Here is a 121,896-nt window from a genome sequence, read left to right on the forward strand (position 1 = left end):
TGCAGCAGAACGAGAGGCCGTCGGAGGGGCGGAGGAGTCCCCAGCCCCCGCCTCTCCCCCCCGCCAGAAACAAACCCCAAGACTCCCCCCGGAGCGCCAAGGTCTCCTTCATCTTCGGAGACCCCCCTTTGAACACTGTGAACACCCAGAACTTTGGCTACGAGCGCCTGATGGATGAGAGTCCCGAGGTGCCCGAGCACAGGCCCATAGATTACTTGCACAACAACGTCAACAACACGGGGGACTTTAGGACCCAGGTGGCCGTGCCCTTCCAATTCGCCGACGGCAGGCCGCATGTGGTCTACAGCAACATCGGCGAGGAGCTGGTGGAGGAACCGCTGCTAAGGGACCTTTGTTATGCAGACACCACGGACGACGCCGAGGATGAGGACGATGCCAGCTGTGAGGAAGACTCTACCGGGACGGGAGGGGGGGAGGGTGGAGGGGGCGGCATGACGGCTGCGAGCAAAGCCACGATCCTCACCCTCTCTGGCTCCAGCGATGACATCATCGACCTGACCTCACTTCCTCCCCCCGAGGGGGGCGATGATGACGATGATGATACCGACAGTGTCCTCCATTCGCTAAATCTCGCCATTGCCGCCCCGCCCCCGGGGTTCAGAGACAGTTCTGATGAGGAGAGTCCCGAGGGTCGCCCTTTGGCCAATGCCGACAACAATGACATGCCCGTGTCGCTGATCGACGCTGTCCCCACGGGGTCGCATGATGAGGGGAGCGGCAGGGAAAGGAGGCTGGAGGATGCCATGGTAACAACCCTGCAGGCACTGGAAGCCCTGACCGTGTCCGAGGAGAGGCCACACCCACCACGCCCACAGCGACCACAGCCCAACAGTAACCCAGGTCTTTACTACTACCATCATTATGCCAACATCACTTAGGCCTATAGTTCACAGCTGTTGTGCATACAGTGTCATGGCCTCGCTCTAGTTTTGGTTTTTCAGTCTTCACTGTTGGGCTTTGTGATCAGACCTGGCCCAAATTAGAATTTCTTCAAACTATATGTTGAACTTTGTTAAAAGTGATATAATAGAATTGTATTAATTTCATGTAAACAATGTTGAAAGAAGCTCAAATTATATATTTTTTCTCCCTGGCTCACATAGGTGTGCAAATGTCTCGAGCTTTCAGTCCTGAGTCTTCCTCTGACTCAGGCAATGAGACCAACTCCTCAGAGATGACCGAGGCCACGGAGCAGGCCGCTGCCCACAAACTCATCCACGAGAACCACAGGCGCCTCCTTATCGCCACCTCCGAAGGCTACCAGCCTCTGACGGAGGAAAAGACAGACTTCCCCATCTCGCCCAGAGTGGCCACCCAAAAGAAATCCCACAGCCCCTCCCACCATCGAGACGGCGGGCCGTCGTCGTCCACCACGCTCCCTAAACAGACCCTCCATCCAGATGACATAGAGCTGGATCCAGAAACCACTGATTTTCTGACTAACCTCTCCTCCGGCTTCAGCAAGCGACCCAACTCCGGGGTTGTGGGAGGGAAACGGCTAAAAAAGTTGGCCGACACCAACGGGAAGTTCAACACGTTCAGTACCAGAGACGGCCACAGGGGAAGCCAGCTGGATGTGGAGCGTACCTCGTTCTGCGAGAGGCTGCAGAGAAGGACGCCTCTTCCTCTACCAGAGAATTCCATCTCCATCATGGCGGAGAACCTGGCGGTGAACAGCCTGCCAAGGAGTCACCGCAGGCTGCCGCGCCCCCCTCCCCCACACCCTGAACGGACAGAGCCTGAGGAGGAACCGGGGGAGGCTGCAGTGGGGGACACTGGGGCGATGGGCGGCCAGGAGGAAGAGTACCTGGGGGGAGCGGCAGGTCCCTTCCCCTCCTCCCCTACCAAGAAGCCCCGGGACCCCCCCGGTGGACAGGGAGATGCCCCAGGGGAGCAGCTGCAGCAAGTGAGGCAAGGGGTTGCCCGGCTGTGTGAGTACCACCTAGCCAAACGGATCTCGTCCCTTCAGAGCGAGGCTCACAACTCCCTGCAGGGCTCCCAGTGCTCATCACTGGACGCGGGCTGCAGCACGGGGAGCAGCGCCTGTGGCACCCCAACGGATTCGCCCCTCTGTGCCCCCGACGGCAACCACCACCCGCTCTCCGAATCTTCCACGTCCCTCAGGGTTTTCACCTACGAGGACAAGGCTCCCCATGGCACCCCGGGCCAGATCCCTGGGGGCAGGGACCTCCACCCCCAAGCAGACCCCACACTCCTGCGGAAGATGCTGCCCAACATACACCCTCCTGGGTCAGACACCAGCAGAGAGGGTTCCCTCCGGTCGGCCAAGATGAAAGAAACCACAGGTAGTACAGCTAGAAGGAGTAACCTTCAAAATGATCTGCATGCCAAGACAGCCTGTGTAAGGGGTGCTAACACCAAGGAAGGGAACGAGTCCTATAGGCAGCTCATTAACTACCTGACAGTGAGCCAGATGCACCAGGGAGGCAGGTTGCACAGTGCAGGCCTGGGAGGGGCAGTCAGGAAGGACACTAGGAGATATATTACCAGTAATCCCCAACTGATAGAGATGGTTAGGAGTAAAGGGAACACCATTCACCGCTATCCCTGCATGCCCCCCTCGTCCTCCTCACCCTTCCTCAGCCCGAGTCTAGTGAACCCCAATGCAGCCAACTCACGGGGAGACAAAGGCCCCCGGCCGTATCACTCCGCCACCCTGCCCGCTAAGTTGAAGAGCAATCCTGACTTGCATGCTCAGAGACCCGCTGACAGTCTTGAAGTAAGGCCCAGTGGCACAGAGAGGAGGAGCTCCTTTTCGGGCCTCGAGAGTGAGTTAGAGAGGGGCGCCATCGACCCTGAGGTCGAGCGGTTCCTGTCCCTGAGGGACAGCATCCATGGAGGGGGCGGGGGTGGGGGCATGGTCCACAGGCCCCCCTCCAGGGCGCGGAGTGTGATGTTCCAAAGCGGTGCCAGCATCTGTGGCCCAGAGGACTGGCTCAGATCTGACTGCAGGACAAAGCATGCCATCCGACAGGCTCCTAACGATTATCTCTGTTTTTCTACTGCCCCTAGTGTAGCTCGCACAGAGCAGCTGGGGACGTCACTGGGAGCGGAAGCAGGAGATCACCCATCAGCTTTCACTAAGCAGGCCAGAGCCTGTGCCACGGCTCCGCCCCCTCCTCCTCCACCACCACCTCCCCTACCAGCCAACATGAGCACCCACAACTCCACTGTGCCAAAGCAGGAGTCCACCGTCACATACAGACAAAACCACATCCAGTCAGTCACAGCCAGCCTCCACCACCAGTGCGAGCCCAATATGAACAGCCTCCAGAGGGCCAGGGACTCCAGTATGAACAGCCTCCACTTGGGCAGGGAACCCAGCACCAACAGCCTGCAGCGAGACAGGGAGCCCAGCATCAACAGCCTCCACCTGGGCAGGGAGCTCAGCACAAACAGCCTGCAGCGGGACAGGGAGCCCAGCACCAACAGCCTCCACCTGGGCAGGGAGCCCAGCATCAACAGCCTGCAGCGGGGCAGGGAGCTCAGACGGAGCACCAGTAATGTAACTGCGGGCTCCGGGAGTATGGAGGTGCTCTTCGACAAAGGCAGAACCAAGTGCCAGCAAGGACCAGTTGACCCCAAACTACAGAGGAGACCCACGAGGAAGAGGCTGTCGAAGAGCTACTCGCAGGGCTCAGTAGCGTCCACGTGCTGGTCGGCTGAGGGCAGAGACAGCCGGAGGGCCTCAGTGATGTTCCCCCTGCAGAAGGACGCCAAGCACATGAAGGGCTCGCAGAAGCTGGACTCGGGCAGCCCCTGGAGGTGCCACGGTCCCTTCAGCTACTGCTTCTTCAAGAGGAAGAGCCAGGCAGAGGAGGAGGAGGTAGAGGGGGGTGAGAGGGGCGAGAGGTCCAGGCGCTGCCGTGGAAGGGAAATGGAGGAAGCAGCGTCTATCTACGGCCCGGCCACGGACGCAGCAGGCGACCAGCTCTACAGCGAGGTCCTGACCAACATGAGCTTCAGCGACCGGCTGTCGCGCATTAACACGCTCAAAGACCGCATGTACGTCTTCCCCGTTGGCTTCTCGGACGTACGCCGCGACGCCAGCGAGCTCATCGCCCTAGTGCGCTCAAGCGTAGGCAGGGGGGACCGCAGCGGCCAGGTGCCACAGATCACAGCAGACCTGTCCCAATACAAGCAGCTGCTGTCCATCGAGTCTAAAGAGCTGGGGCGGGCATGTCGCAGGATGGCCCAGGCCCACGGCAGCCCAGAGGAGATGCTGCTGGCCATCACCTGCAGTTTCCAGGTGCTGTGCTGCCTGTCTGAGGCCTGCATGTGCCTGGTGAGGGGCCTGAGGGCATCAGCTGCCCAACAGCAGAGGGAGGTGGTGGCCAAGGTGGACGAGCTGGTCATGAACTACATCTGCCTGCTGCGCGCAGCCGAGGCGGCGTCCATCGGAGCGCCCAGCGACCACAGCGTCAATGCCCTGGTCCGCCACTCCAGCACCATGTCAGCCATCGCCAACGCACTCACCCGCTCCATCAAAACGCTGCTTAGCAAGTAGTAGGACGTCCAGCCAACAGGAACGTCTTTTAGTGTTATGTACATTATACAAAGCCATGCAAGACCAGGCCTTTGTAATAAGAACTGATGGTATTATAGACACCCTTCTTCTTGTGTACAATTTATTGTCTATGTATATAATGTACATACAGTACATATGATACACTATATGAATATATAAATTGCTATAGACATTTTGAGAGGTCATTGGGAAGACATGTACTCTTTAATGGGATATTGATGATGCAGTTCTAGGTTGCAGTGTGGAGAGGATTGATGTACCAGAGCACTGAAATATCACTGCACTTCACACTCCTTATTTCTAAATGATTTTGACATGGTTTAAAAAATAAATAAAAAATACAGGGCATAAAACTATACTGAAAATACATCAAATATGTAGGCAAGTATCTTATTAAAGAGCTTTTAAGTCGATCAGGCAGTGTGTAATGTTTCATCATTTTTTACATTTTACATTACATTCATTGTATGTGTTTTAATATGATCCTCTCTGGACTAAATGCTGTCCTTCAACATCTATGTATCCGATTGCATTTTATTTCATCGACCAGAAACATAAAAATCCACTCAATATTTTTTCAGCTTCTCTGACCCATTAAAATGTTTTACATATCTGAGGGTCATGGTGTGTCTTCACTTGCTCTCTAATTTGCTCCACTAATATCTTTTAGAAGAACTTGTGCACTGCCTCATTTTTCTACACCCTAGGCCTAGTAGCTTTCTCTACATTTACATTTACATTTAAGTCATTTAGCAGACGCTCTTATCCAGAGCGACTCTCTATCGACAAAAAAAATGCTAATGCCATTTTGAACATGAAAATGTTTTATTCCAAATTACGTCTTATTCATTTGGACATAAAACAATCTATTCATTTCAAGTGAAAAGGAGGCCCTTCTTTCCTAGCGTGATGCTTCTCATGTGATCATAGTAGGAGGGAGTGTATCACCAAGGCGTTGACAAAGGTTTCTGTGTGTGGATAAAAGAGGCACTTGAGGTATCATCTGACTACAATCTCAGAGTTAAATCAAGTTAAAATACACAGATCCAAAGGCCTTAAAGGGTAAAGGGGGGGACGACGATGACTGTGAGGACATTTTGAAAGACCACAATCTGTAAGGGACCATTCCTTTCCGACTCTCTGGCCAATGTGCTTTTCAAACCAACAGTACGTGTAACTATTATGCCTTGATCACACCAATAGTGTCATCATCTGGATATGTGTGCAACAAAAGTTCAACACTCACCTTCTGCTACTATTTCTGTCAAGCCGTCTACGCATACAGTTTGACGCACACGTTTGATAAATCCAACATATGCAACACACAGAACGCACTGCAAATGCCTCTGCAACGCAAAGCTGCAAGGCAAACGCAGCGTTACTTGGAATTGAATGTACTCCAATTTGTAAGTCGCTCTGGATAAGAGCGTCTGCTAAATGACTTAAATGTAAATGTAAATGGTGTACCAAAATGCAATGACGCTGTCGGTGTGATTGAGGCATTAGTCAGTCATAGTAGGCCTGATGTATGTGTGGCAGGACAAGCAAATACATAAATACAAGGCCCAGTGCAGACAAAACTTTTTTCCGGTTTTATATATATTTCCACAGTATGAGGTTGGAATAATACTGTGAAATTGTGAAAATTATGATAACGTCATTTTAGTGTAAAAGCTGTTTGAAAAGAGCGCCTGAAATGTCAGCCTGTTTTGGTGGGATGGAGTTTTGGACTTCCAAATAGCATGAACCATAACGTCAGATGCCAACCGCAGAAAAAACCCACCTAAGAAGAAAGGCATCGATTTTGTCCAATGAGGAAGAGGATGGCAGCCGCAGAGAAATACTTTGGTTTACAAGGTTGCAGGGGGGTGTTGAGTAGGATTAGATAGGGTAAATAGTGGAATAGGGTGGTATTTCTTTATCATTTTATTGAGGGCTAATAGTTGGTAAGATAATTGTTCCTTTTCCGCAACTGTATAATACTGTATCACAAATAATTTTAGGTAGGTACGCCGTGAATAGCCTCATACTCCAGTACAGTAGGTGGCAGTGCATGCACCTGAAATCGGATGCGAGCCGCCAAAACAATCCCAAATAAGAAGAAGAAGAATTAGGAAGCGGCACTTCCGCTCTACCATGCAAACACGATTCTCACTTCCTTTTCAGTTTTAGGTCTCCTCTCGTGCTGATCTGCTATGCGTGGGCTACAGCGATAATAAGTTAACTTGTTAGCTAACTTGCCCCTTGAGGGATAATTGTTGCATCCAAAATCTCCTACTCGCATAACCAAATTGCACAAAAAATTATAGGACATGCCGAACATCGTGCTTTTCAGCGGGAGCTCCCACCAAGACCTGTCACAAAAAGTGGCTGATCGCCTCGGACTGGAATTGGGGAAAGTGATAACGAAGAAATTCTCCAACCAAGAAACATGGTAGGTTTATTTTTTACGCATTTCTCGTCTGTCTTTAGATAGGTGCATGATTAGTTAACTTACCAGCTGCGTTAGCCTAGCAAGCTCGCTGGTGCTGGACGTTAACTTACTGCAGCCTGGGTCATGCAATCACATGTGCGCAGGAGTAGTAAGTTTGCCAGCTATGCGAACGTCACTGAATAACGCTAGCTTGCTGACGTTATTAGATCAATCCCTAAATTGGCTAGTTAGTTAAATGTAGTTATGTAATCCCATGGTTGCGCATGCTGGTGTTCATTGTTGAGTCGTAACTTTGAAAGATACAACATGCTAGCTAGTTTGCGAAAAGACTCACGTGACTTGATAATAGCCAACAGTTCGCGTAAACAGAACCAACTACTGCAGCAACAGAGAACAAGGCCACGTTCAGTATGCAAACGTCTTGAAACGTTGCAACTACAAAATGTAATGAAAAGAACTGAGTGATATCTGTGCAGGTAGCCTAGTGGGTAAGAGTGTTGGGCCAGCAACCAAAAGCCGGCTGTTTGAATCCCCTAACCGACTAAGTGAAAAATCGGTCGATGTGCCCTAATTGTACCTTTAGTCGCTCTGTATAAGAGCCTCTGCTAAAATGCATGTTTTTAAAAAAATCCGAATTGTTCCTATAGTTGTTTGCCCTGATGCCACCCCTGGTTCCATCTCCGCCTACATTATGTCATGCACTTAACCCTAATTGCACCTGTAAGTTGCTCTGTATATGTGCCTCTGCTAAAATGACTCAAATATAAAATATATGTTTTTCATTTATACATTTTCCTTATCTGATTTATTCCTATAGTTGTTTGCCCTGCTGCCACCCTCAGTTCCATTTTAGCCTAAATGATGTCATGCACTTAATCTAGGTTATTTTCCAGCCAGTAAGCAAGCTGACCTAATTGTTCAGTAGAGATGGTAACTACTACATAAACCTGCGCTGGTGCATGTAGACGTTACAATACTTGCAATATGATGCAATGGGTGTGAGTGAGTTCACTGCACTGCCCCATGAACCAAGGTGAGCTAAGGTCTCCTATTGATTTAGCCTAGCTACATTACTTTGTCCCCTATGTGCAATAGTGTTTTTTTTGTCAGCCATATTATACCTGGCTTTGTGTTAAATGCTCTACACCAAAGCTTTCTCTGCCTCTAACCTTGTTCTGAACACCTCCAAAACAAAGGTCATGTGGTTTGGTAAGAAGAATGCCCCTCTCCCAACCGGTGTGATTACTGCCTCTGAGGGTTTAGCGCTTGAGGTAGTCACCTCACACAAGTACTTGGGAGTAAGGCTAGCCGGTACACTGTCCTTCACTCAGCACATAGTAAAGCTTAGGTTAAATCTGGACATGGTTTCCTTTATTGTAATCGCCCCTCTTTCCCCCAGCTGCCAAACTAACCCTGATTCAGATAACCGTCCTACCCATGCTAGATTACAAAGATGTGATTTTATAGATCGGCAGGTAAGGGTGCCCTCGAGCGGCTTGATATTCTTTACCATTCGGCCATCAGGTTTGCCACCAATGCTCCTTATAGGACACATCGCCGCGACCCTGGGTCGCTCGTATTTTCAGCTCGCTGCAGCTAGCGACTGGGACAAGCTGCAACAAACACTCATACTGGACAGTTCTATCTCCATCTCTTCACTCAATCATGGGCACTCTTACTGACAGTTGTGACTGCTTCGTGTGATGTATTGTCGTCTTTACCTTGCCCTTGGTGCTGTTGTCTGTGCCCAATGTTTGTACCATGTTTTGTGTTGCTACCGTGTTGCTGTTGTGTTGCTACCATGCTGTGTTGTCATAGGTCTCTCTATCGTGATATGTGTTGTCATATATAGATTTTGTTCATCCCAGCCCCCGCAGGAGGCCGTCATTGTAAATAAGAATTTGTTCTTGACGGACTTGCCTAGTTAAATAAATAAAAAGTATGAAACACACCGAGAATCTCACTGCCGATAGGTACTTAACACATTGGGAGGCCGTCCCTTCTCTTGCAAGAACAAAAACAGAACCTGTAACGACGAACCTACTCATTCTACTTGTAGAATCGCAATGCTCGTCAGTGGCACTCAATTTAACTTTGAGCCAATCAGAGAGCACAAACCCCCGTGTGGGAGCTAACAAAAAAGAAAAAAAACAAGGGCATTTTCTCCTTACATCCATGGATGAGCCAGCCACACTTCATATTAGAGGTTGGCCGATTATGATTTTTCAATACTGATACCGATTATTGGAGGACCAAAAAAGTCAATGCCGATTAATCAGGCTATTGTTTTTTACATTTTATATATTTTTTTATTATTAATTATTTTTTTATATATATATTTGTAATAGTGACAATTACAACAATACTGAATGATAACTTTTTTATTTTAATGTAATATAATAGATACATAAAAATGTATTTAGTCTCAAATATATAATGAAACATGTTCAATTTGGTTTAAATAATGCAAAAACAGTGTTGGAGAAGAAAGTAAAAGTTCAAGTTCCTTGCTCAGAACATGAGAACATATGAAGAACATATGAAAGCTGGTGGTTCCTTTTTAACATGAGTCTTCAATATTCCCAGTTTTATGTTGTAGTTTATAGGAATTACAGGACTATTTCTCTCAATGCCGTTTGTATTTCATATACCGTTTGTATTTTATATACCTTTGACTATTGAATGTTCTTATAGGCGCTATAGTATAGCCAGCCTCATCTCAGGAGTTGATAGACTTGAAGTCATAAACAGCGCTGTGCTTCAAGCATTGCGAAGAGCTGCTGGCAAACGCTGGAAAGTGCTGTTTGAATGAATGCTTACGAGCCTGCTGCTGCCTACCACCGCTCAGTCAGACTGCTCTATCAAATATAAAATCATAGACTTAATTATAATACAATAAACACAGAAATACGAGCCGTAGGTCATTAATATGGTCAAATCCGGAAACTATCATCTCGAAAACAAAAAGTTTATTCTTTCAGTGAAATACGGAACCGTTCCATATTTTATTGAACGGGTGGCATTCATAAGTCTAAATATTGATGTTACATTGCACAACCTTCAATGTTATGTCGTAATTATGTGAAATTCTGGCAAAATATTAACGGCCTTTGTTCTGAAAAAATGGTCTTCACACAGTTCAACACGCCAGGCAGGCCAAACTGCTGCATATACCCTGACTCTGCTTGCACAGAACGCAAGAGAAGTGACACAATTTCCCTAGTTAATATTGCCGGCTAACATGAATATATTTTAACTAAATATGCAGGTTTAAAAAAATATATACTTGTGTATTTATTTTAAGAAAGGCATTGATGTTTATGGTTGGGTACATTGGTGCAACGACGCTGCTTTTTTTGCGAATGCACTTGTTAAATCATCACCCGTTTGGCGAAGTAGGCTGTGATTTGATGATAAATTTAACAGGCACCACATTAATTATTTGCAACGCAGGACAAACTAGTTAAACTAGTAATATCAACCATGTGTAGTTTGATTTGTTTTTTTATAAGATAAGGTTAATGCTAGCTAGCAACTTACCTTGGCTCCTTGCTGCACTCGCATAACAGGTGGTCAACCTGCCACGCAGTCTCCTTGTGGAGTGCAATGTAATCGGCGTCCAAAAATGCCGATTATGAAAACTTGAAAATGGCCCTAATTAATCGGTTGACCTCTACTTCATGTGCAATGTAGGCTATGGGATGGTAGCTAGCTAAGTGCATAGACGGAATGCACACAACAGTAAATACTTCTCTAAGCTAGCTAACCACTGTAGCTACTAATGTTAGAGACAATAGATTAGCTAGTTTCCATGATACAGCTGCCTGTGTTAGCTGCTGAGTTAGTGCAGTGTCCCACAGCTAGATAACTACGTAGCAAGATGACAAATAAACAATTGAATGCACTCTCCATAATCCCATACTGCCAGTGCCATCCTATAGCCAAATGTTTTGCTACCTCGCTAATGTTAGCATATTGTGCTAGCTAGTGACTAGGCCGCGGGGATGGTACATTCAGACTGTACAAACAAAGGAGCCTAATTGTAGCTTAAGACTTATCTACCGGTACACACGGTAAATACTTGATACTCTTCTTAGGCCTACTTAAGACAAAATGTTAAAGTTTGCAGTATGGCAGCATTTAGTTGTAGTAAGGGATTGATGCCAAAAGTGTCATGTAAACTCTGCAAACAGCAGTTTGATTACCATAGTTCGACAACGAATATGACATACCGTTTGAAAACAGTAAATTGGTCTACTTAGTTTTTCTATTTTCATGCTAAAACATTGGCCGGTTTTAAATGCTTGACAGTGGCTGCTGCAGTGGTGCTCTCCAAGGTGCTGAACTGAATCGTTAGTGAGCACCTCCCTCGTTGGATTGCGGTTGATGTGGTTCTGAAACGATCTTCAATATGCCGTTGAGTTGGTTTGCAGGTTAAACAACATAATTCTTCGTTTTTGCTTCTCAAATATAGTTACAACCAGGCCTATTACCAGCAACTTCAGGAGCGTTGCGGCAGAATCTGCGAAGGACAGCAGCGGGGGGAGGGGTGGTCAGAAACAGTTTGTTTTTCAACTGGTTATCTTGTGTGTCTTAATTATTTCATCAAACAGTGCGCTTAAAGCATCAGACAAGCTCAGTGCATACTGTTGATTTTATTAACTTAGGGTGTGCCTATATATGGAAAAATACGATTGGTCGAAAGAACACTCTCGGTCGATCACATTTTTTTTTAATACTCTGCGACAGTCCTAGTCTGTACAGTAGCGGTGGGTCTCGTGTCTCCTCACATCTTGCTTACGCTCTCCCCTTAGAACACAGATTCCCTCGTGCCTCCTCTTCTGGGTGGTTCAGATAGGTAGACCGGCTGTTGCGTTAATTGCCTCTCTTGGTCAGATGTGAGCACGTGGCTCCAGCGGAGGTAGGGAAGGGAGGTTGTCCTGTCTGGAATGTTTCAGACGTTTCTTTTTTAACTTGTTTTGATGCCTGCAACTTGTGGAGAGATGGTGTGTGTGTGTGTGTGTGTACACTGATTCCCAGAAGTCTGCTTTTCCACACGCACTTTCAAATGAGAGTTCTCACGTGAGGCTAGTTAGTCAACGTTAAGCTCGTTCTGGTCACTCCAATTTACTGCACCAGACCTCCATCAATCCTCCGCTTTTGGCGTGCGGTTATGATACTGTGTTGTTGGAAAGTGATTCTTGGTGCAGTATCTTTCATGAGTGAGTAGCAGTTGCCCTTTTTTCTAAGCATACCTTGTAGGGGGAGGGGAGATGGCCTAGTTGATAACGGTCCTTGGTGAGAAGATTATGATCAGCCTTCTCCGTCAGGGTATAGGAGCTATAGGCGTAGAGCGATACGAGCAGGGTGATGAGGAGGAAGGGATGATCTTCTCTACCTCAGTGTGGAGGTGAGTGTGAGGTTCCATGGTGGTGGTAAGAATTATGATCCTCATCCTTTCCTTAAGATGACACTAAATAATAATGCCGCTTCTCTTGGTCAGCGTGGAGATCGGGGAGAGTGTGCGCGGCGAGGACGTCTACATTGTGCAGAGCGGCTGCGGCGAGATCAACGACAATCTGATGGAGCTGCTGATCATGATCAACGCGTGCAAGATCGCCTCGTCGTCCCGCGTCACCGCCGTCATCCCCTGCTTCCCCTACGCCCGGCAGGACAAAAAAGACAAGGTAAGCCTATCTGCCGGGCTGGTCCCAGGCACAAATAAATCACTACTATGATTCACTGTGTGGTGTTCAGTATGTAGTGCAAAACGTAGCATGTTTACAGTACCAGTCAAAGTTTGGACACACCTACTCATTCAAGGGTTTTTCTTTATTTGTACTATTTTCTATATTGTAGAATAGTAGTGAAGACATCAAAACTATGAAATAACATATGGAATCATGTAGTGAAAAGTGTTAAACAAATCAAAATATATTTGAGATTCTTCAAAGTAGGCACCCTTTGCCTTGATGACAGGTTTGCACACTCTTGGCATTCTCTCAACCAGCTTCATGAGGTAGTCACCTGGAGTTAATTTCAATTAACAGGTGTGCCTTGATAAAAGTTAAATGGTGGAATTGATTTCCTTCATCCGTTGTGTTGTGACAAGGTAGGGGTGGTATACAGGCGATAGCTCTATTTGGTTAAAGACCAAGTCCATATTATGGCAAGAACAGCTCAAAGAAGCAAAGAGAAACGACAATCCATCGTTACTTTAAGATATGAAGGTCAGTCAATCCGGAAAATGTCGAACTTCGAAAGTTTCTTCAAGTGCAGTTGCAAAAACCATCAGGCACTATGATGAAACTGGCTCTCATGAGGACCGAATAAATGCTTCACAGAGTTCAACAGACACATCTCAACATCAACTGTTCAGAGGAGACTGCATGAATCAGGCCTTCATGGTCGAATTGCTGCAAAGAAACCACTACTAAGAAGAGACTTGCTTGGGCCAAGAAACACAAGCAATGGACATTAGACCAGTGGAAATCTGCCCTAATTTTATGTTTTTGGTTCCAACCACTGTGTTTCTGTGAGACCCAGAGTAGGTGAACAGATGATCTCTGCATGTATTGTTCCCACCATGAAGCATGGAGGTGGTGTGGGGGTGCTTTGCTGGTGACACTGATTTATTTAGAATTCAAGGCACACTTAACCAGCATGGCTACCACAGCATTCTGCAGCAATATGCCATCCCATCTTGTTTACGCTTAGTGGGACTATATATTTTTTTTTAACAAGACAGTGACCCAACACAGCTCCAGGCTGTGTAGGGGCTATTTGACCAGGGAGAGTAATGGAGTGCTGCATCAGATGTCCTGGCCTCCACAATCACCCAACCTCAACCCAGTTGATATGGGTTGGACCGTAGAGTGAAGTAAAAGCAGCCAACAAGTGCTCAGCATATGTGGGAGCTCCTTCAAGACTGTTGGAAAAGCATTCCAGGTGAAGCTGGTTGAGAGAATGCCAAGAGTGTACAAAGCTGTCATCGAGGCAAAGGGTAGCTACTTTGAGATTCTTCAAATGTGAATGTCATCCAATAACTTCTGTGTTACGACACAAAAACCTTACGAAAAATACAGCATCTACCAAATATAGCTGTAGGTTTGAATCGGAGCATGGTTCATCACCCGACAACAATTAGGCCTAGAAACAGAAAGTTGACGTCAGGCATTCCAAGAGGGGAGAAAAAGTTCACAGACCACCGCTTATCTGGTAAATGATTGTCACACACTGGTCCAGTTAATAAAGTAACAACCGTTTCCTCATGTAGCAAGTTTCTCCCTCTTTCTCTCTATCAACCCAAAGACAGTGTATCAAGCACCAGTTACTATCATGAGACCCTAAGCACGAGATCTCTAACATTTTGGAGCATATTTAACCTTTATTTAACTAGGCAAGTCATTTGAGAACAAATTCTTATTTACAATGACGGCCTACTGCGGCCAAACCCGGACGACGCTGGGCCAATTGTGCACCGCCCTATGGGACTCCCAATCACAGGCCGGATGTGATACAGCCTGGATTCGAACCAGGTACTAGTAAGGTACTGCACTGAGATGCAGTGCCTTAGACCGCTGTGCCACTCGGGAGCCCTATTATGTTTTCTAACATGAAGGTGTAACATGCCAGACCTCAAAGGCCCCTCTAACGTAGTGGCATACTGTAGCCCAGTGTCTCCCTGCTCCAGTCCTCCAGTGTACCCCCAACAGCACACATTTTTGTTGTAGCCCCGGGCTGACTTAACTGATTCAAGGTCATGTCTAGCAGGAATCCTGCTAATGTCATAACTTGTATATTCAAGGTCACATTGGAGAATTTTTGCAATTTAGCTAACCCTTTTCCTAACCTTACTTCAATGTTCCTAACCTGCTTTGAAAAGTAACTTCTGACATTAGGGGCATCCCATCTAGTCGCAACCCCGATTCAACTCATTGAGGGCTTGATGATTAGTTGCATCAGGTGTGCTTGTCTGGGCCTACAACAAAAATGTGTGCTGTAGGGGTTACTGGAGGACAAGTTGGGAAATACATCTGTAGCCTATACAAACACTCGGAACTACAAGTTCTAGAACAGGACATAACAGATTTCAGACAGAGGGTTTACTTGTGTTTGTAAATCAAAGTTCAGTACAAGAAGGATTTAGACGGGGTATGTTTGATTATACCAAATGATGGATGTTTCATTCCACATGTAGGCCTATCACGGTTGTCTTTTCCCTGAAGCATGTTAAATCCATTCATGGCACTGTGGAATGTGACCTAGTACAAAATAGATGTTGAAACAAGCGTCTTGCCAGAGTTGAACTTGTGTGTAAATAAAGTAACCTGTGATTTGTCCCCTGAAACCAGAATCTCTACGGTCACCTCGTGCTGCTATTTGGCTACAGAGGGCTGTGTGCATTAACCGCAGAAGACCAAGATGTCTGTGTTGGAACACGCGACAACCTGTAGCCAACAAGGATTGTGTTCCTTGTGGAGGAGCAGAGGATTTAGACTTCACTAGTTATTTAAATCCAGGGCATTTTACTGTAGTACTACAATTGTTGCCACGCTGAATAATGAAATAGTGTGCTTCATTTGAAAGAGCCTGTAACTCCCTCTGTGTCCCAGAGTCGTGCTCCGATCTCAGCCAAGCTGGTGGCCAACATGCTGTCTGTAGCCGGCGCCGACCACATCATCACAATGGACCTCCACGCCTCGCAGATCCAGGTAGGCAGCATCCAACACATCACCATCACAGAAATGCAATTGCAGGGTGCAGTTTCCCCTGTCGATTTAAATTAGGTTATATTGAATTGAAACGAGTAGTAGTAGTTAATCAATTTTAGTTTCATCCCAAGTTATTGCAGTGAAGTCTGAAGTACTCTCTGTTTTTGCTCAATATTAGGCTAATCGGAGAGGCTGTATATTATCATGTTAAAGGGGAAATGTTTTGAACTTTTTTTCTGATCTCTCTGTAGGGATTCTTCGACATCGCCGTGGACAACCTGTATGCAGAGCCCGCGGTCCTCCAGTGGATCCGGGAGAACATTCCAGAGTGGAAGAACAGCTGCATTGTGTCCCCTGACGCTGGAGGAGCCAAACGGTAATAACCAATTCAATGTGGCAGGGTCACATGAACCAGATACGGCTGCTCCTGAGGTCTTCAACAATGTGGAAAAGCTATGGGGAAAGTCAGAAATGTTTGGACCTGTTCATCTCTCGTTTAACCTTTCATTGGAGTTTCTTTGTACTTGTCCATCTTCCAGATGAGTTATGCTAGACTTCTGGAGGTCATGCGAATGAGATGCTATTTCAGCTGAGCGCTGACATGCAGATCTCATATTTCTCATGTCTCTTCGTTTTAAATTCCTGTATCCAGAGTGACCTCCATCGCTGACCGTCTGAATGTGGAGTTTGCCCTCATCCACAAGGAAAGGAAGAAGGCCAACGAGGTGGACCGCATGGTCCTGGTCGGTGACGTGAAGGACCGCGTGGCCATCTTGGTCGACGACATGGCCGACACCTGCGGTACCATCTGCAAAGCTGCTGAGAAGTGAGCAACCACACGTATATACACTCACACAGCTCCTAATATCCCCAAAGTTATTCTACCATGGCCTTGATCTAGTTTATTTGTGGCTTGTGGTGTCAATACAAGTCAGTATTTATAGATGGTTGCTATGTAGTCTCATCAGTTGAGCATCCGTTGATCTCAAATCACAGTATTGGTTATTGACCTGAACCACTGTATCAAACCTAATGAGAGAGATTGTGTAGAGGGTGAGAAGTGATGTGGAGACTCAAAATCCACTCAGGGTTTTTTCTGCATCAGAATGGGGGCTTGGCCAAATGTAGAAGCCCTCCTGTTTGCTGCAGTTACAAAACGTAGCTGTTTTTAATGCAAGTTTTCTGCTATTTTTATTTTACTGTTTGCACATAGGCGGCCTGAGAGAAAAGGGGAAAAAACCTGGAAGTCATTATCGTTTGTTCCAGTCTCAACCATGGCTCCCGTTTCACTGTCTCTCTGAAACTCTTCAACATTTCACTCTTCTATTTGATGCTTGTGCATATTTAATTTTTCTACGTTGTCCATGTGCATTATTTCATCTGACTTTCAAACGCAGTTTCCATATTACTGTCACATTTTTTAAATATTACACCACTCATATCTCTCTCTAGATTGATTGATGCTGGTGCCATCAAGGTCTATGCAATCCTCACGCACGGCATATTTTCCGGTCCGGCCATCGCGCGCATCAACGATGCTCCCTTCGAGGCCGTGGTGGTCACCAACACCATCCCCCAGGAGGAGAAGATGAAGTCGTGCCCAAAGATACAGGTACCCACTGTCCAGATGGGCACTTCCTGTTTACTCACACGTCCTGGTACCTTTTAGCCAATAAGGTTTGAGGAATCCCTTTGTTGATACATGCAGCATTTTGCCTCTCCCATGTCTCGAAACTGTAGCTTGCTGCTGTTGGAGCTAACCATTATAACCAGGATTGATTGGCTGCCCTATAGGTTACCTGACCTGAGGCACCTGTTGATGGTTGTCTGCCATAGAGATGTATATATTATGTTGTATTTCTATGGTCTCCACCAGATCATAGATATAGCCATGATCCTGGCCGAGGCGATCAGGAGAACCCACAACGGCGAGTCGGTGTCCTACCTCTTCAGCCACGTGCCCTTGTAAAGGATGGCCACGAGCAGAGGGCACAGCGGCCGTTTCTCTCCTCATGGTCCAATCGGCTCGCACCTTCAACGACCACGCCCTCCTTAAACCCTGACGCTTTGGGCCAATTACACGTGACCGATTCTATAGGCCACTCCCACTTTCCCAGCGCCGTTGTTCCGTGTGGAGACCCAAGAAAGAGTATCACCTCCTCTTTGAGACCAGCAAGTTTCTATTTATGCGTATTACCATTAGATTTCCTTACTGTGTTTGTTTCAATATCATGCTTTGCCAGCCTTGCCACCCAAGGGATCTGGCTGTCGTTTTAACCAAAGGTCCATTGCCTAACGATGTTCCTGTTTGTTTGTACCTCATTTTCCTTCCATTTCACTATAAATGAAAGCATTCCATTGTGTGATGTCACTTCTTGATTCATCTGACTGTTCTAACCTGCTCTGTGGAGAATCTGCAACGCTGTTGGTTTTAGAGGCACCTTTGTTTCATCAATACACACTGATTACAAAGTACCAGGGTCCTATTCACTAGACTCAAAACGGTAGCAAACGGGGAGGGACTATCTGTACAATAAGAAATGCCTGTCTTCATTTTCTGTTGCGAAATGTTTTGATATGGTGTGTGCTAATCAATGCCACCCAGGGTTGTTTAGTCATCAACAGCTGATTAATTTTTTTACATTTCTTTAACCAGCAACATTTTAGTTAGTGTGGGACTTAAGTCAAGTTTTTTTTCTCAAAATGATCCAGAGTAGAGGCTGTATTTGTTCAACCAGCAGATAGATACCTACATAATGTTTAAGCATCTAGCATTGTCTCAATAGTCCCAATATTGTATCATGGAATTCAATTTGAGATATGAGAGAGACAGTTGTAAGCATTTCCACATTTTCTGGCATTCTAGTTAAAACATTCTTTCGTTAGTGCCACGTAACAAGGCCAAATCTGATTTGCCATTTTAGTTTCCTTCATTTACCTGGTAGTGCACTCCCTCTTGTGACGGACTGGTGTCATTGCAAGGCCTCATGCTCACCTTCGTATTTCTGATTTAAAATCTTGAAATTGCTCATTTACTAAAACTCCCAACACCACTACTAATCTCCTGCTGCCCAGTTTTTCAAAAGTTATTTTTTCAGATTTCAGCAATCGGATAGGATGAAATTAATAGAACGGGTATCCACATTCAAGTCAATGATACACCTGCTGTATTTATATATATTTAATCTGATCCGATTGCCGAAATTCGATCCGATAACTTGGAAAAACTGGGGCCAGTACCTCTGTATATCAAGTTTATCCATCTTGTCAAATGGTGATTGGTCGAACAACCCACAGCCAAAAGGTCATTAACTTCAAAGTTCTACTTTCCTCATGTCTTAAGTGTTTTTTTTCCTTCAAGTATTTGTTGAGAAAAAAGTTATAATGTACGAGTGTAACTCCTCTGCGTTCATGTTCTCCTGTTGTACGGTGAGTGTGCGCCAAAGGCAGTCTTCAGAATTAATTGGCGGATTGGTTGAAAACTGCTGTCGGACAGGCAGCCACACGTTGTTTTTTTACACCACCAGGGTTTTCATTGACAATAAAAACTTTGACAATGACATTACATAATGCTGACTGTCTTCTTTTCTTTGACCTTTGGTTACTGAGGATCCTCAGATGAATTGTTATAGACAGTACACTGTTCTTTTCCTTATGGGGGGTGGGGTTGTGTGATCCCATTGGAAGATGTGAGTAATTAAGTGGCCATATGAGGAGCATGTGTTGCTGCTCATAGCACCATAATCTTGTGGCAGTGCCATGTGAAAGCAAGGACCTTGGTGGAATGAATGTTTGTCAATCACAGGTCTTTAGAAAGGCGAGTTCACCATACTGGCCATGCAACACCACCGCCCAACCACCATCTAGGATCAGGTCCTCCTTGACCATGTAATCTTATTAATCGTGATCTAAAAGGCTAAACTGGTCCTAGATCAGCGCTCCTAGTCTGAGACGCCTTGCCCTGGACTCCCATCCAAGGACCGACCAGGACGAATATCCTTGTTTAGGCTCAGACTGAGACAACTGCCAACACGGGGGATGCTGGATGGTGTGGCTGATGGCTACAGCCCTATATGGTATATCATATATATAGGTCTACTACCCTGACGGTGCCTTAATACTGCCTTGTCATGTTCTGTATGGGGGGTGCCTTATTACTGCCTTGTCATGTTCTGTATGGGGGGCGCCTTATTACTGCCTTCTCATGTTCTGTATGGTCGGGCGCCTTATTACTGCCTTGTCATGTTCTGTATGGGGAGTTGGCAACAGTTTCTCAACAGTTTCTCAGTAGACATGAGGAATGTCATTGTTGATTCCTTAGTGATGGATAGTGGCTGATGAAAAGATCCATAGCTGGCATCCACGTGCTTATTAGGTATTTAATCTGAACCAGGCCAAACTGTCACGTAACCATACCATACTTCACAAAGGATCATCGGGTGAAAATAAGACGTAAGTGCTATTAGATAGTTATAGCAACTCAAACGTCTTAATAGTAATTAACAATAGATACAATTTGCCAGTGGGAATAATCATATGCGTTTGTTCATAGAGACCATATGACTGCTTGCCAAACCGAGTTAATAGAAGGGACATGTTTTTTTCTCTTTTAGAAATCAAAGGGTGTAAGAAAAAGTCACATGATAATGGTGATAAATACAGTATGTGGTACATACCTCCATTTTCCGACAGGTGGCGTCTTGTGCATACTTCTCTCTGTGGTTCCTGAAACTCGGTGAATAAAGTGATTAAAAACACATTTTGGACACGTATCACGTGTCCATAATTTGTTCAAATTCCCGCCGTTGAAAAATAATGTTCAATGTATTCAAATTATAATATAGCATGTATTTAATTTCCAAATCGCTCCTGGATGCGAGCTGTATGATGACGTCAGGCTCATTTGCATATTGCTCAGTATATCTCCTATGCTTGCGCAAAGGCGGGACACACTGCTGCAACGCAAAGCCTGGAGAAGTACCATTAGTCAATCAGTCCAACTTTGGTAAGCACTGATATTCATATTAACTTTATGGTATTGGTCATATAAAAGTAGGATACCTGATATCTGCTGAAATGCTGCCAGAATAGTGTAACTAACATGAATGTATCATTGCGAGAACATTCTAACCTGTACCATGCCAAGGACAAAAGGTGCGACTATAAAGATGTTTGGATGGGTGCAACCTCTTTTTTTGAAAGAAACATCTAACTAGTAAATAGAAACGAGTGGATATGTGTTCTATTTGAGGTTCGTTTTGTAACACTAGCCATATCGGTCTATATCCTTTGTTCAGATTCTTTGTGGTGGCGATAGGCTACAGTCAATTGTCGTAAGTCATGCGTAATAACATTTGAAATGTGCCTTTAGATAGTATGGTATGACACGTATAGTCATGAGGGGGCCTATTTGAGGGAGTCGCGGTACAATTTGGGAGCCTATCTTCGAAGGTAAAGCGGATCTGGGCGGTGGTTCTCCAAATTGCGCTGCCCAAGGGAGAGGCGAGTCTTAGACCATACACGTGGAATTGAAGTCTGGTAGACAAATATTTTTTAAATAAAAATACATATAATATACAGTATCTTTATACTTTAGCCGTTGATTTGAACGTATAGTTGGTTATGTGTGGCGAACCGCTTTTTCTCTTTTCGGCGTTCTCAGCATGGGAACGCGTACTGTTATGTAAATGTTCATTTTGGGGAATATTAGGCGCCATTCATTGTGGGGTGCGGTTTTGTGCCACTGTGTGTGACATGGTCCCTGAATTGGGTAACGGGATGTGAGGCAAATTGCACCAGGCTCTGCTAGGGGCGAACAAAAGAATGCAGGCGCACTACTTACACGTTTTGGTTACGTCCCTAGTTGCGCACTTGAGGAAAAGCTATTGTGGCTGCAGTGCTGTCTGCGCATATGTTTAATTAAAACAATGCTTCTCGTTTTGACAGACTCTTCGCAATCATGTCTGACAAGCCAAATCTCGAGGAGGTCGCCAGCTTCGACAAGACCAAGCTGAAAAAGACTGAAACGCAGGAGAAGAATCCGCTGCCGACTAAAGAAAGTAAGGATACAGACATTTATGCAATAGTCTGACATTATGATATGACACATGAATACTATATTTTTAAATATTTTTTTATTAGACCTATCCCACTGGGCACACACTGGTTGAATCAACGTTGATTCCACGTTATTTCAATGAAATTACGTTGAACCAATGTCTGCCCAGTGAGATGCGTCATAAGAAGGCTACTGTACTGTAGGCCTACGGGTACTCCTATAGAATATAATCCTACCTTTTCAATATTAACATTGTGTGTCTAAGCTATGCTACAGTAGACATGATAGGCCTAGGGTAAGTGAAAGACCATTTATGCCTCAAGGGTGTTGCCAGTGAGATTCTCATCACTGTTCTTTTGTCTCTCTGTCTCTCTCTGTCCCCAGCCATTGAACAGGAGAAGCAGGCGTCGTCGTGAAGACCATCCCTCCGTCATGCACTGTACACCCCCTCCTCCTGCATTGCCTTCTTTTCACTCACTTCTTTTTAGCTGTATAACTTGTCTAGAAAAAAACGACCAACACAACGCTGCACTGCGATGGATGACCATCCATGTCCAGGCGCTGACCCCGCCCCTCCTACCACCTCCACCAATAGAGGAGCAGGCCCTCGCCTAGCCAAGCCAGGAGTGAGGAAGTACTACCAACCAACCAGGGGCGGTACTGTGGACGGTGCCAAAGTTGTCGGGTGTGGTGTCCAAACATCAACACGGGGTAGAGAGAGCTACAGGATGGGGGCGTGGTCTTGGATCTAGGAAGTTACATCCCTCGTTCGACATCCAATTTCCTGTGTGGCCTCTTGTCGACCTGGTAACACAAGCCCCAACTGTGTCCGGCTTTTTATATTTTAGTTTCGGAAAAATGCACAACTTTTTTTGTTTTTACACTGGTAATATGATTAACATACCCATTGGTTAATACAAGTTTTCTGTCCGATATTTTTTTATCGAACCAAGGATGAAAAAACAGAATCCATCTAGTCTTGGGAGATACTCGTGTGGACTTTATTTACGTTGATGTTTTTAAAACGTTTATTGTACGTTGACCTTTTTTATCGATGTGATATGGGATAGCTTTTTGTGTTGCACCCTGTCTCTGAATTGTTTAATATTGTAAGGAAAAAAGATAATTACTGGAAATGAATTCCATGTGTTCTGCAGTCGATCAAATGATTTTGAGTTTTCTAAATTCCCAACAGTCATGTTAATCTACCACATACCATTACCAATAATGGAAACAGTGAAATGCTGTAATAAAAAAAGTATTTGTTTCTATGAAGTGAATTGCGACATGCTTTCTTTATCCATGCAATTTTTTTAAACTTAGTGAACCACCCACGTTCTGTATGTGTCAACTAAGGCCAAATCTCTGGTCTGCCGACTATAACCCACGTTTCGTGCTCTACACGACCCATGGGCGATGACCCTTGAACCTGCAAGGCAATGAGGCTGTTTGCACTGGGAAAATCCACTCAAAAACCACAATATTTTGATTAATGTATTTTACAAATTTAACTAGGCAAGTCAGTTAACAACAAATAGTTAATTACAATGACAGCCTACTAGGGAACAGGTTAACAGCCTTGTTCAGGGGGCAGAACAACACATTTTTACCTTGACAGCTCGGGGATTCGATCCAACATCCTTTCGGGTTACTGGCCCAACGCTTTAACCACTAGGTTACCTGCTGCCCCAATATCTTTGGGTATTTTACTCATTAGCCCACTGTTGATACCGTCCCAACATTTTTATCATGTCAGCAGTCAAGTTTTCAAAATGCATCAACGTGATGTGGCAGGTGACACTTTGCTTCTTGAAAATCCTATATCTGGAGAACTTGACTGCTTACATGCAAAATATTTAGGACTATCAACAGTGGATTAATACACATATTTTTTTTAACGAGAGTTTTTGAGTAAATGTACCTTTTTTAAAGGCATATCCAGGACATTTCAATTAAGAATGCAGTACTCTATTTCCAGAAAGATCCATGATGATTAAGGCCTTTTATGCCATGTTTATTGGGGAATAAGACATCTCAGACTCGGCATTGATTATTACACACATTCAGCATCAGCTCAGGCATTGTAGACACTTAGAGTTGAGTGAAAAAAGGAGTGGTTACGTTCATATCTACTGTTATTCATGAAAGACACATTCAAAGAGTATTTATTTGTGAGCCATGTGAACAAGTGTGTATGGATGTACACATTTCAGTGGCACAGTGTAGATGTAAACTCTTGACAGAAGACTACTTTTAAACGTTCAAAGAAATATAATAAGCTCATAAACATGAGTAAGATTCACCTCTCAATTAGATTTTGTATGAGTTAGCAGTTCTTTGTCCTCGGTGGGGTCAATAGGGTGTTGCCTCTCTCTAAGTTGGGGATTTATTCAGCCCAACTCCCTTCAGCTTGAATTAGTGTTCGCCTGCAAAGCCTAATGGTATTATCGTGACATCAGACACTCCACTTCCTGGTGATGGACAGACAGATGACAAACATACTCACCTCAATCCATACACAACCCAGGCCTGTTCCACTTCACTTCCTTATCAATATAAAAAAGACAAGTTGCGGATTGGGCCTTTAATGATGACACTGTTCGTATTGTATATTGCGACTGGAATTACGATGACTGAAAATAATGAAATCTTGAGATGAATACTGCAGTCTACTCTGTTGACATTTCTGTCCATCGGCCATGTGCTGGTGAAAAGAGAAAGAACACTGAGTACTGTATAAGGATTTCAATCCAGTCCTCATTCCGGCCTGCAGTGTCCACAAAAGATGTACAAGACCTAACAGTAGGTTAATCACACATCAGTGTAAGTAGATTGATGTTAAATCAGTTACTCTTAATAAGGCATTAATCTGCTGCCCGGGCTGGACAAGGCTGACGACTCCTGAGACAGTCCGAGAGAGAGAGAGTAGGCCAGGGCCACAGCCTCATTCTCACGCTGCTCACATGCATGGATTAACCCCATAACACACTCTCTCTCTCTCTCTCTCTCTCTCTCTCTCTCTCTCTCTCTCTCTCTCTCTCTCTCTCTCTCTCTCTCTCTCTCTCTCTCTCTCTCTCTCTCTCTCTCTCTCAATTCAATTCAATTCAATTCAAGGGGCTTTATTGGCATGGGAAACATGTGTTAACATTGCCAAAGCAAGTGAGGTAGATAATATACAAAAGTGAAATAAACAATAAAAATTAACAGTAAACATTACACATACAGAAGTTTCAAAACAATAAAGACATGACAAATGTCATATTATATATATACAGTGTTGTAACAATGTACAAATGGTTAAAGCACACAAGTTAAAATAAATAAACATAAATATGGGTTGTATTTACAATGGTGTTTGTTCTTCACTGGTTGCCCTTTTCTTGTGGCAACAGGTCACAAATCTTGCTGCTGTGATGGCACACTGTGGAATTTCACCCAGTAGATATGGGAGTTTATCAAAATTGGATTTGTTTTCGAATTCTTTGTGGATCTGTGTAATCTGAGGGAAATATGTCTCTCTAATATGGTCATACATTGGGCATACATCTCTCTCTCTCTCTCTCTCGTTCGTCTCTTGGTGACTCATATTTTTCGTCTTAGTATGTGCATATGGGATGTGCATATGTGCATTTGGGCCGTGCATAATGAGGTGGTGGCGGAAAGGGGACAGGGTTGTACATCGGGTCAGATGTGTCACCGGGGTGACTGAGGACGGGGCCGGGATGACCTACCCCATAACCCATGGTAACAACTGCATGGAACTGCTGCTAGGTCATTTCCTGGTTTATTACTCTGATGCTTGTTGTGGATGATCACAGTGTCCTACCAAGCACTTTCCATGGGTTTGCAGTTTAAATAGAAAAACCTTTATTGTTATTTCTACCCATTTTAAAGCCACAATCTGGACTTTTCATTCCAACTGCAGTCAATAGGTAGGGTAGTCCTATATCTTTCATTGAAATTATCATTGAACAACAGGAAATATCCCATATTGTTCATTTAAAGAGTTCTGTGAGAAAGAAATACACAGACAAACATTTTGGGCACCCATCTAGAACGAGCTCATTCCATCTCTTAAATTCATCCCTCTCTCCACTGTGGATTTTGAAATCTGTGACCGCCTCCGTGGGTCCAGTTCCACAGAAGTCATCTATTGTTTGAAACTGGGCACAGATAGAGCGATGGCCACATTCATTGATGGATTGAAAGATTGATTCATTAATGGTCCCTGTACAATCATTCCTTCCCTGGCTGCAGACATACCCTGCAGAGGCCAATGGGAGGCCGGTTAGCTCTTCACAGGCGGTTGCACAGGGTTAGTGCTCTTTAATGTCCGGGGCGCTGGGCACTAAATAGATAAATGAAGATGGGTGTGAGAGTGGGTGTCGATGCTTGGCAGCACAAGCGAACAGCACCTGCTGCTCTCTCTCAAGAGCAGTGTTGTTGTGCCATAGGCAGGCATAGCTACCTATTGGGGACTGTAGATGGTATGTAGGCTACAGAAGATGACTGTAGATGGTATGTAGGCTACAGAAGATGATTGTAGATGGTATGTAGGCTACAGAAGATGATTGTAGATGGTGTGCAATAAAATGTGTTCAACTATGTCATATCATTGTGAAATATTTGGCTGATTTGTGTTTACTAGCATTGATGTGTTCCATTGAGATAATGAAAAATAACAAACAATCTTTTTTCAATCTTACAATGATTGTTCATGGATGCTTGATTTCTTTCTCCCCAAAGACAACACAAGATGTGTGTGACAGAGACTCCAGACAATCACGGACTATAAAGGGAAAGCCAGCCACACCGGTGCCTTGCTCCCGGACGAGTTAAACACCTGCTTCCGCTTCGAGGAAAATAACACCGAGCCGCCGAAGAGGGCTCTCGATGCTCACGAGGACTGTGTGCTCTTGTTCTCTGTGGCCGACCTAAGTCATTTAAGCGTGTTAACCCTATGCAAGGCTGACGGCCGAGACGGCATCCCAAGCTACGTCCTCAGAGCACGTGCAGACCAGCTGGCTGGAGTGTTTATGGACATATTCAATCTCTCCATATCCCAGTCTGTTGTCCCCACTGTATTGTTCCTGTACCCAAGAAAGCAAAGGCAACTAAACTAAATTACTGTCGCCCCGGAGCACTCACGTCTGTCATCAAGTGCTTTGAAAGGCTAGTTAATGATCATATCACCTCCACCTTACCCGACACCATAGACCCACTACAATTTGCAAATCGCCCCAACAGATCCACGGACGAACCAATCGCCATTGCACTGCAAACTACCCTATCCCACCTGGACAAGAGGAATACCTATGTAAGAATGTGGTTCATTGACTACAGCTAAGCCTTCAACACCATAGTGCCCTCCAAGCTCATCACTTAGTTTAGGTCCCTGGGTCTGAACCCCTACTTGTGCATCTGAGTCCTGGACTCCCTGACAGGATGGTAGGCAGCAACTCTCCCACAGGGGTGAGTGCTCAGCCCCATCCTGTACACCCTGTTCACCCATGACTGCGTGGCAAGGCACGTCTCAAACTCAGTCATCAAGTTCTCACGACACAACAGTGGTAGGCCTGATTACCAACAACGATCAGACAGCCTACAGGGAAAAGGTGAGATCCCAGTGGAGAGGGTCAAAAGCTTCAAGTTCCTCTGCGTGCACATCACTGACAACCACACAGACAGGAGGCTGAAGAAATGTGGCTTAGCCACAAAACTTCTACAGATGCACCATTGAGAGCATCCTGTCGGGCTGTATCACCGCCTGGTACGGCAATTGCACTGTCCGCAACTGTAGGGCTCTTCAGAGGGAGGTGCGGTCATCCCAACGCATCACCGGGGGCACACTGCCTACCTTCTAGAACATCTACAGCACCCTGTGTCACAGTAAGGCCAAAAAGATCATGAAAAACCTCAGCCACCCTAGCCACGGCCGGTTCACCCCGCTATCATCTAAGAGGCAGAGACAATACGGGTGCATAAAAGTTGGGACCGAGAGACTGAGTAACAGCTTCTATCTCCGGGCCATCAGACTGTTAAAAGTCACCCCCAGTCGGCCTTCGCCCAGTACATGGCCCTGAACCTTAGTCACTGTTCTAGCCAGCTACCACCCGGTGCTCTAACCTGCACCTGAGAGAGTGCTGCCCTATGTACATAGAGTCATTGAACACTGTGTCAGGACCCGGTTACGAACTCGGATCTCCGGTGTGAGAAACAGTCACTTAGTAAACTGAGCCACTAATAGTCGGCAGAACCCAGAAGATGAGGCAGACACAGCAGTACTAGAGACGGTGATTTAATAAAGGAAAAAGGAAAAGATCTTCAGGCAAAAAATATAAATCCACAACGTCAAAAGTAATTCCAAGAGAAAAAATGTATATCCTCCAAGACACAAGGAAAATCCACAAAGTGGTAAGAACAGTAGGGGAAAAACAAACCTCAAAAGAATAATCAAAAATTAACAAGAACAAAACCAGAGTACCTCAAGAAAATCCAACGAGAGAAACAAATGTTCACAGCATGGCTGGGGCTGGGTGCATACAAACACAGAGCAAAGAACTGAGGAACACTAAGGGTTTAAATACTTTCAAGGGAAAGGAGGCACAGGTGCAAATCATAACTGGAACAAGGGAAAAAACAAAAGGGTCAAAAAAGCACAATGGGGGCATCTAGTGACCAAAACCTGAACAATCCTGGCCAAATCCTGACACACTTGTAACTTTAATATTGTTTACATATTGTTACTGTTACTAGGCAGCTCAGGAACATTCAATGTCGTCCTGGTAAGCAACTCCAGTGTATATTTGGTCTTGTGTTTTAGGTTATTAACCTGCTGAAAGGTGATTTTGTCTGTTGGAAAGCAGACTGAACCAGGTTTCCCTCTAGACTTTTGCCTGTGCTTAGCTCCTTTTCCTTTTATCATAAAATAAACCTCCCTCGTCCTTGCCGATGAAAAGCATACCCATAACATGATGCAGCCACCATCATGCTTAAAAATATGAAGAGTGGTACTGTTTTTTGTTGGATTTGCCCCAAACACAGTGCTTTGTATTCAGGACATAGAGTTAATTTCTTTGCCACATTTTTTGCAGTTTTACTTTAGTGCCTTGTTGCAAACAGGATGCATGTTTTGGAATATTTGTATTCTATACAGGTTTCCTTCTCTTCACTCTGTCAATTAGGTTAGTATTGTGGAGTAACTACAATGTTGTTGATCCATTCTCAATTGTCTCCTATCACAGCCATTAAACACTGTAACTGTTTTCAAGTGACCTTTGGCTTCATGGTGAAATCCCTGGGCAGTTTCCCTCCTCTCCGGAAACTGAGTTAGGAAGGACGCCTCTCTCTTTGTAGTGACTGGGTGTATTGATACATCATCCAACGTGTAATTAATAATAACTTCACCATGTTCAAAGGGATATTCAATGTCTGCTTTCTTTTTTTTACCCATCTACCAATAGGTGCCCTTTTTTGCTAGGTTGAATCTGGTCTTTGTGGTTGAATTTGTGTTTGAAATTCACTGCTCGACAGAGGGACATTACAGATAATTGTATATGTGGGGTACAGAGATGAGGTAGTCATTTAAAAAATCAAGTTAAACACAATTTATTGCGAGTCCATGCAACTTATTGTGTGACTTGTTAAGCACATTTTTAAACCTGAATGTATTTAGGCTTGCCATAACAAAAGGGGTGAATACTTATTGACTCAAGACATTTCATATTTTCATTTTTAAGGAATTTGTAAAAAATGTGAAATACATAATTCCACTTTGACATTATGGGGTATTGTGAGTAGGCCAGTGGCAAACAATCACAATTTAATATATTTTAAATTCAGGCTGTAACACAACAAAATGTGGGAAAAGTCAAGGGGTGTGAATACTTTCTGAAGGCACTGTATGTATATACTGTATTCTAGTCATGGCTTGTCCCATATAACTTTTTATTTGTTCTTTTTTGGGGTTATGTGTTATTATTATTATTATTGCTAAGTATTACTGCACTGTTGGAGCTAGAAACACAAGCATTTCGCTGCACCTGCGCAAATCTGTGTACGCGACCAATTAACTTTGATTTGTCTGAGGCCGTTATCTTCTTATCGCCTCACCCAGACAGTATGTCTGAGCAAACAGTCGTATGCCCAGTAGTATGTATCAGTAATGACTCTGATGTGTAAGTACCCTGCATTCGCCCAAAGACCTGACAGTAGCTCATGTCTCCATCTGCCAAGATACAGTGTGAACTGTTCTGCACTCCGCAAGACCTATGCCTACTTGTCTAGAGCGACTGTTACCTGTATTACAACATCACTGTTTCATGTTTAACATGTCTCTTTCATATAGATTGTGTGATTGAGCTGTAAGGTATTAGCCTTGATAAGAACTACAGTATGTGAGGCCCTCATGGGGTCGAAGGTCATGTTTGTTTGCGATCACACGAAGTGACTTCATACACCCTTTGAAGACATGTGAACTGCAGTTATCTGTCAGGAATCCTTGTCTTGCCAGGTGATAGGTATTTTCATCATGTGAATTAACGCAAAAAAAGGGAGGCAAGGCTATACAACCCCTTACAATGCAGTTGGGAAATTGTAGCTTCACTGTTGTCAGCATTCATTACCCTTGTTGCTTTGCTACGTGATAAAATCGCTTATCAATCTATCATTGGTTGTCTGTGTCTTCCTCATCAAATGTCATGTCATTTTTAAAACCATGTCCTGGACTTAAGCAGGAGCCATGACTGACATGTTCATCTCTGCAATCAGTTGTATCTTGACTTGGCTCTGGTCTCATCGATAAGAGATATGTTCTGTTTTCTCTGCTCTGCGCCAAGAAACAAAGGTGTGTTAATGCTTGTCTCTGCAGAACAAGCCGGGGAGATATGGGTCTGCCCTTGTCTCTACATGCTGGGTGTGGTACTATATAGTTGGCTATAGTAAAGAGATTGCTGCCGAACTATGTACCGCACTCCTGTAGACTACACCCTACTCTATTAGACTAGCCCCAGTAGGCTGGAGATCAATGATGGCTAGTGGTGTTGACTGTTCTCCATTCCATGTCTGTACTGTAATGCGTTAGCCAAAGTAGAGGGGAAATCGATGGGCACTGCTTGGACAGCAAAGCTAAGCACAGCATCAGTCCACCCATGGCAGATCGACTCATGGTGATTTGATGAAGTGGCTAGCTGGTGCTGCTGACAGTAGTTATCGACTCAAAGATGTTGACTTTGATGTTGACTCAAAGATGTTGACCCCCCCCCCCATGTCTGTCTGTCCTTCTGTACAGTATGTCTGTGCCTCTGCATGTCAACATGTGTATGTGATCAAGTCTCATGTTCTGCATTCAAGTGTAAAAGTCACATTTAGCAACATCTGCCTGCCTGCGTTGCCTGCCTGCGTTGTTCCTCCACTCCTCGTTAAGAGGTGAGAGGTGTAAACATAGACAATCTCTCTTTATAACTGCAGTGAGTGACAATGATGACATTTCCACTGAGCAGGAAACTGTGCCCGACACGCTAAAAACAAGTGTGTACCTGTGTGTTCATGCCTCAAACCACAGAGATATCTGAGCCATTTCTCACTTCTTCTTCCTCTGAGACAATGCAGCTCTCTTCACTTTCAGATTTGTCTCTGTCTCTGAGACTGTGTCTGGTGTTGGGTTTGCAGTGAGACTGTGGAGGCACAGTATTAATTATATTGTCACAGTAGGGCCTGAGAAGGATAGAGAGAGAGAGCTCTGGTTAATTACCAGCCCTGGTGCCAACGATGTAAGACTCCTGTACCCCACACATACAATTATTTGTTAGGTCCCTCATTCGAGCAGTGAATTTCAAACACAGATTCAAACACAAAGACCAGGGAGGTTTTCCAATGCCTCACAAAGAATTGCACCTATTGGTAGATGGGTAAAAAAAGCAGACATTGAATATCCCTTTGAACATGGTGAAGTTATTAACTTTGGATGGTGTATCAATAAACCCAGTCACTACAAAGATGCAGGCGTCCTTCCTAACTCAGTTGCCAGAAAGGAAGGAAACCGCTCAGGGATTTCACCATGAGGCCAATGGTGACTTTAAAACAGTTACAGAGTTTAGTGGCTGTCATAGGAGAAAACTGAGGATGGATCAACAACATTGTAGTTACTACACAATACTAACCTAAATGACAGAGTGAAAAGAAGGAAGCCTGTACAGAATAAAAATATTCCAAAACATGCATCCTGTATGAGGCACTAAAGTAAGACTGCAAGAAATGTGGCCAAGAATTTTACGTTATGTCCTGAATGCAAAGCATTATGTTTAGAGAGAATGGATCAAGACATCACTGAGTACCACTCTTCATATTTTCAAGCATGATGGTGGCTGCATCATGTTATGGGTATGCTTGTCATCGGCAAGGACTAAGGAGTTTTTTGGGATAAAAAGAAAAGTAATAGAGCTAATCCTAGAGGAAAATCTGGTTCAGTCTGCTTTCCACCAGACACTGGAAGATGAATTCATCTTTCATTGGACAATAACTTAAAACACAAGGCCAAATATACACTGGAGTTGCTTACCAAGACGAAATTGAATGTTCCTGTGGCATAGTTACAGTGTTGACTTAAATTAGCTTGAAAATCTCTGGCAAGACTTGACAACGGCTATCTAGAAATGATCAACAACCAACTTGACAGAGCTTGAAGAATCACATTCCAGGTGTGCAAAGCTCTTGGAGACATACCCAGAAAAACTCACAGCTGCAATCACTGCCAAAGGTGAATTTAACATGTATTGACTCGGGGGTGTAAATACTGATGTAAATACGATATTTCTGTATTTCATTTCCCCAAAATGTGCAAAATTTTCGAAAAACATGTTTTCACTTTGTCATTATGGGGTATTGTGTGAGAAAATATACATGTCATCTATTTTGAATTCAGGCTGTAACACAATGTGGAATAAGTCAAGGAGTGTGAATGCTTTCTGAAGTGAAGTGATATATACCTTAGTTAACATATAGCAGTGGACAAAGTCTCATGTGATTGCTTAACACTCAAACTATTACCAGAATGTCTCTTGGCCGTCGGATCGACACAGTGTGGAGATCCTCAACAACTAACCGTTAGGATAATAGAATGAGCAGAATTATCATGCTGGTTTGGGAATATGTGAAGGAATAGCTGAGTGGACCTGGAACGTTCAATATGAGCATTTCCAATGGATAAAACGGGGCCCTTTTTCCATTGTATGAGTGCATGTGTGCCTGTTTGTGCACATGAATGTGTGGTGTGTGTTTTGTCTGTCAAGGCAAATATTGTGTCAACTCACTGTAGCATTGCTCACCTCGAATACTACTGTGTCCTTGTGTGAGCATGAGCCCATAGCACTAACTGGTGATCCAATCATTCAATCTTACAGGATAATCAGTCAAAGTTTCTGTGATTTATAACACAAACTATGTGTCACAAAATGCTATTGTGTTCCCTTATAACACTCTTCCTGAATTAGGAATAAGCATTAGGCATTAATCCGCCTGAATCTGTTGTTTGGGCCCATGTGCTATTTCTTATCCCTTAAAGCTACAATCTGGGATTTGTTGTATAGCAGAATAGCGAACCCAACCATTCACTTGTTTTGGTTGAACAGATTCCCAGATCCCAAACTGTAGCTTTAACTAAAGCAGTGGAACCCAGGAGTCTTACATGGTTGGCCCAAACATTGCTCAATGGTATGTGTTCATGTTGATCTCTATCTAGGTCGAATATGTTTCAGCCTGGTTTTGTCTGCTGCCTCTGGAGATGGTTATTAGTGTAATGATGACGAATAGGGACATATAAAACTGTCTTATTTTTGGCTCCTTATCGATGAATCATCTCTTGCCAGAGCCCTTGAGCTAAAAGGTTGATAACTTTCTCATTCGCATGTCAAGTCTGAAATCATAACTAATTCATTGACTAAGACATAAAAAATTGGACTTGTGTGGGCTGTACGGATGACACACTTGTTGAAAGACATGTATTGTACAGTATATTATTGGTCTCCTGAAATGTATACATACAACGGACTACAACGCCGGAGGCCATCCATGAGTCTTGTGGCTGGAGTCCACAGTAGGGTGAAACAGCGGCCACTGACCGCCCCACCACCGTTGTTATAGTTTTTGTTGCCGAGCTGAGGAGCGTCGCACATCAAAGTAAATTTTTTTTGCAGTACATACATATTTTGCTCTTCTATCAGGTGTGCAATGATGTCCGAGAGGGACAAAACTGTGTTTGTTGTTTACAGTACAAGAACTAGGAGTACTTTGCTGTTGTAATATCGCAAACGGACGTGGCTGTTTCACCATTAAGGATTCCAGCTTTAAGTCACGCACACATGAGAAAGAAAACATTTGACTTTCTATATTTGAGATGGGAGCCCTTAGGCAAACTGTATACAATGACATCAGTGTCCAAATGGATCCGGAGTATTCTGCCAGAAGGAGGGGTCAACCGCAGAATACTGTGTGTGTGTGTGTGTGTGTGTGTGTGTGTGTGTGTGTGTGTGTGTGTGTGTGTGTGTGTGTGTGTGTGTGTGTGTGTGTGTGTGTGTGTGTGTGTGTGTGTGTGTGTGTGTGTGTGTGTGTGTGTGTGTGTGTGTGCTTGCGTGCGTGCGTGCGGTGTGCCTGTATGTGTTGGTGGGGGGTTCAAAGGTTAATGATGAGATGACTGTCAGTCTGATTAAAACACTTGATTCCTCCTTAACACCCTATAGTGAATGTGTTTGTTCTGAGCCTCCATTGTGAGTTCTAAGGCCGGTACGGCTGCAATAGCGTCTTCTGGTATCTTGATTACTCAAAAAGGTCAAGGTCAGCACAAACGCAGAATCAACAACAGCAGACACACCTTTCTCCAGCGCAAGGGAACCAATCCAGGAAGTTGGTCCATAATCATGGGAGCGGGAACTAGCTGTAGTGGAGTGCATGCAGAGTCAAGGTGAACAGCACGAACTAAACCAGGTAGAAACCAGGTAGAAATGTGAGAAGGATTGTAGCATGCAGCAAGTACATAATGTCTCACATGCATACATACATACGTACACACACACACACGCACGCACACACACACACACACACACACACACACACATACGCACACGCACACGCACGCACAGGCACAGGCTCAGGCTGTGTTGCATGAAAGATTTTAAAAGGGGACATTAGCAGATATTTTTCTCATTAGCTGTCAAGTTGTACACCACCCTAGTGAGGTTTATTGAAGTTTCACATAAATATTGAAATAGGAGACAGGGGAGCCAGTGGAAGAAAAATAATGATGTCATTGATCTCCTATGTCCTGTTTCTCATCTCTAGCTACACAAAGGGGATGTTTTTGATTATATTCACACATTTCTAGAGCCCCGGCCACTCTTCAAACACATGCACACACGCACTTAAGCACAGACACAAACACAAACACACCCACACACCATGGGTGTGCCATGGCAAGGGACCAAGAGGGCACATTGTCCTTATTACCTCAAATGAAGTCACCAACGGTAGGCTGTATAATGATTTGCCTCCAAAAACAGCATAAGGAAATCCCCTTGACCAAACAATATCTCATGTCCAGTAGATAACTTGGATGATAAGAAACTCAAATGAAGATGTTGGATTTGTCTTAGTTAACCTACAGTAGGGTCTTGCTAAGTAAATATGTATCCTGCTTTGATAAACATAAACAGAATTGATTATTGATCTATTATCTCTGCAAGGACAGCCCTGGCGGTTCCTGAAACTCTTATCACACTCAAGATCATGTACGTGCGCGTTTGCACACAGAGCGTACACACAACGTATACACAGTGTTTTATTTACTAGTTTGCAGGCATCTTAGGAATTTCAGCCACATTTTTTTTTCTGAGGTGAGTGAATTCTCCTATTGATCCACACAGACGTTGTGGGAATTGGCCATAGAGCTGGACCCAACTTAACCACAGAAGACATTCAAGGACATGTTCTCCTTAGAAATGTGTCTGTTGCTGACACTGAGTTGGAGTTTGCAATTGTTTTAGACACACAGCGTGTTATCTTTAATCCATAATGAATGGTGTTTGCTGACTTCATCATGCTTTTTATCAAGAGGACCAGTGAGAATTGTCTACTCCTGTCTGTCAGAAGTCCGGCCAGTTAAATGTGTACTTTAAAGTTTTCAAAAGAACCTAAGTATGTTTACCAGTATTTGAAAACTGCATATATACAAAAGTAAAAACCCACATGACTGCTATATGGTGTGTCTGAAATATTCTTCTCTCTCTCTCTCTCTCTCTCTCTCTCTCTCTCTCTCTCTCTCTCTCTCTCTCTCTCTCTCTCTCTCTCTCTCTCTCTCTCTCTCTCTCTCTCTCTCTCTCTCTCTCTCTCTCTCTCTCTCTCTCTCTCTCTCTCTCTCTCTCTCTCTCTCTCTCTCTCTCTCTCTCTCTCTCTCTCGACAATCCTTCTGCTGCATGGGCCGAGCACCAATCACAGCCAAGTCTTGCTGAGCTTCCTCCGTTCACACCAGAGGACTGAATGTCCCTGAATGTTCTCTCTTCCTCCATCACAGATGAATGAGGCCTTTTGTCAGCTCCGTCTAAACAAAAATAAGAAGTAGAGGATTTGACTTCCGCTCAGGGTATATCAGTTGAACAGTTTAAAAGTAACAGAAGCTATTCGAATACAGTTTGGCAATTGGATTATATGTTATATGTTGTGTGGTCCACTGAAAAGGAACACACGGAATGCTGCATGTTTTAATAATTCCCGAGAAGCAAAAGACATTCAAGTTCGAAAATTCAATGTGGGGTCACATCAGGGTGAGGGTGTGGAGTGACTCTCAAAGACGCCAGTGTCATAGGAGGCAAAACAGGAAGTTGCACAGCAGTGGACCTCCAAAATGGACCTTTTTGTGTTTGGGGGCTTTTTTCTTCCCTTATCAATGCCCATCTCCTCTCAGATCCGTAGAGTGACTGCCTGGGCCTCAGCGCTGTCTCCATGGCAACCGACCAGCTAGTCCCCTCAGGACGTGTTGATGATGTACATCTCAATCTGATAGCTGTGATAGGGCTGGGGGCAGCAATGTATTTAATCTGACCTGGTGGAGCAATCATTTCAGGTGTGAAACTGTCTGAATTCGCTTCAATATGAAGTGATTGTTAGATCGGTGTAATAGGGTTATTTGTTAGGGCAATTCAAGAACTTGCCATCTCTGATATACACTGAGTGTACAAAACATTAAGACCTGTTAACCTGTTATTTCCATGACATAGACTGACCTGGTGAATCCAGGTGAAAGCTATGATCTCTTATTGATGTCACTTGTTAAATCCACTTCAATCAGTGGAGATGAAGGGGAGGAGACAGGTTAAAGAAGGACTTTTAAGCCTTGAGACAATTTAGACGTGGATTGTGTTTGCGTGCCATTCAAAGGTTGAATGGGCAAGACACAAAATATATATGCCTTTGAACAGGGTATGACAGTAGGTGCCAGGCCCAGTGTCGTCTGGGTTTGGGTTTGCCTGGGGTAGGCCATCATTGTAAATAAGAATTTGTTCTTAACTGACTTTCCTAGTTAAATCAAAATATTTAAATACAAATAATTCCTGTGGAATGCATTGTAGAGTCCTTGCGCCAAAGAATTGAGGCTGCTCTGTGGGTGTACTCAGTGTATACACCATGCACTATCGTGATACGTTAATTCACCTTGATGGCAACATTACCAGTAGGCCTATCTATGAGTCATTGACTATGAAATTGATAAGGCAATGTATTTTAGACTGGAACTCATTGTCCCACAATATAGTAGCCATGTAGGCCAATCCGATATCAATGTAGGTAAGAGTGGATGACTGTACCTGACACCGTGCACCAGAGGAGGCTGGTGGGAGCGGTATGGAATGGTATCAAACACATCAAACATATGGAAACGACATGTTTGACTCCGTTCCATTTATTCCATTCCAGCCATTACAAGGAGCCCATCCTCCTATAGCTCATCCCACCAGCCTCCTCTGCCGTACACATTTTCAGAACAGTTGTGAAACCAATGGTACACTTTATGTCAGGGTGTGGCTGATATTGAAATCATTAGATGTGCAACTATTCGTGCTACACTGATAAGGCATTGCTTAACATAATGAAGTTTGAACACAGGATGGTTGGTGGCACCTTAATTGGGGAGGACGGGCTCTTGGTAATGACTGGGGTGGAGTAGGTGGAATGGTATCCAATATATCAATCACATGATTTCCATGTGTTTGATGCCATTCCATATACGCCGTTCCAGCCATTACTATGAGCCGTCCTCACCTCAGCAGCCTCCACTGAGTTTGAATAATGCGTAAGGTGAATCAGATAGGATCTTTCCCCATGTGAAAAACCTGCTAGCATGCAGGTGCTCATGCTACATTTTCTACAAAACAGGATATCATCTGAATCCTGCCTGCTCTTTAAGACTACATGGATACAAAACTAGTATTGTGATTGAGTACTTTGTTTCCCTGAGAGGTTTTGTTGATTTGAGGTTGGTCCTCCTCTAGACTTCCTGAGCTCAGGTCTGTGTGACTGAGCTTGAAAATCCCCTGTGGTTCCTCTCTGTGTGAATTTAAAACAATACACACTGTGATGTGTCTGAAGTTCTGTTGTCTCTGCACAAGGAAGTTGGCTTCAAGGAGCTGATTGCACTTCCTGTTTTGGATGAGATTCTTTGGCCACCTAGCTGTTCACCTTTCGGACCCGTTTCCTCCTTGTTAAATATCAAAATGTAAACCACTACAGAGGTGGTGACTCAGCTGGCTCCTGCTGGGAGGAAGACACTGTTGAACGGTTGTGCAGTCGACTGAGCATTGGCCAACCCGCTTCAGAACTTCAGATACTTAAGTCTCTTGTGACAGAGTGGGTCAAACAATTCAACATTATAATCAAGTAGCTGGTTCTGGCTGCCGAGATTACAAATACTCAATTGCCCCACATTATTAAAAAAAAAGGATTTTCAGGGACAAGAGTGCGTCAAAACAAATGGTACCCTCTAGGGTTGATGATGACAGTACTGTGTGTACCACTACAAACGAGCAGTAGTGGAAAAAGTACTCAATTGTCATTCTTGAGTAAAAGTAAAGAATACTTAATAGAAAAATGACTTAAGTACTTTTGGGTGACAGGGAAAATGTAAGGAGTACAAAGTACATTATTTTCTTTAGGAATGTAGCGAAGTAAAAGTAAAAGTTGGCAAAAATATAAATAGTAAAGTAAAGTACAGATACCCCCAAAAACTACTTAAGTAGTACTTTAAATTATTTTTTACTTAAGTACTTTACACCACTGCAAGCGAGCTTCCAGCATGCATCTGTTAATGTATCAATTAAGCACGTGTTCATTATTTTAAAAGAAAGTCAACAAGGGTTGCTTGAGTTAAAGGAATCCAGATACCTTGAGCTTTGGCGGGTAAAACAGGCGTCCCCTGTGTATCTCTTTGTCCATTGAGCCCCCCTTCATCAGAGAGGTCTTAGGTCGGACGTGCGCCTGCATTCTCTCCCAACCCCCGGGCCGGCCTCCCGTCAAACTCTGCGCCCAACTCGCCCTCTTTGTTTGCCGGCCTGGTGCATGACCCGGTCTGGCACCTGGTCCCACGGGCCGTGCTCCAAACTCCCCCACGAACCCTTGTTCCCTTTGCCAAACCCCTCCCCCCATGCCCCCCATCAACCCCATCCCAATGTGGGCACGGTGCCAGACTGTCCCCCAACAACAATAGGCTACCCACTCAAGCATAGACAGAGAACGGAGAGTGCGGAGCGGAGCGGACACAGTCAAGTTATGAAGGGTCTGTGCGCCAATTGGGTCTTTTGTTTAATTTTAAACAAATTACTTTTTTCAATCCATTCATATTAGATACATTTAACAGGGATGGCTTGGGGGAGAGGGAGTAGTCTACTGTGTGTGCGTGTGTGGGGGGGGGGGGGGGGGGGGGGGTGACATGTATGGCAGAGAGAACAGGGAAGCATCCAGATAAGATTCAGTGGAGTATAATAATAGGAATACGGGGGGAACCGGGAATAAGGTGGAAGAGAGGGAATAAGGTGGAAGAGAGAGAATAAGGTGGAAGAGAAAGAATAAGGTGGAAGAGAAAGAATAAGGTGGAAGAGAGAGAATAAGGTGGAAGAGAGGGAATACGGTGGAAGAGAGGGAATACGGTGGAAGAGAGAGAAAAAGGTGGAAGAGAGGGAACGTCAGCCATGGAGAACCCAATAGGGAGGTGTTGCAACAGATATTTCACCCAGGCACCTCACAGCACGAAGGAGACAGATGAGATTGAGGATGAGGTCTCCCTGAAGGTAGCTGATTCTGTACCTGTCTGTGCAGGCAGTGGAGTGGAGTGTTGGGAGGCCTCAGCCGTAGGCTACACAGACAGTGTTAGAACTATTTCATCTTTCAAATCCCCCCATGACTTCAGGGGATATATTTTCAATCAAATGTGGGGTTCAGAATGAGTTGTTTTGATATTCTAGAAGGCGCATCAGTTGACGACTGAAGTCGACTTGCGTAGTCTGCTGTGTACCAACTCCTTGAGCCAAACTGAAGCGTTTCAGATCAACTTTGAGTGAATCCCAGAGAGCACAGCCTTTGTGGATTTTCCTCTTCGCTTCTATAATTAAACTGAGTGTATTTCTCTGTAGACCAGCCGGGGATACGCTCCTGGTTAGGAACATTAATTCGCATCCAGTACCTACAGGCAATACCAGAGGATTAGCTGAGAGAGAGAGAGAGAGAGAGAGAGAGAGAGAGAGAGAGAGAGAGAGAGAGAGAGAGAGAGAGAGAGAGAGAGAGAGAGAGAGAGAGAGAGAGAGAGAGAGAGAGAGAGAGAGAGAGAGAGAGAGAGAGAGAGAGAGAGAGTTGGAAGAAAGAAAGAATGGCCTCCCTCCCTCCAAACAGCATTCTTCCAAACCCCCATGTTCTCTCTCAGAGAGGTCAGACTCGGGGTTACTTCCCAGAAATGGTCCCACCCTCCACAGCTCTCCATAACAAAGCTCTGGAATACTGATTAGGATAATACTGAATTCTAATGTGTTTTAGGACAGGATCATATAAACATTAGGGTTGTATTACCACACTATGTGTACTACGTGGACAACAGGAAGTGTGGACCAATGTTAAATCAAAACAAACATTCAATACTGACAGCGATCTCAACCATCTGGTGAGGATTTGTGATTTCGCAACATATTGTTGCTACCGCACTAGTCTTCATCCGACTCAGTCCACTTAAACTGGCTTTATTACGAAGGTTTCATCATGTGTTTCATGTGGAATTCATCATGTGTTTCTATGTTTGTGCACGCCTACGGGCGTTTATTTGTCTGTTTGAACCCCCAGTAGCCATTTGCAGGTACTTTAGCATGTTTCTTGTGTGTGTGTGTGTGTTTGTTAGAGCCACAAGCATTCTGAGGCCGTGGGCTGGACTGCTCAGTCAGTCAGGAATCTTTTTTTCCCTTCAGGCTGAGTCCCTCCCGTTCACACTTTTCACCTAATGTGTGTAATGGTTAACATTTTGGCAGGCCGGGGTCATACCAAAATGCCCTTAGGTCATTTTACAGAGCCTTGTGTGGTGTTCCAGTAATGTAAGGTTGTATACCCAATCTACCTACCTCTTCCCCATGTTGTTTTTATTTACTTTTCTGCTCTTTTGCACACCAGTATTTCTATTTGCACATCATCATCTGCTCATCTATCACTCCAGTGTTAATTTGCTAAACTGTAATTACTTCGCTACTATGGCCTATTTATTGCCTTACCTCCTCACGCCATTTGCACACAGTGTATATAGACTTTCTTTTTTTTCTATTGTGTTATTGACTGTACGCTTGTTTATTCCATGTGTACCTCTGTGTTGTTGTTTGTGTCGCACTGCTTTGCGTTGGCCAGGTCGCAGTTGTAAATGAGAACTTGTTCTCAACTAGCCTACCTGGTTAAATAAAGGTGAAATAAAAAATATATATAATAAATTAAAAATCGAACATACTGATTTTATGAGGTAAAACCAGCTTTCAGGGCAAGACCTCATCCAAGATGTCCATAAAAAACTAGAATGTGTAAAACAAATCTCCTTAAAGTTGAGTCCTTTTTAGTAACAGGGTTGAACAGGCCTCAGTTATTGCATGTTGACATTCTGGTTGACATGAGATTCCAATAGCATTACAAAGAGGGTACTTTAAACAGCAGAGAGGTGCTCGACCAACACTAACCAACCAATAGAAAAGAATAGAACATAATAGAATAGAACAGAATAGACTAGAACTGAATAGAATAGAACAGAATAGAATAGAATAGAATGAGAGCTGTGGGCGTGCATTGGCAGTTTTTCGTCCCAGGGCCCAAGTGTGGACGTCAACATGTTCATGAGGACTCCTAACTCCATTTCTTCTAACAGTCCCATGGCAGATATATATATGAGATTAGCCAAGTCACAACAAGATCCAGCACAATACATTCTTTATCAGTCTCGATCTGTCTCTATCAGATGGGCACAACGAGATACTGAAACAATGGTCTAATGTTATGGGCTAGCTGGCTGGTAGCCGCCTCTGGCATTCCTGCATTGTGTAGTCAGATAGATGGAGATAGACCCACTGACCATCCATTCAGCCCCATTAAGAACCCAATCAATTTGCACAGGGACGGGAAAAACACTGTTAAATGTGTCCACTCAGTGTCACATTCTGGATGTGATGGTAGTGTTGGGGTGGATGGGTACAGCTAGAAGGCTGCTATAGGCCAGAGGGTTCATTGAGTCAGTTGAGTGTTCGGTTCAGTAATATAGGGCAACTGGTGTTGCTATAGCTACAATAACAATGTCATTTCAGTCTGAATATAAGTGAAACAATTCCATGTTTAAACTGAAGCTAAGAGCCTTGTTTTTTACCATGTCTGGGAGTTTGGACGTTGGTGTTTGGAGGTTTACTATCTTTAGTTTTAATATGCTCCTCAAGAGTTGTCTTTAAATAGAAACGTTCCAGAGTGTTATTATCAACAAATATCGAGACAATGCCAAGTGGTTCTTATGAACATTTCAGATCTAATCAAAGGAATTCAGACGTGCGTGTTAATTACTTTGCACTCTCCCACTCATCTGGTGTTCAAGCGCTTCTATTTTGACATGGCGTTCATCTCTGAAGTGTGAAGCGTTTCATCCTGTACCATGACAGATAGACCTACAGCTCTTCATGGTGCAGGATGGCGCGCTTCCACACGTCACACATGTCACTCAAACTTCCATACGTCCCGAGGGTTTCGAATTGGGTGGAAACCGACGTGTTACATAAGAGACAGGCTGGATCCAAGAGCCTGAGGCATGGGTATGTTAACTCTCCCTAAAGTCAAAAATAACTCCAGTCAACTCCGCTTTTCTGTGAATAGCAATATTAATACATTACACTGTAACATGGACACTGTGATGTAAAGTGGAAAATCTTCGTTCTTTTGAATGAACTGTTAACCCAAGTCAATGGGCCTTTGTTTCAAACAGTGCCGTATGAGACTATCTACTCATACAGTAAAGCTTGGCTAGGGCCTGGTGTTTTTCTGTCACTAGGCAAGTCAGTTACGAACATATTCATATTTACAATTGATGGCCTACCCCGGCCAAACCCTAACCCGGATGACGCTGGGCCAATTGTGCGCCGCCCTATGGGACTCCCAATCACGGCCAGTTGTGATACCGCCTGGAATTGAACCAGGGTCTGTAGTGACGCCTCTAGTACTGAGATGCAGTGCCTTAGAACGCTGCACCACTCGGGAGCTCAAATGACCTGACCAGGAAGATAACTATTGTATTTAAGCTTATAGAAAGACCCTTCGTGAGGAGGAGTGTCAGCTAACATAGTACATCTAGTTATAGCTATAGCTAATCTGCTACCTGGTAAAGTCTGACTTTCACATTTTACCAAGCTTCATTTGACAGATGGAAGAGACGTCCATTTTCCAAACACACACAGACACACACACATGCACTCACAGTCTTTGCACACACACGCAAATACACACACACATACACAGAAGCACAAAGGTGTTAATCGTAGTGACTGGAGACCATTCACACCTATGACAGGGTGTGGAGGAGGAACCCTGTAGGAAAACAAGGTGTGGAGAAAGGGAAAGGGGGATACCTAGTCAGTTATACAACTGAATGTCTTCAACTGAGATGTGTCTTCCGCATTCAACCCAACCCCTCTGAATCAGAGTGGTGCGGGGGGGCTGCCTTAATCGACATCCACGTCTACGCCAAAGAACCCTGTAGGAAAACAAGGTGTGGAAGAGGAACCCTGTAGGAAAACAAGGTGTGGAGGAGGAACCCTGTAGGAAAACAAGGTGTGGAAGAGGAACCCTGTAGGAAAACAAGGTGTGGAGAAGGAACCCTGTAGGAAAACAAGGTGTGGAGGAGGAACCCTGTAGGAAAACAAGGTGTGGAGGAGGAACCCTGTAGGAAAACAAGGTGTAGAGGAGGAACCCTGTAGGAAAACAAGGTGTGGAGAAGGAACCCTGTAGGAAAACAAGGTGTGGAGAAGGAACCCTGTAGGAAAACAAGGTGTGGAGAAGGAACCCTGTAGGAAAACAAGGTGTGGAGAAGGAACCCTGTAGGAAAACAAGGTGTGGAGAAGGAACCCTGTAGGGAAACAAGGTGTAGAGGAGGAACCCTGTAGGAAAACAAGGTGTGGAGGAGGAACCCTGTAGGAAAACAAGGTGTGGAGAAGAAACCCTGTAGGAAAACAAGGTGTGGAGAAGGAACCCTGTAGGAAAACAAGGTGTGGAGAAGGAACCCTGTAGGAAAACAAGGTGTGGAGGAGGAACCGTGTAGGAAAAAACAAGGTTGTAAAGAGATAAAGGAAGAGAAAGGTCAGAGGAAGTGATGTAATCTCCTTAGGCACAATGGGGACAACCCTTTTTTCATGGGAACTGCTGTGAGAGTAGTAACGTTTTGGTTTGCCCTGGTAAGGTTCCAATCTTGTATGTCTCTGCCATCTTATTTCCTACCACACAGGCCAAATGTGACACAAACATCCCCCCTTCCACCCCCACCCCCCTTGGCGCGGTGATACTTCTAGCACGGCCATGAAGAAAATAGTCCCATTTCAAAATAGGAATCAAAATGCAGTTAAGATTAGACTACACCTCAAAGTGTCATTCAATGGATGTGCAAGTTTTCACTCTACAGTGATTATGGTGTACAAATGGCATGTCATCAATATCAGTTCTAAGTTAGAGGCCCTGAGGTTACTCTGGCCTGTGGCGAGGAGAGGAGAGCAGTCTCCTTGCCTAATGATCTATATCACAGTGGTCCGGTTATAAATAGCGGAGCGGTCATGGATGATGCCAGTGCAGTGGTGGAAAACGTTGTGCTCTCTCTCTGCTGAGAGAGAGACTCAATGGGGATGGGGTATACGGCATTGGGCGTTGCCGCGGCAACCTCAGTGGGCAAATAAATTTCCCAGGTCATCAGGGCAAATTAATTCAAATAAGTTGCTGTGAGGGAGCATGGCATATTGATGACATGAGCATACGGTACGCAAATCAACTATATTGCTCAGTCAGTATGCTAGTAGAATGTTCCGGATTCACAAGGCTCAGACGTTTCCATTCTATATCATTACAGGAAATGTACAATAATAAGCATTTCCTTTTTCTTTCTCATGCTCATACATGTATGCAGCCTCTATTACCGAGCAGTGTGTTAGAGAGTGTTGTTGCTATTCAAGTTCCACATGCAGTGTATACTGTATAAGTTTTATGCATTCACATTTGCAAATCACTGTTGAGAAATTTCAAAGAGGAACTTCCCTCTGGCTTCCCTCCTCTGTTTTAGCTGTCTCTGGCCTAATCTGGAATAGTGTCCACTTTGTAGCAGGCTTTACTTACAATAGAGTCACAATAGTTTGTAGGTGGTTTATTATTGATCGTTTGCATCTTATCATGCAAGCAGATGGTTAAATAGCTGCATATTACCATAGTGAATTCCTCAGGTGGGTAAAAGAGCGGAGTACAACCAAATCAAAGTACGTCTTCTATTATGAAACAAAAACAATGGATAGCCAATCACATTATCAATTACAAATATTTTATTCTAAAATATATTTTACAAAGGAAGTGATGGAAATTAGACATAGTTATTTAGCGAATAGTGAACAGATTTCATTGGGTTTGAATTAGTAGCCTATATCTTTCTATGTATCAACCCGGTGTTGTCATGGAAATGGATATTGAGCCAACATACAACAGATGGCATGTGAAATCAGTGGCATCGTTTCAACACACTAGCTTGCTTTACAGTTCTAACCAGAGAGGGAGGAGTGCATGGCGTTTCTCTACACAGCCTGCACCGGCTATTTCTTCCCCAAGTCTGTGAGAGTATGTGAGGGAGAGCAAGTATGCACAGATGTTACTGTCTTTATCACCCAGCTACATGGGTTAGAAACTCTTCTCCGGTAATATGGGTGTGACTTACTCTGCTGAGTTTTGTGGCTATCACAGCTGCTCCTTGAATAACTAGGTCTAACTTAGTGGAAATAATTGAACAGTAGTTGTTCCAAGGTTATTTCGCTGGACATGCTGGGTCAGTGTTTCCCATACCATTGTACTGTACACTCCCTAGCTCTGTTCCCCCTGCCTAAAAGTATTTGACTTCAATTATTTTCAATTGAAAAGATCTGTGAATAAGAGGCCATGGATGTTGGTGTGGGGGGCCTAGGAATGGGGAATGACTGTTTTTGTACAGTACCCAAAACTTCCAATAGTACAGCAGGCCCCCTCAATGCACACAAACACACACACACACACCACACACACACACTTTTGCCTGGCTCTGGATCCAGACAAGATATAATTACTAACATTCCACCCCAAACCCAGGCCTGCGTCTCAGGTTAAAGCTTCAGCAGGAATTCCACTATTCCACTGACGTCATCATAGTCCCCTGTATGGAAGTGGGAGACTTGTCCAATTAAAGTTAGGTCAGAACAATACCTATGTGTGATATGATGCACTATAAATGTGCATTACTGATGTACGTAGTTATTTATCAATCGTCCAATAAGATAACCACAAAGTACAGTACAGTGGGAATTATCAAGTAACTATCATGCATCATGCTGTCAGTCCAGTCTCTCTTTTTCCTGTATAATTGCTTTACATTTCTAGGAGGCTTCAAAGCTAAATCTGATGCTTTCCATTCTTACTCCCCTCAAGGAAAGGACACAGTGAGAAAAAAATGTGCACTCACCCTTCTTTCTTCAATCAACATATTATTTTCTCTGACTCTCCTTGTACAGTATTAGCATACCCATGGCGGGAAAGTCAGGCATGCCATTGTCTGATTGGGGGGCACCAACGCCGAGGAAAACAGCCCACCAATGAGAGGACCGCCTGCAGGGACAGCTGCGTGCCATTCAAGTGAACTGAGGACATTTCTGCTCATTATGACTCAGTGTGTGTTGGTCTCTGTGTGTGTGTGTGTGTGTGTGTGTGTGTGTGTGTGTGTGTGTGTGTGTGTGTGTGTGTGTGTGTGTGTGTGTGTGTGTGTGTGTGTGTGTGTGTGTGTGTGTGTGTGTGTGTGTGTGTGTGCGTGCGTGCGTGCCTGCCTGCGTGCGTGCGTGCGTGCGTGCGTGTGCGCGTGTGCGTGTGTGCGTGTGTGTGCGTTTGTGTGTGTAAGTAAAAAAAGAGAGAGAGAGAGAGAAAGAGAGATGGAGAAAGAGTCAGGGGGAAGCATAGAGCATTTGACCAACTGAAAATAGATGCAGACAGTTGTTTTTCCAACATACTGATTATCCAGCAGCTGGAGCATGAACACAGTGAATAATTCCACTTTCAACACCCTTTCAGCATTCTTTCAACACTCTTTGTAGTGCCATCTGAGGCCACCGACTCGTTCCCTTGTTTTCGGGGGTAGGAGTTCAAATGGACCTTTTCCTCTGGGAGGCCTGAGTGGAACACATTCATCACATGGGCTCCAATATCTCTCTCTCTCTTCTCACTTCTGGTGTCTCTTTTCTCTCTTGCTCTTTCCTCTCTCTCCCCAGGTAGCACATTTGGTTCCTTGGAAGTTGTGGGAACGTTCGTTTTTGGTTTACCATTTGTTCTGGGAATTCGTTTTCTAAACGTTCTGAGAACGGAAGTGAAAATGTCGGCTGTTCTGGGAACTTATATTTTTAGGTTGCAGGGAGGTTCTGTGAACGTCTTTCTTTGGTTCACTGAAAGTTTTCCTGGGAAATTATAGGTTATTTGACCTTTAATTACACTGCAAGCATAATTTGGGTTAACTGTTTTGAACTCCAAGCACAGATAGAAATTCAATCAATTAGGCATTAATCATGCGAACACATTAATTTGTTTATTTTGGCATGGTGTCTGTGAGACTCAAACCTAGGATCTTCTGCTCTCTATCAATGGAATTAGTCAACTGCGCCACGAGGATGGCGCTACCATGCCATGTTATTTTTTTTACTCATACAATCCTGTTAATTTTTGCCTATTTAAACAGACCCTATTTCAAAGGAAACAAGCACTCATTAAAACCTACACACCCAAACACAAGATAGAGGATAGAGAGTTTTGTTGATGCAGAATGTATATGTTTTTAAATAACATTCTTAGAACGTTCTTTGAACGTTACTAGTGTTTTCTTGTGGTTTTAATGGAACGTTTTCTTAATGTTCCGAGAACATGCCTTTCAATAGAACCATGAGGAAACCTGTAGAAAACGTTATGCTGAAGGACTGAAATTCCCACAGAAGAACGTTGTTTCTTAACGTTTCTTAGAACCATGAGAAAACCCGTAGGAAACATTATGGGAAGGTTGTGTGCAAAATAACCATAGGACAACCACGCTCTCACCAAGCTCTAAGAAACATATGGCTCTAAGAACGTCACATGCTAGCTGGAGCCCTCTTGCTTTGCTCTTTCCAACTCTTTCTCTCTCCCTTCCCCCCCATCTCTCTCTCTCTCTGCCCCTGTCTAATTCTTAGAGTGTTAGCACACACACAGCCATATTAGGATGTGAAAGCACATGACCTTTTTTCTGCACAGGAATTCCTCAGTTCAGCTCCTTATCTCCCAGGACTCAGAGTGTAGATGATAACAGATCCTTCTGGCTGGGTACAAGAGCCAGCGCTGTGTTTCAGTGAGGGGGGAGGAGAAGAAAGGAGAGGGGGATAGAGAGAGAGAGAGAGAGAGAGAGAGAGAGAGAGAGAGAGAGAGAGAGAGAGAGAGAGAGAGAGAGAGAGAGAGAGAGAGAGAGAGAGTTAGAAAAGAGAAAGTGAGTGAGGGAGATGGATAGATATTATTCCATTAGGCATTAATTTTAGAAACCAAGGAAAAGAGGTCTAGGGAGGGGTCTGAGCCTGGATTTCATGCCAAAACCTTGTCCCCTTCCTTCTTCGCTCCCTCCCCTTCACAGATCTGATAGGACAGGTTAGGTCAAAGCAACATGGATGAAATTAGGCAGATCTAGAACAGTGAGGAAACTCTCTTGTCATTGTCCAAACAAACAACATTCCTACATTCTTCCAGATATAATGCACTTTTGACCAAATCAGCAGTGCTGTAACCCACAGCCCAGAGATAAAACCTCTGTTGACATCGTTACAAGTAGGCTGTGAGTCCCAAATGGCACCCTATTCCCTACATAGTGCACTACCTTTGAGGACACGGCCATGGTAAACCACAGTCCCTAAAATGGACAGGTTGTACAGATCCGTTTTGTCGACTTTCAGAATAATGAGGACGGCCCACATTCTTTAGCTCTGACTTCATCGTTTAAACCTACAGTGATTGGTTTAACGTTTAGACACATGAGCCCCACTCTATACTAGCTTAGAGAGAACTCTTGGTGAGAGGCTTGCCACAGCAGCTCTGTTCCAGCTGTTATTTGGTAGTGCAGTCGTAAGCAGCAGAGCATGCCTCCTCAAATCATGTTTGGATTAGAGGGAGAGCATTATGCTGAAACCATGAGGCAGCGTTTCACTTCAAAACGTTGTCCCCTTCTTTTTCGCCTTCACATACCTAAAAGGATTGGATGGGTTTAAACTGTTAATGATGATGGTGATGGTCTACGGTACAATATTACTGAAATGGTGTACTCTGTCCATCACAAATATTCTGTTGCATTTCATGAACATGTTATATTGAACGAAGGTGCAACCAAACCTGCCATAGTCATTTTTATGCAGTAGCCTATCTTTATTCACAAACTCCTCTCCGTGCACATGTCTGACAAGTAAACACAAAGGGGAGAAGGTGGAGGAAGAAGAGAAGCATTGGAGGGAGAACTGAGAACACTAGCCCTCGTGGCCGAGCCTTGTCCACTTCTGCATTCACCGCTGCAGAGGAAATAGGAGCAATGACCTCCTGTCGCGGTGATGAACGCCACGGGACCTCTATTACCCAGAACCTCTTGTGCCACAGCAGGCGGTAGAGCTACAGGAAGTGTGAGCTAGGGGTCATACTGGGTGACTATTTCAGGTGGACTGACCACAGGGTAGACAGAGATGTGTTCTTTACGTTTCCTGTCTGTTGCTTGTCCGCAGATGGACTATAGTTTGAGATAGGTTAAAGGGTGGTGTTTTTCTGTGTTAGAGTGGATTGCAGGATTGCAATATTCTGAGGCCTGGACCCAGTAGTCATGTGATAGACGTTATTTAATAAAACCAGTAGTGCAGCTTCAAAGTTCAAACCCTTCCTCGGACAAGATAATAGAGGAGGAAATGGCAGACGCAGACAGTGGAGTGTCTCTCGTATGTCCTGTGCAGATGGGCTGATTCTCTCACATGGTCATGTGAAGAAAGGCTGGCTGGTGTATTGCACTGCCAGAATTTGGGTTCACACAGGAAATGGTGTCAGACTAGCTCAGTGGAGTAGTGTGTGTGTGTGTGTGTGTGTGTGTGTGTGTGTGTGTGTGTGTGTGTGTGTGTGTGTGTGTGTGTGTGTGTGTGTGTGTGTGTGTGTGTGTGTGTGTGTGTGTGTGTGTGTGTGTGTGTGTGTGTGTGTGTGTGTGTGTGTGTGTGTGTGTGTGTGTGGGTGTGTGTCCTATTGTACCTTGTACCATATCGCTCTAATTTTCACTATCTTAAAACTTCGGTGCACAACTCTTGTCCTCGAGGCACAGCCACAGTCTGTTAAAACAGACCTGGGAAAACAGGTGTGTGCGTTCTCTGGCTAAGCAGGGCCATTAACTGGTCAATTAAGAGCCAGAGGGAAACCAAACCCAGCGGGACTTTAGCACTCGCGCACTTAAGTTGTGCCCCCCTGCCTTAAACCATCCGACCCCCTCCTATCCCTTAGTCACTCTGCCAGTCAAGACACAACTTCAAAGCTGACGCTATTAACCCAGTCGACCACTCCGAGTTAACTGAGGTCAAGAATCTTTCTTAGGGTATGCAGTGACCTAACCCGAAGCCATGTTATGACATAAAACACACTGTAATTCTTGTGCTCTTTAAGATGCCAGATCCTGATAGCGCAGGGTGTGTCATTCTTAAGTCCTAGGCTGGGCAGACACCCCTTGGTAAGGCTTGGGTTAATAGGCTAATAATGCTACGCTAACTAATGCTAAGTTCGTCTTGGTTTGAAAAAAAACCTGCTGTGGAATTTTGGCTCCCTGGAGCTTCCTTCCTCTCAGCCATGATGCCAAATATGGCCTGGGCCTGAAATATGAAGCTATGTGTGTGTGTGTGTGTGTGTGTGTGTGTGTGTGTGTGTGTGTGTGTGTGTGTGTGTGTGTGTGTGTGTGTGTGTGTGTGTGTGTGTGTGTGTGTGTGTGTGTGTGTGTGTGTGTGTGTGTGTGTGTGTTCACTGTTTTCCCTGCTGACTATGAGATATGACCCCAGCCACGTACTATGAAATGGATGACATTGTTATTTCTCTCTCTCCCTCTCCCTCTCCCCCCTCTTTTTTGTCCCTCTGTCCTGCATTTTTACATTTTCTGTATAATGTAACTCTGTTATACTGGCCAGGGAGATAGTGAACCTTTGCACTGCTCAGAGAAAACTGTTCTGTCTTTTTCCCCTTTTCAACTCGGCAGCCAGTTGCTCTGTTTCACTAGTTTTCAGTGTGTGTGTAAAGAACGTCAACAAGAAATAGACGTATTTTTTATTTTGGGCAGAGTTTGCATTTACACTTAAAAACTGTTTTATAACAATGCCTAAATTAGGAAAATGGAGAGTGTTGACTGGGTTTGGGGAAAAGTGGCCCTACAACTAGTCTTGCACAATGTGTGTCTGTAGTAGGATATTTCGAAAGATGTAATTTCAAAATGTTGTGCATCAGCATTTTTTCTCTTGTTATGTCAGTCACTGACAGTCACCCAATTAGCCTTGTCAGCTAACAATTTTTTGATTGGTAAGTTAGTCTAGCCAGCTATGTAAACTTGGCCGAATACCAACCGCATGGCAAGACTTGATTTGATTGATTTGATTTTACCTCCAGGGGGCCATATTGATTTTGCTAGTCACTCTCACTCCAAAAAAACCCCTCAGATATCATTAACATGGCATAAGTCATGGCAAAATGTGTAGAATTGCAGGTAATTAGCTTTAAAACTGCTAAAATTACTCTCCGTCCCACGGCAAAACAGGCTCCTGTGGTTGGCGTTTGCATAAAAATATATATATATATACATACACTTCCATTTCTCTCTGCCCTACGGGCATATGATCTGCCTAGTCGAACTAGTTTATATGTAGGCTACTATAGACCAGCATTAACACTTCTCCTTAAACATGAGATGTTGATTTCTCACTTGATCGTCTCAGTTCCTGTTTGGCGATGAGATGAGGTTGCATGTGAAATGTTAACAGGGAAGTGAGTGAGAGAGGCTTCTCTAAATGAAACTTGTCACTTCTACGTGACTCCCTTGATATTAGCAAAGTGACAGATAGCTGATGGTTGTGCTGATGAGGGGAGTGAACAGAGATCAGACAAATCTTCGTAACTGGCTCTGGTGTTTACGGTTCCAAACACTGATCTCAGTCCAGAGATATGCAAGAGAAGTGAGGATTGGTACAGGAGGCCTACATCCTACCAATACTGTACATCCAACCCATTCTCCCATCTACTCAAAACCAACCCCAACACCATGTCTGATTGTCTAAGTTGAACACGTGTTCTTTCTGTTTACTAGTCCTTTTCGAGACAGACGGCCTTAACACTGGGTCAGAGGTTAAGTATCTATACATTTGAGACAGAGCTTGAAGAGGTTACTGGTTGTAGATCGTAAGATGTAATGTGTCTTTGGATGTCCTCCTGAGTTGTTTTACTACCCCCAGAAGGCTAAACTCCCCTTATCACACACACACACACACACACACACACACACACACACACACACACACACACACACACACACACACACACACACACACACACACACACACACACACACACACACACACACACACACACACACACACACACACACACACACACACACACACACACACACACACACACACACACACACACACACACACCAGCTGTGTTTGGTAGGCCTGGTGCAGGAGTGGGACATCTTTGAGGGTCCTTCCTGAAGGCACTCAGGGAAGAGAGAGGGCTCTCCTCCTCTTTGTTTATGCCTTTGCCACATGAGCAAGCAGGAATATGATGTGCTCATAGTGGCTAGGAGGGGTGTGTGCAGATGGAGTTGCATTGAAGACAAGCCAAACAAACCACATACCCATGAAACAAAGCTCCTCCCTAGTACACATATACCATAGTCCAGTTGACGATTGGCCCTAGAAGCTACATCAAAAAGTGAAGAACAAGTCCAACTGAAATAACTTTCCCCGCCTTCTGTTTCTCCCTCTGTCTCATTCTCTCTTTTCTCTCCCTTCATACACTCCCCTTGTTTTTCAAAACACTCTTTTAACCCTTTAACCCTTTTAACTCTCTATCCACTATCTTTCTCTCTTATTTCACTGTACCAACCCTGTTAAGTCACGTGAATGTCTGTTGTTTTATCCATTTGTCTTTTTCTTGCATGTTTGTCTATCATGCATGGATCTGCCTGTGGAGAGGAGGAGAGGGGAGGAGAGGAGGGGCGCTGGGAGTATAACAGGGGCCCAAGGAATGCACAGTTGGGAAATCTGCAGGGGAGGAAGAGTGGAGGGAGGGCTGGGGGTGCTGAGAGTTGGAGGGAAGGGGCGGTTGAGTAGCGTCCTACACACGCCACAGGCCAAAGAATCCTCACTGTGGGATATCTGGTTTTCATGCGCAATCACCCAATGGAAATTACCATAAAAGAGAAAGGGGGGGGGGGGGGGGGGGAGGCAAAACAGACAGCAGTACAGTACATTCAGCCTTTGTCCTGTCCTCTTGAGAAAAGTAATATGTACACAGTACCAGTCAAAAGTTTGGACACACCTACTCATTCAAGGGTTTTTCTTTATTTGTACTATTTTACATTGTAAAATAATAGTTGAAGACATCAAAACTATGGAACAACACATATGGAATCATGTAGTAACCAAAAAAGTGTTAAACAAATCAAAATATATTTTAGATTCTTCATGTAGCCACCCTTTGCCTTGATGACAGCTTTGCACACTCTTGGCATTATCTCAACCAGCTTCACCTGGAATGCTTTTCCAACAGGCTTGAAGGAGTTCCCACATATGCTGAGCACTTGTTGGCTGCTTTTCCTTCACTCTGTGGTCCAACTCATCTCAAACCATCTCAATTGGTTTGAGGTTGGGTGATTGTGATGCCAGGTTATCTGATGCAGCACTCCATCACTCTCCTTCTTGGCCAAATAGCCCTTACACAGCCTGGAGGTGTGTTGGGTCATTGTCCTGTTGAAAAAACAAATGATAGTCCCACTAAGCTAGTGGTTAGGTCCTTGGGCCAGTAACCGGAAGGTTGCTGGATTGAATCCCAGAGCTGACAAGGTAAAAATCAGTTGTTCTGCCCCTGAGCAAGGCAGATAACCCACTGTTCCCCGGGCGCCGAAGACGTGGATGTCAATTAAGGCAGCCCCCACACCTCTCTGATTTAGAGGGGGGTTAAATGCAGAAGACACATTTCCGTTGAATACATTCAGTTGGACAACTGACTAGGTATCCCCCTTTCCCAAAACGCAATCCAGATGGGATGGCGTATCGCTGCAGAATTTTGTGGTCGCCATGCTGGTTAAGTGTGCCTTGAATTCTATATAAATCACAGACAGTGTTACCAGCAAAGCACCATCACACCTCCTCCTCCATGCTTCACGGTGGGAACCACACATGCGGAGATCATCTGTTCACCTACTCTGCGTCTCACAAAGACACTCAAAATTTCAAATTTTTCCCACCGGTCTGATGTCCATTGCTCGTGTTTCTTGGCACATGCAAGTCTCTTCTTCTTATTGGTGTCCTTTACCAGTGGTTTCTTTGCAGCAATTCAACCATGAAGGCCTGATTCACGCAGTCTCCTCTGAACAGTTGATGTTGAGGTGTGTCTGTTACTTGAACTCTGTGAAGCATTTATTTGGGCTGCAATTTCTGAGGCTGGTAACTAATTAACTTATCCCCTGCACCAGAGGTAACTCTGGGTCTTCCTTTCCTGTGGCGGTCCTCATGAGGCCCAGTTCCATCATAGCACTTGATAGTTTTTGTGACTACAATTGAAGAAACTTTCAAAGTTCTCGACATTTTCCGGAATAACTGACCTTCATGTCTTAAAGTAATGATGGAATGTTGTTTCTCTTTGCTTATTTGAGCTGTTCTTGACATAATATGGATGTGGTATTTTACCAAATAGGGCTATCTTCTGTATACCCACCCCTACTTTGTCACAACACAACTGATTGGCTCAAACGCATTAGGAAGGAAAGAAATTCCACAAATTAACTTTTAACAAGGCACACCTGTTATTTGAAATGCATTCCAGGTGACTACCTCATAAATCTGGTTGAGAGAATGCCAAGTGTGTGTAAAGCTGTCATCAAGGCAAAGCGTGGTTACTTTGAAGAATCTCAAAAAATATATATGTTTTGATTTGTTTAACACTTTTTTGGTTTCTACATGATTCCATATGTGTTATTTCATAGTTTTGATGTCTTCACTATTATTCTACAATGTAGAAAACAGTAAAAATAAAGAAAAACCTGAATGAGTAGGTGTGTCCAAACTTTTGACTGGTACTATATATACAGACAGATACCTTTCAATCTGTATCTTCTACAGTCATCATATACAGCTTCATGCATCTAATGCAAATCTAATATTATCCAATAGCTCCTACAGTATATACATTTTGTAACACCTTTATGTGTGCAAATTCTGATATGTTCAAGTACACTGCCCACAAAAGTATTTGAAGTCCAACCCCCCCCCCCCCCCCCCCCCCCCTCGGTTACTCATACAGTACATATCATGAATATAAAATGTGCTTGCATTCTGAAGTGACTGTAAGTAACAGGCCAATGCAAACCATAATCCAACAACCATGTTACTTGTAGTGGAATAGTCTATGACACACAGGGTGTGACCGTACAAAACAAAGTGCCACTGTCAGACCACTTATCAGACCTTGGTTATCACACCTGTGTACACACATTCATATACGTAAATGTGTTACCACGACTGATAAAGTTCCTTCTATGTCACTCCCTTCCCTTGGAATACAGATGAGGCTGGACTTTCTGTTCTCTTCAAGTTAGGAGAAGTGAAGGTTGTGTAGTACGAGTAGGTAGCCTAACGGTTCACAGCGTTGAGCCAGTAACTGAAAGGTCGCTGGTTCAAATCCCAGTCACCTAGGTGAAAAAAATCTGCTGATGTGCCCTTGAGCAAGGCACTTAACCCTAATTGCTCCTATAAGAGTGTCTGTTATATGACATGAATGTGAGTGATTGAGTGTGGGGAAAGTATTGTTGCAATTTGCAGCAACAGTAGACTGAGTGTCTGTTGAAACGATGAGGGTGCCTCTGGTCTCACTATGGTTGGAGTATGCAAAATAAACAGATACCTGATACACACACAGTACCAGACAGATTCCCCCCTAAAGCATTTCATTCATACCACATCACAGTGACCATGAATCAACCGTAAACCTCCAGATACATCATATGACGAGCATTGGAGGCGTTACTTTTTTTGTGTGTACGATTTAATACATTTTCTTTTTCAAACAATACACAACGAACACATGCAAACAACAGCACACAGACGCACACAAACATCAACGATATCACACCTACAACTCCACACGGTCTACATGGTCTAAACGGCGCCATTTTGTTTCTCTCTGACGCCCAACATTTAGATAATAAAGCATTTGACCTTTCCATTTTATTAACGATGAAGGATTTGGTTGATTTCCAATTTTTAAGTATACATTTTTTTTCAAGATGATTAACGAGAAAAGTATTATCCAACCCATCAGGCATAGGAGGCATTACTAACTTCCTTTGCATGCCCTTTTTGGATATCTCTAAGCATTGTGGGAGGATGTGGTCGATTGTGTCTATAAGGACTCTGGTGGGCTGCGGCTTCCCGTGAGACCAATCATCTCTCCGATGGGAGTTTATGGGAAAACAATGTGATGAGTCACCACAGTGGCAAATCGTAAATACACTGTACAGCCAATCGGGTGGACATGTGTTAAAAACCACAGCAGTGGCTGAGCAGAAACATCATCAACATTTTCCTTCTCAGAAAATACCTTACCGTGATCCGAGGCCTACGGTGAGCAGGATGGATCAAAATACATAATTCAAACAATGTGAGAGTGGCAGAGATCAATACTTTCGATTCTAAGTGCAATCATTCACATTCACTTGACAATGGAAAGGCAGTAAGCATCTGTATATATGCATTCAGTCAAGGGAGTAATGGAATATGTTAATCAATTGTGCAGCGCACTTGAAATGAGTCATTCTTTCACCCAGATTTCCCATGGACTGTTTTGATATCGTCATCTGAATTGTGAACCATGCTGTGGAGCAGGGGTACTCAACTCTTACACTACGAGGTCCAGAGCCTGCTGGTTTTCTGTTCTACCTGATAATTCATTGCACACACCTATTGTCCCAGGTCTAAATCAGTCCCTGATTAGAGGGGAACAATGGAAGAACGCAGTGAAAATAGCTTTGAGGTCCAGAGTTGAGTTTGAGGGCTGTCGCGCCTCAATGCAACTTAATACAAGCGGAAAGCAGACACAGTAGGGGGGAAAAAATGAAACACAACACACTGTACCAGTTAATAACAACAAGTAGGACAGGGGATATCTCTTCTCAGCTATTTCTGGATTAAAAACAATAACGTCTCGTCAGACCGACTGAAACATCCCCCCCACCTCAGACATAACAGTCTATAGTTTAGTCTCGCTGGCTGTTTGTGGAGTCTCATATACTGAGGCATGGGCGTTAGGGGGGGGAGGGGGGGGGGGGGGTCAAACATACAGTAACAGACAGGCGGTCCAATAGTATCCTGAGATGATGTACTCGTGTCTCGTGAGACTCTTTGTTAGTAAACACACAGATGCGTAGAGTTCAGGCTCAGCGAGCAGGGGTGAATCCCTTGTGGGATAACAAAATCTGTCACACACACTAACCCGCCCCCTCCCCATCCCTGTTGTCTGTCTGCTCTCAAGTTCACTGTGCGTGCGTGCGTTTGTGCGCGCGCGTGTGTGTGTTGGCCGGAACAGTCAGCCTCCCCCTCCCTTCCTGTACACTGTGTTGTCTGCAATACTGACTGAATCCATCTCTCCAGTCTCGCCTAACAGACTGATGCAGAGATGATGCGGTTATATCACTGCTGTAAGTGAGTCTAAAGTGAACTGGCTTAACAGACATCATGACACATTCAACATAGACACAATCCTTTCACTAAATGTGATTAGCAAATAACATAAATCCTTTTCAGAATAAGTTCCATTTAAAAAAAATTATGACTACTGTCAGAGTCCTTAGCAAGCTGGCAGCAGGGAGAAAATGAAACGTTTGTGGGAGGTAAATTGGTGCAGGCAATGGTAATATTTGGGTGTAAGGGATGGGAGCTTTGGGACTGGTCACATTCCTTTTCTACCTGCTCATTCTGTATGAGAATCTTCATGCTTTAAAACAAGTTCCCTCCTTATGAGGTGTCAAGCAGAGACGTTGGATGTGGTTGTGTGTGCGCATTTGGGTGATGGAGGAGGAGACACTGTGACAAAGCACATTACGCCATCACGTCTATCTGATACAATCATAAGGCAGAGAGCGCCTCCTTGTGGACATAACACATCTGAGCACCGTTATCATCATCACTACCATCTGGTAAAATTCCATTCCCACGTACAAGGAACGCACGAGTGCAGGGAGGACGGACTGCGGTAGCGGGCCAAGCAAATTATTCAATAAGATCCAAAAGAGCCTGGTGCGGGTTTTTAGGAAGTCCAGTCATTCCTGGTTGCAGTTAGAACAGCACACTGGGGCTAGTCGATGTTGTGGTAGGCCTACAGCTGGTTTTCCCCTTGACTAATCAACAGACCAACCTGACTCCACCCATCTCCTTCCCCATACTGTAGCATGATAAGGGTGAGTTTAACGTGTTCTGAGAATTCAGTTTTATTCCCCACTGATCCTTTGTATTAAAATAATTATAATATTCATACACATAACCTATGTATACCTGCTGTAAACAGTACATAGGAGGCCTAAACATATAGGTGTGGCAAGATTTTATGAGAACATTGAGTATTGTAACTATCACCTGCATGTAGGCTTTCAGAGAAAAGGTGAAACTCTCCCTTAGTTTTTTGAAAAGGTCATCTTGTATTCATCAAATTAAAAATAGAGCTAAATCCCCACAACACAAGGGCTCACTATACCAATTACAGGTTCCCAATACCTTTACTCTGCTTACCTTCTATGGCCAATGATTCCCAAATTTGGGCCCCAGGACCGAGGTTGGGAATCCCTGCTCAAGAGCATAACTGCATGAATATAAAAAAATCTATTTCTCTTCAATGCAAACCATGGCGTCATGGAAAAGCAATGCCAAAGGTTGAAGTCAGTGTTTAATTATTTTTTTTTATTCATTTATTTTACTATTTTCGTTTTTGTTCTTTTACATTTAAAAAATAAAAAGTCAGTAGTTACATACAACCCATTCTCTGTTAACGGACTAAACGCATTGTGCACAGCTACTTGTGTAATGTAGCCTAGGTAAGTTATACCATTAAACACACTGCCCATTCAATAATAAAAGTTAAATAAAATAAAATCAATAAAAATGATAACAAATGAATAATATAATGTATGCCACATTCACACAGTCATTGTGTGTTAAACTTGATCCTGGTTTACTGTACAGGTTTACTGTACGATGCCACACCTTAGCAATGCCTACTGCTCTAACTATAGACCTACCAGTATGTGGCTTACAATATTAATGCAACACAAACATTTACCTTTCGTCTTTATGTCATACCAAACAGGGAATAGCTCAAACATTCATCTAACACCTGTCGCTTTGCAAACTGTTAGCTTTGAAAGTTCCCAAGCGAGAGAAGGGGAAAAGATCCTCATGCCTATTCTACTTTAACCATTTTACTATTTGCCTGGCGGCAAACTTGCTAGCCACTATTTCACATCCCAGATGTCATGTGCCCGTTTCCACAGTTCTCCCTCAACTTGCTCACTTTATTACATAACATAAAGTTATTCCATTTCACAACTGACAGACTTGCCTCATCTTGCTTGTATACTTCCTGTTCTTAGCTTTCGTTCATTGGCTGCATTGCAGAAAAAGTAACTGGTTTCAGCACTGTTGCTTAAGAGAATGCTCCAACATGTCATCTACTCTCCACAAACAACTCCACAACAAACACTTTTATGGCTGACCAAGGTGTGACCTCAAAACAATACTTTAAAACAATGTGATATGGGTAGATATGGCTTTATTTATATAATATTAATTATTATTATGTATTTTCTACCTAATACGTTTTTCAACCTAGCCTACAATATATTTAATATAATGGAAATGGAAACATACATGGCAAAAAGTCACATGAACATATTACAATCAAAGATTTTCTATTATATTGACAAGATAGTCGAGTGAACGCTCTAACAATGGAAATACTTTTCTTCAGAGATGGAAGCAGGCGGGAGGAGTCACGATCAGGTGGGATCATTCTAGCCAATGAGAGGGCAGATTCACCCTGTTACAACATTGCAACAAGTAACAGTTGGACACGGACTGACTGAGCGACGCCCTCTTTCGGAAAAGGAGATCTGGTTTGGAAAACAAAACAAATATGGTGGCTGACAGCTCGAGAACTGCAATTCGATTCGAGTGGTAGGCTGTGCTGTAATTTTCGAACCGAAAAGGGGTATGAATAACGTTTGGGGCATTTAAATTATATTTGGTGTGATAGAATTTAGCTAACATATTGCATCAAAGCTTCCTTTTCCCAATATACATTTTAGTGTAGCCTGTCCTGAAGTGCATTAGCTGCATTTTAGAATCTGGTTTCAAAATTCTGTACAAATGTGTCTGCCACACTTCAAAGCATTGCATAAAAAATGTATTAACTGCAGAAATGTTTGTAGGCCCAAGGGTTTCCAATGCCAATAACAAACAAAATGTCATGACCCTACAAAAGCTGTAGCCTAAATTGCATTTACATATCAATGTCTTTCTCCCGCCACAGTCTCTAAGAATATGACCACAAAACAGATCACTCATCATGCTCTCCAAATTGACATATTTAACAGGGTGGGTAACTATGGCAACATTATACCTCTCCTGCCCGCCCTTGATAATGCCTGTGTGACTTGTGAGCAGCTGCAAGGCACAGATATCGTCAGGATCCTTTACAGAGTACAGACTCCTCAAAACCTGCTCAGACCATTCAGTGAAAAAAACTGCCAAGCACCTGTTGTCAAAATGGAAGAAACTCCACAGCCACCCCTATCACATCTCAAAGGAGAAGGGAAGCAAAGAAGAATTGACTGTCGTTGGAGAGAGTATGCTGGCTGATAAAGCTTGTCTGGCAGACAGAGGTGGCCTAGCTGCTGGTGATGCTAGTAAACCAGTGGAGATGGGTGCGTCTGGTGAACATGGGGTTTTCCATACTGGGTCCGAGAACAGAACACTCACAAATGGGACCAAGTGTGGGAGAGCTAAGGGAGAAGGGGTGACATCGTGGCAGGCAGCTGGTGATTTGTCTTCGGGGTCAATTGTGCCCACCCTCTCAAAGCAGTCAGAAACTCCTGCCACCACTTCCCTGGGTAACCCTCCCCCTGTAAGGGTTCCTCTGAGTCGGCTTTGAGGACAAAGTGTATCCAGCTCCTCCTTGGTGCCCTCAATCCAGAAACTTCCAAGGAGGCAGAGGGGAAGACTGCAGATCTGGCCCGCGTCATAGACGTGCACATCCACGCGCTGCACCGTGCAAACAAGGCCAAATACAAGGCCTGCATCAGGGGTAAGGTGGCCAACCTAAGGAACCCCAAAAAGGGCCACCTTCGGTGTGGTCTCCTGGGCGGCAGCCTGGGGCTGGACGTCTTCGCCGGGATGTCTGTGGAGGAGATGGCCAACGAGGAGCTCCAGCGGCTGAGGGAGGAGTGCTCGTCGCGGGGGGTGAGCGAGAGGCAGCTCCCCCAGGGGGTGTAGGGGACACCCACCCAGAAGCTGCGGTGCAGGAGGTGCGAGGGGTCGGACTGCAGGGTGACGCAGGTGTCCCGGGTACGGTGTTTCTGCCAGCGTGGGTTCGCCAGGCCACCGCAGACCAGGATGCCATGACCTTTGTGACCTGTAGCAGGTGTGGGGAGCAGTGGTACCACAGCAGCATGTAAAATGCCTGCTTTGTTTTTGTCGAGATCCTGCTGATATGTCTTCTCCCTATCAAACTGAATAATGTCATGTTTTAATGACAGAAATTAAGAATTACATTTAACATTTTACCACATAATTATGTATGCATTAAATTGTCATTAAACTTGCTGAGCTACATACTGTACTACAAATGTGATTCTCTTTTTTTTACAATTTCTTTCTCATTTGGCATTAATAGGTACCGTGTGTTTAGCATGGGGTCTGTTTGTGTGTGAGAACACAAGATGTAGTCCCTATGTTGACATTTCTGTTGAGCTGCAGAGTAAGACCCATGTGGCCTTCTGTGGTCATGTGACCCTGTGAGCAGCACAAGGAGCATGTGACCCATTAATCAGCCCATGATACAGCTCCGGCAGGGTCATGTCTAGAAGGGATACAGCTTATGTCAAATTGATGTCAAAAGTAGATTTTTATTTTAGCTAACCATTTTCCTAACCTTAACCTAATCTGCTGCGTAAGTTCTCAAGTTCTCGTAACCTGCTACGATCTCAATTTTGAGATAAGCTGTATCCCATCTAGAAAAAACCCTCCAGCCGGGGTCTTGCTGATCTCCCATGATCCTTCACTTTCTAGCCCACAGCCAGTGCTAATGACTCAGCAGCCCATCATTGTGATGACAGTGAAATCTTAGTATTCCAGAAAGATCCAGGCTAGTTGGACAAAGTTAGCTTAATGAGTTATTCTCTGTGGGCAGGGATAGGGGTTTGAAGATATATGGAATGGTAGAAGAATTGTATATTACATAAGATTATAATAAATGGTTATATTGTTAAAGAATGTTAAAGTTATATTGTTAAATGGGTATATCTTTCATTGAAATGGCCATTGAACAGCAGGAAATGTAAGATTATAGTATATGATTTGTTCTCATCAGTGTTTTTATAATGTGTCTGTACACATTACAGAGACATCTGTATCAGAGTCATTGGAGATATTATGTTTTATCAATTTAATTAAGTTTGTGTTTCAGTATATCAGTATGTCATGTGTATTTTCAAGTAGTGTCTTTTCCAAAGTCCATGCAGATCCCTATCTTATTGATAGTCTCCATATTTATAGCCTTTAACTTTTCAATCATTGTCTGATAACTTTCTTTCTTTGAGACACACACACATGCTCAGACAGTATGTGTGTACTGTGCATGGTGGTACTTACAAACATACACACCTTCACAATCATTCACATTCACACGGTTTAATACATTGTTTGTGCAGGCTTTTCTGCCCATCCCCACACTGATAATATTTCAATAGATAAACATTATCAAGTGGAAAGTCCACATTCTCCTATCTTTCAAAGAGCACACTATTGCTGATAATGTACATTGAGGTACAGCAGAATACAATGTAGGGGAGAGTGGGATAAGTTTGAGCCAAAGGGGTAAGTTGAGCCACCCTTGTTTCTAGGGAAACCATACACAAAATGTATATTTTTACCAAATATTTAGGACGAGGTCATCATTTCATGGAGTCTGTTAAGGAAGAAACCACATGAAAAAAAGTGGTCAGCAAGTTATGTGCAAGAAACTGATTTTCACCAAGTCATATGACTTTGTGTTAGAGGTTTCATGATGCTCGTATCTAAACCAAAGTAGATCATTTTAAGATTGTTCTTTACATCAGTTGTGGTCAATATGAGGTCCTAAACCTAGCATGGAATTGCATCCTTGAAGCTGTGTGGGCTAAAATAGTCAAATGTTTGCCTTGGGGTAAGTTGAGCCAATGGTTGAGCCAATGGCAAGTTGAGCAAATTGAAGTGTTTTCTTCCCAGGCATAATGCAAGGCATTATCGCTGGGATATGAGATAGACCAGGCCCTGTTGTTATGTTAAAAGTGTAAAAAACACATCAAATTGTTTGTTAGGTGTTAAGCCTGCAATGTGAATTTGTGTAGACATGGTTTTAAAAAGGTAGTGGTAATATTTCATTCAGTACAGACATTTGTAGGCGGCTTAATTTACCCTCTCCCGGGGCTCAATTTACCCCATAATACAATTTATCTTCTTAAAATCTGATTTTAAACCTAAACTTAACTACACCGCTAACGTTATGCCGAACCCTAACCTGAATTTTGACTTTTGTAGCCAATTTTGACTTTGTGGTTGTGCTATCTAGTGGAAACCATATTCTTGTCACAATGGGGCTTGGCTATCCCTGACAAAATGCAGTGTTTGAGTGATTGACTGTGTCATTGACTAAAAGATTGCTATAACATATGATGTAATTAGCTGATCCTTAAAAAACCTATCCATTGTGTTGTAAGATCTGACATGTTTAAGCAACTCCTGGGCAGAGGAACGCGCCCATTGTATAGAATATTACAGTGACGTCATCACAATATTGCCAGAGATGTTTTGTATGGGCATTTGCCATGGCCACATTCAAAAGCCATGACGCATCAGTGTTTAGAATGTCAATTTCCTGCTATACTTTTATATACTTTTTCAGTAGTAAAAGCACAATTACACACACATTAACAGCTTCCTTTATCCATTTTGCCCACAGTAGGCGTGACAAACGATCGGTCATGTGAGCGTCAGTAGCGCCATGTCACCGGGAAACTGCTCGTGAGGATTTTGCAAAGGGATGGAGTGGTATGGCACCGCCGAAGTACATTATAAACAGCAAGGTACAGTTGTAACACATTCATACTGTTCGTAGCTAGATATTTCAGACTTTCACATTTAATGTTAACTATATGTGTTTTACCAATTAGCCTAGCCAGCTACATGAAGCCAGCTGATGTTTAAGCTACGCGCATGATTTCACAGACTACGTGGTTCATGGCAAGCGAGCATTTGGTAATTTCGAGACAACTGGGAACTGGAAAAAACGAAGTCACCATGAGTCAGTGATCTTCAGGTCGGAAAGTCGGAGCTCTAAGAAAGATGCCCAAGTTTCCGAATTGTAATTTCGAGTTGGATGACAGTTCAAAACGATATTTCCCAGTCAGAGCTCGTTTTTCCCCAGTTGTATTGGACACATTGAAGTCAAGGATGTCCGAGTTCACAGTTGTTTTGAACGCGGCAAGTGATTTACCGTATATTCACTAGCAGTCTTTATTCCTAGTGTTTGTTTGTTATTTAGGCCATGGGAGTCCGCTATACTTATTCCATACGACAGTCTTGTTGTTTACCTGCTAATCAGCCTACAGTAATACCAAAGCAAGTTTGTTTCAAATGGCCTATAGCTATAGCCTACGTCCCTTTTCAGATAATGTTCGCGATGGATATGTGTTCACTTTTATCCAAGTGTGTCATCAAACAAACATTCCAAGCTTCTGCGCATGTCCTATCCAACCAAGTTCTCTGTTGGCTAGTGATGGATGTAATGCTGGGGATAGGACCAGATTGTCTTGTTCTACAAATCAATGGTAGGATATTTTAGGAGGGCTCTCTGTTGAATAGATAGAGCATTACCATTTACCATAGTTAAAAAGAAAAAAAATACCATTGATTACCATGCTGATAATGCTCAAACAGTATATATATTTTTTCTAACTGAACAGTTGGCCTAATTCCCCTTTAAAGTGTGTGTGTGTGTGTGTGTCTGTGCGCGCCAAAGCTGCAGAAAGGCAGCATAACAAAGGTGCAGTCAGTCAGTGTCCTCTCTCAGTCATTAAATTCAATGTAGTTGGCTGAGGCGGCTAACAATAGGCAAAGTCTTCAACCAATTTGACTAACAGGACTGACCTACTTGGGCTGATTAGCCCATTTCACTACCCTTTTGGATGTTATTATATCATTATGGAGAGAGGGCTAGAGAAGATTTCTGAAGTAGTTAACTCCATTGACTAGAGGTCAGTGGTGCAAGTCATTTCAATTTAGTGACACCGTGTTGTCAGAGTATTTGAGGAGGCTGCTGAACACTACCTCAATCCGAGACAAGACATTGATGGATTTATGTGATGGAGAGGCATTGAGGGGGTGATAGTGATATTTCTCTACTCATTGTCACCCCATTCATCACCAACCAGATAAGTTGGAGCCCTGTTTAAAACTGTCACTGGAAGAAGGCTCAAACAGGTCTCACAGGGATGTTAGGAATTGGATGATCGGATTTTCTGTTTCTTATCATTATTATTATTATTTTTAAATATAATTAATAGAATTGCAAGTGGGTTGACCCACCTGGTCTCTTGGACTAATTTGGGTCTTTGTTTGTTTAAGGAAAACATTCATCTTTACTTTCTCAGCAGCGTGCAACGTCAGTCATTGCTTAATGGCAGAAACATTGAACCCGTCAGTGTGTTCGTGTGTTACTGGATTAATAACCGAGGCCTACAACAACCTGGAATTCCAATACCCATATCAGACATCCATTAGACTAATAGGGTTGAAATGAACGACGTTCATTCTAATTTCAGGAACTTAAAGGCCTCATTAAATGCACGTCATGGAATCCTTTGATATGGTCACGTAGTTCATCATCGTCATGGTATTAGTCTAACATCCTACCTTCTGTTTTTTCTAACAGGTGCTGAATTAGGCTATGGTTTGCCCTGATGCGTAACGGTAAGAAATGGCATGTGTTGCAACAATTAACAATGTATTACTGTAACTACCTCTTCTTGTGTCCTTACACAATGCATTCCATACTCTACGGTACTACTGTATTGTGGTAGGCTAAACTAAGTTTTAGGCCTATCGTTGTCCACTGTACAGTCGACCAAACTCGCCCCACGTATTTAATGCATCGTGTCTGCTCTGAAGCCGAGCTTTATGCATGCACAACGGTCTTGTGGTGTGTGTGGCCTGTGGCAACAGCTTTGCTCATGTGATTCTCTAAGATATGCTCATCTGATCATTGTCCATGTGACACATGCTGAGAATATTACAACTCCTACAACAGTTAATGTCGGGCAGGAAAATGTTACGTCTTCATTGGATAAGATATCAGCTACTAGACTGTATAGCATTGTGACTGATTTGACTTTAGCTGACTACAGATGAGGTACTGCGTTTATATTGTTAATCTGTGTTTCTTAATCTTATTTTCTTTTCTCAGACAGTTAACAGAGCAATCAATCAGTTGATTGATTAAACTGAATGACTATGTCATCTATTTGTCAGGTAGCAGCAGCGCTTCCCAGACCATCTCCCCAGCCAGCTACTCCACCAACCCTTCAGCCCAGGCCCAAGCCCAGCCATGACAGCCAAGTCATCCCTGCTCAAGGTGATCCTCCTGGGGGACGGCGGCGTGGGCAAGTCCTCCCTCATGAACCGCTACGTCACCAACAAGTTTGACACGCATCTCTTCCACACCATTGGCGTGGAGTTCCTAAACAAGGAGCTGGAGGTGGACGGGCGCACCGTGACGCTCCAAATCTGGGACACGGCGGGCCAGGAGCGCTTCCGCTCGCTCCGGACACCTTTCTACCGTGGCTCCGACTGTTGTCTCCTAACCTTTAGCATGGATGACAACCAGAGCTTCCACAATCTCAACAACTGGAAGAAGGAGTTTGCCTACTACGCTGATGTCAAGGAACCCGAGAAGTTCCCATTCGTGATCCTGGGTAATAAGTTGGATGTGCCAGAGAGGCAGGTTTCGGGCGAGGACGCCCGCCAGTGGTGCCGCGAGAACGGCGGCCACCCGTACTTTGAGACGAGCGCCAAGGACTCGACCAACGTGGCGGCGGCGTTTGAGGAGGCGGTGAGGAGGGTGCTGGCGCAGGAGGAAAGGGGGGAGCACCTCATCCCCACGGACACAGTGGACCTGCACAGGAAGCCGCGCTCTGGCGCCTCTTGCTGCTGAGGAGATGTAGGGTTGATTACCTTTATTTGACTCTTAAAGGCCCAATGCAGCTGGGCAAAAATTGCTTTTTAGCAAAAAACTATTTCTCAAGCAAGAATATGGCTAAGACTGGGAAAACTAGCTGTTATTGGAAGAGCGGTTTGGAACTGTCTTTGTTATTGGTCTATTAACCAATCAACCACATAGTGATGTCACCATGGAAAGCTGAAACTCCAGCCCATGCAAACCTGCTGATTTTATAATGTCCTGTGTAGATTGTATTTTCAACCACCAACTATCAGGAAATAAACTGATCCAATTTTTTAAGTTTTTACAGTGTTTGTTATACAATATGAATTTTGACTGCACTGCGCCTTTTTAAAGAGACAGTAGGAGCTAATTTGAACTTCTGCTGCCCAATTCTGGCCAACTTGGCTGTAACTTGTGAGTACTCATGATACCAATGGCCACCTGGTTCCAATTCTCCTTTTTAGCTGTGGTTAATGCATTCGTTCTGCTCTGTGCTCCTCCCTTGGTTTACACGACTGCATGTGCACGCGGACACACAGCCTGTTCATACACACCGACCCACAAAGGCTATATAAGTTTCATCATACACAGGAGTGCACATAGTTGGGCCTGCTTTTGGCATTCCTTTGTGCTGGCGAGAGTGTGTGTGTTATCAGTGACCACTACGATCAAGAGATGACTTTGTTGTGCATTCCTCCTGCCAAGAGTTGCACTACTACTGTGCTGAAAGACACATACAGTAATGACTAAATATTTACATTTTAGTCATAGCAGACGCTCTTATCCAGAGCAACTAACAGTAGTGAGTGCAGTACATTTTATGTACTTCTTCATACTGGTCCCCTGTGGGAAACGAACCCACAACCCTGCCGTTGCAAGCGCCATGCTATACTAATTGAGCCACATGGGAAATATTACATTGTCATCCCATCTATTAAATGGGCTGAATGTGCCAAATTAATATTGTTGGTGGTTAAATCGTATTTTGTAGTAATGTTAGTGGTGGTAGTCAGTACACAGGCTAACTGAACGACAGTATGTGTTGGGGTAAAACCAGATGGTTCTGTCCAGTCTACATCATAGTACAAATGGAAAGAAGATTCCAGTCAAACCCATTTCTCTGATTATTCTCACTTCATGGGCTGAGTTTAAACCCACTCAACCCAGCCATGCAAATTTTGGCTATGTGAATTCGAAGCCGTTCATTGGCTGGATCACGTACTCTATAGTGCAGACCAACGTTGAATGGACTCCCATCAACATCCATAAGTATGTCCAGCATTCATAATGACCGTAAGAGCTTTAACATGTTTAATCTCATCCCATTTCCAGATCAACCGTCAAAAGCCTTTTTATAGCCATGTCAATGTGTGTTCGATAGGAATGTCAGCTCACTGAAGCATGTAGATTGTTTTTTTTAGCTACAAAAACATTTAGCTTTAATTTATTTTCATTTATTTACAGTCACTCACTATGCGAACTAGTGCACCCGAAGCCTCAGGATATAAGTGCATTAGCTAGCATAACTGTTCTCGGAGAGTTTGGAAATGAATGGCTTTTTAATGTTATATTGCCTGGAACTGGACTAACCATTTAGGAATGGAGCAGCAAACCCAGGGCCATTGCGCCACAGTTTGTGATAAGTAGGCTATTAGCTGACTTGTGCTAACATGAGTTCTGTGTACTGTAGCCCCAAGGAAACCAGTCGTAAATACATACCAGCTGTTTCTACATTTTGCTGTAAAACAAGACCAACCATGACACTAAAAACTGTAGGCCTATTGTAGTTTGTTTTTATGTAAAAAATATATATATATATATATAGTTGGTAATTTGACAAAAGACAGTGATGTCACCAGTATTCAAATGTGAACCAGTAATTTCTACAGCAGGGTTCCCCAACTGGCAGCCACACCAAGTTTTCTGAGCATATACAGTACCAGTCAAACGTTTGGACACACCTACTCATTCAAGGGTTTTTCTTAATTTTTTACTATTTTCTACATTGTAGAATAATAGTGAAGACATCTAAACTATGAAATAACACATATGGAATCATGTAGTAACCAAAAAAGTGTAGATTTTACATTCTTCTAAGTAGCCACCCTTTGCCTGTATAACAACTTTGGACACTCTTGGCATTCTCTCAACCACCTTCACCTGGAATGCTTTTCCAACAGTCTTGAAGGAGTTCCCACATACGCTGAGAACTTGTTGACTGCTTTTCCTCCATCTCAATTGGGTTGAAGTTGGGTGACTGCGGAAGCCAGGTCATCTGATGCAGCACTCCATCACTCTCCTTCTTGGTCAAATAGCCCTTTACACCGCCTGGAAGTGTGTTGGGTCATTGTCCTGTTGAAAAACAAATGATAGCCCCACTAAGCACAACCAGATGGAATGGTGTATCGCTGCAGAATGCTGTGGTAGCCATGCTGGTTAAGTGTGCCTTGAATTCTAAATAAATCACAGACAGTGTCACAAGCTAAGCACCATCACACCACCTCCATGCTTCACGGTGGGAACCACACATGTGGACATCATCTGTTCACCTTCTCTACGTTTCACGAAGACACGGTGGTTGGAACCAAAAATCTAAAATTTGGACTCATCAGACATATTTCCACCGGTCTAATGTCCATTGCTCGTGTTTCTTGACCCATGCAAGTCTCTTCTTATTGGCCTTTAGTAGTGGTTTCTTTACAGCAATTTGACCATGAAGGCTTGATTAACACAGTCTCCTCTGAACAGTTGATGTTGAGATGTCTGTTATTTGAACTCTGCGAAGCATTTATTTGGGCTGCAATTTCTGAGGCTGGTAACTCTAATGAACTTATCCTCTGCAGCAGAGGTAACTCTGAGTCTTCCTTTCCTGTGGCGGTCCTCATGAAAGCCAGTTTCATCATAGCACTTGATGGTTTTTGCGACTGCACTTGCAGAAACTTTAAAAGTTCTTGAAATTTTACGGATTGACTGACCTTCATGTCTTAAAGTAATGATGTACTGTAATTTCTCTTTGCTTATTTGATCTGTTCTTGCCACAATATGGACTTGGTCTTTTACCAAATAGGTTATCTTATGTATACCCACCTCTACCTTGTCACAACACAACTGATTGGCTCAAACATATTAAGAAGGAAATAAATTCCACAAATTAACTTAACAAGCCACACCTGTTCATTGAAATGCATCCCAGGTGACTACCTCATGAAGCTGGTTGAGAGAATGCCAAGAGTGTGCAAAGCTGTCATCAAGGCAAAGGGTGGCTACTTTGAAGAATCTGAAATATTAAATATATTCTGATTTGTTTAACACTTTTTTGGTTACTACATGATTCCATCTTATTTCATAGTTTTGATGTCTTCACTATTATTCTACAATGTAGAACATTTTTTAAATAATGAAAAACCTTTGAATGAGTAGGTGTGTCCAAACTTTTGACTGGTACTAATATATATATAATAATTTTTTGTTGGACATAAGACTGTAAAAACACTGGCAAGTGTGTGATTTTTTTTATTTGGAAATCTGTTCCAAAGTATTCCCACGCATTATAGAAAGATACGTGTGATCGTATACAAATGTAAGCAAGGTTTGAAATTATTGTTATAGTCATATTCGATCTTTGGGCTTCTTGTGGTCAATTTGCAGTCAAAAAATAATTGACCATCCACTCAAGAAAAAAAATGGTCCTGTTCCAGTGTCTTGCATTAAAACATGAACCACCCTGAAACACTATCAATACGGTCTTAAAATGTATGTTTTTGTGTGTTGAAATAAAGTTGGCCATTTTAAACCTATGTTGAAGTAATGTGCTCCATCTGTGGAGTGCGTTTTGGTCTTCCACTGACCACTGTACTGTCGGTCAACTGTAGGCCAAATACACTGCTATCCTAATTTGTGCGGACCTCCTCCTTGGAGTGCAGGGTGAAGTTGCCCCTAGGCGGTGATCTTGGGTCAGTTTTGTATTTCCCCCACTAATGGTTAAGCTTACGATTGGGGGAGGGGGAGTGGATCCTAGATTTGTACCTAGGGGAAACTTCGCCCCGGAGCTTTCCTTGGTCTTAAATCAATGGTTTTGGACTACCATTTTAGGAAATGAACAATGCTACATTTTCCCACCAGGTGGACTCAGCATCTCACAAAACTCTACAAAGGCAACACCCCAAGGTTGTCCCATCACTGTGGTTGAGGGTGAGCGCTGGGGGCGCTTTCAGCAGGACGCAACATTTTGGAACGTTCAGATAGCCTATTTCTATGTAGAACAAACACGCCTCTCTGATACATAGAATAAGGAATCACATCAGCTATATAAATGGCATTTCTATCTGCAACATTCTACAATGTTTGACAACTGAACTGTTCAAAGCGCATTTGTCATTCATCTCATTGCATGTGTGTTTAATAACAGGAAGTCCAAACTTGTAAGAAAGAGACAGATAGCAGCTCTTTCGCGATAATAAAAAATATCGGTTTTACTAGAGAAGGTTACAAAAATCATCACCATACAGGAGTCATAACTATTTGAAACTTTAAAAAGAAAAACAATAATGAAACTACAGGGACTACAATGTCATCAAAGGTACAATGGATATCTTTTTAAAAAAGAGAGTTGAGTGGGGGCAAACACTGCCGACCATAGTTGTCAGTACAATTGACTACACATCACCTGAAAAACTGCAAAGACAACAGTCATGTCGCCTTCATGCAATAACGAGGAAACGACAACACACCCTGACTGACACGCATCTTATATGAACCGGAACATGCGCTTGCCTACATCAACCAGGTGGCAAAGCACACTGTATTATATCAAACATAACACACATGGGAATATAGTCCTTTTTTCAGTATTTAGACGTTTGCACACGTGGACAATACCGACATGCCTTTTCATATGAAAGTTAAAAGAATCATCGTTTCACTGCTGCGAGGAAGATAACTCGAGAGCTTTGGGACTGTAAGGTTCTATCTGCAAAAAGATGATTCTGAGATAATTGGCTTCACAGTTTCGAGCCCCTAGTTGTTTTGAACGGTGTCAGCCATTTTACCTTGAATTCTTTTGAACTTAACATGAATTGGGGTATTTAGAGTATACTGTATGTAGGTAGAGAACATTGAACAGAAGAAGGCTATGTCACTAACTCAATTTAGACTAAAATGCAGATAGAACCTTATAGTCCGGAGCGCTTGAACTACTCAGTGATCATTATTATAGAATTGGTTGTGATAATCAAATGATATCTGAAAAAATATGACAATTCCTGACTTGTTATATTGTAAACATCCAAATGGTATCTGTTCATATAACAGGCCTAAAAATATGAGATGAGTCACTTACATTTGGCTTGCCATAGTAAAATAATCACAAATAATGTCAGAGACAAGGTCTTCATTACTTTAGCACAGGGAAAGATTCAGCAGCCTAAAACTGATAAAAACATTGAAAACCACTTAGTACATTTTTTCTCTCCACATTTCAAAATGTACACAATACAAGCACCACCGCCACCATGACTCTGTATTTGCTTCCTTCTCACAACATACCGTTTTAAAAGATGTCACATTACTATTATATTTAATGCAGAACTAGTAATTGGATGCTAAACATATACTCGAAAAGGAAACATTTACATATTGGTAATCAAAAGGTAAAATAGCATGGTAAAACATTGACCGTGCTCTCCACATTCAGGAGATGTCAGTCAATAGAACTTCCTTTGGGGCGGTCCATATATTTACAGGTGAACTTCACCCCTTTAAGGGTGGACTTGTCTTGAGGAAAGTGAATGTATGATTCCCTTCACAGTTGTGTACAATGAACAAACATTGGGACTTTTGCTAAGTTCACTTCAGCTGTGGCCTTGCCTTGTAACAAGCGTGTGCTTAATCAGTAAAGTGTTAGCCTGGTCCCAGATCTATTTGTGCTGTCTTGTCAACTCCTATGGTCGTTATCATGCCAAACATAGGAGCTATACAGCACAAACAGATCTGGGACCAGGCTAGTGGAGTTTTTATTTAGGTTAAGTACCTGAGGTATGTATAATGTATCACTTACAAACAGAACAAGGCATTCTGACCTTGAGTGTTGGTTTGTCCTGTGGGTTTAGAAGCAAGGCTGTTTCCAGAGAAAACCTGCCATGCAGAGGGCTAGGTGGAGGTTCACTAGCCTGGTCCCAGATCAGTCTGTGCCGTCTTGCCAATTCCTATGGTCATAATAACACGACAGTGACCATAGGAGTTGGCAAGACAGCACAAACAGATCTGGGACCAGGCCAGAGGTTCACCTGAAGGTCAAAGCAATGCGTTAGCACTGCAGACAGCTGCTGACAGAACTGCTGCTTTGGGCCAACAGTCACATTAGTGCATGTGTCCAATTCAGTTAGGGTACAGCACACGTTTTTCTCCTCAGGCCAAAATGAAGAATTACTCAACAGAAGTAGCTGGATGTCAATAAAGAAATGGGAAAGTTAACGTAATAGTAGGAATATTTTCTAAGAGAGGCACCCTGAGATGCTGTGTATGTAATGTATTTATGTTTTTTTTTTAATTCTACTTTACTCTTTTCTATTTTTAAATAGTGCAACGTATCAAGCATTTCCATTTAAAAAAAAACTAAATCAGGTAAAACAGGGTTGCGATAAGATAACCAAAGGAGAAAAATACCAGAGATAAGAGAAGACCAGATAAATATAATAATAGTAAACCTGTCATACTTTGTAGTATAAAAAAAAAAAAATTCATACATACACATTCGCACAATATATTCATATATATATAAAACACCAAAAAACAGGACATTTTGTGGCACGCTTCCTCAGGAGTTGTGCAGATAGTGACCTTGTTGTTAGGCGGTTATTAGGAGCTGTGTTAGTGCTGTGCTGTGATTGGCTCAGAGCAGTTAGGCTATGACAGCAGGGTTGCACTCAATAACGGTCCAATCGAGAGCAAACGTTCGCAAACAGGAAGAGGTAACACTTAGGAACTTCTCATATACCTGTTCCGTTTGAAAACGTTTGCTCCTATTTGGACAAAGGACCTGATTCAGAGGTGAGAAAAGTGTGCGCAACTCAGACTTTCCCTTAAATTTTCCATTGATGTCAATGGAAGACATGGACTGCATTTCATATACACAGGCAGTCCAATTCTGATATTTTCTTCACTAATTGGTCTTCTAACCAATCAGATAAGCTCTGAAAAAGAATTGATGTGAAAAGATATGATTGGTCAAAAGACCAATTAGTGGGGAAATAAATCAGAATTGGGCTCCCTGTGTAAATGTAGCCAAAGTGTGACAATTTGAGTTGAGCGCACATATCTCAAGTCAGAACACCGCCCATAGTGAAGGAGACCCAGGTGTTGGTTTTACCCAGAAGGGGGTTGGAGGTTAGGTGTGAGGAAGTGTGTGAGGAGGGGTGGTTGGCCGGTTCTTATGAGTAAGAGGAGTTGAGACCCTCCTTGGAGCCACCCTCCTCCGCGTCGTCGTCCTTTGTCTTGATGTCCTGGTACTCGTTCTGGTTGCAGGAGCTCCTCAGGTAGGCCCAGTTCGCCGACAGGATCATCAGATAGTGGATCTGTGGAGAGAGAGAGGGGAGGGGGGGGCAGAGAGGAGGAAGGGAGAACAGAAAGAGGGAGGGAGGGAGGGAAAGGAAAGTGCATAGGGGTGGTGGCCAGTGAGAGGGTTAGTTAGCCAAAGCAAGCTACATGAGTAGAAGCTACATGTCATGTTGACCAGTCTACCAGATGTCAAACGAGACACATTAGCATTGCTACTGTACAATGTCAGTATTATTTTGGTTAGGTTGGCTAGGTTAGTATTAGTAAATTACAGTGGGGATTAATTTTCTCCAAACAGCCACTATCCTAAAAAGAGAGGACAATGGTCTTGGTTTTTCTTCACATTTTATGTTTATTCTTTCATAACAAATATCACAAAGAGACACTAGCCTAAACAGGCTAAAAAAGACTAACTTCAAGCTAGACAGTTGGCACTTGGGGGAAAGATATTAAAGTGTCGTTGAAAATAACTATATCCTTCGATTAGAATAACTACAGAATATTACAGTAATCTGAAGCTAGATACAGCAACACAAATATTCCCTTGTTCTTACACTGGCGCCGTCCCTTTGTATGGATCCATCCATCCTCAATGCTATGTGCCTGCTCTACTTGAATGAACTGGTCAACCTCACCATAGCCTTGACTGGTGGTCCCACATGGTACTGTACTGGATCAGTACTTCTAGGTACATATCCTGTCTGGAGAGAGATTGTGAGGGACCTCAGCCATGTTGGCTAATCATGCACTCACTAGTCCCCTCAGTGTGGTTCAAAAGGCGTGTGTGGCAATAGGCTTGGACGCACAGGCACATAGATCTATCTGTATTATGTTAACAGTAGTGTACGTTTCTCTATATGCTACAGTACATACTCTCCTCCCCACCATCGGTCTTTCTTTCTCTCCATCTTTCTTTCTTCCTTTCACCGTCTTTCTTTTTTTTGCTCTCTCGCTTTCTACCATTTCTCTCACTCTCTCGCTCGCTAATATGACTCTGAGAACTTTGTGGAGCGGCGGTTGCCGTGGCTCATAAACTTGAGAACAGCATAGTTATACGTGGTGGCCATCATGTAGATCAGCTGGGAGGGAGAGACGAGAAGACAGACTGGGGTGAGAAACAAAGTCAATGACCAGGAGGCCTTTGATATTATTGGGTGGCATCTGGCTAGATTTATGCAGTACTGTACCTTCATATTGCATATATCTACATCTATAAACAAAGTGAGATTGCTACGGCGCACACAATTTCAGATGGCCGTCTATGTGCTGAATCTTCTCACACCCACTAATGAGCAATCCAAGTTTGGTAGAGTAGCTGAAAGGCATTAAGCCCTGTTGCCTCAGTGGAGAGCATGGCCTCATGACCCCATTACCGAGTTCAACTAAGTTCAGCTGAGTTCAACTAGCCATCACATAATGACAACCACACCGATTGGATAAAACAACGTAATTATTTGCAAAACAAAAAGACATACAAATCATTTGCTCCACCTACGAAGATTTAAACACCCTATAGAAGTCTTATTCTATCATCTCTGGTGCAAAATACCGTATGGACAGAGTCTCTTGTGAGGCATTCCTCTCCTTTGGCCACAAAGCAAATGTGTGTTAGCCAGGAGCTCTTTCATCTGGCCCATGTCAGTGTGTGTCCAGCCAGAAGCTATAGGGCAGACTTACACCCTCAGGAAAACTGAGTCAGAACCATGAAGCGTGGAGGAGGGATTACCATGGCAACAGATCAGCGTGCCATGGCAACTCATGCAAATGATTCAAACATGGGGAATTCGGGATATAGGGCATCCAAAGCTTACCAATGCAATGAGGGTGGCGCCTGCCCCAGCACACGCAACAATGTACAGGTGGAAAGACAGGTAGAACTGGAAAACATGGAGACCGATCTCTGGTTAGTGATGATACTTTCTTTGATTGACATTCATAAAATATGTCCTTTCCACAATCAGCCTCTGTATAATTGCAGTACAGTGATGAAGAATGTTATATTTTTGCGCTTTTGACAAATGTATATCCCAACAACAAAAAATAAGTAGTGAATAGGAAGGTTTATATGGTATTCCTATTATATGAGGTTCATGAATGTTCATATGATGTGCATAAAGATTTACAGGAGGAGGGGGGGTTGCCGCTCTCACCTCGCTGGTGCTACAGATGTCTCCTAGTGTAGATCCGCAGGCTTTGCCGGGTGTCGCGTTCCATGGAATAATACCTAGACGATCAGGAACAAGAGATATCGGTTTAGGAGCGACAACTGTAGCTTTAAGACAGGCCCCATTCAGGGCAGAGTGGCCAATCACTTCAATTGTACAACATTTGGTGGGAAAACCAGTTGAGTTGACCTAATGCGATAGTAAATGTTAACACGTCCTCTCATTCACATGTATAACTGTTTATACTATCTGCCATTAAAGAGGACAGATGATGCACTGCTTCAGGGTGATGGCAACAGTCGTAAACATGATATGGATGTCGATGCAGTAAATGACTTAAACACCCTATAGATATTGACATGTAAAGGCTAAGTGTTATCAGCACCCGTAGCGAAGGCATAATGTTTATAAGATACAACAGAAACCACTGCCAAGTGGACGTACGTCACACTGCATTAGGCTCTTATGCAGGGCTATATCTATATATGGCTCATACACGGACGTGTTCTGCCGGACGCTATAGCAGAATGGCCGTCACATGAATATGGGTCATACTCCTAAACTCATGAACCAGGTTGACGTAATCACACGGATCAGTGTGTGTGTGTGTGTGTGTGTGTGTGTGTGTGTGTGTGTGTGTATGTGTGTGTGTGTGTGTGTGTTACCGAGTGACACTCACCGTACTGCCTGACGTCCACACAGATGGAGTCCGGATCGGTGATGTTGGCCATGGGGGACTTCATGGCAGCACAGGTAGTCCACATGTTGTAGAAGAGGAAGACTGGGATGGCTGAGAAGCCAAAGATCCCCAGGAAGGCCAGGGCCAGGATATATGTAAGGAACACAAACTGATGAAGAGAGAGAGAGAGAGAGGAGTTAGTAAAATCAGCATCCTCGTCATCATCGTTATCGTCAATCATCATACAAGCATTTCGCAACACCCGCAATAACATCTGCTAAAAATGTGTCTAATTCAATTTGATTTGATCATCGTCATTTATCATCATCATCGTCGTCGTCATTGTCATTGAAATCTACTGCTACTGCTATACAAAACACTGTACTATGTATAACTATCCCTCAATACAACGTCACCTAATGACCGAGGATATTTAAAACCAAGCTCGTCATCATCCTCATCACCATATCGTCATCCACATTTCCCTGATACATGACACAGTGCTGGTTAGAAGGGTGGAGAAAGTTTCATACGACGTTAGCTTGACGACACTCAGGAGAATAGAACCGTCCTCATAGCAGCCTTAAAGGCTGATGTTACTGGACATCTGCAGCAATTACACTAAACAGGCTAGAGAGGACAAACTGTGCCAGTTACCCTCCAGGGTGTGTGTGTGTACAGCTGTATGTGTGTAAATACGGCACAGCATGTGCGTGTGGTTGTACGTGTGTGCATGTATGCATGCACGTGACTGTACGTGTGTGTGTGTGTGTGTGTGTGTGTGTGTGTGTGTGTGTGTGTGTGTGTGTGTGTGTGTGTGTATATGTATACATGCATGCATGCATGCGTGACCGTATTTGTGTGTGACCATATGGGTGTGTGTGTATTCATGTCTCACCGTGGCTGTGATGCAGCGGCCACACACGGTGGTCTTGAACTGGCTCTGCAGCTCCTTCTTGACGGCGCTGGTGGTGTAGAAGCCCTCAGCCAGCAGGATGATCCCATAAACAAAGAAGAAGGAGGCGATGCCATAGATGACGTACTGCATGGTCTGGATCCTGCTCGGACGGATACAGTAAAGAATGTGAAGACAGGCACATTCATATTGAATAACCTGGATAAGACTTGTTCAAAGACATATACCTTTACAAACTGTAAAGGTTGACATATAGGTAAAGACATATAGGAGATACACACAGAGAAAATAAGATCCCTTCCTCTCCCACACGCACACACACTACCAAACCCCCCCCCCCCCCTCAGACACACACACACAACTTACACGATGGTGAGGGTGGCGTGGTCAGTGGTGATCTGGGAGAAGTGGTTCTCCAGCATGGTCAGTGTGCCGGTCAGCGCCACATGACCACACCCGCAGAACAGAGCCACGCCCGAGAAACAGAGGATGGTGGCCACCAGGGAGGCGTAGGGCACGCCGCCCAGACACTTGATGCAGCATTCGAAGCAACCTGCAGAGGGAGACAGAGAGCACCTTGCTTAGAAGGAGCAAAGAACTACACAGTTGGTCAACGTTTTTTTGTTGTTGAGCTACATTAGCCTAGAAGTCAGCCTCTTGCTACATTATAATGTAGGCACACATTGGAACTATACTATGTCTGTTTTTGTCCTGGAGAGCAACGCTCACTGCTTAATTAATCATGAATTAGTGAATTCATAAATGCTAAATGCGATCTGATTTAGCAGCCCATGTCATATCTGACTGAGAAAGGGATTCACTGTATGCTGTAGCCTGAAACCCTTGAGGATTAGCATTCTTGCTAACCTGTGTTGAGTAAACAATGCTTGACAGAAACAACCAACTCACATTTACAGTAAAGTTGATACAGTAGTCTCATTGTCTCCAACCAAGAGCCACAACATGTCATCTCTTCATCCATCTCAACCATATCGGAACCATTTTCACTTCCTCATTGCAACTTTCCCAGTTAGAATTGACACGCTCAAGCACCCAGGAGTGTTACATTTTACATGTGTTCGTTAGTACGAGCTCACATCTTCCCCTCTACTTCCCCCCAAAATAATCCCTTTCCTTTGTCTTCATAGAGAAACATACACAAAGCCCTTTTGACCAATGGCATGAATAATGCACCGTCTAATTCTAAATTTATCCCTTTTAACCAATGGCATAAATAATGCACGGTCTAATTCTAAATAAATGATTGCTACTTATTGTCAGAGCAGTGGTTTCTGGGCCACAGGCAAACAGACCTGGGCCGTGTTCATTAGGCACCAAACGGAAGAAAACGGACTGAAACAGGGAGGGACTACCTGAACTTGTTTTTGTTTTCAGCTTGTTTTCGTTTTCCACTGCAACGCGTTTTGCTACGGTGTGCCATAATGAATACGACCCGGATGTGTGGAACTGCCGCTAGTTCAAATCCTCCCCAGCACACAGAGTGGTCAGATCTCCTACTGGGTGTTCATAGAACGAATACAGAACCAATGCTAACCAGTGCTAGCACCACGAGATGCTAGCGTTGACCTTTGACTTCAAGCATTGCTAGACTAGATCCCTGACCAGTGCTCTGTGCACAGCACCCAGTCATACCATCTAATGGAGACTACTAGTTCAACACAGGCAGGATGAGAGAGTTATGAGGGGTATACTATATCAAATAGTACTGTGTCATATGGTGAGTCAATGGTACGCTGATATTTTGCTTTGCCAATGGCAGCTACAAAACTCCACAAAATCAAAACTCTATAGCGTAGCCATGGCTTCTATTCTATTTGTTTTGTTTCAAGACCATTCAATCTGACTGACGTCGCATCGGCAGTGCACTGTGATAAGCTCACAAAGGGAGGCAGTGGAGCGGGTTTGACAGTGCTATGGTTGCTGGTTCCTCAGAGAAGGAGGCACAGCAGTGTTGTTAGAGGGGAAAAGAAGGAACGAAGGAAAGAAAAATGAGGGGGAAAAAAACACATTACGTTGAACACAAGTGCTAAGGCTTATGTAACTGCCCGTTATAAATAGCATTGCAAACGTGGGACGTTACTCTGGGAAGAGATTGCACTCTCTTACATGTGCCACTGTTTCCATGACAACCTGCCCCAATTGGCATCTCTCACACTAATTACAGACAGTCAAATATCTTCAGGAGCGTTATGGCTCTTGCTTTCACAGTTATTCCTCCAAATAAACAAATCCTTTCTGATTTTATCATTTTACATTTTGGAGGATGTAGCCATAGTTCATTTGTCATACTCAATTGATGAGGCTGAAATGAATGTCGGGACAGACCCCGACTGAAAAGAAGGGGCCTATAGGCTATTCCGTTTCTATAGTGACGGGTGACAGAGTTGACTCTTAATGACATCCACAGGCCAACATCAATGGCATCCCATAATATCAGGCAAAGCATTTAGTCGCCGTCATTAGCGTTGCTTCCAACTGACGATTCACAGGACTATGGACTTCAACATCAACTGGATATCAACGGTTTGCTACAGGCATTGAGTGCTACAGAATCTTGCCTGCATGCTAGGCCTAATAGTAATACTTCCAGACAGCACTAAGGTTGGCTTATCCAGAAAACACAAAGGGTTAAACCTAAGAGGCAGCTGCTGCTGAGCGAGAAGCTGAGACTCCAAGATGAGGCGTTGGTTGGTTGCATAAGAGTACGGAGATGGAGCGAGCGTTGCATAATGGATCTCTATCCCATTCATGTTAATGAAGTACCAAGGCAAGGCATGGATGGACGTGTCGGGGCACTAACTACTAACTCCTACCATCTCAGCGGAAAACCAGGCTAAATGACGGAAAGCCAAACGGGTTGGTCGATATGGAACAACTAGGTCTGGTTCCCCTGACTTGTGCCCCTAGTCAAAAGGACAAATGGAATGGTCTACTTCCATCTCAAAAGACAACCATCCTGGCAGAGCTCAAAAGGGATTGGTCGAAATGGGACAAACAGGTCGGGCCCCCTTCAGTCTTGTGCCCCCTTGTCAAACGGAATGTTCCACTACTACTTCACTTCCTGCTTTAAACTAGGGGCCTCATCCGGGGCTAGGCTGCCTGTGGCGATGCCAGCTGAGCGTTTATCATCACAGTTAAAGTGCACTAATGGGAAACAGACAGGCATGAGCGGACGGCCTTGGCGGACCAGAACGGAAATCGATGGGCTATTCATTAGAGGCGAATTCAGGTGACAGAGCGAGGTCGAGTCCATCTTTCTCACTTTGCCCTGCTTCTCTCTGGGGTGAAATATGAGAACTACAGGGCCCCAATAGAGCTATGGACAGAGACCTCAGACCAGACACAAGGCTATATATCTATATGCCCAGTAGAGCTATGGACAGAGACTTCAGACCAGACACAAGGTTATATATCTATACGCCCAGTAGAGCTATGGACAGAGACCTCATACCAGATACAAGGCTATGTCTAGTTCTCCACCTTCAATGATTCCCATGTTGTTTGGGTGGAATTTGACACTTTTATACAACCAACCTTCAACCCATTCAGATAGACAGAGTATGAAAAACCTATTATGGGTATATTTACAATTATAAACTGGGTGGTTCGAGCCATGAATGCTGATTGGCTGACAGCCGGATGACAAAACATTGTTGTCTTACTCTCGTAATGACGTTGGTAACCAGTTTATAATAGCAATAAGGAACCTCAGGGGTTTGTGGTATATGGCCAACATACCACAGCTAAGGGCTGTATCCAGGCACTCCGTGTTGCGTTGTGCATAAAAACAGCCCTTGGCCATATACCACACCCCCTCGGGCCTTATTGATTCATTATAGCGTTTGGTGAAGTATGGGAGCCTACGAGGCTCAGTTGGAGAATTACAATGGCAAAATAGGAAACTGTCTTTCGTTTGTGGCCTATTTTTCTGCCAGCAGTGAGAGAATAGCAAGGGTCTCCAAAGCCTCTCGCAAACAACCCCTCTCAGTACAGTGGTTCTGCTGACAAGAAGTTCAGCCTACTGCTTTGTGATGTAAGAGAGGGGGGAGAGACAAAAAATCAGAGAGAAAGCGAATGGGGCAGAGAGAGAAAGTAAGATGAAGAGAGCGAAAGACAGAGATAGACAGAGAGAGAGAGAGAGGAAGCAAATGGGAGAGAGAGAGAGAGAGAGAGAACATGTGAGAGTAAGCAAAGAGCATTTTTTGGGGCCCGGGGGCCAGTGAATAGTGGTTGCCATGGCAGCATGTTACCCACGACCCAGTTGAGCGGAGCCTGTAGCTAGCTGACTACATCCCTCCACAGCTCCTCGCTTTCCTTCCCACGAGTACACAGCAGAAGGACGTGAACTCCCCCTCGGGGGTCAGAGCAGAGGGTTCAGGGATGGGGACATATGACTCCGAACCTCAACCTGAGCATGGTCTGAACGAGGTAGAGGAGAATGTGCATGGTCCAGAAGTGGTCTGAGCACTGTCAGCCGGTCCCAATTCACTCTCTACCCCTTTCCTTTGGCTCTTCAATGCAGATCTATAAGATGGAAGCAATATATCTCCACCACTACACTGCTTATACCTATCCAGACCCTTCAGATCTGCAAACATCGAAGGGGTAAGGACGGTTAGGGGGGAATTGGGACCAGCTGTGAGAGTACACTAAACCTGTTGTTAGAGGCTCTGTGACTACGCCTACATCCATTATTCATTAGTCAGGTGATTGGTGATTGGTTTAATCCCATTTGGAAAATGGGGCATCCACAGCCAGAGGAAAAGCCACTTTAACATTCATACGTTGATGGGTAAAAAACTAAAGCTCTGAAAAAGGACACCTATTTAAAATAGCTACTGTACTTGATACTTTTCCAAGGGGATTTTCCTGCTCTAAATTATGAGTCACATTATGACACATTACTAAATATGAGACATTATGATGAAATTACAGTTACAGTGACACAGCTTAAAGCAAATGTACAACATATTTGTCAACTCTACATTGACTAGTTTTAGCGTCTAATAAAGTCGGTTATAATGACTAGCCTTGTGAATATTTCACCGCCAGTCTGTTCTCTTGCCGCAGGGGCTATTCCAGTTTAGAAGCTCCGTATTCATTATAGGACAACTTCCTCTTGCATTGCATTGTGGGAAGATTCCCAACAGAGCTGTGTGGATCACCAAAGAGAGACATGTCCTTTCTACAGTAAGAAAAAAATAGCTCCGTCAATGAGGCGTCGATGAAAGAGAAACCCCATCTGTTAAAAAGTGAACAGGTTTGGGGTGGAAAACAGGCTCACGGCACGTGTCATGATTAGAGATTTGTCGAATTTTAATAAATGATGACTAATACTTTCAGTATGTTCTGATATTTTAGGCTACTCTGTGTTTCTCATGTAGCAGTATGTTATATCCCTACTCTACAACTGCCAAGCACAACGATATAGACCAAATAAATAGTGAAATCCAACGGTTTTAACGACACATGACAGCATGTTTCGGGATAATTCTGTAGGATATCAAAGGACGGTACAGTTAAGAGGATCACATGTGAAAAGTGACCTCCATCAAACTTCTCTTCCATATGCAGAGAACCTTTTCCCCTGACCCTGATCTGGTCTACATCCTATAGCCAAGTTCTTACCCTGGTCCAGCACTAATATGAAGGACACTAGGCAACAAGGTCCGCATCTGCTCACGCATAATTAAGTGTAATGAAGTGTACAGCTTTTAAATCCCCCCCTCAGCACTCGTCTACTACACTCCTATAATTTGATAAATACTTTATCCCAGCAGTGATCCCTAACCCTGTGCACTTACTGTAGCCTTCGCTCTCGGTCTCCCTGCCTGCCTGTCTCCCTGCCTGCCTGTCTCCCTGCCTGTCTGTCCCCCTTCCTGCCTGTCTGTCCACCTCCCCGCCTGTCTGTCCCCCTCCCCGCCTGTCTGTCCCTGCCTGCCTTCTTGCCTGCCTGCCTCCCTGTCTGTCTGTTCACCCCCATCAGCCAGTGTACTGTTATGGGAAATCTGGGATAAACCTAGCCAGCTGTGCAGGGGACTCCCATCATACACTTATGCACACATTAATATACAACCATACACATATGCACACAGAGAACTACCTCTATGCAGTCAGGCACATGTAAATGACATATACCCAGCTAGCACATTTGGTTTCTTGGAAGTTGTGGGAGTGTATGTTTTTGGTTTCCCATTGATTCTGGGAACGAAGCCATACGTTTCCTGACAGGTAAAACTGAGAACATTCAGCCTATTATGGGAACATACATTTTACATTGCAGGGAGGTTCTGAGAACATCTTGCTATGGTTACCTGAAAGCTTTCCTGGGAGGTTTTATTAATTCATTTGCTTAGGCATTAATCATTCAAACATGTATTGTTGATTCTGGCACAGCATCAGTGAGATTTGAAGCTATGATCTGCTGCTCTCTATCCATGGAATTAGTCCACTGAGCCACCAGGATGGAGCTAGAATGCCATGTTATTTTTTTTAAACTCAAAGCTGTTCAATTTAGTTTATTCAAACAGACCCTGTTTCAAAGGAAACAAGCACTCATTAAGATCAGATGTGGCCAATTAGTGGGTGCGGCCAACACACCTGAAAATACTTAACAAGACAGAGGATAGAGAGTTTTGTTGACGCTGAGAATAGAATGTACATATTTTTTTATAATATTTTTTGAACGTTACTAATGCTTTCTTGCAGTTTTTATGGAACGTTTTCTTAATGTTCTGAGAACATCACTTTAAATAGAACCATGAGGAAACCTGCAGAAAACGTTATGCCAAAGTACTAAAATTCCCACAAAAAACATTGTTTCTTAGCGTTCTTGGAACAATTTGAGAAACCTGCAGGAAACGTTATACTGAAATTCACACCTAAGAAACATATGGTTCTCAGAACATTATGTCCTAGCTGGGTATCCTGCACCATTCCCAGAACATCGTGGGAAGGTTGTTGTAACGTCCTGACCAGAGTTATTATGTGTTTTGCTTGTTTAGTGTTGGTCAGGACGTGAGCTGGGTGGGAATTCTATGTTGTGTGTCTAGTTTGTCTGTTTCTATGTCCAGCCTAATATGGTTCTCAATCAGAGGCAGATGGTAATCGTTGTCCCTGATTGAGAATCATATATAGGAGGCTTGTTTTGTGTTGGGATTTTGTGGGTGTTTGTTTCCTGTCTCTGTGTTTGTGTTCTGCACCAGATAGGTCTGTCTCGGTTTTCACATTTGTTATTTTGTATTTTGTATAGTGTTCACGTATTCGTCTCTTTGTTTATTAAATATGTTGAACACTAGCCGCGCTGCATTTTGGTCCTCTCCTTCACCAGTGGAAGAAAACCGTTACAGTTGTATGCAAAATAACCATAGGACAATTACACTCTCACCAAGCTCTAAGAAACATATGGTTCTCAGAATGTTATGTGATAGCTGGGAAATCACGTAAACATACAAATACAAAAGTACACATGGCAAAAGTACACATCGAGACAAGTGTGTGTGTGTAACACTGAACCATGCATGAGAGCACTAGCAGTTCCGGACAACAGTGTGATCACGCTCTCCATAGCCGACGTGAGTAAGTCTTTTAAACAGGTTAACATTCACAAGGCCGCAGGGCCAGACGGATTGGAGCAAGTGTCTTCACTGATATTTTCAACTCTGCCTGATCCAGTCTGTTATACCCACATGTTTCAAGCAAACCACCATAGTCCCCGTGCTCAAGAACGCCAAGTTAACCGGTCTAAATGACTATTGCCCCTTAGCACTCACAGTTGTAGTCATGAAATGTTTTGAAAGGTTGGTCATGGCTCACATCAACACCATCATCCCAGACACCCTGGACCCACTCCAATTTGCATACCACCCCAACAGATCCACAGATGAGTGCAATAGAGATTCCGTCCACACTGCCCTTTCCCACCTGGCCAAAAGGAACACCTACGTGAAAATGCTGTTCATTGACTACAGCTCAGTGTTCAACAACATAGTGCATTCCAAGCTCGTCACTAAGATAAGGACCCTATTATTAAACACTTCCCTCTGCAATTGGATACTGGACTTTGACGGGCGGCCCATCCGCCATGCTGAACCTCAACACAGGGGCCCCGCAGGGGTACGTGCTGAGTCTCCTCCTGTACTCCCTTGTTCACCCACAACTGCGTGGTTGCACACAACTCCAACAACATCATTAAGTTTGCTGATGACACGACGGTGGTATGCCTGATCACCGAGGACAATTACACAGCCTATAGGGAGGAGGTCAGAAACCTGCCTGGCAGTGTGGTGCCAGAACAACAACCTTTCCCTCAACGTCAGCAAGACAAAGGAGCTAATCGTGGACTACAGGAAATGGAGGGCCGAGCACACAAACCTACATGTACATACTAGAGGTCGACCGATTCTGATTTTTCAACGCCGATACCAATACCGATTATTGGAGGACCAAAAAAAGCCGATACCGATTAATCGGACGATTTTTATATACATATTTGTAATAATGACAATTACAACAATACTGAATTAACAATGAAAACTTTTATTTGAACTTAATATAATACATCAATACAATCTATTTAGTCTCAAATAAATAATGAAACATGTTCAATTTGGTCTAAATAATGCAAAAACAAAGTGTTGGAGAAGAAAGTAAAAGTGCAATATGTGCCATGTAAAAAAGCTAACGTTTAAGTTCCTTGCTCAGAACATGAGAACATATGAAAGCTGGTGGTTCCTTTCAACATGGGTCTTCAATATTCCCAGGTAAGAAGTTTGAGGTTGTAGTTATTATAGGACTATTTCTCTCTATACCATTTGTATTTCATATACCTTTGACTATTGGATGTTCTAATAGGTACTTTAGTATTGCCAGCCTAATCTCGGGAGTTGATAGGCTTGAAGTCATAAAAGTCATAAAAGAGCTGCTGGCAAACTCCATAAAGTGCTGTTTGAATGAATGCTTATGAGCCTGCTGCTGCCTACCACCGCTCAGTCAGACTGCTCTATCAAATCATAGACTTAATATAATAACACACAGAAATACGAGCCTTAGGTCATTAATATAGTAAAATCCGGAAACTATCATTTCGAAAACAAAACTTTATTCTTTCAGTGAAATACGGAACCGTTCCGTATTTTATCAAACGGGTGGCATCCATAAGTCTAAATATTGCTGTTACATTGCACAACCTTCAATGTTATGTCATAGAATTCTGGCATAATTAGTTTGCAACGAGCCAGGCGGCCCAAACTGTTGCATATACCCTGACTCTGCGTGCAATGAAACGCAAGAGAAGTGACACAATTTCCATAGTTTAATATTGCCTGCTAACATGATTTAAAAAAAACTAAATATGCAGGTTTAAAAAAATATACTTCTGTGTATTGATTTTAAGAAAGGCATTGGTGTTTATGGTTAGGTAAATTTGTGCAACGATTGTGCTTTTTTCGCAAATGCACTTTTGTTAAATCAACCCGCGTGTCACGTTCCTGACCTTATTTCCTTTGTTTTGTCTTTGTTTAGTTGGTCAGGACGTGAGCTGGGTGGGCATTCTATGTTATGTGTTTCTATGTTGGGTTCATTTTCAATTAGCCTGATATGGTTCTCAATCAGGGGCAGGTGTTTTACGTTTCCTCTGATTGAGAACCATATTAAGGTAGGCTGTTCTCACTGTTTGTTTGTGGGTGATTGTTCCTGTGTCAGTGTTTGTGCCACACGGGACTGTTTCGGTCGTTCGTTCGTTCGTGTGTACGTTCCTGTTCGTGCGTTCTTGTTTTATGTTCTCAAGTACAGGTCTGTTCACGTCGTTTATTATTTTGTATTTTGTCAAGTGTTCTTCGTGTTCGTCTTTCTTTAAATAAATCATTATGTATTCAACCCACGCTGCATATTGGTCCGATCCTTGCTCATCCTCAGACGAGGAGGAGGACGAGTGTTACAGAATCACCCACCTACCAAGGACCAAGCAGCGTGGTAACAGGCAGCGGCAGCAGAAGCAGCGCAAGAAGGAGGAATGGACATGGGAAGACGTTTTGGACGGCAAGGGTTGCTACACATGGGAGGAGATCCTGGCTGGAAAGGATCGCCCCCCTGGGAACAGGTGGAGGCATCTAGGAGAGCAGAGGCAACCGGAGAGAGGAACCGGCGTTATGAAGGTACGCGGCTAGCACGGAAGCCTGAGAGTCAAGCCCAAAAATGTATTGGGGGGGGGCTACAAGGGAGTGTGGCGAAGTCAGGTAGGAGACCTGCGCCAACTCCCCGAGCTTACCGTGGAGAGCGAGAGTACGGGCAGACACCGTGTTATGCGGTAAAGCGCACGGTGTCTCCTGTACGTCTGCTTAGCCCGGTGCGGGTTATTCCACGTCCCCGCACTGGCCGGGCTAGATTGAGCATTGAGCCAGGTGCCATGAAACCGGCTCAACGCGTCTGGTCTCCAGTGCGTCTCCTCGGGCCGGCATACATGGCACCAGCCTTACGCATGGTGTCCCCGGTTCGCCAACACAGCCCAGTGCGGGTTATTCCACCTCCCCGCACTGGTCGGGCTACGGGTAGCATTCAACCAGGTAAGGTTGGGCAGGCTCGGTGCTCAAGGGAGCCAGTACGCCTGCACGGTCCGGTATATCCGGCACCACCTCCCCGCCCCAGCCCAGTACCACCAGTGCCAACACCACGCACCAGGCTTCCTGTGCGTCTCCAGAGCCCTGTTCCTCCTCCACGCACTCTCCCTGTGGTGCGTGTCTCCAGCCCAGTACCTCCAGTTCCGGCACCACGCACTAGCCCTACTGTGCGCCTCAGCCGGCCAGAGTCTGCCGTCTGCCCAGTTCCGCCTGCACTGCCCGTCTGCCCAGTGCCGCCTGCACTGCCCGTCTGCCCAGAGCCGCCTGCGCTATCCGTCTGCCCAGTGCCTTCTGCGCTATCCGTCTGCCCAGCGCCGTCTGAACTGCCCGTCTGTCCTGAGCCTTCAAAGCCGCCTGTCTGTCCTGAGCCTTCAAAGCCGCCCGTCTGTCCTGAGCCTTCAAAGCCGCCCGTCTGTCCAGAGCCAGAGCCGCCACCGTGGACAGATGCCCACCCAAACCCTCCCCTATAGGTTCAGGTTTTGCGGCCGGAGTCCGCACCTTGGGGGGGGGGGGTACTGTCACGTTCCTGACCTTATTTCCTTTGTTTTGTCTTTGTTTAGTTGGTCAGGACGTGAGCTGGGTGGGCATTCTATGTTATGTGTTTCTATGTTGGGTTCATTTTCAATTAGCCTGATATGGTTCTCAATCAGGGGCAGGTGTTTTACGTTTCCTCTGATTGAGAACCATATTAAGGTAGGCTGTTCTCACTGTTTGTTTGTGGGTGATTGTTCCTGTGTCAGTGTTTGTGCCACACGGGACTGTTTCGGTCGTTCGTTCGTTCGTGTGTACGTTCCTGTTCGTGCGTTCTTGTTTTATGTTCTCAAGTACAGGTCTGTTCACGTCGTTTATTATTTTGTATTTTGTCAAGTGTTCTTCGTGTTCGTCTTTCTTTAAATAAATCATTATGTATTCAACCCACGCTGCATATTGGTCCGATCCTTGCTCATCCTCAGACGAGGAGGAGGACGAGCGTTACACCGCGTTTGGCGAAGTTGGCTATCTTTGTTAGGAAGAAAAGTCTTCACACAGTTCGCAACGAGCCAGGCGGCCCAAACTGCTGCATATACCCTGACTCTGTTGCACAGAACGCAAGAGAAGTGACACAATTTGCCTAGTTAAAAGAAATTCATGTTAGCAGGCAATATTAACTAAATATGCAGGTTTAAAAATATATACTTGTGTATTGATTTTAAGAAAGGCGTTGATGTTTATGGTTAGGTACACATTGGTGCAATGACAGTGCTTTTTTTGCGAATGTGCTTGTTAAATCACCCGTTTAGCGAAGTAGGCTGTGATTCAATGATAAATTAACAGGCACTGCATCGATTAAATGCAACGCAGGACAAGCTAGATAAACTAGTAATATCATCAACCATGTGTAGTTAACTAGTGATTATGTTAAGATTGACAGTTTTTTATAAGATACGTTTAATGCTAGCTAGCACCTTACCTTGGCTCCTTGCTGCACTCGCATAACAGGTAGTCAGCCTGCCACGCAGTCTCCCCATGGAGTGCAATGTAATCGAGACCATGATCGGTGTCCAAAAATGCAGATTACCGATTGTTATGAAAACTTGAAATCGGCCATTCCGAATAATCAGTCGACCTCTAGTACATACTGTATTACCTCAATCAAGTTCCAAGTTTTAATGTCACATGCACAAGTACAGTGAAATGCCTTTCTTGCTAATTTAATCAAACACCCCAACTACACTGACTCTGTACCGGTACTCCTTGTATGTAGCATAGCATCGTTATTGTTATTTATTGTGCTATTTTATTGTGTTACTATTTTGTTTTTAGCTATATTTGTGTATCTATTACTTTTATTCTATCAATTTTCATACTTTTTAACTGCATTGTTGGGTAAGGGCTCGTAAGTAACCATTTCACGGTAACGTCTACAACTTGTTCTATTCGGCGCATGTGACAAATCAAATTAGATTCCTTTTTCTTTTTTTTACACACACACACACACACACACACACACACACACACACACACACACACACACACACACACACACACACACACACACACACACACACACACACACACACACACACACACACGAACACTGAGCAAATGACACACGAACCCATGCAAGCATAGTATCATTCCTATGGTGAACCCAGAGGGGTGAGAGTGTGGTCTACCCTTGTCCCTCAATCCTCAAGCTATAGATTACGGTGCTCTGCTCTGAGACATTACATGAATGTACGGCTCAGAGGGCTCCATGCATTGTTTGCTGCGGTGTCGCATTAATTCACCAAAATGTAAGTCTGAGCCTCCAGCCAAAGGGTCTGGTACAGTCTTGAGTCGGGGTGGCAATGGGCTTATGTAACAGACTTAGCTAATGCCCTTTCCCATGCCCCTGTCATGTGATTATGGTCATTCACATGGTCAAATTAAGCACTTACATTTCCACCAATGTCTTCTTCAGGTCAGAGTGAGTGGAGGAAGGTTTTCATACCTCACTGGTAAGGGTGGACACTGGCCCAATGCGAAGTCCAGTCCATTTCTTACAGATGCCAATGGAATCAAAGATGGACTCCACAGCAGAGACTGGCCAGAGAGCCCCCTGTCCTTTCTTAGTGCTGGTTATTTCGACATGATGCTATATTGCGAATACAGATACAAGTGAACCAAAGTCATGAGAGAATGGTTTTACTAACAATTAGGGAATAACACACAGTAGGGAATAACACACAGTATCGTGGAGCCCATTTCCATAGAATAGATTTCCATTCAATGTTTCCACTAATACACCATAGTCCTCTTTGTCTTTTGCTCCATTTCCCTCTCTTTGTAGTCACTGGGCAGAATCACATTGGCTGTCTCTCTTTATGATCCTGGATGTATTGATGTCATCGTTAACGATGACGAGAGTTAATCGGGCACACTGAGATTCATGGGATGTGAGTGGAGCGAGCAGATTGGGCGTCAGTAGGCGATGGAAGAGGGCCAAAGAGACTGGCAGGAGGTTGGCACGGCTGGCATTGCATTGGAACAATGCATGCTGCTCCAACCTGTCACTCAGTGCTATTCATATACCCACATACAGAGCATACTGTAGACAAAATGAACACACAGCATAAACACACTAAAATGCACACAGACACGTACTAAAACATACATAATTTAATTCACACAGCCTAAGGAGCTGCACGTGGATACACTCCCACTAAAATACATCTTATGCATGAATGCACACACACACACACACACACACTCCCCAGGTGGAGGCTGACAGTGTGTGTGTGTGTGTGTGTGTCAGAGAGAGCAAGAGAGAAATTGTTGAAGGGCTTGGAGATTAATTAAGATAATGGAGATGAGAAAGAGATGACAGTGAATGGGTGAGAGAGGGATGTAGCAGACTGACTGAAAGAGTGATAGGATATGAAAGAGAGAGCGACAGAGTGAGAGAAATTAGGAGAGACTGGGTAAAATAAATGAACAGAGAAAAGGAAAGAAAGGGGAAGATGGGGGGGAGAGAGAGAATCGCCATATAGCCAGCAGCATGAAAATCCTGCCAAGTGAAGGCGTCACTGTACACTCAGAAAAAATGGTTCCGAACGGGTTCTTTGGCTGTCCCCATAGGGAAACCCTTTTTGGTTCCAGGTATATCACAGCCGTGATATGAGAGAGATACCAAGCCAACACACAAAGAACTAGGAAACCTGCTGACTCCTCCCTCACCCCTTCTCACTCCCACCTCCACCTCCCCCCACGTCCATCAAACGGCAGGCCTCCTGAAGGGGATGGACCTTTAGATACACAGGGCGCTCAGCTGGACCTTTCCGGAACCTTCTGAGAACGGAATGACTGTGTGTGTGAATTTCTGGGATCTTTTATTCCGGCTCATGAAACACGGGACCAAAACTTTACATGTTGCATTTATATTTTTGATCGGTGTAGTTTTCACATACAAACTTTATATGTCCGAATCAAAATATGCTTTCCAAAAATAACATGGTCGCAGTGGTAGAATGTTCATTTTGATTGCCGATTTCCTGCATTTATCCGAGTGCCATCAGGTTTCATGTGTCCATGTAAACAGGATTATTAGGGCAATCGTTCTTCTTCCAAAGCATGTAAACGTTTTAATCAAACTATTTGATTAATCTGACATTCCACAATAATTGCATTATTGTGTGCATGTAACAGTACTCAATGTAACCAGGGAATTTCACACACACACACACACACACACACACACACACACACACACACACACACACACACACACACACACACCCTACGGTGCTACATTCCAATGGCATCCACTTATCCTACAGTTGGATACATTGCATTGCGGATCTTTACACAGAGGTTCAGAACAGTAGAGGGTTTAGCACAAGGGAGCATAGCGCTGCGATTGTTCTGCCTCCGTTAAGCTTGAACGGTAGTGAGGAAATGTTCTACGACTCATATATTAAAACGGAACCCATCAGCGCTCCACTGTTACGCCCCATCGCCGTGGTGATGATGACGTAATCCCCCACGGTTGTGATCTGAAGATGATGTGGACCGCAACGCAGCGGAGAGTTACGTAAGAGAGAACATACTACCCCTACCCCCTCCCTCCTTTCCTGTGTGATACAGGGAGAATAGGAGGTTTATGCCTGGCTAAGTCAGTCTGACATCATAGAGAGAAAGAGAAGGAGAGAGGGAGGAAGAGACGGAGGTGAACTGACCGAGCGGAAAATGGTGACAGAGAGTGAGCGGAAGAGGAGGGAATAGGAAAGGCCAAAGGAGAGAGAAAGAGAAGAGAGAATAACTATCCTGTACTGAGGCACCGCAGCTCCAGATAGTAGGGATATAGCCTATAATCATTTAAACTCTCTCTCGCGCTCACAGCCTCTACTATATTGGAGTACAATGAAGCCCAACTGAAACTCCACCTAGCCTCCTCAAGGGGTTTGGCAGAAATACAGGGAGGGATGCCAATTGGGTGTTCGAAATCACAGCCAATGTGAGCGGTTGAGTTGGTCTTCAGCCTGAAAGGCGGGCGTGACAGATGTCAGCAGAGATGTTTTATAGGCTACATTGTAAGGGGCTTTGATGTCAGGTCACATCTTTGGTCAGATTACATAATGAATTGTGACGGTTGCGTCAACTGAGGTGTTAGGCCTGCAAGAATGCTTTGGTTAGATACCTCAAGGCTGCCTGGTTGCCTGAATCTACAGCTGTTACTGTGCAACTGATGTTGTTGGATTCCCAATGGAGGCGAGGCACTTGGTACATACAACACACAAGCTTCTTACATGACATGGCAGAGCTTCAACTGCTTGCCCTACTCACTATAAATCTCTTCCATTTTAGAGATGCTGAGGATTATGGTGGAATGTCAACAGTTGTAGAATATACTCCAGTTGTAGATCGTGAAAACATTGCCAGCCACACAGCCCCTTCCCTCACTGTGAATGCCATCCACACCCATAACCCTAACCAAACCACAGGATATCATGTTACATTAATTTCGTAGAGATAAGCTACATATCCTGTAGAACGTTAGTTCTGCAAGTGTCATGTAAGATGATTCACCACAGGAGAACTTCCTAAGGAGATACAGTGTTGGGGAAGCTACTCTTAAAATATAATTTACCAAGCTACCAATTACTTCACACGGAAGTTAAGCGATACTAAAGCTACCGTTAAGAAAAACATAGTTGACTTAACTAAAGTTACTTTGAAATTGTAGTTCACTACCTCCAAACTACTTTGATCAATTATAATATCTAAATCTGAAATGTCATAGACTAGAAGTTGCAAGAACAGACCACTGTGGAGTCAGATGTTAACCTCTTAGCGCTAGGGGTCAGATTAAAAAATAATAATAATAAATAAATAACGTGCCCAACGTAAATTGACATTTTCTCTGGCCCAGATCGTAGAATATGCATATAATTTACAGATTAGGATAGAAAACACTCCAAAGTTTCCAAAACTGTCAAAATATTGTCTGTGAGAATAACAATACTTATTCTGCAAGCGGAAACCTGAGAAAATGTAACCCGGAAGTGATATAAAAAACAAACAAATCTGTGTTCCCTGGCCCGTCTAACCTCCATTTAAAGGGGTATCAACCAGATTCCTTTTTCCAATGGCTTCCTCAGGCTGTGACCAGGCTTTAGACATAGTTTCAGGCTTTTATTTTGAAAAATGAATGCGTTTTTTCATGTGTGATTTGGCCTATTAAACACAAAAACGATGTTTTAAGTGAGAATTATGCATGTCTGATGCTGAAAAAGGAGGGATCTTATAGCCTACTTCACCCATTTTCAAAAACATTTGCAAAAACAGTAGTGTGTAGTTCCTGTAGTTAGCTACACTGCTATATATATGGCAAAACAGGAATTAACTACTGAAAACACTGTCAAGATTTGAATTTAGTTCAACTACCACCAAGCTGCTGCAAAATCTATATGTATAGTTCACTACTCCCAAACATTGATGTTATAGTGTTAGTTATTATGATTAGGTCAACGTAGGCTATTTGTTGGCAATGGCAAGCCTTATGACATGTAGCATGTATGCCTACTAAATGTAAATCTCTATGTAAAACATATTCAAATGTAACCACATCTGAACAACGCATTGAACGGATGGGGGATGGGGAGAAAGCCTTGGTGTATGTTGTACCCTGTTAGAAAAAAAGGTGCTATCTACAACCTAAAAGTGTTATTCGCCTGTCTCCATAAGAGAACCTTTTGAAGAACCCTTGTTGGTTCCAGGTATAACCCTTTTGGTTAATTGGTTCCAAATAAGTGCATTTTGGGTTCCGTGCAGAACCCTTTCCACAGAGGGTTCTGCAAGGAACCCAAAATGGTTCTAACTGGAACCAAAAAGGGTTTTTACCTGGAACCAAAAATGGTTCTCCTATGTGGACAGCCTATGAACCCTTTTGAAACCCTTTTTTTGAAGAGTGTAGGGTTATATGGCTAGAAACAGGAGGATGGGTGGATGGGGTGGGCAGGGTAAAGGAGCAGCCCTGAGGACACAGTTTTAGCTGCTACATAGCACTGCCCTCTAAGAACTGATTTAGGATCAAATGTGTGCATTCAACTCCTGACCTCAGCCACAGGGAGGTAATATAACCAGCTGCTATTAGATTTAGTAGGCTGTAGCACCAAGGGATAGCCTGTATCAAATGATTGATTGCAATAGTGATTGTAAAATAGTGTAGCCTAATTGACGTGATGGACAATGTTACCTGTTATCTGATACCCGAGAGGTAACGACTGGCCAGGGGTGTTATTTTGCCCCAGCAACCTATATCAAAAACAAATGTAATCCCTATATACATTCCTATACATTGGGCAAATTGAGTCGGCCCCACCCCCTGCTTTGTAGCTGGACAAAGGCAACGACACCCAACATATAGCGGAAAACAATATTATGCCTTGCGCATAGCCTACTATTTATAATTTGTCATTCCATGAACAATGATGGACAAAAGCTGCTGTTTTTACGAGTGTTATCATGTGAAATGAGAGGACCGAGCTTGGTATGTGTCAAGTGGAAAGGGACCCCAGTTTATGTGACGCTGATCCCTTATTCCCAGAGGGATGTTATTTTTTATCAACGGTCGTCAACACACGGGCGCCCTGCGCTGCATCCTCTTATACTCGAACAAAAGAACCAAATCCTAATTTGTCTATTCCAAAAACCAAAGACAACAATGACAGTCACATTGACGACCACGTCTATGGCAAAATCCCTTTGTGAAACGGTTATTTCGCAATGATGAGCTCCAATCTCGGCAGCAGTGGTCCATGCACCTGACCATTAGCCCACACCAATACGCGCACCTGAGACAAAAAAATAATACAAAAGGAGACAATACAATGGAGACAACCCCGCCTTTGATGTGCCACACGAGTCATTTATCATTTTAACATGATTGAAAAACAGAGTAATGGTGATTCTACATGGCTGCAGCAAAGCAAAGCAAATTGGCAATAACTACGCTCCATAAAACCGAGCGCGCGCCTTCAGCCCTCTATCTTGGTCAAGCAAAACATGTCCAAATAAAAACCAACGTTGATGGGACACACACACCAAAAAAAATGTTATTTAATATTCTTTGTCATTTGCAAAAGGCTCATAACAAAACACATGCCAGAGCAAGCCATGGTGCAGGAGGAGAAAACAGCGCTTTTGTGTCACGTGAAGCGAAGCCATCGCAAGTAGGTGAAATCGCGCAGCAGTCTAACAGTGCGGTTGAAACGCGCAAAAACGCTCCGTATCACAATAACGACCATTCCGTACCTTTGCCTTCTTCCCTCTCCTCTTGGTTTTCCTCTGTGGCAGACTCCATGGCTGGCTTCGTCCCATCCATTTGAAATGTTTTCCTTTGAGTACTTTTTCGCCCTGGATTTTGGTTTCTGACTTCTCTCTCTCTCTCTCTCTCTCTCTCTCTCTCTCTCTCTCTCTCTCTCTCTCTCTCTCTCTCTCTCTCTCTCTCTCTCTCTCTCTCTCTCTCTCTCTCTCTCTCTCTCTCAATTCAATTCAATTCAATTCAAGGGGCTTTATTGGCATGGGAAACATGTGTTAACATTGCCAAAGCAAGTGAGGTAGGTAATATACAAAAGTCAAATAAACAATAAAAATCTCTCTCTCTCTCTCTCTCTCCCTCCCTCGCAAGCTCCTCTGTATATACTAGGCTACAATCCCGTTTCAAGATTCAAAGGTCTTGTCCGATTTTGCACAGATTAGTGCTCCCTAAACGATGCCAGCTAACGCTTTAGCCGTATGTCACTTGCAATCCCAATTTGGCGATGGATAAAAACGTTGATTATGGCAGATTTTTGAGCGCCCATTCTATTTTATAGTATAGAATGAACTCAATCACATGACCCAACCCTGCCTCCAGGCACATGGCATCCCTACACTTCTGGAAAAAACGGTTCCAACAGGGTTCTTCAGCTGTCTCCATAGGGTAAACCATTTTTTAAATTCCAGGTACAACCCTCTGGTTCCAGGTAGAAACCTTTTGGGTTCCAGGTAGAACCCTCTGTAAATGGAACCCAAAAGGGTTCTACCTGCAACCAAAAAGGGTTCTTCAAAGGGTTCTCCGGACTGAAGAAGAACCCTTTAAGGTTCTATATAGCACCTTTGTTTCTAAGCGTGTACAGCTATATCACACAGGTGAGAGAAAGAAAGGAATAGAAAGAGAGAAAAAAGGCGAGAGATACAGATAGTGAGGTGGTCACCCCCTTAAATCAGGGTTATAGGTTACTGCACCGCAGGCTGTATCTGTTAGCACACACATGCACCAGTGTGCAAACTGACAGCACTGACACACAAAATACACACACGTCAACGCTCACATATGCACTTGCACTAACGCACAGCAGCTATCACACAAAAACACACCGCCCACTCTCCATCTGGTGACTAGAGGGCTAGAAAGAGAGAGAGTGGGTGATCTACAGAGAGTAGAGAGAGAGAGAGGGAGAAGAAGGAGAAGAGGAGAGAGGAAGAAGAGGAGATACAGAGAGAGAGAAAATAATACAGAATAGTCTAGGCTTTGTTTGATCTGTAGTATAGGCCTACAGTTTGGGGGATGGTTACAGACTTTCCCATCCTAACAAAATATAAGATATTTCATGCTGGACAAAAAATTACAAAGAAAAAACGACATATTCATAATTCATTTGAATTAATTTGCTCTGTGTACTATTGTTCAGCTCATTTTCTAATACACACACACATCCTCAAACAAAGGGACACAATCTGCCCAGAATCCTCTTAAATAAGGTATTAATTCTGATGCACGTGGCGTAATGCAGCTCAAATGCTTGGTGTCTAGCTGGACAAAGCCTCGTGCTCTGTCTGTTGTAGCCACAAAACTGTCCAGGAAAGGGGCTTTCAGAGCACACACAGATGTTTTACAGAATGTCATCAGGAGTCAGACTCTGAGGGTCCAATATGTGGTGGAAAGATCCTCATATGAAGGCTCTGGCTGTCTGAGCTGAGCACTGAGCAGTGCAGTTTAACCCTACAGCTAGGCTCCTGAAGGTTGAATATCGTCACACACACACATCCTCCACCCCCACCCCACACACACACTATCCAATCCAATGGCCATAGAGGGGGAGCAAACCGCAAACCTCCTGGGTGAACCTCAGGGTCCATTTCCCCCACATCCAATAATCCCTTATGCTGGGTCACAGATTAAGCACTTGTCCAGAAGATGAGATACAGTGGGCCCTGGCACTCTCTCCTTCTGCACACACACATAATACACACACACATAATAAACACACACATACTACACACACTTTGAGGTTCGGATCCAATCTGTTCCAATTTAGGAGATATAACAGGTCAAGCCAATACTGTATATCCTCTCTGGAAATCTCCTGCAGAATTAGACATTGGGCTTTGGTCAAGTAGAGTGGCTATCAGCCCCAATCATAGAATCCTTGACCATAGTGTCATAACAAAAACAGCTGTTCTAGTTATTATATTTCTATGGTTAGTCTGTGGTTGGGAGGGACATTGGGGAATGGGGGGGATTTCATATCACTGTATATTCATCCTCTGTATCCATGTGACTGCATCCTGTATACTGGCTGTGAATTACCCACTAAGGAGGGTAATTCTAGGCCCTCTCCTATTCTCGCTATACACCAAGTCACTTGGCTCTGTCATATCCTCACATGGTCTCTCCTATCATTGCTATGCAGACGACACACAATTAATCTTCTCCTTTCCCCCCTCTGATAACCAGGTGGTGAATCGCATCTCTGCATGTCTGGCAGACATATCAGTGTGGATGACGGATCACCACCTCAAGCTGAACCTCGGCAAGACGGAGCTGCTCTTCCTCCCGGGGAAGGACTGCCCGTTCCATGATCTCACCATCACGGTTGACAACTCCATTGTGTCCTCCTCCCAGAGTGCTAAGAACCTTGGCGTGATCCTGGACAACACCCTGTCGTTCTCAACTAACATCAAGGCGGTGACCCGTTCCTGTAGGTTCATGCTCTACAACATTCGCAGAGTACGACCCTGCTGTCATGTTTTGTCTTTGATCTTCATGTCTTGTCCCTGTGCTTCCCTCTGCTGGTCTTATTAGGTTCTTTCCCTCTTTCTTTCTCTCCCTCTCCCGCTCTCTCTCTCTATCGTTCCGTTCCTGCTCCCAGCTGTTTCTCATTCTCCTAACGACCTCATTTACTCTTTCACACCTGTCCCCTATTTTGCCCTCTGATTAGAGTCCCTATTTCTCCCTCTGTTTTCCGCTTCTGTCCTGGTCGGATTCTTGTTTGATGTTTGCTGTTCCTGTGTCCTTGTTCCGCCCTGTCGTGTTCTTTGCCTTCTTCAGATGCTGCGTGTGAGCAGGTGTCTATGTCAGCTACGGCCAGTGCCTTCCTGAAGCGACCTGCAGTCTGTGGTCGCGTCTCCAGTCGTTCCTCTCTATTGACGAGAGGATTTCAGTTCCTGTTTTGGATTGACCATTGATAATATCCAGGAGAATCATTATTTGTTTAAGACTGGAATAAAGACTCTGTTTCTATTACGTCGCTTTTGGGTCCTCATTCACCAGCATAACAGAAGAATCCGACCACGAATGGACCCAGCGACTACGGATTCTCGCAACACTGCCGTCGAGATCCAGGGAGCAATGCTCGGCAGACACGAGCAGGAATTGTCTGCTGCTCGTCATGCCGTTGAGACCCTGGCCGCTCATGTCTCCGATCTCTCAGGACAGTTTCAGAGTCTTCGTCTCGTGCCACCAGCTACTTCCTGGTCTTCCGAGTCTCCGGAGCCTAGGGTTAATAACCCACCATGTTACTCTGGGCAGCCCACTGAGTGTCGCTCCTTTCTCACCCAGTGTGATATTGTGTTCTCTCTCCAGCCCAACACATACTCTGGAGAGAGAGCTCGGATCGCTTACGTCATATCACTCCTTACTGGTCGGGCTCGGGAGTGGGGCACAGCTATCTGGGAGGCAAGGGCTGAGTGTTCTAACGTTTATCAGAACTTTAAGGAGGAGATGATACGGGTTTTTGATCGTTCAGTTTTTGGGAAGGAGGCTTCCAGGGCCCTGGCTTCCCTATGTCAAGGTGATCGATCCATAACGGATTACTCTATAGAGTTTCGCACTCTTGCTGCATCCAGTGACTGGAACGAGCCGGCGTTGCTCGCTCGTTTTCTGGAGGGACTCCACGCTGAGGTTAAGGATGAGATTCTCTCCCGGGAGGTTCCGTCCAGCGTGGACTCTTTGATTGCACTCGCCATCCGCATAGAACGACGGGTAGATCTTCGTCACCGAGCTCGTGGAAGAGAGCTCGCGTTAACGGTGTTTCCCCTCTCCGCATCTCAACCATCTCCTCCCATCGGCTCAGAGACTGAGCCCATGCAGCTGGGAGGTATTCGCATCTCGACTAAGGAGAGGGAACGGAGAATCACCAACCGCCTTTGCCTCTATTGCGGTTCTGCTGGACATTTTGTCATGTCATGTCCAGTAAAAGGCCAGAGCTCATCAGTAAGCGGAGGGCTACTGGTGAGCGCTACTACTCAGGTCTCTCCATCAAGATCCTGTACTACCTTGTCGGTCCATCTACGCTGGACCGGTTCGGCTGCTTCCTGCAGTGCCTTGATAGACTCTGGGGCTGAGGGTTGTTTTATGGACGAAGCATGGGCTCGGAAACATGACATTCCTCTCAGACAGTTAGGGAAGCCCACGCCCATGTTCGCCTTAGATGGTAGTCCTCTCCCCAGTATCAGATGTGAGACACTACCTTTAACCCTCACAGTATCTGGTAACCACAGTGAGACCATTTCCTTTTTGATTTTTCGTTCACCTTTTACACCTGTTGTTTTGGGTCATCCCTGGCTAGTATGTCATAATCCTTCTATTAATTGGTCTAGTAATTCTATCCTATCCTGGAACGTTTCTTGTCATGTGAAGTGTTTAATGTCTGCTATCCCTCCTGTGTCTTCTGTCCCCTCTACTCAGGAGGAACCTGGTGATTTGACAGGAGTGCCGGAGGAATATCATGATCTGCGCACGGTCTTCAGTCGGTCCAGAGCCAGCTCCCTTCCTCCTCACCGGTCGTATGATTGTTGTATTGATCTCCTTCCGGGGACCACTCCCCCTCGGGGTAGACTATACTCTCTGTCGGCTCCCGAACGTAAGGCTCTCGAGGATTATCTGTCTGTTTCTCTCGACGCCGGTACCGTGGTGCCTTCTTCCTCTCCCGCCGGAGCGGGGTTTTTCTTTGTTAAGAAGAAGGACGGTACTCTGCGCCCCTGCGTGGATTATCGAGGGCTGAATGACATAACGGTTAAGAATCGTTATCCGCTTCCCCTTATGTCGTCAGCCTTCGAGATTTTGCAGGGAGCCAGGTGCTTTACTAAGTTGGACCTTCGTAACGCTTACCATCTCGTACGCATCAGAGAGGGGGACGAGTGGAAAACGGCGTTTAACACTCCGTTAGGGCATTTTGAATACCGGGTTCTGCCGTTCGGTCTCGCTAATGCTCCAGCTGTCTTTCAGGCATTAGTTAATGATGTACTGAGAGACATGCTGAACATTTTTGTTTTCGTTTACCTTGACGATATCCTGATTTTTTCACCGTCACTCGAGATTCATGTTCAGCACGTTCGACGTGTACTCCAGCGCCTTTTAGAGAATTGTCTCTACGTGAAGGCTGAGAAGTGCGCCTTTCATGTCTCCTCTGTCACATTTCTCGGTTCTGTTATTTCCGCTGAAGGCATTCAGATGGATCCCGCTAAGGTCCAGGCTGTCAGCGATTGGCCCGTCCCTAAGTCACGTGTCGAGTTGCAGCGCTTTCTCGGTTTCGCTAATTTCTATCGGCGTTTCATTCGTAATTTCGGTCAAGTGGCTGCCCCTCTCACAGCTCTGACTTCTGTCAAGACTTGCTTTAAGTGGTCCGGTTCCGCCCAGGGAGCTTTTGATCTCCTCAAGAAGCGTTTTACATCCGCCCCTATCCTTGTTACTCCTGACGTCACTAAACAATTCATTGTCGAGGTTGACGCTTCAGAGGTGGGCGTGGGAGCCATTCTGTCCCAGCGCTTCCAGTCTGACGATAAGGTCCATCCTTGCGCTTACTTTTCTCATCGCCTGTCGCCATCGGAACGCAACTATGATGTGGGTAACCGCGAACTGCTCGCCATCCGCTTAGCCATAGGCGAATGGCGACAGTGGTTGGAGGGGGCGACCGTCCCTTTTGTCGTTTGGACTGACCATAAGAACCTTGAGTACATTCGTTCTGCCAAACGACTTAATGCACGTCAAGCTCGTTGGGCGTTGTTTTTCGCTCGTTTCGAGTTCGTGATTTCCTATCGCCCGGGAAATAAGAACACCAAGCCTGATGCCTTATCCCGTCTCTTTAGTTCTCCTGTGGCTTCTACCGACCCCGAGGGGATTCTCCCTGAAGGGCGTGTTGTCGGGTTGACTGTCTGGGGAATCGAGAGACAGGTAAAGCAAGCACTCACTCACACTGCGTCGCCGCGCGCTTGTCCTAGTAACCTTCTGTTCGTTCCTGTCTCTACTCGTCTGGCTGTTCTTCAGTGGGCTCATTCTGCCAAGTTAGCTGGCCACCCCGGCGTTCGGGGTACGCTTGCTTCTATTCGCCAGCGGTTTTGGTGGCCTACTCAGGAGCGGGACACGCGCCGTTTCGTGGCTGCTTGTTCGGACTGCGCGCAGACTAAGTCAGGTAACTCTCCTCCTGCCGGTCGTCTCAGACCGCTTCCCATTCCTTCTCGACCATGGTCTCACATCGCCTTAGACTTTATTACCGGTCTGCCTTCGTCTGCGGGGAAGACTGTGATTCTTACGGTTATCGATAGGTTCTCTAAGGCGGCACATTTCATTCCCCTCGCTAAGCTTCCTTCCGCTAAGGAGACGGCACAAGTCATCATTGAGAATGTGTTCAGAATTCATGGCCTCCCGTTAGACGCCGTTTCAGACAGAGGTCCGCAATTCACGTCACAGTTTTGGAGGGAGTTCTGTCGTTTGATTGGTGCTTCCGTCAGTCTCTCTTCCGGGTTTCATCCCCAGTCTAACGGTCAAGCAGAAAGGGCCAATCAGTCGATTGGTCGCATATTACGCAGTCTTTCGTTTCGAAACCCTGCGTCTTGGGCAGAACAGCTCCCCTGGGCTGAGTACGCTCACAACTCGCTTCCTTCGTCTGCTACCGGGCTATCTCCGTTTCAGAGTAGTCTTGGGTACCAGCCTCCTCTGTTCTCGTCCCAGCTCGCCGAGTCCAGCGTTCCCTCCGCTCAGGCTTTTGTCCAACGTTGTGAGCGCACCTGGAGGAGGGTCAGGTCTGCACTTTGCCGTTACAGGGCGCAGACTGTGAGAGCCGCCAATAAACGTAGGATTAGGAGTCCTAGGTATTGTCGCGGTCAGAAAGTGTGGCTTTCCACTCGTAACCTTCCCCTTACGACAGCTTCTCGCAAGTTGACTCCGCGGTTCATTGGTCCGTTCCGTGTCTCTCAGGTCGTCAATCCTGTCGCTGTGCGACTGTTTCTTCCGCGACATCTTCGTCGCGTCCACCCTGTCTTCCATGTCTCTTGTGTCAAGCCTTTTCTTCGCGCCCCCGTTCGTCTTCCCTCCCCCCCCCCCGTCCTTGTCGAGGGCGCTCCTATTTACAAGGTACGGAAGATCATGGACATGCGTTCTCGGGGACGTGGTCACCAGTACTTAGTGGATTGGGAGGGTTACGGTCCTGAGGAGAGGAGTTGGGTTCCTTCTCGGGACGTGCTGGACCGTTCGTTGATTGATGATTTCCTTCGTTGCCGCCAGGGTTCCTCCTCGAGTGCGCCAGGAGGCGCTCGGTGAGTGGGGGGGTACTGTCATGTTTTGTCTTTGATCTTCATGTCTTGTCCCTGTGCTTCCCTCTGCTGGTCTTATTAGGTTCTTTCCCTCTTTCTTTCTCTCCCTCTCCCGCTCTCTCTCTCTATCGTTCCGTTCCTGCTCCCAGCTGTTTCTCATTCTCCTAACGACCTCATTTACTCTTTCACACCTGTCCCCTATTTTGCCCTCTGATTAGAGTCCCTATTTCTCCCTCTGTTTTCCGCTTCTGTCCTGGTCGGATTCTTGTTTGATGTTTGCTGTTCCTGTGTCCTTGTTCCGCCCTGTCGTGTTCTTTGCCTTCTTCAGATGCTGCGTGTGAGCAGGTGTCTATGTCAGCTACGGCCAGTGCCTTCCTGAAGCGACCTGCAGTCTGTGGTCGCGTCTCCAGTCGTTCCTCTCTATTGACGAGAGGATTTCAGTTCCTGTTTTGGATTGACCATTGATAATATCCAGGAGAATCATTATTTGTTTAAGACTGGAATAAAGACTCTGTTTCTATTACGTCGCTTTTGGGTCCTCATTCACCAGCATAACACCTGCCTCACGCAGGAAGCGGCGCAGGTCCTAATCCAGGCACTTGTCATCTCCCGTCTGGATTACTGCAACTCGCTGTTGGCTGGGCTCCCTGCCTGTGCCATTAAACCCCTACAACTCATCCAGAACGCCGCAGCCCGTCTGGTGTTCAACTTTCCCAAGTTCTCTCACGTCACCCCGCTCCTCCGCTCTCTCCACTGGCTTCCAGTTGAAGCTCGCATCCGCTACAAGACCATGGTGCTTGCCTACGGAGCTGTGAGGGGAACGGCACCTCCGTACCTTCAGGCTCTGATCAGGCCCTACACCCAAACAAGGGCACTGCGTTCATCCACCTCTGGCCTGCTCGCCTCCCTACCTCTGAGGAAGTACAGTTCCCGCTCAGCCCAGTCAAAACTGTTCGCTGCTCTGGCACCCCAATGGTGGAACAAACTCCCTCACGACGCCAGGTCAGCGGAGTCAATCACCACCTTCCGGAGACACCTGAAACCCCACCTCTTTAAGGAATACCTAGGATAGGATAAAGTAATCCTTCTAACCCCCCCCCCCCCTTAAAAGAGTTAGATGCACTATTGTAAAGTGGTTGTTCCACTGGATATCATAAGGTGAATGCACCAATTTGTAAGTCGCTCTGGATAAGAGCGTCTGCTAAATGACTTAAATGTAAATGTAAATGTAAGGACTAACAAATGCGGTCTAGACAGGCCAAGAACTAACGCTCTCTCGTTTTAGTGTGGCCCTCTGACACACTCTGGTCAAGGCCACCCTGATCACTAGTCTTTGCTGACTCATTCTATGTCCCAGAATTCCTCTCTCTATTAAAGTCCAAAAATGCACTGAACCAAAGATGTCCGCCGCATGGCGACCCTTTATAAAGAACTCAACAATGGAACAATGCCTTTAATTCCTCAGAGGAAATGACTACTTACTTTCTTATGACCACAAAATAATAATAATTTTAAAAACTATGAATATGAATTCAGGAGCGGGACCGGGACCCCTCTCCTTCCTCATTACTGTGGAATAGAGAGAAACTAGAGCCACAATGGGTTGTCTCTCTCCCAGTAATGAGGCCATTACGGCTCCATTATGCCCTCCGATGTGGAGTTAATGGGGAGAAAGGAACAGTCTGGCCTCCCTTTGATGTCCCTGGAAACAACACTGCAGTTATGTCCTCCAATTCTGTCCCACTCCCAAAGCACCTCCATTTTGGAAATCGGTTTACAAAACTTAACCAATTCCGTTAAAGGATATTTATGTATATCTGACTTGGCAAACTGGATCGGTCCGATCTTTCACAAGTCAACATGTGAGTCGATTCAAATATCGACTCAACATCAGAGAGATTATGTTAGGCCGAGGGGATGTTAAGCGCTGTTGCTATGGTGACATGTCAACATGACGACAGCCATAAGCTGATTGAAATCTATGAAACTAACGATGCTATCTGTTCCTAGGACACGTCCTCCGTGTTCTCTCCGACAGCTGAAGTCAATAAAGTGCAAATCTTTGAAATCCTGAGCTAAATATGGATGGCTGTAAAGAGAGTCTAGTAAAGTTTGGAAAAGAAATGGCAACAGATATAGTCAACCCTGTGGGTGGATGTTCTGTCTAGGCCAGAGCTGCCCAACCCTCTTCCTGGAGATCTACCGTCCTGTGGGTTTTCAGTACAACCCTAATTTAACACACCTGATTCTATGGTCTGTAGACAATCTCCCCAGAGCTAGTGAATGGCCACAGAGACAGAGGCTTTAGAACAAACAGTCATGTTTTTGTTTACGCCTCAAGCTGTCTCGGTCTCCCTCCCTCTCAAGAGTTATTTAAAGCCCCTGAAGACCTACCTCCCCTCCACCGCTTGCGGGACTCTCCATCCATGAGAGAAAACAACAGGATTTTCTCATTGCACCAAGAACCACAAGCACACCACCCCGAGAGGCATTCTGCATGCACCTGCATCATCCCAAATGGCACCTTATTCCCTAATTAATGGTGCTCTAAAAGTAGTGAACTACTGTATATAGGGAATAGGGTGCAAATTGAGACATGCCCATGTTATTGGACAAGGTCCCATGATTTTAATGACCCCCATTAGGTCACCCTACTGCAGCCTACTGTGTTTCCTCCAATGGGCGGCCCTTGTCTGACCTCTGAACCCTCTCCGAACCGTCGTCTGAGTCTAGTGTCCTACTAACCTGGGATAGCAGCAACCCATCCAGTGATGGTGTGTGTCTACTGCTTATCGGGTGGGGATGCCGTTTCATCGACTGATCACAAACACCAGCAACCAAACTAATACACACACACACACACACACACAATGCACATTATCTGGGAGTGGGCATTAGGAGCCTCCTGCTGACGCTTTAGTCTAATCCTGGCCATTTTAATTGCCTTTGCTCCCTGTAAAAGGGAAACGTTGGCTGGGAGAAAACCAATGGATGTTCTGATTAAGTCAATCACAGCTGGGACTAGAGGACATGGAGGGCTGTGAAACAGCAGCGACTCCTATTCTGCTCCCCTGGTTAGACGGAGGAGAGCGGACAGAGCCGGCCACACGGGACGTAATCTGTCAGGATGACCCACTTTCCTGCCAGGCCATTCTCTGCACGCTCTCGCCCCGCCCCTACGCTGGAGGTCGCTAAGGAGACGCCTAGCTCCCTCTCATCAGGGACTCTGAACGTGGATGCTGGAAAGAGTTAATCCTTAGTAACCAAACACACAAACATCAACGGAGTTGTAGGTTCTGGCGGCACCTTTCCCAATCTTGCCGACCACCTTGCCTGCTCATACTCAGTTTTACTAGAGCACACACACATACAGATCCACTCACACATGTACATCCATGCAAACTCTGCTGGTCGCGTCTGATTTGGCTCTCAGACACTGCCTTAATGAAAACACCCGCAACTCTAGTGTCCTCACCTTAACTCTGGCTGAACTATACTGTGTGGGCCGACAATTTCCTGAGCCAGCATCCATCCCTAGACATATAGGGATGTGAGGGGAGTTCCATAGGGAGGGGAGTTTGAGGGTTCAAGAGACTCCAAGACAAAACACTGAGATCCCAGGAATGGAGACACATTGGGATAAAAGTGTCTGAATAACTCAGGGGACAGATCACAACTCTCCTCTTGAGAAGCAACCACTGTTTGATAAAAACAGATCATTAATCGAGGCGGGAGTGTGGGATCTCCCTTAACAACTCACAATATCTCACCACTGTCTTTACTGACATGCTTAGCCCAGCCCTCCTACCCCGCCCCCCACTGTTTTATCTGACTAGCCCCGTAATCCCTCTGGCCCAGATACTGCAGGCAGCTCAACATGATGTCACATCACATCCCCACAGCAGGTACCCCCCCACCATTTCATATATCGCCCAGGAAGCCAGGGTCACATGACCAGGGCCTCTGCTTCAAAACAACCCGCCACCCAGGAAAATGTTGCACCTGCGCCTAGCCTGTCGCTCCAACGGAATCCTTTACAGTGATCACTCAGAGGCCAAAAATAAGTCATTTTGCAGGAGAGAGAACGTACAGGCCTGGGAGGTTAGTATCATCATCGTCATGGTTCCCATGTAGATGCAAAGAAAGATTGACAGGGCTACAAATAGGCATGCTCGGACGGTGTGTGTGTGTATGTGTGTCTGTATGTATGTTCGCGCATATGAGTGTCCCCAGATCACACGTGACAGGATTGAGACGGTGCTTACATCATACAGACAGCATACATAGCCGTCGCTATGGCAACAAGTTATCTCAACGATCCATCCATCTTCCCGTCTCAGAGACCAGAGAAACCAATGGTTGCATGAAAGTCTCAGAAATGGCTCATACCACGGGACTGGCTACAGTAGCCAGACAGCCAATGGCGGTCATGGAGATTTCTTTACAGTGAGAAGTGGAGTAAGAGAGGAAAGAGAGAGGAGTAAGACCTCCGCTCCGGTCCTCCATTTACCCAAATATCCTACTAAGTTCACCTAGTGTGTGTGTGTGTGTCTGTGCACGTGTTCATCAAGTGTGTGTTGAAGTGGCTCTTCGCTGTTCAACTCACAATAAACAAATGGCCATTTATTTTATTTAACAATTATTTTACCAGGTAAGTTGACTGAGAACACATTCTCATTTACAGTAACAACCTGTGGAATAGTTTCAGGCGAGAGACTGGGGGATGAATGAGCCAATTGGAACCTTCTCAGTCTGTGAAGCGCTTCATGAAGCAGTAACGCAACCGCTTCCTAACCAACCAGGGGAGAGCAAAGAGAGAGGAGAGAGATGGTGTTTTATTGGAGAGGTTGGCTGACAACTAAGTGAGGTCCTCGTGGGTAGTCAGCCAGTGTAGAGCACGACGGTTCCCTTTTGATTAGTCAGTCAGTGTAGAGCACGACGGTTCCCTTTTGATTAGTCAGTCAGTGTCATAAATCAAACTCTTTGCTCACACTGCAAGCAGAAACAATTTCACTTCGAGAATATTCCCAGTCTCTGTTGGGGCAGAGAGTAGTCTGCCATCAGACTCCATGGATACACACTGCCTGGTCGGCGGAGAATGTCCAGAGTAAAATGAATTATTCCAAGGCCACAGCTGGGACAGAACACTTGGATTCTTTCCCATCCAGTTGGGCTACAACAGGGGCCAGGAAACACACTGTCACCGCATTCACTTAATTTATTAGCGTAGACAGAAAAAGCTAATATAATATAAAACAGAATACAAAAAAAAACGATTTAGTAACTGTAGGCTACTACATTCTTTAGACCTATTAGTTTATTAGATTATCATTTTTTGTTGTGCTCAGCATTCATGCATTAGACAGTAGACTAGATTAGGCAAAGGAACTATGAGAGCGCAGTTCAGATGATAGAATTTATACCTGCCACCATAAAGAAAATCACTTAACATCGCCTTAATCTTGTCATTTGATCGTGTTTGTAGGCTACGTCTATGTGCCCAATAAATCGAGCACTCTATCCTGCTGAACACCATTGCTATGACATTAAAAACGCACCCAAGCATGAAGTTTAAAAAAAATACATGTATACTCAAGTTTTCCAGTTGAAGAAACGAATAGGAAATTATTTGGGTATTAATAATTGCACCTACCCATTTTGTTACTTTCGTAGAACTTCAGTGCTTTGCCGATGCGATGTGACAAAAAGTTCTGCAAGTGGGGAGCTGTTTCGTGCAGGGCAGCAGGGCGCGCGCTGGAGCACCAGTGCACGAACGCTCTCCCCGAAATCAATGCACCCCATCCCGTGGGGACGGGGAAGGGTGAGTGACGTCGCTGCTGGGCCTTGGGCCCTTTTTAGTCAATAGAAAAGCGTACTAATGTCTGCAACAAAATTGCATTCAACATATTTTGATCTCTATAATGACATGCTTGATGTAGTATTTTATTTTTGTATTTAACCTTTATATAACTAGGCAAGTCAGTTAAGAACAAATTCTTATTTACAATGAGGGCCTACCCAGCCAAACCCGGACGACGCTGGGACAATTGTGCGCCGCCCTATAGGACTCCCAATCCCGGCAGGATATGATACAGCCTGGATAGTAAAAAAAAAATTGGGGGGGGGGGGGGTTGTTTTTGTCAATACTGTTACAGTGCCTGTTTTTGTAAAATTGAATAAACTTTAATGGGACAAGAGAAGTAACATCAGTGTTTATGGTAGGGGAGGAAATTATCTATAAAATATCACATTTGACCTCTTGGCTTGGCCTCCATGGCCAGTGGGCTAAGAGTGAAATGCCAGGTGACGCAAGACCTCTGCAGCTCCTACCCTACACAGAACGCCACCAACGGTTTGTTGCACCATGACCCCAATGTAAATGTCAAGCGTGTGTAGATGTAACTCACTAGAGTAGAGGTCTGTTCTGTGTGCTGGCCTCTTTTCTGGCAGTTGGACCAGCTGATTACCTGTGACAGTAAGTTGCTTTAAAAATCAAAGCCAAAACCTTCACTAAAGCTATGCCGGAATCCACTCAGTGGTTGGATTCTCATATATAACAGACTCAGACCAAATGAAATCAAAGTACCAAAATTCTATTTACAGGGACATAAATGATTATTAGCCTCACTGAAACAGAATTTGACATTTCAAATCTGATAACGTATTTAACGTTTCAATTCATCACAAACATTCTTTATTAGAAACTATATCAACAATCTTATTAAAAAAAATACAAACGATTTTGATATGAAACAGACACACGGGAAGAAACCAACACATTGTTCTACCTGAGCCGCTGAGACAGACACAACCCATCTGAATGTTGAGAAAGAAGCAGACAAACATAGAGGCGGAGGCTATTATGCAGTATCTGGAGATGATGAAATCAAAACCATCTCTTTCTTCATTTATGGTTGAATGAAATAGGAAAGAAATCCACCCAAATAAAAAAATATATAAAAAAGAACTACCTTGACAGCAATAAGAGGATCATAGATTGAAGGCTACCTGGACATGAAACCATGCTTGTTGACAGAACAGGTAGCCTGAAAAAAAAGATTTAACTTTTGAGTCTGTAAACTCAAATTGCTGGGGGAGCTTAAACATTTATGCAAATTGTGTATACTCGTCCTCTTCTGGTGCCTGCATCTTATGAATTTGTCATTTCATTGTGAAACCAGAAGAACAGAAATAAAATTCCCCCCCAAAATGTTGGTTGACATAAGATATTATGGTGAGAGGGGAATGTTTAGGCACTGTGATCAGGTTGCAGGGAGTACCTCTCCATTTCAATCAGTTTCCTCCCTACTGAACATGACCCAGTTTCTCAGCTCTATGTTTCAGGGGGTTGTCTAGACTGGAACAGTGTGTGGGGTGGGCTCCATTGGAAGAAGATAGATGTCCGTAGTGGAGCTACAGTTTTAGAGGGATGACGGGCCAGTATTTGGGCTGTTTCTTGTCACAGTTTCTGTCGAAGGTGAGCTGCATGGCCGTCTCCATGCCCTGGACCTTTGCCGCGTCTTCCCCGTACAGCTTCTTCATCTCAGCGCCTCGGCGCTCGCCCGGCCGCTCAGAGGGGGGCAGCGACCTGCCGTGCCAGGAAATTCTGTGCATGTCCTGGTCGGCCAATACGTAAGTATCCAGCTGCTCCGCCTCCAGCTGCTGCTGCTTCTCTGTGGGGAGGAACACAAGACACAAGGCTTTTAAAGTCGGCCTCAGAATACTTCATAATTCATTACATGTAGTTGTAATGGTGCGTTAAGTTGTCTACTTATACAGCAATATGATCCAAAGACCATATGATCGTGGTGTTAGGGGGTTATTATAGAGTTATTAACACTCATTGTGGAACTTTTAGATGTAGAGACTGACTGACTGACACACACACACACACACACACTCACTGAGCTCCTCCTTGTGCCGCTCAGTCTGGGCAAAATACTGGCGCAGCTCCTCTGTGATCTCCATGTTGCTGACATCACATTCGATTTCGCTGTCCGAGCCACTTTCTCCGTCCCACTCCTCGTCATCTGCGCCCCGCTCCAAATCCTCTTCCACATGGTCCTTAGCAGCGACCGTCTCCTCTGCTCTCCTCTCTCCCCCATGCCAGTCTGCATAGCGTTGGGGGGCAGTGGGGTACTGTTGGGGGTACCCTGGCCCGTAGGCAGCCTCCCAGGCCTTTCTGTAGGCCTGCCTGTGTCTCTGGTGCCAGTTCATAGCCTGCTGGTAATGCTGCCAGTAGTGGCCATACATAGGGTGGGCAAACCAGGAGTAGATGCTACCATGGTCCTCCTGTCCAGGACAACAGAGGATGGAGGACACTGTTATCACCATGATTCATTGATAACACCCAACCAACATACATTGTTTCATCAATGTTTAACGTGCAAAACTAACCAAAAAGTGCAGAACTAGGCTAATCAAAAAGGTCCAATGTGGTATCTTGATTCTAGAAAGGCACCTTACCATGGTGGTGCTTCTCCTGCAGTGTGGTTTAGATCGCAGCTACAGTCTGTAAAGGGAAATGCATTGTTGTCATAAAACACTTAATTTCAAAACTTGTACTAACTAACGTTAGCTGGCTAGCATAGGCGCTCCAGGGGAGCCATAGCGAGCAAATTATCAGCAGCTAGCAATGACATCTTCAAAACAAAGATGGAGGCAGCTGGCGGTTAGACACACACCAGAAATAAAATAGATATATCCTCAAACGTCAATAGCTATAACATTATTATAGACGGTAACTCATTGTGCATAAATGCACGATACATAACGTATATAGCTCGTTACCTTCAGTTAGTGCAGTACACTCAAACGCTGACAAACGCACGCGCTGCATACGGCAACCAAGAACCAGGAGAAAAAATATCCCGGAAGCCTTTGAAAAAAAAGAAGCTATTTAGTTCACGACTACATGGTGCCACCTAGTGGATAGTAGTTCAAACTAATACATATAGAGCAAGTCAGTTATTTAATCAGATGTGTAGTGCAAGGGCAAAACCCAAAGCGTGCAGCCATGGGGGGGCCCAGGACCAAGTTTAGTAAAACTCTGGTCTACAGAACTTCACCTGTCAATTGGCAGTGGCGCACACACACAGGTGCCAAAGATTTTATATGCAATTTGTGCGTCATACATGTGCTCTGCTAAATTAAATCGTTTGTTTTTGTTGTCATTAGAATGTTTGAGTGTTCAGTGTTGACTACAAAATATGTTGTAAACTATCCAACCTCATACTGTACAATCATTGCATCCATGTTGCCTTTACCAATCAAAGTGGCAGGGTCAGACTGTCGAACTGACATTGTGGCTTTTAAGCATTTGGAGTGTCAGTTCGTCTGTAACAGCTGAAATGTTGAAACATGATGGTCTACTTCCTCCCAGACAGCGCGTCAGGGACACATCTGAACCAACTGGTTTTGGTTTGTTGTCTTTTGAGCATGACGGACGCACGATCGGCTTTATCAGAGCAGGTAAGCCTAATAATAACAGTAAAAGTTGACATGCTAGTTATAACATTTGAAGAATTGGCGATATTTTGAAATATTTCCTCTCAAACAGGACATTCAAAAGAAAATAGAGGAAACAAGAAAACGATTCCGTATCGAATATGCACAAGGTGAGCGCTCTGGTTTCTACTTGTTGTCCTGGAACAGCTGTTTGGGGATAGAGTAGGCTAAAGTAGGATTGCGCAACAACAGCAAACATTTCTCCTGAGAACACTGAAATCCATGTGCATTTGCACCTTTTGAAGTGTATATCAACCTAGGTGTGTGTGTGTTCAGTATATGCCACTGTTTTGATGCTGCATAGTTGTCCATACCAATCATAAGTCGAGTATTTTAACCTGAAACTATCACACATTTTTTAAGACCGAAGCAGTGCACTTGCAGCTCAACTGGATTCAATGTACCACACAAACGCACAGAGTAATAGTATTGAGCGACATCCATTTTCCCACAGACTCATCAGACAAGTATGACCCCAGGGACGTGGACAGGTTATGGAAGGATGATGTTTTGGTTGACGGTTATCTGGAGTGGCGCCACTTTGTGGTGGAGGACACCTTGAAGATGATCGATGAGAGTCTTAAGTGGAGAAAAGAATTCAAACTGAATGGTGGATTGACCTTTGCCTTTACAGGGACTTGATGTCAACCAGTGGCCTTGTCCCATACTGTATAGCTGTATTAATGAACATATAGCTCCAACAAAGAACAGTAGAATAGCTGGCTAGAACACATACCAGGTTATTGTGCATTCTGCAAATTGCTGAGATACTTCCACTAGTTGAACATGATGGTGTTGATAAGATGTTTCCCGCTTTGAAATTTTCTTTATGTAATGAATAGCGCTACATAAGTATAATGTATAAGAATAATGTATTATTATTATAGACAGCATTGATAGTCCGGTTTGATTAATTTTTTTAATATCCCTTTCTCTTCCAGATATCAACGAAAGCTCTGTGCAAAAGTCTCTATTTGAGTCTGGCATGCATTATCTCCATGGCTATGATAAAGAGGGCAACAAACTGTGTAGGTATTTTTATTTATTTTTTCAACATATGTGCTCACTGCCAATCAGGAAGGTTCTGTTGTGAAAATGTTGTTTCTGAGATACCTCATTTATGGCCAACATCATCATTTTATCTCTTGTAAAAGCCTCATCCTCTCTTTGGGGTGCTGTGATCGTTTTTCTATGCATCTCACTATTCAGACTGTAGTTTCCTGATTTAGGTGCACGCACAATTCAAGTTAGGATTGAGATTGGAATCTTGAATTTTTGTATGGTGGATTACAGTTTGTCTTTTTGAGCTATTTGGGTCTCTGTCTTGAAGGCCACTGAGGATTACCCATTTTTCTTGTTGTCTGCCCAGTCTGGTTCAGGGTTAAGCTGCACATGAAGGATGTGAAGATGTTGACGGAGAAGAAAAGGTACGTGGCATTCTGGTTGGAGAACTACACCCGGCGGGAACCAGGGATTCCCCTCACCGTGATCTTTGACATGTCCGAAGCGGGTCTAAGCTGCGTTGTAAGATGTCTGCTCTCCTCTCATTCCCCTCTAGCTGATTTAAGTTGTGGAACTTGGTATCAATGTCCAAACATTTTGTGTTAACAAGTCACTGAGTGGATCTTTACACACTAATGCTTGTCTTTGGGTGCTTTTAAACTACCTTTTGTGAAGACCTACTAAGGTAAACCTGAACTATCCTCACCTATTCTACACTCATGCATGTTCTGTTATTTTCTTTTCATATTATGTACAGTGAACTGTGCATGACAAGCACAAACATGTAGTAGATGGCAAGCTCTGAAGTACTAGATGCTGACTATTAAATGTATTCTAACATTTTTCTCTGAAGTGGTTTCTTAGGAGCGTAAGATGGTATAAACGGAAGCAGTGTCTGGAATACATTGAGACAAAGTATTCTCCGTTGCCCAATCTGGGTCATGCCTTAGCTTGGGGCTCAAAATATGGCAGGAGACATACAGTACAGCTGTGTGCTTTCAAAACAAGTTTCTCCTCACATGCCAGGGTGAAAGGTTTATTTGTTGAAAATATTTATTTGAACGATAGGAATTCTCTCTTCTCTTTTCTCTTGTAGGACATGGATTTGATCAAATATATAATCAATTGCTTCCAAGTGTATTACCCTAGATTGCTTTGTAAGTATCCATTTCTTCTGGTGGGCTTCCAACACAGGAGGCTATTGAGGAGAGGACGGCTCATAGTAATGGCTGGAATGGAGTAAATGGAATGGTACCAAACACATGGAAGCCATGGGTTCGATACCATTCCATCTATTGCCTTCCAGCCATTACTATGAGCTCGTCCTCCCCAATTAAGCTGCCTGTGGCTTCCACCTGGTGCATTTGGTCCCATAGCGAATAAAGGACTCAGTGAACCCAATTGCATGCCTTTATTGCCTACAGAGAATGTCAAATGAATCGTGTTATGATTTATGCGTCCTATTTCATTTCAGCCAAAATGCTCATGTACGAGATGCCATGGATCATGAATGGTGAGTCACTTAAAGAAGAAAATGCTATGCTTCCACTCAATGTCACTGTTGCAGTCAATACTACTAACTACACTCCCCCCGTCTTCTATATATAGCGGCATGGAAGATGGTGAAGAACATGCTCAGTCAAGACGCCATCGACAAGCTGAAGTTTGTGTCCAAGCGTGACATCCAGAACTATGTTGATAGGGAGAACCTCCCGTCCTACATGGGAGGAACTGTGTGTAACTTACCGCTCAATGGCCACAATGACCCCCATACATCCAAATATCTACTGAGCACAAAAGCACATGCAGATGTTAAAACATCTGTGAATGCCCATTGACTAACATGACAACATGCATGCACGTTGCTTTCGGTACAGTGCATATGATGCACAAGGCAGACACATGACCGACCTATACAAGAGTCATACATCCACGTTCTCATGTGAAGCTGCTGTGTCTGTGCACACACACGTACTTGCATACATACAAACAATGCCATTTGTTGGTATCATGCATACAGTACATAAACCAATACTATGTTGTATACACACACACCTTGCCAGAATTCATCACCAGTACGTTATACTACAAGGATAAATAATTGATGTAATACAAATGCATTGCATTTACTATGGAGTTCTTTTCTCATTTTCTCCCAGGACCCATTCAAATTCAGTTACCCACCGTTGCCTGATGACGTCTTCCAGAACCCCATATCAGAGACTGGACAAGAGGATGACACTGAGTCAAAGGATGATGACCTGGAGGCCAAGGACACCCTGGAGCCGAGCTCTCCTACACTCAGAACCAGAAATGTTGTCCTTCGTTCCCCTTACGACACCCCTTGGTTTTAATACTGAACTTTGTTACACTCTCGAATCTCATAAGTGCATTGAGTGATATCAGTAACAGTAACATTAGTGTCCTTGATTTCTCTGTCTTTGTCTGAGGCAGGTATACTTGGCACAGGATGGGGACAATGAGGGCTCCATCAGATGGAAAGGATCCCATAGGCCAACCGTCACTTTCAAAGGCACCTTACTCTATATCAGGTTAGCTTTGGATTCTGTGTATTTGCCCTGATACATACAGTATAGTGTAAGCACTTCCAAAACGTATTGAGTCACATAGTTTCCAACCACAGACCTCACACTACCTTTTAAGGTTGAGGCAACTGTTTACACTGAGAGCTGCTAGACGGAGATAATATGTGGCTCCCACACTCTCGCTCTCTCTTTTCAGTCCTGATGATGAGTTGTGCTTTGGCCACAGAGAGGGTGAGAAGAGATGTCTGATCATGCTTAATAATGTCACCAAAAACCAAGTGGCCTTCAAGGTCAGTTCTCATGTTGCTCTTTTTAAGTGTGTGATTGCAACATTAAAATATACTTGTATGAGAGCAGCCTTGTTTGTGTTTTGCCGCAGGTGCGGACCACAGCCCCAGAGAAGTACAGGGTGAAGCCCAGCAATAGCAGCTGTGGGGCGGGCAAGAGTATGGAAATCACTGTGTCCCTGCATGGAGGTACTACATATCGTAGCCCTAATTCTTCCATCTCCTCTGTCTCTATGTAATATAAACCCATCATTCAGGTTTTGAGAAGGTCAAGGACTAGCCCATGTGGAATTGTTGCTGTCCTCTAATTGTTTGTGGTCGAATTCCCTCCTCTCTGATTGGCTCTCAGGGTCCCTGTGCTCTCCTCAGGACCGCTTCTTAATCATGGCTGCTGAGATGGAGCCATGTAGCGGTGGGGGGAGCACAGACCTCGCCCACTTCTGGAAGGGTGTCCCAAAGGCTAAAATAATGGAGCACAGGTAGCACCATCTATTACACACACAGAACACAACTCAAACCAGTTTTATGAGTATTGCTTTGTTGACTGTCACCAAAGGCAACAAGGCCTCGAGGACGCATGTGTAAGGACTGTTCACCAATGGTCTTCTATTTTCTTTACCTTCAGGCTGCGGTGTCGAATGCTAGAGGGCATAAAGTCGGCACTCAGCCCTGTGACTGACAGGTCTCACAAAATGGAGACCAATGGCTACCAAGACATGCACACCACAGTGAGTTGTGACCTCGGGCGACAGACACTGACACACACACACCCTTATTATGCAAATGTCTCAATAGGACAATTACATATTTACTATTATCTTTGCCTGCTGAAATGTTCAATCTATCAAGTCCATCTGAAGTCAGTTTGTGGTCTGAAAAAGGTCCGATACTTCACCTGGGTCGTGTTCCATATGGAAGGGAAAATGTCTTTAAATGTTTTGCAACTGAAGACAAAAATGGGCATTACTTACGGGACAAGGGCAGGTAGTCCCACCATGTTTCGGTCTGTTTTCTTCCAATTGGTGCCTAATGAATATGCCCCGGTTGCCGTTGGTGCCCTCTGATGTTCCCCCAGCTCCTTCAGTTGATGGCCAACAGCTCCAGGCTGGAACAGAAGATGGACCACTGCCTGTGGTGGCAGAAGCTCTTGACTGTACTGGTGACTGCACTGATGGCCTTGGGCTTCTCTGCCCTCTACACTGGGGAGTGGCCATTTTGAAACTTTCCCACAGTGGAGGAAAAAGACAGAAGGACCAGTCACAGTGGAGTCAGGATGAAAGTCGATTTCTGATTGGAGCAGAAATATGAGGAACTGCTCGCAATCCACTCTATGACTTTTAGACACTGAATATAATTATATTTCCACACTGAATATAATTATATTTCCACACTATCAGGTTGGAATAATACTGTGAAATTATGAAAGTAATTATAATGCCCTATTAGTGTAAGAGCTGTTTGAGAGGGTGATGGATCGAAGGGATCTAGCTTTTGTCAAGTTAACGTCTGACTTGACTTTTCGTAGCAGGTTAGGAGAATTTGGTTAAGGTTGGCAACTTTTTACATTAATTTGACAAAAGCTGGAGCCCTTCTCGCCATGAACGTTTTGATGGTATGGGGTTTTGGCCTGCCTGGTGACATCACCAGGCCGTAAATTATTTAATAGACCAATAAGAAAGAGGGTTGCAAACCTCTCTGCCAATAACAGCTAGTTTTCAGTTTTCCCGTACCCACTCAGACCACTCCCAGGCAGTCCTAGCAAAATTATTGCTTGAGAAATTTCACTTTGCTAAAAAGCTATTTTTGTTTCTTTTTTGACCATGTTTTCAATTAAAATCACAGTAAGGTACTTAATTTTTTACCCAGAAAAATGATTTGATATTGAGATAAAAACAGCTGCATTGGACCTATTTTCAGAATTATGTCTAACTTGAACTATTTTCTATGGGTTTATATGAATGGAAGACCACAAATATAATTTTATAGGCAACATGTCATCTTGGTGTTTATACAGTGTAATTTACATTAGTTGTTACATTGTAAAAGGTCCTGTAGCATTTTCCCTTGATTCATCTGCAGAAGCAGCCAAATACCTACATACACTCTGATATAAACACATTTATTGATTAGATTAAAAGATAATGACACTCACTCCCCTCTCTCCCTTTGACACCAATGCAAAATAATTGTGCTCTGAAGCACATTCTGAGATATTTACGGAAGTAATCAACAGTTGTTGTTTTTTAAAACACCTGTCTGTCACTATGCACTCCACATCCAACTCACTTACAAGGAATTGGGAGAGACATTCATATATTTTTTCTGAGCGAAATAGGCAACGTTGTTTTTATTTGGTCTACTCTACTGCATAGTGTGTGGTTGGCTTCTTTTGGCGGAGGAGCCCCGCTTTGAGCAGATGGC

The 121,896-nt window shown here is 44.3% G+C and overlaps 6 protein-coding genes across 13 annotated transcripts in view; 4 read left to right on the top strand and 2 right to left on the bottom strand.

Annotated features, from left to right (window-relative positions):
* LOC139532254 (FERM and PDZ domain-containing protein 4-like) overlaps window positions 1–5,181 on the top strand; it is a 37,334-nt gene extending 32,153 nt beyond the window's left edge. Inside the window, exons 15-16 of the mRNA XM_071329641.1 lie at window positions 1–861; window positions 1,125–5,181. The exon at window positions 1–861 is cut by the window's left edge and continues 174 nt beyond it. Of these exons, the coding sequence (XP_071185742.1) occupies window positions 1–861; window positions 1,125–4,549 (4,286 nt within the window). The 3' untranslated portion in view covers window positions 4,550–5,181. The remainder of the gene's footprint in view (window positions 862–1,124) is intronic.
* A 1,508-nt stretch (window positions 5,182–6,689) lies between these two features.
* Window positions 6,690–19,283, top strand: LOC139532257 (ribose-phosphate pyrophosphokinase 2). The gene is made up of 7 exons (XM_071329645.1): window positions 6,690–7,004; window positions 12,508–12,691; window positions 15,620–15,718; window positions 15,970–16,094; window positions 16,371–16,544; window positions 17,171–17,330; window positions 17,595–19,283. Exons 1-7 carry the CDS (start codon window positions 6,883–6,885, stop codon window positions 17,685–17,687), a joined length of 957 nt encoding a protein of 318 aa, XP_071185746.1. The 5' UTR covers window positions 6,690–6,882; the 3' UTR covers window positions 17,688–19,283.
* Window positions 19,284–60,533: 41,250 nt separating this feature from the next.
* LOC139532264 (ras-related protein Rab-9A-like) lies at window positions 60,534–68,663 on the top strand. Of its 3 annotated transcripts, XM_071329663.1 has the most exons (5): window positions 60,534–60,610; window positions 60,861–61,066; window positions 65,109–65,232; window positions 67,080–67,117; window positions 67,676–68,663. In XM_071329663.1, exon 5 carries the CDS (start codon window positions 67,752–67,754, stop codon window positions 68,355–68,357), a length of 606 nt encoding a protein of 201 aa, XP_071185764.1. In that variant the 5' UTR covers window positions 60,534–60,610; window positions 60,861–61,066; window positions 65,109–65,232; window positions 67,080–67,117; window positions 67,676–67,751; the 3' UTR covers window positions 68,358–68,663. The 3 variants fall into 3 exon arrangements, with proteins under 3 accessions (XP_071185764.1, XP_071185763.1, XP_071185765.1); XM_071329662.1 differs by lacking the exons at window positions 60,534–60,610; window positions 60,861–61,066 and adding an exon at window positions 64,254–64,313; XM_071329664.1 differs by lacking the exons at window positions 60,534–60,610; window positions 60,861–61,066 and having other exon boundaries at window positions 65,083–65,232; window positions 67,680–68,663.
* A 4,149-nt stretch (window positions 68,664–72,812) lies between these two features.
* Window positions 72,813–112,597, bottom strand: LOC139532262 (neuronal membrane glycoprotein M6-b-like). Of its 4 annotated transcripts, none has more exons than XM_071329658.1 (7): window positions 111,787–112,597; window positions 80,047–80,233; window positions 79,663–79,822; window positions 78,765–78,933; window positions 78,071–78,144; window positions 77,732–77,797; window positions 72,813–75,937 (listed from the first exon to the last, which is right to left on the bottom strand). In XM_071329658.1, exons 1-7 carry the CDS (start codon window positions 111,788–111,790, stop codon window positions 75,794–75,796), a joined length of 804 nt encoding a protein of 267 aa, XP_071185759.1. In that variant the 5' UTR covers window positions 111,791–112,597; the 3' UTR covers window positions 72,813–75,793. The 4 variants fall into 4 exon arrangements, with proteins under 4 accessions (XP_071185759.1, XP_071185757.1, XP_071185760.1 ...); XM_071329656.1 differs by lacking the exon at window positions 111,787–112,597 and adding an exon at window positions 98,592–98,737; XM_071329659.1 differs by lacking the exon at window positions 72,813–75,937 and adding an exon at window positions 76,253–76,999 and having other exon boundaries at window positions 111,787–111,958.
* Window positions 112,598–112,810: 213 nt separating this feature from the next.
* Window positions 112,811–115,041, bottom strand: LOC139532263 (gem-associated protein 8-like). The gene is made up of 4 exons (XM_071329660.1): window positions 114,924–115,041; window positions 114,600–114,645; window positions 114,038–114,425; window positions 112,811–113,806 (listed from the first exon to the last, which is right to left on the bottom strand). The coding sequence occupies exons 2-4, from the start codon at window positions 114,600–114,602 to the stop codon at window positions 113,547–113,549; spliced, it is 651 nt and encodes a 216-aa protein (XP_071185761.1). The 5' UTR covers window positions 114,603–114,645; window positions 114,924–115,041; the 3' UTR covers window positions 112,811–113,546.
* Window positions 115,042–115,107: 66 nt separating this feature from the next.
* On the top strand, window positions 115,108–121,626 carry LOC139532259 (motile sperm domain-containing protein 2-like). Of its 3 annotated transcripts, XM_071329650.1 has the most exons (16): window positions 115,109–115,231; window positions 115,516–115,604; window positions 115,693–115,750; window positions 116,095–116,250; window positions 116,582–116,668; window positions 117,010–117,164; window positions 117,739–117,799; window positions 118,117–118,155; window positions 118,251–118,375; window positions 118,802–118,957; window positions 119,097–119,194; window positions 119,385–119,478; window positions 119,568–119,664; window positions 119,825–119,954; window positions 120,101–120,203; window positions 120,551–121,626. In XM_071329650.1, exons 1-16 carry the CDS (start codon window positions 115,150–115,152, stop codon window positions 120,692–120,694), a joined length of 1,674 nt encoding a protein of 557 aa, XP_071185751.1. In that variant the 5' UTR covers window positions 115,109–115,149; the 3' UTR covers window positions 120,695–121,626. The 3 variants fall into 3 exon arrangements, with proteins under 3 accessions (XP_071185754.1, XP_071185751.1, XP_071185752.1); XM_071329653.1 differs by lacking the exon at window positions 116,095–116,250 and having other exon boundaries at window positions 115,108–115,231; XM_071329651.1 differs by lacking the exon at window positions 115,109–115,231 and having other exon boundaries at window positions 115,469–115,604.
* Window positions 121,627–121,896: the final 270 nt, after the last annotated feature.

The sequence above is a fragment of the Salvelinus alpinus genome, chromosome 10 (assembly GCF_045679555.1).
Source record: "Salvelinus alpinus chromosome 10, SLU_Salpinus.1, whole genome shotgun sequence".
Lineage (NCBI taxonomy): Eukaryota > Metazoa > Chordata > Actinopteri > Salmoniformes > Salmonidae > Salvelinus > Salvelinus alpinus.

What these genes read in the sequence shown, in the direction of transcription:
- LOC139532264 (XM_071329663.1), top strand. Translation starts at nt 67,752, where the DNA reads ATGACAGCCAAGTCATCCCTGCTCAAGGTGATCCTCCTGGGGGACGGC.
- LOC139532257 (XM_071329645.1), top strand. Translation starts at nt 6,883, where the DNA reads ATGCCGAACATCGTGCTTTTCAGCGGGAGCTCCCACCAAGACCTGTCA. An exon ending in TCCACGCCTCGCAGATCCAG is followed by an intron (nt 15,719 to 15,969) that starts GTAGGCAGCATC and finishes ATCTCTCTGTAG; the next exon opens with GGATTCTTCGACATCGCCGT. An exon ending in ATCTGCAAAGCTGCTGAGAA is followed by an intron (nt 16,545 to 17,170) that starts GTGAGCAACCAC and finishes ATCTCTCTCTAG; the next exon opens with ATTGATTGATGCTGGTGCCA.
- LOC139532259 (XM_071329650.1), top strand. Translation starts at nt 115,150, where the DNA reads ATGGGGGGGCCCAGGACCAAGTTTAGTAAAACTCTGGTCTACAGAACT. An exon ending in GATCGGCTTTATCAGAGCAG is followed by an intron (nt 115,605 to 115,692) that starts GTAAGCCTAATA and finishes CCTCTCAAACAG; the next exon opens with GACATTCAAAAGAAAATAGA. An exon ending in AAGCGGGTCTAAGCTGCGTT is followed by an intron (nt 117,165 to 117,738) that starts GTAAGATGTCTG and finishes TTTCTCTTGTAG; the next exon opens with GACATGGATTTGATCAAATA.
- LOC139532263 (XM_071329660.1), bottom strand. An exon ending in GCGGCACAAGGAGGAGCTCA is followed by an intron (nt 113,807 to 114,037) that starts GTGAGTGTGTGT and finishes TCCTCCCCACAG; the next exon opens with AGAAGCAGCAGCAGCTGGAG.
- LOC139532262 (XM_071329656.1), bottom strand. Translation starts at nt 98,661, where the DNA reads ATGGATGGGACGAAGCCAGCCATGGAGTCTGCCACAGAGGAAAACCAA. An exon ending in TGTGGACGTCAGGCAGTACG is followed by an intron (nt 78,145 to 78,764) that starts GTGAGTGTCACT and finishes CTGATCGTCTAG; the next exon opens with GTATTATTCCATGGAACGCG. An exon ending in ACATCTGTAGCACCAGCGAG is followed by an intron (nt 77,798 to 78,070) that starts GTGAGAGCGGCA and finishes CATGTTTTCCAG; the next exon opens with TTCTACCTGTCTTTCCACCT.